The 138,667-nt window shown below is 45.9% G+C and overlaps 9 protein-coding genes and 1 long non-coding RNA gene across 18 annotated transcripts; 5 read left to right on the forward strand and 5 right to left on the reverse strand.

Moving 5' to 3' along the window:
• Nucleotides 1–11,472: 11,472 nt before the first annotated feature.
• enc3 (ectodermal-neural cortex 3) lies at nt 11,473–24,978 on the reverse strand. The gene is made up of 3 exons (XM_088621810.1): nt 24,642–24,978; nt 20,670–22,486; nt 11,473–14,456 (listed from the first exon to the last, which is right to left on the reverse strand). The coding sequence occupies exon 2, from the start codon at nt 22,464–22,466 to the stop codon at nt 20,697–20,699; it is 1,770 nt and encodes a 589-aa protein (XP_088477936.1). The 5' UTR covers nt 22,467–22,486; nt 24,642–24,978; the 3' UTR covers nt 11,473–14,456; nt 20,670–20,696.
• A 7,761-nt stretch (nt 24,979–32,739) lies between these two features.
• Nucleotides 32,740–41,483, reverse strand: LOC148639162 (uncharacterized). The gene is made up of 12 exons (XM_088621699.1): nt 41,472–41,483; nt 40,500–40,667; nt 39,848–40,225; nt 39,512–39,599; nt 38,984–39,040; nt 38,328–38,503; nt 36,269–37,645; nt 35,757–35,900; nt 34,722–34,963; nt 34,264–34,325; nt 33,543–33,655; nt 32,740–33,260 (listed from the first exon to the last, which is right to left on the reverse strand). Exons 1-12 carry the CDS (start codon nt 41,481–41,483, stop codon nt 33,204–33,206), a joined length of 2,874 nt encoding a protein of 957 aa, XP_088477825.1. The 3' UTR covers nt 32,740–33,203.
• Nucleotides 41,484–44,012: 2,529 nt separating this feature from the next.
• Nucleotides 44,013–48,668, forward strand: LOC148639163 (procathepsin L-like). 3 transcript variants are annotated; one of them, XM_088622000.1, is made up of 8 exons: nt 44,013–44,156; nt 44,983–45,144; nt 45,383–45,505; nt 45,919–46,071; nt 46,248–46,478; nt 46,821–46,989; nt 47,687–47,810; nt 48,031–48,668. In XM_088622000.1, exons 2-8 carry the CDS (start codon nt 45,016–45,018, stop codon nt 48,128–48,130), a joined length of 1,029 nt encoding a protein of 342 aa, XP_088478126.1. In that variant the 5' UTR covers nt 44,013–44,156; nt 44,983–45,015; the 3' UTR covers nt 48,131–48,668. The 3 variants fall into 3 exon arrangements, with proteins under 3 accessions (XP_088478126.1, XP_088478128.1, XP_088478127.1); XM_088622002.1 differs by having other exon boundaries at nt 44,081–44,156; nt 44,986–45,144; XM_088622001.1 differs by having other exon boundaries at nt 44,127–44,156; nt 44,966–45,144.
• A 674-nt stretch (nt 48,669–49,342) lies between these two features.
• Nucleotides 49,343–51,842, forward strand: timm13 (translocase of inner mitochondrial membrane 13 homolog (yeast)). Its single transcript, XM_088621843.1, has 3 exons — nt 49,343–49,580; nt 50,721–50,789; nt 50,989–51,842. The coding sequence occupies exons 1-3, from the start codon at nt 49,458–49,460 to the stop codon at nt 51,085–51,087; spliced, it is 291 nt and encodes a 96-aa protein (XP_088477969.1). The 5' UTR covers nt 49,343–49,457; the 3' UTR covers nt 51,088–51,842.
• Nucleotides 51,843–52,069: 227 nt separating this feature from the next.
• On the reverse strand, nt 52,070–64,929 carry tmprss9 (transmembrane serine protease 9). The gene is made up of 16 exons (XM_088621833.1): nt 64,542–64,929; nt 62,823–63,006; nt 62,074–62,201; nt 61,566–61,633; nt 60,637–60,812; nt 60,316–60,357; nt 59,942–60,055; nt 59,073–59,238; nt 58,335–58,609; nt 57,533–57,675; nt 56,974–57,226; nt 56,294–56,416; nt 55,626–55,794; nt 54,330–54,595; nt 53,455–53,591; nt 52,070–53,371 (listed from the first exon to the last, which is right to left on the reverse strand). The coding sequence occupies exons 2-16, from the start codon at nt 62,965–62,967 to the stop codon at nt 53,210–53,212; spliced, it is 2,367 nt and encodes a 788-aa protein (XP_088477959.1). The 5' UTR covers nt 62,968–63,006; nt 64,542–64,929; the 3' UTR covers nt 52,070–53,209.
• LOC148639166 (uncharacterized) lies at nt 55,721–75,697 on the forward strand. 2 transcript variants are annotated; one of them, XR_015930781.1, is made up of 5 exons: nt 55,721–55,854; nt 62,733–62,897; nt 64,532–64,611; nt 73,569–73,786; nt 75,613–75,697. It is a non-coding gene; the product is annotated as an uncharacterized LOC148639166 (long non-coding RNA). The 2 variants fall into 2 exon arrangements; XR_015930782.1 differs by lacking the exons at nt 73,569–73,786; nt 75,613–75,697 and adding an exon at nt 66,916–67,026.
• Nucleotides 68,979–85,500, reverse strand: sppl2b (signal peptide peptidase like 2B). Of its 2 annotated transcripts, none has more exons than XM_088621838.1 (15): nt 85,354–85,500; nt 83,373–83,489; nt 81,942–82,124; nt 80,631–80,720; nt 79,503–79,642; nt 78,735–78,877; nt 77,299–77,395; nt 77,066–77,182; nt 76,626–76,707; nt 75,691–75,765; nt 75,384–75,446; nt 73,651–73,750; nt 72,829–72,906; nt 72,375–72,535; nt 68,979–71,636 (listed from the first exon to the last, which is right to left on the reverse strand). In XM_088621838.1, exons 1-15 carry the CDS (start codon nt 85,399–85,401, stop codon nt 71,454–71,456), a joined length of 1,677 nt encoding a protein of 558 aa, XP_088477964.1. In that variant the 5' UTR covers nt 85,402–85,500; the 3' UTR covers nt 68,979–71,453. The 2 variants fall into 2 exon arrangements, with proteins under 2 accessions (XP_088477964.1, XP_088477965.1); XM_088621839.1 differs by having other exon boundaries at nt 71,498–71,636; nt 72,308–72,535.
• Nucleotides 85,501–85,729: 229 nt separating this feature from the next.
• lsm7 (LSM7 homolog, U6 small nuclear RNA and mRNA degradation associated) lies at nt 85,730–88,773 on the forward strand. Its single transcript, XM_088621841.1, has 4 exons — nt 85,730–85,878; nt 86,619–86,709; nt 86,901–86,972; nt 87,515–88,773. Exons 1-4 carry the CDS (start codon nt 85,873–85,875, stop codon nt 87,655–87,657), a joined length of 312 nt encoding a protein of 103 aa, XP_088477967.1. The 5' UTR covers nt 85,730–85,872; the 3' UTR covers nt 87,658–88,773.
• A 450-nt stretch (nt 88,774–89,223) lies between these two features.
• On the forward strand, nt 89,224–93,977 carry LOC148639169 (kelch-like protein 23). Of its 5 annotated transcripts, none has more exons than XR_015930780.1 (4): nt 89,224–90,264; nt 91,597–92,008; nt 92,636–93,000; nt 93,642–93,977. XR_015930780.1 is itself a non-coding variant. In XM_088621834.1 (4 exons), exons 1-4 carry the CDS (start codon nt 89,280–89,282, stop codon nt 93,705–93,707), a joined length of 1,749 nt encoding a protein of 582 aa, XP_088477960.1. In that variant the 5' UTR covers nt 89,224–89,279; the 3' UTR covers nt 93,708–93,977. The 5 variants fall into 5 exon arrangements, 4 of the variants coding, with proteins under 4 accessions (XP_088477960.1, XP_088477962.1, XP_088477961.1 ...); XM_088621834.1 differs by having other exon boundaries at nt 92,636–92,921; XM_088621836.1 differs by having other exon boundaries at nt 89,224–90,111; nt 92,636–92,921.
• cers4a (ceramide synthase 4a) lies at nt 93,969–115,333 on the reverse strand. Its single transcript, XM_088621840.1, has 11 exons — nt 114,707–115,333; nt 112,415–112,660; nt 107,682–107,799; nt 105,138–105,256; nt 104,343–104,400; nt 103,856–103,906; nt 101,383–101,475; nt 99,991–100,119; nt 98,376–98,482; nt 97,752–97,908; nt 93,969–97,113 (listed from the first exon to the last, which is right to left on the reverse strand). The coding sequence occupies exons 2-11, from the start codon at nt 112,585–112,587 to the stop codon at nt 96,904–96,906; spliced, it is 1,215 nt and encodes a 404-aa protein (XP_088477966.1). The 5' UTR covers nt 112,588–112,660; nt 114,707–115,333; the 3' UTR covers nt 93,969–96,903.
• Between the last annotated feature and the right edge of the window lie 23,334 nt (nt 115,334–138,667).

The raw sequence follows: 138,667 nt of genomic DNA on the forward strand, positions 1-138,667 counted from the left end.
AAAAATGATTTTGAATGGTTTTGAGAGTGTACCATCCCTTCTTTGTTTAGGCAAGGCCTGCCTGTTCCACTCCTACCAATTATCAGCTCAGTAAATCTCACTGATCTTCTCCTCAGCTCTCTCAGATTGGTCACCTTTGCAGGTTGGTATGAATGAGCTGGAATTGGAGCTGCGAGACTTGAGGACTAGTTGATCACTGTTTGCAAATGCATCAGAACTCCTGCAATGTTTCTGTTAAAAAAATAATCTACTACTTGCAGGCAGCACAGTGCCGAAGTGGTCAGTATTCTGGGGCCCCGGGTCCAATTCCAGACCTGGAGTGCTGTCTGTGTGGAGTTTGTATGTTTTCCCCTGGTTTGCATAGGTTTCCTCTGGGTGCTCCAGTTTCTTCCCACTATCCCAAACCACACTGGCAGGTTAATCGGCTTCTGGGAAAACTGGCCCTGTTGTGTGTGTGTGTGTGTGTGTGTCCTGCGATGGATCGTGGCCTTTCATCCGTTACTTCCTGGGATCGGCTACAACTCCCCCACGACCCTGCAGTGGAAGAAGCAGTTAGAAAATGAATGGACAGACAATCTCATTCTTGCTTCTTTCAAGGCTTTGATTGAAGGATGTCCCAAGATGGGTTTTCTATTTAAGCTTTTGTCCTTCACCAGTACAGGCAGAACTGTCCAGCAGCAGCTCTGCTTAACTAGTCTGGGAGTTGGCGGTTTGTACACAAAGAATTCATTGTATTGCTTACCTGGGCATGTCTGGGCAAGCCTGCTCCTTGCTCCGGTCAATGACTGGGCTCTGCTTGTATTCAGTTCAAGGCTGAGCTGCTACACCTCTCTCCTCCTGGTGCAGTCACCTGCCATGTCTCCAAGCACAGGCGCGGTACAGAAAAGGCCTTTGTGTATCACAGTTCTTAATGGTTCCACTTGGCTATAATGGAGCATCCAACTGGTGCACTGCCCTGCATAGATCTCCCTTTCTTCCATTTAAAATCCAATAATGGTTCATGGATTACTTGGGCTTACATGTCTTTGCTAAGGGTGTTAAAGTCTTTACATTTCTCTCATCCAGGCATTATTGTCCACCCACGCTAATGTCGGCAGCAAAGCGATTTGTTTGAAAGAGGCTAGTCAGTCTTTATTGCACTGTGATTCCAAATTGGCACCGGCGACCTTATTCAGGGTGGGAAGGGAGGGAGGAAGGTTATGAAATGAGTCTAATAAAAGCACATGAGGTCCTCAGCTGAGCTGTTTTTTTTGTTTTGTTTCCCTGACAGGTACAGGAGACGGCAAGGTACTGAAAGCCAGCCAGCTGACGGCATGCTGGTTATGCAACAGGAGAAAATTTAATCAATGAGATTAAATCAGGAGAAAATTTAAGAATTACAGCCTGTTATCTCAGCTGCTGGAACCATCCAGGGGAACAGGCCCTGTCGATCCAATGAGAGTAAGAGAGGGTTGAGAGGGTTGGGTTGCCTGGCAGAACTGGAGATTATTCTAAAACTGAGGTGAACCCTGTTAGGGGTCAGTCTGTGTGCGGATTGTTCACATGGGGCCCAGAGAAGTCAGGGTGAAAGAGATCTTGTCTGAGTCACAGCTCTTTGAGCTCCATCCAAAGCCAATAATCTCTGACCTCTTGGCGCGGAGCAAGAATTTGTGCACACAAGGCTGTACCCATTTTCCACCGGTGTACCTGCACTGTGAGAGCTAAGAGGGGGGGTCCAGGGAGAGACACCCCCTGAAGCTCCAGCCTCATGATCTGTCTGGGCCGGGCTCGTTAGGAGGCGGTTAACGACTGGAAACAAGCCGCAATCGGAAGCGGTGCTGGGGGAAAATAGAATTAAAGCAAGAGTAGAAACAATTTATTTCTAATAAGATGTGAATTGTTTTACATGCACTGTATGAGATGTATGCTCCCATAGTCAGGTAGTGAAAGTGGACACGCTTTCAGCCACACCTGGCAGGGTTCCTGGTGTTCAGTTTCTGGGCTGCGCCAGTGGGAAAAGTGGTGTGCTTTAGAAACCTGCGCTCTTCTCTAGAGCGGTGTCCTCATAACAGGAAGTTAGTCAAGGACGTCTGATGTTGAGGGTGTGGTCATCTCATTGATTCAATCAACCACCTGTCACTGCACAGCGAAAGTGAAAAGAAGAAATCTGGTTTTGCAATCTGCAGGCAAGCAGGGTGCAGTGTGGGTGGTACTGCATAGATGAGCACATGGGTTGGGAAGAATTGGTTTAGTGTAATTATGTGCTGCCCTCTCCAGAACACAATCCAGTCCCAGGGATGGGCAGCTCTTGTCCTTGAGGGTTCTGCGGTTTTCATATTATCTGTGGTTTTACTTATTGATCTGATTACTAGGGTGGAAAGTCCGATCACCTCTGTCACTTTAAGTCTCAAGCAGTCACTGATTGAAAAGTATTGGCAAACCCTGCAGGAGTCTGGACCTTCAAGCCTAGAATTGCTCATCCTTTCTGTTGAACCTCTGCAGCAAAGCCTGGCATTCTCACTTCTGATTATGAAGAGAACTCCCTGATAGCAGGTTCGTACCCTCTGCTTTTAGACACGTGCGCAACGAATGAGTTTCTGTGGTCAGTAGGGGTCACCCCATTTACAGCAACACAGCATGAGCTTGATCCTGTGGTCCCCAGACCCCAGAGCTCATTCTGCTGCGTGGGCTGGAACCAAGGAAGCTTTCTGCAATTCCTCCACCTTTTATTTTTCCAAGTCACTTCTTTTAAGTATTCTATTCTCAAGTGCAAACCGCTGATGGAGCCTAAAGGTTGGGCTGAGAACCCAGATTCCACTCCTCTGACGCCCTGTACAAACATCTTCTTTATTAAAATGCTGGCCTCAGCTGGAGTGGTGGGAGGTCTGGTGGGGACGATTAGAAATGTACAAAAGAAGCACTTTTATTGCCGTGCAAATTTCACTGCGAGCCGGCACGACTGCCAAGGGAAACAGGCGAACTGGCAGGCGAGGGCAGAACGAATAGGTTTGAACACTCCAGGACATGTGCTGCTCAGAGGGTTCCATCATGCGAGAAAGGCAGTGTGAATCTGTTTAGATCAGTTTTACATACTCGCCGTGCTTGGCACCGAGATATGAGGCTCGTGAACATCGCTGTCTAGCTAGATTAAAATTTCTTGCCAGAAACCAAAATGTGAGTGTGAAACGAGTTTGCATTTGTTCGATTTAGCCCCTGTGTGCAACACTTCATGACAGACGGCCTTGCTGTTCTCAAACTCGCAAACCATTTCAGTTGGCTTTGAACACAACTAACGTTGTGCAAAGCAGATTCACAAGCATGTACCTGTAATAAAAAACCGGGGCTCACTAGTCCCTCCGCTTCCGAGGGTTCTCAGGTTTGACGTGAGCACGATTCCTCCCTGATCTTGTGAGTAGCGTGAAGCGAACGGGTATAGGAATTCGACTTTGTGGAGATATGATAGCACTATAGGTGGAGCCTTTCCTGTCACACACAAAAAAAACAACTCCTGAGATCTCACCTGAAAGGAATACATCAAATGCACAGCTTTCAGTCCAGGCTTTAGCTGTTGCTCCCTTTGCTTTTAGCTAAAACAATAGCAGGTTTGGGGAGGATTTAAGGTGGAATGCAGGTCCTCAAGGGCCTGCCATTGAGTGATCCTCAACAGTGCAAGGGGCTCTGTCAAGCACTTAGTCAAAGAGCTTACCGTTTAAGATTGCTGCTTGTTTGAAGACATGCCCTTCAGATGTTAAAATAAGCGCTGACTGTCAAAAAAAAAAAAGGAATGCCTTTGAAAGCATCATGGTGTTTTTTTTTGTTGCTGTCGTGGGTGCTGTGAGGTCAGTGAAAGGCGTTTGAAGTCTGAAAGAAGAAAATAAAAGCGACGGGTGTAGTTCTGTGTTTCTGCAGCCCCTGGGATCTGGGATGTGGGATGTCCATCATGAGGGGTGGGTGCAGTCTGACTGAATGATGGTACTCCTGATCCTGGTCAATAGGGAGTGAGAGCTTGCTTCACATCCTTCTTCTTTTGGGTGACTGGCATTCCCGAGAGAATTTCTAAGTTGCAGGAATTTGCAAAGTGGATTCACTGTCCGCACGTTTGAGTTCTCTCTCTCCAAACACAGGGGTAACCTGCGGAAGAGAGCAGATTTTGTTATGCAGTCTTATTCTGGGAGGTGTGCGTTTTTTTTTGGGGGGGGGGTTAATTTTGATACGCTCCAAGATGAGCTGTGGCTGGAATTATGCAGGACTGTCCCAGGCTTCTCCCTACAGCGTGCCTTTAGGAGACTTCAAGACCACTGTCTTGCATAAGAACTACAGGACCGGTGGGGGTGTCCTGAATTAGTACTTTTCCATGCCTGGATGAAGAAAAGGCCCCACGATCTTCCTCGTGCTGTCAAAGTCCATTGAGAAAGCAGGTACTGTAGACTCTTGATATGATGAAGTTGCTAGGGAGACAGACCAGCCGAGCTGCAATAATATGTAAACAGGGACAAGGTTTGACTTTGAGCTTTGTCTTATCTTTTTATCGCTCTTTTGAAGTTTCCCTGGGGCGGAAGCTCTTTGATAACCTTTTCACCAGCACCAGTAAGATAACGACCATGTTTAGTGCAGCTGGAGGAAATGACCAGTCCTTCTCCATCCCACCCTGTTCGACATATATTGTTTCTGTGACTGGTTGGGTCTCCCGGGTATCTCCAGAGCAAACCTGTTGCTCAGTTATAGAACAGCACAGGAATGAATCTGGATGAATCAGTTTCTTATCCTGATGGGTATAAAAACTGCACCGTAGTTCTGTTCTACCTCACAATACTACTCTTAAAGGAGAATAACACCAATTAGTATTGGTAATATGACCAATAACACCAAAAGTATGCTAAGACGAATCTATTTTCATCTTAGAGTACTATTCACATATGACAGTACTATTTGCATATTCAAGTACTCCTCTTGTATTAGTATACTGTTGCATTGTATTTTATTGCTTTACAGCAGCTGATTTTGACTGTCCATAAAAAGAGATTAATTTGAAATGTTCCTTGGCAAGCTATCCCTGACTTCTGCCTTACTAAATTCTGCTTGATCCCAAGCAGTGCTCTGGAAAAATCTGAGCCCTCAACAGCAGATGCATTTGTGGAGGTGATCAGTCAGGCCTCACGCTTTCTCACAGCTCTCTGTTCTGGATGTCATAATGTGCCTCAGTTGTGAACTAAAGTTACCTCCTTAATTGTGCTCTAGCCACTAGGAAATCGCATGATCCTGCCATGTGCTTACCATCGAATCACCAACTGCATTGTGTTAATATGTCTGCCAAGCCAAAGAACTATTGGATGAAAGGTGTTCTTTAAATTGGCACATATAATGTGCTTCATAGTAGATATGGATTTAATCAAATCCACGCATTTTAAATGCGCATGTTATAAATTAAGCATTTTAGTCAACCTGATAGCTTAAAAAAAACATCTATTTTGTAATGAAAATCAAATATTGGAATGACGGGGAGATGTTTATAGTTCGTGATCAGCATTACTTGTTTTCATGTGAGTTGGTATCTGGGAGTCCAGATCAGCTGAGCTGGTTTAATGAGGGGCGCCTGAAATTAGAAAGCATCTGTTGTATCCTGATGCTTACAGGACGGCATGAAGGCTGATTTAATACCCTCGACCTCTTTGATGCATCATAAGACCCAACAGCCACAAGCCTCTCTGTAGACATTGTTTTCTTTCTTCTGACCTCAGGCAGCACTACTCCCCACCCATGACCCGTTCAGGAGAAGTGTCAAACAAATGAATTCCTTTTCTCTTTAATGGTGCTGATCACTGGTATGGGAAAATGAATCCATTTCCTCCAGACAATGACTCATTGTACAGCTAAGTAAAAAGGGACAGGAAAGAATGTATCGTAAGGTTCATTAATTCTATCTTTAATTGCCACACAAATACAAATGTGGAAGAATCTCTGGAATTCCTGTAATTGAGGTTTTATGGCACCAGCTCGTCTAGTGTCATGTTGCCAGAGTCCTGCAGCCATGAAATCGTTCTGTTCTCAGAGCCTCCGAATGTGATGATACAAGGGGTGGCATCCCACTTGGCAATTTCCTGTCCCCCGGTGTTTCCACCAGAAATGAAGCAGTGTCTTGGTCTTCATCGAGCTTCAGTGTGGGGCCCTGCAAATGGTGGCGCCCCCTGATGTTTGTGGGCATCCCTGTGTTGGTATAGCTGGACATGATTGTGCGTTTCACTTGGGTGAGGAGGATGTCATCAGGCACCCCCAAATGTATGGGCGTGTGCTGCTCCGATCTGTTCTTACCCTTGTGCACCTCCTGAACCGAAGTTCTAAATCGCAACTTGAAATCCTGACCCCACTCTTCACAAGACACAAGCCATGACGTGATGGAGGAAGGAAGAAGGGAGTGGCAAACAGAATAGCCATGCGATGAGCTCACTCTAAAAATCCTGGGGGTTGGATACATTTAAAAGCACAGTGGGATCCATATCTGGTTTTGATGGTGGAGGAGGGCACTTTAAAATCTCTTTTCCAGCTGGGCCTTGGTTCGCAAAAAAAACTCTTTATCCTTCCTGGGATGGATCCTGCATTATGGCACAGCTTGTGCAAGGTAGACCAGATGTCTCTTCTTTCCTATGGTAATGCATTCCGACTCCCCCTGGAAGATTCCCAGGCCCGCTGGGATGTGCAATCATGTCATCATGTTATGTGGTGTCTCAAGTTGCAGGGAGTTAAAGTTGTCTCTGCCCTCATTGTGGATTCCTTGGAAATGGTGGTAAGATAACCTTGTTCCTGCCAGACAGAGTCCCATCAGTTATCTAAAAGACTGTCCTCTTCAAGCACACAAGCGCAGTATCCTCAGGTGCAATGGTTTCAACCTAATCTCATTAGCTGGCAGCTGCACATCAAAGCCAGGGTAGAATATTTAAGGTCGCTGTAGTACAAGGAGAGGAGTGGTTCACCGCAGTGCTCCACCGACACTGGTCTCCCTTCTTCCAAGAGCTTTGCTGCAGTGCAATTACCCCGTTGCGTAAACAGTGATTACCATCCTAAAAGATGCACCGCCTTTGAGGTGTGTTTACTTTGGAATGTGTGCATGTCTCACTGTAATTTTCTCTGCTTAACAAGGTGCAGCAATAACATACCCTCTTTTTGTTAAAAATAGCTTTTCGCATATTTCAGCTAGACGTGGCTTCAATCGATCCTTGAACCTGCCGGGACAAACGAGGTCTTGAAAAAAAAAAAAAGGCAACAAGAAAAGCTGATGCCAGTTTCATTTCCGTTTCGCATTGAGAAACGCAAAGAGAGCTGCACGAGGATGGTCCCTTTACTCTCTCTTATCATTTCAATTGGCAATTAAGGCCTGACGTATGGACTTTCTGTGACATAAAAGTACGGCCTACAATGTCATGTGAATATGGGAATTTTAGTTTGCAGAAATGGGTTGGTTTTGCTCAGTGACAGTGTCTTTTGATCAGAGCTTTGTGTTTTCTGCCCATTTCTCCTACCTGAGTTTGGAGCCTCTGACTCTCCCAGGTAGGACTGAAGGCTGATGGGTGTTTACTAATATCTCCTCCTGACCGCACCCAGTTAAAAGCCATTTCAGTTCCGAGAAGAACTTCAAACATCCTGACTGGATGCCCTTTGTGACTGAATGCGGAACACAGAAAGATTTGCGGCCTATAGGTCGAAATTAACAGTGGAGTAACTGCCATCACATGCCAGGGAAGAAAATTATTTTTTTCTTTCGGCTTACCCTGAAAAGAAAACCAGACAGTGTTTACTTCAGCGGTTGTCTGAAATGAGCTTGGCTTTTCGCTGTCGCTGCTGGAGCAGCTGAGGCAGGGTCTTGGAATGCTTACCTACAAAACCACTTTGGATGTCTGGGGTTTGGTTCAACCTATAACTGGGGCAATCGGCTCACACCACACAGCCCCACCTGCCCCTCTGCCCTTGTGACTCATCACCAGGCCTAGACACCACAGATGTGTCCCAACTCATCATCCCACTTGCCCAGGCCTTTGCCGGGATGCAGGATCCATTTGGTTTATCTATGAAGTGGGTATGGTTCAGTGCTTGTTTACTGAGCCCCAGAAGCAGTCCTGATAACACTATGCAGTTTATCTGAGTCATTCAGTGCTCTCACCTAGAAAAAAAGGCCCCAGAAACCATCTGCAAAATGTTTCGCAGACACGAACAACTTACAGTGGCAGGAACTGTCTTTTATTAATTGCACATGGTAATATGAGATATGTATTACCAGACTCGCATCCAGCTTAAGCCTCCTGCCCATTTTAACTGATCTAATAAGCATTTGCCCTCTTTTCAGAATAAATCTTAAATAGAGGGGGGGAGGAAATGCAAAAGCAAATTTGCTTTCTGTTAGGGGTCAAGCTCATCGTCTTGCTGCTGTTCCAAGACGCGTTTCTGCCATTCTTAGAGTCCGACGCACTTCCCCTCGTGAACGGGGCTGTCCTCGTCTCTACTAGAGGTCGCCGGCCCCCTCGACAGCCCAGAAGAAAGCGCCCTGAGGGCATGTCAGCGGAAGTTAATTCCGGACTAATTTGGCAGCTTGGTGCCTTGTGAAGCGCAGTGGCCCAGACTAGCAGACACACGCCGCTGTTTGGGTGGGGGGGCGGAGTGCCTGGCGGGACTGCAGATCGTGTCCGTTCCACCTCACTGGGCCCATTCTAAAGGAGGACAGGACAGGCAGCCCTCTCCTGGCTCCTCGTCCTCCAGCGGCCGTTTGGAAATCCCCCCCCCCCTCTCTCCCTCGACCCGCGTTGTTGGCGGCACGGTTTGCTCTTTTGTCTCCAGCCAACCTTCAAATGTCTATTTATGTAAGCGATGAACGCCGTTTTAATTGCGGAGCCTGCAGAACGCTTTTGAAATGTGCGTCTTTAGCATAACAATGGGCCCATTTTCCTGGCCCCCACAATCCTTTTGAGGCAGAGATGTTTCATCTTCCTGGGTGTGTTTTGCATGGTGTTTTGAAATCCATAAATTATATGTTAGCCGCTGAGCTGAGGTGGACCCACAGGGTGAAGCAGCAGGGGTGCTTTCGGAGATGGGGCTATGGTTTGCAGGGGCCTGTCAGGGCTATAACAAGGCTTTTCCTTTGATTTCTATAGTTCAATTAAACAGACGGGACCACGTCCGTTGCTTCTTTTACTCCGCTACTGCAGTTGCAGGCTGGGAAGATTTTATCATGCTCTTTCCTTGGCCGCCCAATTTTGTTTTTCTAGCTGTGATTGACAAACGCGAAGGAAAGCTGTCCTCTGAGCTTAGAACGGCCACAATAAGTTGACAATCTTGTGATTGGACGATGAAAGGGTTAGTCCTAGAGGACTGGGTGAATTCATCCTGTAAAAAGCATCTGGCCAAGCGCAGGCTGATCTTTATAATCAGGGGTTCGAGGCTAGCGGACTTGGCTTAGACTAAGCTGATTAAGACTGGGACACCCTACATTGGGCCACATAATTGACTGCGCGCCTCTAAGGGTAGGTGGGGTTAAAGTGCTCTCGGCTCTCACTGTCCCAGCGCCTCCTGCAGTCTCCTCCGTGTTTGCAGGTGTGTGGTGCTGTTGTTGTTGAGGCGTGCGCCTCTCTTCCCGTCTGCGCTGACTCTCCGGTCTGAGGTCTGGGACTGGAAGGTGGGTGGAGTCCCTGACCCCGCCCACACCTCATTCTCTCCCTTGTGCGGTCACAGGTTCTGTGGTTGAGAGCCCAGACGTGGAAAAACCGCACAGTTGGACATTAAAGTTGCCAAAAGGAGTTAGTGATTCTATATATACAAAAATGGTAAATCCACAAAGCTGTGGATCTGTCACTGCAAAATCCTAGCTTCTGAAGTGAGAGTGGCCTGTGGTGGCTGTGAACCTTTCCAAGACTCCTGAGCAGTGTCCTCACAATTGGCTGTTTTTTTCCTCTCTCTCTTCTCCCCCAGATCGTGGACCCAGCTGTTGGAACAACCGTCGTCCCATCTGGCGTCTAGGCTGGCCTCTCTCTGTCCCCCTCCGTCGCCTCCCCCCACCCCACCACACCACCAGGGGAGGAGTCATTAAGACATCCATCACTCCATGGCTGAGAGCTCACGTCTCACTGCTCAATTAGGCTGGACAGCCAGCGTTTTCCCTCGTGTGCGTCTGCCTCCAGCGCTCCAGCAGAGCACAGCACTGGAAAAACGCAGCACTGGGATCCCCCCTGGCATTTTCAGACAATCAGGAAAGCTTGAACAGGAGTGCGGCAGGGGAGCGGGTATCTTGTTTAGAAAAGGGTAAGAGTTTAATAGTAGACACACAGGCAAGCTCAGGACATTTTTAGGAGCGTCCCTGAATATTATATTAGTTGGCAGCTCTATCCACATTTTCTGCAAAGTCATCTGGATGGCATTATTTAAAAAAAACAAAAACTCCATACCAGAAATGATCAGACCTGTAGCCCAGATTAAGTCAGTCCTTCAGTCTGGCAAATTATACATGCAGGATTTGATGATGGGTGTCTGCTGTACAAAGAAATGCACACCAAGGGCCTCCATTAAGAATTGAGCATGGAATCGGCGATTGGCAGGATGATATGAAATTTTATATTGAACCTGGACCTCAGTGTTGCATAGGATTCCCAGTTGATTTGTCTGCTGTTGAGTTATTCTTCCTCTACAGCTTCCTGCATCTGTGGCAGCTATTCCTCTGTGGTTCTTAGCTTCTCTGCTCAATGTAAAATCATGGAAAACCTCATTGCTGAGGTCTGGACCTCAGTCCCCTAGGCCTGCAGACCCCCTGTTAGGAACAGGAAATGAGCACTTTGTTGGAAAAGCTCCACAACACCTCCTCTTCTGCCCGAAGGCTCACATTCCTGATGTCACTCACCAAAAAAAGGTGGTGTTTATTCAAAGAATTCATGTTCAGGAATGTAACCAACGGGCCATTTTCCATTTCGCTTGCCAATCCCACTGTAAATGAATTACAGCACCCATGAAAAACCCCCAGTGCACTAGAATTGCTACAAGGACAGCACCTAAAAGCTGCTCAAGTATGTTGGTTTGCATTTCATTCAAGAAATGAAGTATGTGAAACCAAACAGCCTCCTCCTCGTTTGTAAACGTTGCTTCTAGATATTTAAATCTCTGATTTAAAAAAAAAACTTTTGTGATGCCTAAATTATTGTTTTATATTTTGTAATGGACTCTTCCCAGAGGTCTAAAATGACTATAATCAGCTGTATAACAGATGTCTGGAATGAGTCCTCCAAGCTTATGTCTAACAGCACATATGAACTAAAGATTTGTTAAAGTTAAAATATTAATACATGTGCAAGGATCGGGGCCGATTGCTTTCCTAGTTTATCATGTGTAAAGCCTGTGTAAGAATAGCTTTTACAAAATTGATTTTCCGATAGGCTTCAAGGAGAAACTTCACTCAGCCCAGTACTCACCAGATTCAATCAGGTTTTGCCTGAGGCCACAAACCACAGCAGAGCACAGCAGGGCTTCACACACAGAATTTTATTGACATTGTCTTCATATTACAACACCAATACAGCACCAGGCTGTAACCTCATAAAAACATTTTAAAAAGGGTATAGAGGAATGGGGTAAAAAAAAAAATAACTCCAGTGTTTTAAAGTCAACTTGTCTACCAAAGTTGTTGGAGACGGTCTCCTTTTGGGCACCAGTGTACTCCTAGTCATTACAGCTCACCAGGGCTACAGCAGGACTAGTGAACACCAGGGAAAACTCAGAGGCTCGAACACTTGTTTCTAAACTAATATGAACATATGAAAAGATGTTTTTTTCACAGTGAAAGTTCTTACAGCTCCATAGAAATACAAGGGAAAATGTAAAAAAAAATTAAATAGTGTTAGTGTTATTAACATTTATTTTTACGTCTCGTTCAAAACGATCCTTTAGGGATATCAAGTGCAGGATACGTATAGTACTTTTAAGTATTAACATTTAGTTTTGAAATCTTGGGAGTTGCAGAGCAGACCACACTCCTAATGCTCAATTTTCATAATAAAAATAATAAAGCAGACCACTGACATTACATTAACCACACAATGAAAATCTCAGGTGCAAATGAAAGTGACTTTAACAGAAAACCATGAAAATGTTTATGGAGCACACTTGGTATTTACCAAGGCATTACCACACATAGCAAAACAAGTTCCCTGTGGAATATTCCTACATGTTGGAATTAAAGACAGCCGTGGCTAAATGTAGCATGAAGAAAACTGTTCAGTGATTGTCCGAAAACTTTAACTTGAACTGTGGGGAATGTGGGTATATACAGTATTTAAAGTAATACAAAGAGATTACCCTGAGAAGAATATAATTACATTCCCCTTAAATAAAATATCCAGAATCTAACCTTCAAAAGCTGAAAAAAAAAAACTTTAAAAAAATAGTCTTCATTCAACTTCACATTCTCTGCTTAGCAATTTCAGTACAAAAGCCATATACACTAGACAGTTAAAATTGAAATCTTCCAAAGCCAAGAGAAAAATACAAATAAGATAGCTTATTGATAAAAAAAAAGTTAAACAAGCCCTGAAAAGGTTTTTGCGATGCGACAGCCACAGGCGTTATTAGGTTCCCAGTGAACTTCATAAGTCAGACCTGAGTCAAACGTGAACAGTCAGTCCAGCCCTGATTTGTTGAAATCAAGGTAAGAAACTTAAAATCCTTCACTGCTCAAACCTTAAATTTACAGAACACTTTCAGGCACACACAAAGCCTACAGTAATTACATAGTGTCCAGACTAAATCCACTTTTTGAAAATGTTATTTTTTCGTGTTTTTAAAAGCTGACACCAATTGACCCGCTCCTAGATTTCAATCCTGAATTAACTCTCATTCTTACTGCAGTGCCACCTCCTTTTAATGTGCCAAACCTCAACGCACCTGGGCTGGGTTTCGTTATGGGACACGAGCACACACACAGGAACAATTTAGAGGAACCGGTTAACTAGGAAACTAGAGCACCTGTAGAAATGTTATTGAAACAGATGGCGCCCCACCCTATACCTGAACCCCAAATCTACAGGACCATCTGCATCCGAGTGTGTGCAAGCGTGTCAAAGCAGTCCGGCAATCGTGCTGTAGAATTACAACCACTCCATTAAATCTCACCCCAGAGAGCCCTTCCAGAACTTTCCCAGCTTTGTAGTTTTAAAGGAAACATGGCTTTTTTTTTTTTAAACAAATTTTGAATGGGAGCGATTTCGCTGTGATTCAGGATAACCCACAGGGCTCTGAGCAGTGATCCCCGCCACCTCCCCCCAGGAGAGGGGTAGGCAGGCTCCTCCGCGCTGGTGGTCCTCGGAATACGTCACAGGACCCCCGGCGCTGTACGGGAGATTCAGAGCCCACTTTAGGAGGGGTGTGGCCCTTACTGCCAGCACAGCTTGCCTGAGTTTCCAGCAGGAACCCGAGCCTGCCCTACCCATGGCTGGGCAAGCCCAACACCAGTCAGCTAGCGCCATGACTTGTGCTCGGACCCGCGCTCACAGATCTCAGCCTGTGCTTGAGCAAAACCTTTCCATGGTTGAGCTCAAGGGGCCTGTGGCTGTTCTTTTAAGACTTCTCTATAAATCCAGCTTTCTTACTGCATGACAGGTTTGATGCCATCCCAGTTCTTGGGGGGTGAAAACAGGGCCCTTGTGGCCAGCCAAGCTATCTGCTGCCCCTGTTAAAATCCTGAAATCCCGAAACTTAAACAGGGGGACACTTGCGTTTACCACAACACCCACAAGGCCCTGGCTGACGAAACACAGCCTTGTGGTTACACAGAGGCGGGGGGCTGAGGACTAGGACAGAGTAAACTGAAGATGCCAACCCCCCACTCCCCATCCTCCCAGACAGTCGTGCGCCACCTGGGAGGTAGTGAGCACGGGCAGCTCTCTGGACAGTGTGGATTCTCGCACCCAGCCCACAAGGTCAGTCCTGCATTCCAGACACAGGCAGCTGCCAGGTGGGCCACGCAGAAGCCGAGAGCAGTTTGCGTTTAGGCTGCTGGCACAGTGCATCAAGACGTGCTGTCTCCACTGGATTTTTCTTCCACGCGTCCTGAATGCTTACACCAGGCCACGCTCGGAGCCCACGGTGTTTTGAGCGCAGAAGCCGTGCTGTGGTCACGTCCCAGCCAGAGACTGCGCGTCTCTGCGAAAGCAAATCCAGTTTCCAGAGTGCAGCCTGTAGTGCTGTCTCTTTGTGCACTTCCACAAGCGAAGGCTGGGAGCACTGTCTGTCACGAGTAAAAAAGGCTCCATGTAGAAGAAAGCAAGGGCTGGAGTTCCTCGGCCCCCGCCCTCACTTCCTGCTGCCTCCTCTCTCAGAAATGACATTCCCCCCCGTCGCCTCCGATGTGATTCCAGCTGCTTTGGATGAGATCTTTGTTCCCCCCCCCTCCTCCTGCATTCCTCGGAGAGACACAGTCCAGCATTCCAGACAGTCTCCAGCACTGCAGTTCTGGACTGAAACAGAAAGAGAGAGAGCACAGGAGTTAGGAATCCCAGGAACTCTCTGCAAATCCAACAAACAAGGCCCACACGTTTCTGCTAGAAACCTGAGAAACAGTCTCTCCCAAAAATCGGATTATGGCCACATCCTGCTCTCTCAAGATCAGGGGAGCCCAGCTCTGGTCCTCGAGGGGCACTACCCACCAGGCTCTGCAGGGCTCTCTGAATCCCCAGCTTCTCCAGAGCTAGGGGAGACCTCAATTTTTATTTTATTTATTTTTCTAAATAGCCTGCTGCATTGATTTGAAAATCAAACCATTATCCCTTTTTTTTTTTTTTTTTTTACAGCTGTTCCCTTTGGCTGAGAGCTCATCCTCCCACATCGCTTCGGCCCAGGCTGGCCCCATGGGAAGACACACAGAGGTCTGAGACGCAGTCCAGCGAATGAGGACAAGACGCTCTTTGCCCGTGGCAGGTATCGAAAGCTTTTGGAAAACTACCCGTCACCAATGTTATCATCATCATCATCTTAATCGCAAGCAAAGGCTCATTATTTGCCAGATACAAATTTAAGACCACCTTTCCTGGATTTTACTCCACCCACTGTAATCTTATCTCCACTCGAAGGGACACACTTGTCTTCTATGGTGCAGCAGTGATTTCAAGTCTCAGGCCCTAGGCTCTGTGCTGGAAGGCAGTCACACCTGCACGAGTGGACGAACATGGTAGATGTTTAACGGGGTTTTAAAAAAAGGGGCCGAGCGCCGATCTTGCTCTGCACAGTCTCCATGCACACCCACAGGCAGGCGGGCTCTTGCTGCCCATTGCGTCCGCAGCTGTTGTTTTGAGCGGAGCCCCCGTTTTTTTTATCCCATCTGCTGTCGCTGCTTCCCAGCAGACTTGGTGGAAGCAAGCGACAAACCGGCCTTAAAAATACTCCTGCTCGATATCAGCATTACACCGGTCAGGCAGCTTTAATTTTAGCTCTGCTCTGGGAAAGGGCCTCATTCCTGCTGCTCGGGTGGTGCACTTTGAACCCACTCCCACTCTAAAGAAGAAGGTGAAGTATATTTTCTTGTCCATTCAAGAGCTCTTCCCTTTTTTACTGCTCAGCTGACCGGGCAGCTTCTGTGTGCAACCAGGCCTGAACCTCACCGGCAGGCACGAGCACCAACGATGGATTTGCATAAAAAGTAGTACTTGAATTTAAATTGAAAAGTCTACATTTGCAAATTGGAAGGATTTGACTATGGTGAATGAATATTCAAAATTCCGCACTTTCAAATTGGACATAGAGGAGCAGTAAAGAAAGATGGACAAGAGGCACGATATATTTAGCAAAAACAGTCCAAAGTTTCCCCCATCTCAACTTCTAACACCTTGTTTGTTGGGAAGCAAATCTGGCAGCAAATGGTTCAGAAGATGCAGGAAAGGGTTAATACAGCTCTGCTCGGCTGACCTCTGACACGCTTTTCTAACTGCTACAGAATAAACCTGAGATTCAGGTTCGCCCTCTCCTGTGTTCCAGCTAATGTAAGTGACACTGCTGCTGCTCTATTTGCAGGAAGTAGAGACAAAAAAAGCCATCAAAAGTTTTCCACCACCTCAGGGCGATTTTAATCCAATCCCAGCGATTATTCATAAGATATCTGCAGCTCTTTTTTAACCCCTTAATTATTTGCAGAAGGAGCAGAATGCTTGTTGTAAACCGCCTGAATCAAAATACAGGGCGCTAGGGTACAGGGCTTTTAAAACAGAAACTGCACAAAATAACACAGAATTACCCACCCCTGAACAATCTGTCCCCTTTTTGCAGGATCAGAATGGCTCAGGGCAAAGTCACTGGAGCCCAAGGAACAGTAGTCAATGAATTGAAATGATCATACAGCCCATGAAGACCACAGTATCGGCGATCTAGGATTCATGTCCTAATCAATTTCCTTGCCAGTCAGTTATCAAACACATCTAGGTTTAGTGTTCGATCTGCCCTCCTCCCCAGGGCTTCAGCAAATCCACATCTGGCTCAGTGAATGGAAGCTGTCCCATTACATTACATTAAGGCCAAAGATATGGGGCCATCACCTTCACAGAGGGACGAGGCTGGAGAGTCCTGACTCAGTGCTGTGTGTCTGCAACTGAGAAACATGCCTGTGATTTATCCACCCACTCCTATTAACTGAGTTATAGAGAAATCAAATTATACTCTGTGCATAAGAACAGAGTATAATTTGCAGGTATGCCCTCTGCAGTAATACAGTGCCACAAAAGGCTTTCAAGACCTGCATGAGTTAATTACCTTCCCTGAGCTGTAAAACTGGATTTGTTACTGTTGCTCCAAAGCACTAATGACAGATCTTTATGACACCTAATCAAATAAAACTACTCCCTTTTCACCCCGTTTAAAGCACCAAGCAAAATCTAATAGCTGCTTCGGTATAAATAACATTGTGCATGCAAATGAAACGGCACAGGCTCGAATGAGATTGATTAATGACTCTAGAGACCAGGGCAGGGGCCTAACACAGCTGCCAGTGGAATTGCTAATCCTGTTAGCCTTTTAAAATGGAAATTAATAAAACATTAGTATTGAATTATTGGGTGCTTGCTGCCTCTCCCCACCCCTGTGCCTCTGGCCCACACTGCCGGCAGCTATTAACAGCTGTTCAAACCGGTAAACTGACACATAGCCTCTACCCTTTGAAGCCTCCCTCCTCATCTGGTTGTGGCTGATCACAGGGGTGCTCCACAGGGCTAGGGTTCCAGTCTGTGGCCACTTCTCTCTGAAACCAAATACTGCGGCTACTTCTCCGTGAGCCGCCAGTGAAAAAGAATGCCTTACACTACCGCACTGCCCAGCGCCACCAGCTTGCCTTGTGGCACGATCGGCCCAGAGCCACGGGATGCCCACTGTGCTGTTTGTCCTGAAGGCTCAAACCCCAGGCCTGCTTTTGCAGTGCTTGATTGCTCTTCAGTCAACAGCGGATGAAAAGGGCAAGCATTCCAAATTCAAGAGAACAGTTTCCTAGCTGTTCCCTTTGCTTTGATGAATGCCACAATAGAATGGTGGAATTGTTTTCCCTTTTAAAATGTCTAATTTCTCCCCATCATTCAGCACAAGAAAAAAAAAACTGCTGTGATGGAGTTTCCTTTGCCAAGATCAAAAACATCTGAGGTTTCTGAGAAGGAGCGACTGGTATCCAGACAAGATAGGTTATGCATTTCAAATGGGTGTTTCTTTTAATTCCCATTCCAAATATTTGTTTTAAAGTAATGCTACACATTTGGACTTCTTTTATTCTCCCCCCCGCCAAAGTCAAGTAGTCGAACACCACAAGGCATACAGTTCTGCAGGCTGGTGTTCAAACTACAAACCACAAAAAGCCAGAACTTCACCAAAAAATAAACACATGGACATGATCTATACTTGCGCTACAAAACTTTGTAGCCTTGTACACTGGCAAAAAAAAATAATTTAATGCAATATTTCAAGTGTGCTACAATTAACACTTTTTTATGAGTTAAGAGAAGGTTCACATTACTTACATTATGTAAATATACAGTGCGCAACAGTAGCTATACTGAAAGCATGAACAACCTGTTTAAGGTGCTACCCGTCTGACTTCAGAGCATTCACCCCCGACGAGATTAGTCACTTTGATTGACTGAGAGTGCCTGTTAATGAGCTACTGTTACAAGTTCAAACAGCCCTTTTTGTTCTCAGCCAACACAGGGAAGACCAGTGTCAACCACAAGGCAAATCAGGAGAGAGGTGGGAGAGTCTGACAAGAAAAAAAAAAGACTTGACTGGGGAGGTTAGATTTGCACAAGATGGAGGGCCCGAAATGTCAGTAGGTTTTTTTCCTCCCCCCCCACGGATGTCAGTGAAAAAGGTCGTATCTGGCTTATTGTTCAGTGACCGGTGAACCTCCTGCCTTTTTTTTTTGCTTATGATAATGCACAGAGGAGGAGTGACTCGGTAACTAGGTCAGAGATAAATGCAGGAAGCAAAGGTGACTATCTCTGGCTGTCCGATTAGTTCCTGCAGCTGGAGGGTGGGGAGAATGTTTGATCTTCTCCCTAGACTAATACAAACTCTTTCATTTTTTGTTTTGTTTTCAGCAGTGAAGCACAGCCGTCAGGCCTGGGTTCATTTAGCACGAGCACAAGCCTTCCACCGCGCAAAATCGCTGCAGATCCTGTGCAGGGAGGCCTCCCGAGCCAGACCGCACACGGGAACTGGCGGCCACATTCCTGCGTGTCCCAGGGTAAAATCCGAGTGTGTCCAGAAGTAGGGAATATTTTTCTCTCCGAGATGCAAAGTCGTACAGAATGCAGTGTCTGTTTCCACCCTCTGTTGCTAAATGCATGTGTGTACATCAAAGACGGCCCATCATATTGCCATCAGCAACTGACAAAATCTTATAATAAATGGCAAAACTGATTTTTTTTTTAAAAACCCTTTTGAAATTTGATTTCAATGAAATGTTAAAGTCCCATTCCCCATGCCTGTTGCAGTTTCCACAGCCATGCGACAGACTCCAGCTTAAACTTGGCACTGTTCTGCGTTAAGGAGTGAACAGGATCAGGTACGGCTCGCCTTTAAAAAGCGATTAATATGTCGGAACTCCACAACAGGGGAGCAACAGGACTTCAAGAGACAGGCTGTGAAACGTGTCCCTTATACTGAAAGAGTGGGGTCAGAAAATATTTTGATGCTTCTTCAGAAACCTTTGTGCCACACTGCCAATTGCCTGTTTCTGCCCAAAGTAGCATCGTCTGGTGTAGCAATTCTGTTTTAGAGTTTCATCAAAGGCTATTTTAGGTTCTACTGTCTGAATCTTTTCAGTAAAATGTGGCCACAGGCACTGCACTGGTAAAAAGATCCTTGTTTATACAGGCAAGCTCCACTGTTTAGGAAGACAAAGAGGCACATTTTCAGATGAAAGAGAGCCGGCCGGAAGAGAAAAAGACTTCAGTCACCCACACACTATATAATACCCATGACGGGTGGACAAAAAAAGGCATGATTATCCTTCAGCCTCTTCCTGTAGCATACAGTTTCAATAGCTAGTTCTGGCCTGGTCTGCAAGCAAATAAAGGCTCTCTAAATGAAGCCCTGACAGAACATTTTACTGGATAGTAAAGTTTACAACCTTAAACCTCTCTTTTTTGCAACCTGGCCGCCTCACAAGCAATCATATCAACTCCCGGGTCAATTATCACAGTCGCCACCCGACAGCATTACAAACCCTGTTCCTGAGGGTTCTGCTTCAAACCTTAGAGCTTTTAAGAACCTGGTCTCAGGAAATACAGTAATTACTTAAAGGAGAGAAACATACACTAACTCTGTGAAGTTCAAGATTTGTTTCTTTTAAAGTATTTCTAGGCCACTGTTTGCACACACAAACTCTAAATGGTCACTGTTAGCATGGAGTGGTATTTGTGCTTTGTAATTGTGACCCCAGCATGCCTTACACTGTTTAAACTGTGCTGCTGCCCGATCTTACTTGCTCCTTTAAAGGGAGCTCTCTTCAGAGCCCCCCCGGCCCCAGTTTCCCTTCCTGTCCCTGAGAGGGTCGCAGGAAAACTTTCCCAGCACAGTCAGCTTGAAAGGCAATACGCCCGAACACAGGATGCTTCTCAGGTCACCAAACAGGAAAAACCTCTCTCCTGATAGGCTCCCCACCCCCCACTCCTGTCTCCTAAAAACGACCTAGCATGCTCTTCCAAGATTTATGAATTTCATCCCGTTTAACCTGCGTGGGAAAACAGATGTTTATCCTCAAGTTTTCTCTGGAAGTGGGGGGGGGGTCTTTTTTACTGTTTGATTACAAAAAGCATCCCTATAATACATTCCCAAACTTTCTACAGGAAAAAAAAACAGATGTGCTTCCTGGGACTATTTGAATTTTCTTTACCACTTCCACCTGAGCCTCCAGTATACACTGCAGAGGAATGCTATTTTAAAGCCTGAAGTAAACTTTCTACAGTGGATTAAAGCACTCTTAAAGGGGCACACAACTGTATTTAGCGTGTTCACACACTATATCAGCTCTTCCGTCTTGTAGATATAATGCCCAGTCTGCCGCATCTGTTTGAGCAATATTTTCTGAGTATAGGAGAATGAAAAAAGGTGCAAAATCATACCACCACACTTCCTTGAGTGGGCATCATGAATATCAATTGCAGACATGGCAGTGTGGTACTGTAGCACTTTAAGTATCTTACTTTCAAGCGTCCGTGTTGTCCTCTGCCCTACGCAGAGAGGTACTTCCACGTGCTGACGAAGGCCGTGGGTATGAGGGAGTAGGGCACGCTGGCGATGCTGTCCCATGTGTCAGTAGAGGGGTCGTAGCAGTCCAAGGTTTTACATCGCTGGGCACCACAGTAGCCGCCCACCACATACAGCCTGTTGCCAGAGGCCACAGCATGGCAGCTGATCCTCTTGGCAGTGACGTCGCCGAACTTGGACCACTGGTACGTCTCGCTGTTGAAGCGGTAGGCCGAGCTGGCGGAGAACTCGGTGTCGCCCCCGATCACGACGACGTGGCTGCCCACCACGGCCGCCGCGGTGTACCGCCAGGGCTGGGGGCAGGCGGAAGGCACCGTCCACCTGTTCTGGCAAGGGTCGAAGCACTGGACCTTCGGCAGCTTCTCCCGGTTGATGCTCGTGCCCCCGAAGACGAAGAGCTTGTTCTTGGCCCCGACTACCGCCGCGTTGCTCACGCCCTCCCGCAGTGGGGCCACCAGCGTCCACTTGTTGGCCTGCGGGTCGTATTGCTCTACCTGCTTGAGGGAGACCGATGGGGAGGCTGGGAAAGAGCCAGCCAGGGCCGTATGCCCACCGACGACATAAAGGATATGATCCAGTTCAGCGGATCCATGGCCAAACCTGGCCACCAGCATGTGAGCTGCTTTGGACCACTCGTCGTGGAGAGTGTCGTAGACCCAAACGTCCTTGGAGGCCCCATTCTCCGAGCCCCTCCCGCCGGTCACATAGACCTTGCAGCCAATGGCACAGGCACTGCATTCCTTGCGGGGGCTGGGGATGTCGGTTTTGGGGGTGATCTCCTTGGTTTTCTGGTCGATCGCGTACACCTTGTCGCACATGAACGTCTGACCCCCCAGGAGCAGCAGGGCCTGGCTGACTTTGCGCGGCCGGGCGCAGAAGCCGGTGACGACGCCGTCGTTCTGCAGGATCCTCATCTTGCAGCGCACCGCGTCCTCGACGATCTCCCGGCCCAGCTTGTGGCCCATAACCAGCTCCTCCGAGGCCACGTTCTTCAGGAGGTAGGACTCGGGGAGCAGGGCCAGCCGCACGCAGCGCAGCAGATCGGGCAAGTCGCCGCGCCTCCGCGCCACGTCGGCCTTCACCCAGTCGATCACCGCTTCGTAGACCAAGCTCTCGTCTTCCACCTCCAGCTCCTCGCTGAAGATGAGCTCCAGGACCTTGTCTTTGGGGAGGCTGAGGAAGTCCTCCGTCTTGAAGAGGGTGGCAAAGTTGGCGAGGCACATCGTCCAGGACAGTTCGAACAGCCGCTCGCACCGGTGGGCGTCGGAGAGCAGCATCATGCCCAGGCAGTTGGAGGGATGGAGGTTCTTCTCCAGGAACTCGGCGGAGGCGTCGCGGATGTCCTCGAACTGCAGCATGTCGCCGGCCTCCAGGAGGGACTCCGCGTTCTCCTCGTTGATGATCACCCGCGCGGAGTAGGCGTAATCCAGCAGCAGCTCCAGCACCTCGGGGTGCAGGGAGTCGTGGAAGTTGACCTCGGCGTCCCGGCTCTCCTTCAGGCCCCCGCCGAACATGGCCTCGAAGTAGCGGCTGCAGGCGGCCAGCACGGCCCGGTGGCAGGGGAAACAGCGGCTCCCCGCGCGCAGGACCGCGTCCGTGAAGAGGTGGCGCTTCCGCAGCAGGTTGAGGTGCGTCAGCAGGCTCTCCGCGTGCGACGCCTTGTGGAACAGCTGGATGTTCATGGATCCGGAGCTCGATCTCGACTTCCGGTTCTCGTGGCTGCTCACGGACATCTCCGGTGGCTCGCTTCCGCCTGGAACGGAAGCACAGGGCGCTGGTAAGACTCTCGTTCTCCCATGGGCCAAGCCTTTAACGGCCTTGAACCCTCGGTCCAAACCTTAACCCTTTTAATTGCCAGTCATGGAAATGAGAATTTCTTTCCATCCATCCATCCATCCATCTTCTAGCAGGGGAGCTCGAGCAGGAGCCTATCCCAGCAAGCAATGGGCTCAAGGCAGGATACACCCTGTATGGATTACCAGGCCGTCCCAGGGCGCGCACACACACACACTCCAGTTTTCCCTGAAGCCAGTTAGCCTACCAGTATGTCTTTGGACTTTGGAAGGTAACCGGAACACCCACGCACAAACTCCCCACAGATAGTACCCTAGGAATTGAACCCAGGGCCCCAGCGCTGCAATGCAAACCACTGCACTACCGTGCCATCTGGACGTAAGAATTTAGACAGGAAAAAACAAACAAACCTGCAGCCACTTCACTGCTCCAAAGCTGAGAAAATAAAGAAATCCCACGCAAGAACACGTCACAGCTGTCCGCTGCAGCGGGCGAAGGGTTCATGAAATAAAATGTTACCGTGCAACACGGAACAGCAGCGTTCACATTTACAGGATTGTTTTGTCTTTCCCAAAAAAAATTGAATCTGTACTCCATTGGGCCATTTAATTACAGGGCTGAACAACAACAAAAAAAAGCTCAATATACTTTGGAAGCAAAGATGAATCACTGCAAAAAAAGGAAAATGTGATAAGACCCTCATAACTGAAGGCATACCGGCAGGATTAGGAAGTCGCTAATTAAAGGTTTGACTTCGTGAAGCCAGCAGTTGGCAAAGAGGTTTGAGCTTCACAGACTTAGCTGCGTTTTTTTCCCCCTTCCGGAAATGTTTATAACATTATAAGAACTGTGACACCGTGAAACTACACTTTCCTAAGCAAACGATTTGCCCCGCCTAGTTTCAGAGGTTAGGAATGTATGGCAACTTCCCCTCATTGCAGCACTGAAACCTCCCAGCTTTGATCTTCTCCAGGATACCGCTCATTATCTTCGCATGAAACTGCTGACGCGCAAATAACCACTGTTTACTGTAAATGACTTGTCCCTTGTGCACTTTGTGTACAAATGTAGGCATCAAATGTTACTGGGAAGGCACTAAAAGTCACCTTGGGTGACCAAAGAACCGCTGTCAGTAAAATAAAAATGTTAGAAACATTACTTTAAGGCCAACAAATAGGAAAAGACGAGGGGTTTAGTTGCACAATACGAAGGGGTTTTTAGAAGCAAGCAACACGTTTCGATCATGCCGATTTGCGTGTCGTGTTCACTTCACGACACTTCGCAACGCGTAAAACTGTAAAGGATTATTGCGGTGTGTTGTTTCTGACTTGCACATTTAAATGAAAAAAAAACCGACAGAACACGCAAAGTGTAGAGGCGTGCAGAACTTGTCTCACGGCGATTTAAGCGTCGATTGCTCAAACATTAAAATACCTTTACATCACTAGACTATTTGTATTCAGATTCGAAAAGTGAAATTTAAGTACTAAAAGGAACGTGCTAAGTGACCCCCCCAAAAAAAAACTAACCGAAAACGCTGTTTCTAGAAAGATGAGCGAAAAAGCTGTAAAAATAAATCTACGAAGTAGATGAGGCTTAGTAAGTGAACAGTCTGGCCAAAAGTAATTGTTAATATTTTAAGAAATATCTGGTTTTATTTTAAAAGTAAAATAAAACCCAAAATGCTGCGTAACAGCGTTACAGTCTGATCCCGTTAAGTGACTCCTATGATTTCGTTTTGCAGGACCTTAAGAACGCCTGGAAGTATTACACACTTCATTGTAAACTGCATAAAAAACAAAGACCGAAAAACTTACACCAGCGGTAAACGAAGAAGGGTTAACAGATTATCAGAGAAGTGCGGGTTCAGACTACATAATGCTATGCGGGAAAGTCAGTTTTAAGTCCTCTAAACCGTGCCCTGCCTGTGCAATTCCTCTTGAAGTCGCATAAAGTTTCAGCTTCACCTGCGTCTTCAGATACATAAAGACTGGGACAATCCAGCCAGTCCGACAGAGCTTTTAATTAGCTGCGCGGTTCGTAGGGTCTCAGAACCCCGCTGAAAGGGCAGCGTTTCTAAACCCGCATTTTATTGTTCTGCGAACAGTCCTTACCGGGAAACCTAAGGCGGCGTGGAGCAACTCCCGAGTCCCGAGGTTCACAGCGCAAGAGCGGCCGCTGCAAGCTCAACTCGGCGGCACTCTGCCGGGATTCAGTTTTCTCCCCCAAATCGCGTTGCTGTCTCCGGCGTCCTGGCCGCGAAACTCAGAGGTCGCCGGGTCTGCGTGCAGGCGTACTGTCGCCCGCCCTGCGCGAAATTAAATACAAGAAAGCCATTCGCTTACTGCACGTTTCCACCCCAAGAGCTGAGCGGTGCTGCTCGGCTCGCTGAACGCCGCAGAGTGAGACAGACCAGCCACACACCAGTCCCGACTTGCCTCGCCCGGCGGACGAGGTCTTATTGATATTCACCGCACAGCTAGCTCCTCCTCCCTGTAGCTACTCGGTTACTAATTGCTATTCTTCGAAGGGCGAGAATGAGGGAGAAGGCAGAACGAATACCTTAGACTTGCCTGGGGGAATTATTCTAGCCACTTAATTAAACAGAAGGCTTAACTCGAATTTTATTGCTGGTTTTTAGGTGAAAGAAAGCGCCGCAACATCTAGATGAGTCGTTTAGAGCTGCGTTCAAAAGAAAATGGGGTGAAATCAGGTTAGCATAACGTGTGAGTAAAGCAAGAGTTCCTTTTTGAGAGTTCCTTTCAGTGCAGACTGTTTTCGCATACGTCTATAATTTGGAACGATTTATAAATCCATTTGAGGAAATGATTTGATATTTTACTTACGAAATATTTGCAAGGGAACTACAGCCCTATTCCTGGACATCCCCCAGTCCAGCTTTGTTTCACGTTTTGCAGGTCACCATTAACATGGAAATGGAAGGAAAAATAAGTCTTTCAGGTTATTGTCACGTGTTCAATACTATTGTGATCAATCAAACAGTTGATTTGTTAAAGGAAGTAATTTGAAGATCTTTTAGGGCTAAACGTCTGAGCCCTCAAGGACCAGAGTTTTCTCAACTGAACAGATTTATCAATGATTACAGGTGTTGCCGCTGTGTGGATACAGGTGACCTGTTTTGACTAATAGGATTGGGGTTATGTAGGACCAGGGTTGACGATCCCTAGATAATACAGAGCGAAATCTAAAGGTCTGGGTTATTTCTCTCATTCGTTTATTTCACCTGGTGATTCAAATTTCTTCTTCTTTTACAATGGCGATTCCATTTCAACAGAAAGGAAATGACTTGAGCAATCCTAGTGACGTGCCTTGCCTAAGGACACAACAGTAGCGTCTCACCCGCGATGCCGATGATATAGCAAAAACGCTCGTATCGCTGTACGTTTATGATGAAGACCAAACACCGGCGAGGAGGAGCTGGTGGGGGGGCGGTCATAACCAGCTGTGTTATTTTTAGATATAAAGACATTTGCGCTTTTAAAATGTATCTGTGATCTAGTTCAATGGATTAGAACTGACTAGACAACTGATTTTGACCCTTTAGATCCACCCCACGCAGCTCTTCAGGTAACCTCGGCTGAAATGTTGTCGACCGGGGTGAACGGTGTTTTTTTTTCCCTCTCCTGACGAATACTTGCGGTGTGGTCAAGCGAGGACGACCGGAAGGTCAAGAGTCAATCATTAACTTCGTCCCGATTTCAGTCTGGGGCTGAGTCCCTGCTTGTGGGGGGCCGTCTGTCTGAATTTCCTGTGATTTGTTAGGAAAAAAGATTCACACTTTCGCAGCAAATCGAGAATAGATGCAGCCTGTGAATAATAGGTGCGTAAAAGTGTATTGTACCTGAATGCTGAACACTTGGTTCCAATGTCTGTTTCTCAGAATTAAACCTGGATCCTGGTTTATTAAGGTACATGTCCGGTGGGATTTTGTATCGTAATTCCTTACATTTATATACGTACATAGCACTTTTCTGGACACTGCACTAAAAGCACTTTACAGGTCATGGGGACCCCTCCACCACCACCAGTGTGCAGCCCCACCTGGATGATGCACCAGTCCACTCCCCACACACCAGCTCTCAGTGGGGAGGAGAGCAGAGTGATGAAGCCAGTTCAGAGAGGGGGGTTATTAGGAGGCCATGATGGGTAAAGGCCAGGGGGAAATTTGGCCAGGACACGGGGGTAACACCCCTACTCTTTTTGAGAAACACCCTAGGATTCTTAATGACCACAAAGAGTCGGGATCTAGGTTTTACATCTCATTAAAAGCACTGTGCCTTTTTTTAACAATATAGTGTCCCTGTCACTATACTGGGGCATTAGGACCTACACAGACCACAGGGTGAGCGCCCCCTGCTGGCCCCACTAACACCTCTACCAGCAGCAGTCTTAGTGTTTCCCTGGAGGTCTCTCATCCAAGCTCACAGTGCTGAGCTTCAGTGGGGCTGCCAGTTGTGAGTTGCAGGGTATTAAACGCAAGATGATGCAATATGAAGGGTGTTGGACATACCCTGGGGCATGTGCTGCTCGCTCTGCGTGTCTCAGATGTTCAAACGTTTGTTACAAGATTAAGCTCTTTTAAAAAAGTGTGTGTGTGTGGGGGGGGTGACGGACAGTTTTGAAGAGGCGCATAATTGCTCCGCCAGGCGTCTTGAATTGGGAAGCATGGCCAAGGGCGGCGGCTTGCCCCGACCCGGCGGGGCGTCCCTGCCCGCTGCCCGCCGCACCGCGCAGCTGCTCCAGCGTGCCAAGCCGTGCACCTCCGCGCCAGCTGCCCGACTCCGGTGAGTGTGCGGGCTTTTCAAAACGACGAGGACAGCCCCTGTGAGAGCGTGCGTTAACCAGCTCTGTGGCTGAGCCTGGGCAGAGCAAGCACACGGTCTGATTTAAGAACTTTCTTTTCTTTTCACAAATAAATACAGAGAATCACAAAATAGAAACCTTTACATGAATACATATATATATACCTAAAATGGTATGTATTAAAGCATCTTGTTAAGCTTAAAAAGGCGAAAGTGACATAACGATAACTACTTTTGTTCAGGAGCACTAGTCCACATCATTCTGAATCACTTTCAGAAACAAGGACAAGTGCCAGTTTTCCTTTACGTGATTATCGAACCCACGGTACGAGCAAGCAGCTCGCAGTGCAAGGATGCTTACTGTTGAATTAGGGCAGGAGGACTCTGTGGTGGTTTGTCTCTTTCTGCAAGGGAGGGGGAAATCGGAGGGGGGGGTTGAATCCTAGCACAAGAAAGGCCCGGAGGATGAGGCAGGTAGCGTGGGCTCTCCGTGCAGGAGACGCCTCTCGGAGAAAATCCCATCTTGCGCAGAGTGGAAGCAGCCGGGCGGGGTATTGAAGCCAATAGAGATCTGAACAAGGGACAAGCAGCATCCCATCAGGCACCGGCCCGATCTCTGCTGTAAGGCGACACAGCCAAAAAACAAACCCCTTCCTGCGGGGACAGGGGCTTTATCAGCTAGCCGCAGAGCTGGGCTTCTCCCCATCCCTGATCTTCGCCGTGAGGTGCTAGTTCAATTAGGCACCAGCTGGCTCTGCTCTGTATTGGAGAGCTCGATTCCATCTACCACTGCTGTTCAGTTTAGCACTCAGGAGGCAGCAGCCAAAGGGAGCAAAAGAGACCCAGGAGGCGAACAAAACACTTTTTTTTCCCCAGATTTACACACATTTATTTTCCAGATTCCTTGTGCAGAATTGCAGCCAAAGTAGGTCACCGTTTCTTACCTGCTGACACTGGCTGTATAAAACACACGGGGTATTAAATATCTTGCGATTAAACACGGACACTGCTATTTAACTGCAGTAGGGGATTGCAATGTATTCAGACAGACTAAAGGAACTGAATCTCTTTGACTGCAATGGAGAAAATTAATGTCGGCACTGGACTTGGGTATGTGGGATTCTGAAAAGCATTGGCCGTGGTTACTCAAGATCAAGATCGACAGAATCATCAGGACCCAGAAACACAAGTTGAAACTCGGGGGGCCATTTGACCCAGAAAGGAGACAAATCTGTACGTGAAGAACTGTGGGTGAGTGTGGAACCAGTTCCCAAGCCACATAGGTGAAAGTTATTCGGTGGGGTCCTTTAAGAAAGGGGTAGATAGGATTTGTACAACAGTAGGAAATACCAGCAAGTTGGATGGGTCACATTCTAAGCTCCTTTGCCCAAACGCTTTTGAATCAAGGTGCAAGTAAGGGGAAAACCAAGTCATATTTCTTTTGCTTCTGACAACTGGATCTCAGCAGCTACTCACTAGCCAATAAGCACAGAAGAATAGGGTTCAGCTGGTAAACCTCCCTTCTTTATCTTTTCCCATCAACCTGCAGAAAGTGAGCTGTTGACCACACCTACAACACCCTGGAAGTGATTCAGTTCCAGGGTTGTGACCCCAGGGCCCCTGTCTGACCTCTGAATGTATTGATGAATCCCAAACCTGTGTGCTCATCAAATGAGATTCTGTAGCAAAAACTGGATTCACTGGTTTTCAACAACTCACTCCTCCCTTTTTGATTGCAACGTCTGTAACGATTATTTCCAGTGCTGGTAGTTAAGTACAAAGCTGCTGTGAAGCAGGTTGAGCACATTAGCATGGCTATGGTGGCCGGTTTTTTTACATCCAAATTTTTATCTTTAATCCAAGTGACAACTCTTGCAGAAAGCAGATTTAAAATCCCAGATGCCTCGGATCAGAAGGAAAAAAAAAATTTGCAGCCCGGAGTCCCCACTGCTAAATGGGCTACCTATTTGATCTAAAACAAGCCCTTGGCTAGCAGGAACCCATGCATTAAAATTATATGAAAGGCTTTATGAGTTCACGTGTGAGTAAGTTTGTTCTGGGAAATTACCCTTCAAATATAGGGCAAACTAGCACGCATTCATCACTAATTTAGCCACCATCTGTGTTTCTTTAAATGATGTATCAAGTTCCTTATTATGTCCACGTATTGATCTGGATGTTTGGTCTCTGTCTGTTTTTCTGTATTTGTTCCAGGTCTTTTCTACAAGGTAGGGGCAATTTCTATACTATCTGCTGTATATGTGTATAAGTATATATGCAACCTGAAGTAGGTCAATTTAGATGCAAATTGCAACAGCAGCGGTTAAACATGGCTAATGTGGTGGAAAAGAGTTCATTAATTTTCATGTCGATTTTTTTTTTCCTCCCCAGTTGCATTATTCCATTGCCACCCTTACCATATGGGGCCCTAGATTGGAAAATTGACTGTTCATTAATCATTACCAGTCAAGCCTTGCTTGCTATGCCTCCCTTTTGAAAGAGCAATCACAGCAGTCAAACATTAGCTGCTGCCTCATTTTGTATTCAAAGCAACCTCTGTTGAATAATATTGTCATAGTGGAATTCAATAAGAATGAGCCCTCAATTGAATTATGAAGCCATGATTGAATTTTCAAGGGATGTGGAACATATTAAATGCAGCTCCATCTCTGCTTTACAGTAAAGGTCTGTCTTTAATTTGTTAATTAACAGTGATGTGCACTGTTTCTCTGAAGACAGCACAGAGCTGAGGAGATAAATGGTGGCTGGTCTGGGCCCAAAGGCAGCATTTTAAAGTGTGTTCACATGCTAACAATTAGATTTGCTGATGCAGGCAGTTCGTCTGGTTTGGTTAGTGTGGGGCTTTGTTAGCCAAGAGAGAAACTGGTTTGTACTGGAAGCACAAGCCATGCCTCTGTGCTTTAAAGTGAAGCTCAGGTGTTGTTTCTTTGACCCTGTTCTAGCACTCCTGAACCACTGTTAGTTGATTGCATTGGATCAAAGCTACTGGACTGTTTTAACCCCACTGAGAACAGCCGCTTCGAAATGTGTTGCAGGGCTTGTAGCTGAGTAATCAGTGACTGTAACTTGAAACCTCTTCATGTAAAACACTGTATTTACATAAAGCCTAACTAAGCACTTTCTCCACTGTGTTCCACTGTATTTGAAAACTATTGCTTTCCTATCCACAATGTAAGCTCTAGATCACAGAAGGGTAGTCATCTCAAGTTCCTGCTACACACACAATAGAGTTGTCTCCATTAATGAACAGTGTTAGAGTGACAGAATGGCACAGTGGTTAGGTCTGTTGCTTTACAGTGTCCAGAAATGGGGTGCTGTCTGCATAGAATTTGTTCTCCCCACGTCTGTGTGTTGTTCCTCCCACAGTCCAAAGAAAATGGTCCCAATATTTTGGAGTAAACCAAGTTTTAACGTCTTGGAGGAGCAAAAACTGCTGGCTTGTCTTGCTCTTCTGTGCCAAGAAAAGAATAATGCACATCTATAATATAGTTGTTATGCTTACACTTATATAGCACTTTTCTGGACACTCCACTCAAAGCGCTTAATACGTGATGGGGATCCCCTCCACCACCACCAGTGTGTACCCCCACCTGGATGATGCGCCAGTCCGCTCCCCACAAACCAGCTCTCAGTGGGGAGGAGAGCAGAGTGATGAAGCCAGTTCAGAGATGGGGATTATTAGGGGGCCATGAGTCGTAAAGGCCAGGGGGAAATTTGGCCAGGACACCGGGGTGACACCCCTACTCTTTTCGTGAAACACCCTGGGAAATTTAATGACCGCAGAGAGTCAGGACCTCGGTTTAACATCTCCTCTGTGTCGACGCTTCCTCTCCACGTGCACCCAGAGCACACTTCAGAGCAGCTCCTTCGCACCTTCATGGACAAAGTGCTTCATATGCTGCAGGCCTATTGCTGCCACCTTCCAAGTGCACTGAGAGAAAGTTCTGTGGCTTTTTATAGACTATCATTAGTCCCTGCCACTGCTGCAAAACTCTGGACATCAGGCACAGCAATATCACCTATTGCCAGGAGAGATATTGAAATGCTTTTACATTAAAAAGCAATGTGTGCTTAATACAGGAAGGAAAGTCCTATGCTGCATGTTAAACAGCAGCATCAACGTCATCACCACTGTGGCCCACATACTGTATGCCAGGCCGGCACAAGCACAGATAATGTTTTGGGCCATTGCTCTGTTCCTGTAGGCTCCCTCTTTCCCTAATCAGGCAGCCACCTCCATCTCTACACAAGATCCTTCAGGCAATACATTTTTTTTTGCTACACCGAAACTCTGACTGTGTATGTAGCAGGAAGTAATGCCTTTGGAACAGCTGGGGTGGTGGAGCAATGGGACTGCTTTAAATTGCACAGCTGTTAGTAATAGGGTGTTCAGCGTGCACTGTAGGAGGCAGTGTGCAAATTCCAATGTCCTTTCATAATGCTCCCAGTGTAAGAGGCTTGCTGTGACAGAGCCTGACCAGGCACACAAGGAATGCAGCTTGCTTGCAGACCTATTACTCAGGGCTGGCGTTCTGGGCATGCCTGCGGAGTGAACCGAGCATGTTCGGGGAACTTTCTGAATGCCACGTTTAGGAATGCTTGAGCTCCAACCCTTGTCAGTGCAGATAAAGCTCTTGTGGTTTATTTCATCTTTTGGAAGGAAAGTGCGGTCCAGTGGCTTTTCCCGCCCGCAAAACTTTTTTAATTAGCCTCTTTTCAAAATTGACAGGGCACAAAAGTAGGCAAGTCAGGTTCTGTTGATTTGCGGGTGCCTGGGGAGACACCAGAGAGTCCGAGCAGAGGATGCTGGCTGACCCTCCCACAACAAAACGCAGTGCTGAGAGCAAGCAAAAGTGGCACATACTGTACAGTGCAAAGACGAGGTTCCTACAAGGAAATAAACCAGAGTGCGAGAAGTCCAGCTGTCTCTGCAAGCGATGCAGTGCTGATCGGGCAGTGGAAATGATTTCTGGACACAGCAAAACAAAAAAAATGGGACAGCATGAAACTCAAAGAGTCTGAAGTGAACTAAGCAGGAACCACAGCAGATGCACATGGACTGCTCTCTGAAGCAGCAGAGACCCAGAACGTGACCCTACTCACAGCCCCCAGTGAGAGAGCCTTTCTCACCCACAGGAGCACTGACCTGGCATTACCGCTGGATGGGAAAAGAGGCCTACCAGAGCATATTAAGGCACCAAAACTCTTTCTGTCTGCAAAATGCTGTAAGCAGCATTATTAATAATATGACCACTCAGGTGAGACATCTGTTCACTTGAAATACCTAGGAATCAAGAGTCATTGATATTCAACAGTACAACAAAGAGCTCCTAAATGAATGAGGGAGAAACCGATTTTAGAAATAATTTTATTTTTTTTGTTCAATCAATAAGATGTCACAAAATCAGACAAGGGTATAGAATACCTATCCGTTCGGTTTAAAATGACCGAGACTGTCTGTTTTCAAATAAATATTTCATAAATAACATGAATATGTTGCACTTATTGCCTTATTTCAATTCCTAAGAATCTCCAGTATATATTTTAAATATTAAAACCAGCAAGAAAACCTCCATGTGCAGCACATGTGTAGCACATGTACACGGGTACACCTGACCGTCTGCAGCGTAGCTGTGCTTGAAATGTTGGCGCACAGCGCCATCTGGTGGTCAGAAGTGTGCACTCGTACAGTCCTCGCACAGAAAATGTTAAAAATGTTGTGTGAAAATAGTTTTGTTCATTAGTTAATTATTTTAAGTCTTCCACACTTAAGGATACACTGGGGTATCCTCCAAATGGAAACTATGAATTTCCAATTGGCAGGAATAAAGTTCATATCTTCTTTCCAGAAGATCTTCTCTGGTTCAGAATTGGCAACTTGGAGGAACTCTGAAATGACAGTGAGTAGTACTGAGGTTCAGTTCATCGGCTGGCAACATATTTTTGCACCAAAATGACTAGCATGTAACTCAGAGACTTCATGTACTGTATAGATCTATATCTATCTATCTGTTGGGTCACCAGTTGTATGTTTACCTAATCATTGTATGTCTCATAGGCTTATGTTTTGACTTTTTCAGAAGCATGTCAGTGGATGTCATTGCTATCAGTTTTGCAAGATTTTAATTTTGGGTGTCTGAGTTCCGGCTGTGGCTCAGCTCGTTGTCCTACCTCCTTTGCCAATGAGCAGATCTCTGCTGTGACTGGGGTATCTCCGGTCTTCTGGAACATGGTGGTGGAGCCGGAGCTCTGGGTTAGAGCCTGCAGATCATTTTCTGGAGGGGCTGGACATGAAGGGAAAAGGTGTTGGTGTTTATTCTGGGAGATTCTCTGGTTTTTGAAATTTTATTAGCAATGGCCCAACAATATGTAACATTCCAATTTTTAACATTTAGTTTTAAAGCCAGGCTGGGCCTGGTCAGCACTGGAATTTGAGGCCCCTCTGGAACATCAGGTTGCTGTTAGTGGACCAGTAAGTAGGTGGCACTCTTTTCCCTCTGCCCCAGAATTTATTAACCAAAGCTCCAGCATGGTGACCAGACACTCTGCTCATGCAGATGAGAATCCTGACCACGGGCTCATTTATGACCCCACACAGCTCCTTAAAGATCAAACACAGCTCTGTGTGCAAGAGCAGGGGTGTTAATAATCTGGGGGTCCTGGCTCAGTTCCACTCTGAGCTTGTGAAAACCAACCCCCCCCCCTAAAGTTCCCCCTTAATTCCCCTACTGCTGTAGTTTCTCCCCCCCCCCCCCCCATCTCATCTGCTGAGTCCCACAATTCAAGGGAGGATAAATTGAGTCTCTTCCTATAAGTAAAGCTCTCTGTGATGACAACAGCTATATACAGTAAATGTAATTAATTAGTAGTATTGTTCAAATTCTGTACTTACCCGTTTTTTTTCCAATGTCTCCTCTCCCATATTCACTGCAGCAAGCCACTGCTGATTTCAGCCTGAAGGAAGAACACAACAGGCAAATGGGCTAACAGCCAGTATCAGCTTCCCAACACTATTGTTCCAGCTTGCAGGTATACATCAGTGCCGACTCTTCCACCCTCTCCACCAAAGCAAGTCTGTTTTGTGATGTACCTTTCCTCACCCCCCCAAAACAATATGCACAATCCACTATAATAATTGGAGCCTTCAGTCGGCACCTTCCGTTTTTATGCTGCCAGTTGTTAATTAGTAGCTAGGATTCATTATGTAATCGCCCAGAATTGACACATCTCAGGATGTTGAGCAGGAATGTTTTATAGAGACTTTGAAAACCTGCAGGACTGAGCTGCCCTGCCTCTGTAGACTCTTTTGCTCTCGGGGATTTGAGATGTCTTCCCTCGTGTTGCACGCACCTTAATGTTGCCACGATGGCCCAGGCCGCAGATCTAAACTTTTGTGTGGGGGTGACGGTCAGATCGGGGTCAGACGCCTCCATGCCAGCCAGGCGGGCTAACTGGGCGACGAGCGGGGGCAGCGCCCTCTTGCAGTGCTCCTGTTTGCTGAGCAGCCGCAGGAGAACGGCCTTCTGGAACAGGAGTGACTCCCTGGCCCACTCGGCTCGCTGCAGCTGGCCCTGGAGTTTCCTCTGCTGCTCCTGTGGGGGGGCGGATAGGTCACATTTTTAGATATAGGTGGGGGACCCATTCCCTCCACAATTTAAGTGCAGCCCTACCCAGGTGATACCAGCAGCCCCACTGCAGAGCAGACTGGGGGGAAATGGACAATGTCTTGATCAAATCTATTGAGGGGAGCTTCAGGAAGACCAGATTGGGGTTTAGCAAGGACAATGGAGCTAACAGCCCTACTCTTTGAGCAGTGCCAATGGATGTTTAATAACCAAACAGTCTAGACCAAGGTATGACATCTCATCCAAAGAACAGTACCTCCTAGAGCACAGTGTCCCTCCCACGGCCTGTGCTCTGGCTTTACTGTGGAAGTTGAGGTTCCGAAGGATTGAGTTTGGGCTTTCCCTTGGACATCTCCTATCTCCTATCCCCTAGCCTTGCTTAGCTTCTAAACTCTGACACAATCGGGCTATCAGGTGGTACCCTCTCCACCACTGAAGAGAACTTTCAGTGGTTTTATTCTACATTACAGTCTTGTGAGTTTGCCTCCTTTGGCCTGTCCCCAAGAAAACAGCCTCGCGCAGATCTCTTTGCAACACAAATAAGAAAGGAAGGCGATGCTTCGACTCTTCATTTTGAGGGCGCTACAGTAGAGTCTGATGAGACATCACGCACTGATATCAAACTCAGACTCCAGAATGAGTGAACAACTACAAAGTAAACAATCCTGGAACTTACAGGTAATTGCTTTCTGGTCCTTGGGTGATAGGTTTTCAAAAACAAAGTGATAGTAAATTCGAAGGAATCTACCAGGTATCTTACCTGATATTCATTGTCTTTCAGCTCCTTCAGTGCCATTTCCAGGCTCTTCTGCTCCTTCCAGTGCTCCTCTCTTTCCTCAAAGACCTGAAGGCTTTGCTGGAGTTGGGAGATCTCTTGCAGGAGCCTGGCTCTCTCTTCTTTCTCCTGGTACAAAAGGAAACTTGGTTCAGTTAACTGAATAAAAAAAGCCATTCATCTTTCCGCTTAAAATTAAATTTAATAATACCAGTCCCTTGTAGAGCTAAGCAATGCATGGCACCATGGTGTTTCAGCAGCTTGGAAGATGGCATGAGAATTGTACCACGTGCTTTCAAAACTAGATCGAGAATGGCTTTCTAAACTAAGATAAATCCTTTTTTATAGAGCACTTTGCAAAACGTCTGCAATTGTAATCACTCACACACAAAGCTTCCAGACATGCATCTTGTATTTTATCATTCCAGAATAACCACAAGAGGCTGAGGTTGAATCTGCTGAAGAATGCTTTGAGAGCAAGAGACTCGTAATATTACCTTATGGTCTTTTGCTGAATCCTTGTTGTTGGTTTGCTGGTTCCCAGCAGGCTCTGTGTGCTGGATCTCTCTCAAGAGGGTCTCCAGCTGCTCTTTCTGGTGCTTCTCCTGGGCCAGCTCGGAGTACATCTTTAGCAAACCCTCGTTGCAGGCGATAACCTGCTGCCACCCTTGGACCTTCTCTGCTCCAGAGCCTTCAGCTTGTTTGACGGCCTTGCAGAGCTCAGCGGACCGCTTTTTCTCGGCCTCCAGAAGCCGTTTGGTCTTGGCCAGGCGGTCCCTGGCATCGGCGATGTGGATCTGGTAACGAGACCTCTCCTTTTCCTGCGCCTCGCAGAGGCTGGTGTTGGCGCTCCGTGCCTCCTCCAATGCTGCATGAAGTTGGCTGATGGCCTCCTCCTTGCCTTGCTGCTCAGAGGCTAGAGCCTCAGCTTTCTCCTTGAGCTTTTGGTTAGTGTGTTTCTCCTCTGTCAGCTCCATTGCAAGCCTCTTGTTCAGATGCTTCTCTGCCTCCTGAAGCTTCTTTCTGCTCTCTTCTAGCTCCGAGACCAACTGGCTGATCTTGGATTCTTTTTCCTGCAGCTCAGCAGAAAGGTTCTGACTAAGTATCTGTTCTGCTTCCAGGACAACAGTAAGGTTCTTGCACTCACTTGTGTCTCTTGCCAGAGCTGCAGAGAGCTTCTGAACCTCAGATTGTCTGGTCTCTTGTTCTGATTTCAGACCTTGCATCTCTTTCTCGAGGATCTGCCTGGCAATCCTCTCGTGTTCCAGTGCGGCAGAGAGCTCCTGGATCTCCAGCTGTTTGGCTTTGTTCTCAGAGATGAGATCCTTGCAGCGGGATTGCTCAGATTTCAGGGCAACAGTGAGGTTCTCCTTTGCAATTCGGCTGCTTTCCTGTGCCACCAAAAGCTGGTTGATCTTGAAGTCCCTGTCCTGCATGAACCCGGCTTGTTTTCTATAACGAATATTCTCCGTCTTCAGGTCCTCCTCAAGCTTCACACGAATGGCCTTCACTTTGTCCAGAGCTGCCGTAAGCTGCTTAATCTCAGCCTCCTTCTTCTGCTCGCTCTTCTTCACCTCCTGAAGTTCTTCCCTGAGCTTGCTGCTGGCCGTTTTCTCCTGTTTCAGTGCTTGCTGGGCCTGATCGTTTTTCGCCTTCTGCACCTGGTGTCGGGACTGTTCCATCTGCAGCTTCTCTCGGAATTCACTGCAGGATTTCTTCTCCCTCTCCAGTGCAATGGAGACCTGGGCAATCTGCGATTCCAAGATCTGCTTCTCACTTTGACAGTCCTGTTCAGCCTGCCCCCACACAGAAGCTTTATCGATGGATTCCTTCTTCGTATCCAAATTTCCATCCTTCGGTGCCTGGTGCAGACCCTGTAAGAATGAATGCGAGATCTGTCTTAAAACCATGAACACAGCTCTGACAAACAAGCCTTCTTTGCCTTCTTTTGAAAGAGCTGGGGGTGAACCTGCAAAGTTGCCTTATTAGTGTTTAGCCTCTTGGAAAACTTCAGTCTGCATTGTCTTTTTAATTCGATGGTTAGTAAAACAGGCCCAAAAAGTTCATTACAAAAACATTCTGAACTTGATATTTCTTTTCTACATGAAGCGGAGTATGAAGGCTTTTATGTTAAAGCCTGTTTGAGGCAAAAGCGGAGTTTTGGCAGTCTATTTCACAGCTTTCACTGAAAGCGAACACAGGCTGCGCGGTCTTGGTGTTGTCGGTATAGATGGGTGTTTCTACCATCTTGTGGCTGACCGTGTAAAAACGTTCACTTGGGAAAGTTTCAATGAAGCAAACATCAATTGAAAATCCTTTTCAGTTCATATTTGCACTGTTGGTTTAAATATTATCCACACACACACAAATAAAAAACTGATTTTAGAAGCTGTCCCCAATAGTAGCTGAGCCATTTATGAATGCAAATGGTATTGTTTTTGCATTTGATTTGAACTGAGTGTTTGTTTCATCTTAGCATCAGGTCTCAGTGCAGCACTGATGTGTTGATGATGCGTTGATTATTGATGGCCTTTTACAAGTGAATCTATGGCGTACCTGAACTGGTAATGGTGCAATCGTAGTTTTCGGGGGCTTGTCCCCCACGATGCCCGCTGTGCTGGTTTTGGGTGGGGATGCAGACTGGGTGAGAGTCTGCTTGACATCAGCAGGTGGTGGCACCACATCTGGTACCACTCGGGCATCTGTCTTGGCATCCTGGCTCACAGCTGGGGCTAAGGAAAACCCAAAAGCAAATGAAGGATCTGCCAGCAGTATTCAAAACCACAAGATGGCAAAATTACTTCTGCTATTCTGTTTCTATTAAGTATATAGCACCTTTGCATGATGATCTTCATCAGCTTGGTTGCTGAAAAAATTTGAAAGACAGAGAAATGGCGTCTGATTTCTTGTGTTTAGTATTTCATCCATATCAAATGTTTGCATGTGTTGCAGCTTGCTCCCAGTTTGTGCAGAAAAAATTGAACAAGAGTATTTTTCAATATCGTGCACATTCATTTCAGTTGTGTCAGTTCGCAATAAGTACTGTGCACTACATCCTTAATGCAAATATCTGATGGATAAATGCCACAGTGCTACAATGCTACAAGTTACAATGAATACTGCATTTGGTGCAAAACGATATATTTTCCTTCTCTTGTCAGTGTAATTTAACACCTTCTCTATCAGTGTCAGATGGATGATTTCTTCAGTACCTTGGTCCTGCAGAACATAGTCTGGTTCATAGTCCAGATCCACGATGCGACATGGAACTGCAGAGGGCAAAAATAATTGTTACCATGATAACGACTTTAATTGTGTTAAAGAATGATGAAAATGCAAAGAAACTAAAGCCCCAGATCATTTTGCACCTCTTGATAAGCAGTTATCTTAAGGTTGTGATGTTTGTCACTATTCTTCCCCAGAGAAATAAAGCAGAACTTGGTGAATTTTGTATGTGTTTGTGGTGGGTGGAGAGCTGGATTAGATAGAGAGTGCAGTGGATTCTATCTTCTTACATTCTTTTTAAATGTCCCCACTAAACAGATCTGAATCAAACTCTGTGACTAGATTAGGGAACAAGTGGCCCGATGAGTATTTTAGCACACGTTAGAGTCATCTGCTCTTATCTGAGTTCGTTTTGGATCATTTTTAAAAAAATAAAACTTAATCCAATCCACCCATATTGCTGAAGCTGTTAGACCAGGTCCTTGTAATTTATTAGTGATTAAATCAGACTGTACCATCATCATAGGGGAGATCAGGTATGTGATACATGGTATTGTCAGAAGACAAGAAGCTGCTGCTCTTTGCATCTTCTTTATCTGTACTCTAAATTGAAAAAAGAGAGAGAATGATACAGATTTAGCATATGGTCTTATTAAAACAAGCATGCACTAGAAATCACTATATATACAGGATCAGGATATGCGTTCGGAAATATAACTAGTTTGGTCTACAGGAAGTACTGAAGTTAACTTAAATACATGAGATTTGCACTGGAACTGTAAGAGGTAAGATCAGATCACTTTATTGGCTATATACAATTTCTTGCATTACGAATGTGTCTTTTCAAATACCCCAGCTTGCTCTCCATGGGACACACAGACAGGGAGAGAGAAGCGTGGGGTGCCTATGGCGCCCCTGGAGCAGTTGGGGTTAAGGGCCTTGATCAGGGGCCCAACGGAGTAGGATTCCTCTGCCAGCTGTGGGATTTGACCCGGCAACCTTCTAGCCACAGGCGCAGAGCCACCCCTCTGCCCCACACCACTCTCTCTTGCATAAACCAATGGAGTCTTCACCTCACTGGGCTCCCCAAGCTTTTGCGCCTTGTCTGCAATCTCAGCCTTCAGCTGGTGAATCTGCTTCCTTTGGGTTTCCAGCCCCTTGAGCAGATTATCTCGGACCTCCTTCAGCTGGCGCTGAGGGCGTATCCCCTTCAAAGGAGGCAGCTGTCCCTGTGGTAAGAGGGGGAATGGCATTGTCGGACCAAGCTCTAGTGCCACATCAAACGGGTAAAGGCAACTGGCAAAAAAAACATCGCCTTTTCTCCCCAGAAGCACAGCACAAAGTGAGGAGGAGGAAGAAGAATGAACTGACTTTTTGCTTGCATCCCTAGAAGCATCCTTCCTGCTGAAGGCTGCCTTTGGTAGAAACGGTCAGGTGTGTGACTGGTCACCAGTCCCCACCTCTGGGGCTCCACATGCCACACCAACATGACCCCACACTGACCTTGGCTGCCCTTGGGGCAGCGACGCCTTCCACCTTCTGTCTCTCCAGACACCACTGTAAGTCCTTCTGCAGGGAGGACAGCTGAGACTTTACAGTCGCATGCTTGGCCTCCTGCTTCTGGAATTTCTTGCTCTTCTTCTGGGATGGGGAGTGACACAGAGTGGGCCATCAGTGTTCAAAATGACAGATCAGTGCAGTGGGGCAGCCCCAAACTCGGATCCCAGAGGGCCAGAATTCAGCGGGTTTTGTGGAACTCTTCAGCCCTCGCTAGTTCAACCTAATTTACACTAGATAGATACTTTAATTGTCCACTACTGGGGAAATTTGTCTTGGGCTTCTCCCATAAAAGTATAAGACACTCCATCAAAACATACAAGTCACATAAATCACATGAAGCACATGAAATCACAACAGCAGCATGCTTGAGGTGTTTTTAATTAACCATGTTCAAACTTGTGGTTCAGTTGATTATGCTTGGAATACCAATATATTGTTACAGTCGGTTGGTGAAGGTTCCCTTCTAGATGTGAAGTGCTTTGAGATGAGAGATAGAAATAGGAGGAATGTATTATTATGCCAATAGGCCGGCCTTAATTAAATCCGCTGTTCTCACCTGTTTTTGTTCAAAGGAGAAAAACGGTGCTCAGATCACACTGGTGTAAATAATTCACATTGAAAAATAAGTCCTGTACATGCCATTGTAGCATATTTTATGTTTTAAATAATAATATTTCGCTAAATTATCACTTTCGCTGTGGTTTTCGTATTAGTAAGCTACTCCTTAATGTTTTGTGGGTGGAGCAAAGCGCTCAGAAGAATTTGTAACGTCGAGCTGATTGGTCAAGTCATTTAATTTCGTGGATTCACTTAATTCTTTTTATTTTCTTACAATTCGTTAACTTTTAGATACCCGTTATTGAATATAAATTAATAATATAATATAACGCAACAGGAGAGCGTGAATTTCCTTACCGTCTCGCTCATTTTCTCGCAGAAAATGATTTTAGAATATTGCTACCGTTTCTAAGGGTTACGCTGTGACGTCATAATACCTATGCCAGGTAAGCATGACGTTTTTTTATTTTCATTATTACGCTTAACCTTAACCGATAACTCGGGGGCCCAGAGATCAAACAGGGCCTATCCGTTGGTTGATTCCTGAGAAACTGCAAGCCTAGCTTTCGTGATCTGTGTAATATCTATCATACTTGCCTGCATTTGAAACTTGTATCCAAATTAAACCCATGAAACCGCGGCACTGGTTAATAAACTCTATAATGTGGTTTTATTTCTGAAAACAATATCGGTAGTACAGAATTTGTGCTAAACGAATTGAACATGGAGTCCACTATTGTCTAATTTCCGAGGGAATTCTCCTGTCATATTTCCTATTCCTTTTCCTATAAATAATAAAAAATGCATTTTTTGTGCAGCTTCGCGCTTTAACTATTGAAATAACTCCCTGAATGGACGTCAGCGCTCTCCGGTCGGCTGGTTAACCGTTATTCTGAGGCCCTGAACTCATAATATCTTCTTGGATTGATAATAACCCGCTTCGTTGAATTAATGTGTCGTTAATTTGCGTGCAACAGAAATCCAATTTAACCACGTTCCTTGTTCGCAGGTCGTGATTATCTTCTTTTAACAGAAGCGAGTCATTTCCACAGCTGACAGATGTGTATAATTGTATTTGGCACAAAGTTTCTACCAGAGATATTCTAAGAACTGACCGATCGTGCAGTGAATATTTATTAATATTTATCACCTGAGTCAAAGGGACTTTCCAAGTCGCCTGGAATAAAACTTGTTTTTTTTGGTCCCTGGGCTACAGAAAGAGGCGCAATCAGTCAGGTTTTGCCGAAACGTAACCACCCCATTGAATAAAAACAGATCTACAGTCACACAACTGCACTGGCTCATTTTTTCGTTGCCTCAAATCGGTTGCATTTACAGCTGTCAAAAATCGAAATTGCAGACTGGGTAATAGAATGACTGGTAAGACATGGGGATTCATTTAGTAAGCAAAAATGAATCTATAGTACAGCACAAGGTAAACGAAATGTCATCTTTAAATGGTATAGAAATAGCAAATATATTTTTTTAAAACAACAGACAGCAACGGTTTTGTTTATTGCGATAAGCATCTTTGTTTGTTAATTACTAAGATGCAATACACTTATCGCACTAGGAAATATCACCATATTATCTCGAGCTCTTGTGAAACTGACACTGCAGAAATTGCATTAAAGAATTTAACATGTTTTAGGAACGTAACTATTTTGAGACCGTATGTAGACAGTTTATACAGTATAATACAGTACATTACAATATAAGGTTCAAGCTGTCATGCGATATTTCAGCAGATTTGTCCCAACATTTTGTGGTTGAAAAACATACTTGGGCAGTATCCCCTGCAGCCTACAAACGTGAATTCACACAATATTTCTGCAGCTTTTTGTACCTGTCTTTATCTAAATGTATCACTACATGCTTTTCAAATTCATGCACTATGATGACAGCGAAACACATGCTACTTTTGGACTGTCCCCAGAGTTTAATATATAATTCAAAAATCACACTACCATACATAGTACCTTGTTTATCGTAAAGAACATCATGTCTCAGAATACAGCATTTAAGGCTGTGTAAATAAGTGAATGATGATTGATGATGTACATTTAGAAAATGCATTTTGGTACAGTATATGTACTATATTAATTTGACTGAAGTAGGCATGCACATTCCTAATATTATCCATAACACAATATTTGTATTAAAGGTACGCTGAGCTTGTGGATAACATCAGAAGCAAAGGGTGGAGAGTCTGGTCGTTTCCAGTAGAGGTAGGATGCTGTGGTTTTCCATCCCAGTCACTTTGGTGGATGTTCGGAGAGTTGGGGATCAGCAGCAGAGATAGAAAGTCAGTGGCACAACAGATGATGGAGGCAGCGGATAAAAACCTCATGCTGGCTCTGGTACAGACAGGATGAACCATTACAGTCGCCACAGGCCGGCAGTGGCTGATCATCACAGCTGTCCCGCTATCCTGAAGAAGTACTGGGTTACAGGACAAAACCTCTGGTGAAGGATAGACCGAGCTGGTGATGCCAAAGCAGACTGTTTCATCTCGTCTGTATTTGATACATATACTGTACAACACATGAAGTTTTTACAGTGATGGCTTCTGTGTAACTTTTTCTTACAGGATTCAGTCTCAGATGGAAAGGCAGTGCAGTAGTTGACAGTGTGCTTTTGGACCACTAGCACTGATGCAATTTCATATTTTTTTCATTTGAGAATGCAAACTCATGCCCTTGACCCTTTGCAGTGCACAGCGTATACATTTGAGATGGAAGTCTGCTTCTCAGTGTGGAATTAACCTCTGCCTTATCCTTTGCAACTTGCACCCAGCTCCCCAAACATGTATTTTTGTGTGGATGTCACGTAATAACACAGGACTGTGATGTTTTTTTTTGTCACGTTTGCTTTTCTTAGAAATGGGGAACTGCACCAAAACCACAAGTAGACAGCAGGCATTAGTGTGGACCAATGAACAGGTTTGCCAGTTTGAGCCCTTGTCTATAAAAGCAGCCTGTGTGAGACTCTGGTTTGTGTCTGGTCTTCGGTCCAGTGTGTCTGACACAGAAACAGACACAGGTGAGTAGCTCTTCAACCAGGACTCTACTACAAATCAACTGTGCTTGTCAAATTGTACTGAGTTTTTCATTTGTTTTGTTATTTGCATACTCTTCTCATTTCAATAACAATTGCATTTAAATTAATTTAAAAAAAACTAATATCGTGACTTACTTTTGGAAGATAAGCATTCTTCTGTCTATATTTGTAACCAGAAGGGTTCTGAAAATTTCCAAATGCATATTCTTAAAAAATGCTCCTTTTTAATGTGTTTCATAGCTTCTCTTGCAGTACGATTAAAGTTTCAGCAATATCTCTGTCATTATCTTGACATAAATTAGGGGTTAAAAATGTCTCTAAAATGCACAGGCTGGAACTTCCTTTTGGAGTACTTTTTCATAGTAAATCTGCATGGTAAATTTGGATCACATTTTGTTCATACCTTGGCTCCATTGTATACTATCAGAATACAATAATACATTTACCATAGTAAATGATAACAAATGGAATCCAGTATCCAGCAGGGTTTGTAGGCAGCCATTAAATCATCAATTTCAAACGATTTGGAACAATTGAACTTATAGGTAATTCATTTATAACAGAAATCGGAAGGATCTTCATTCCCTAAAGGTTCTTATGGGACCAGAGCTCCCTTAACTGAAAAAAAGTACTTGATGTCTCACTTCCCAGTGTTGTTAATCATTAAATACAGGTGAATGAGGGGGACCTACTGTATAAGACTGAGACCCCCCGGTCCTACAGGGTGACATAAACTAAGGTAAATGTCCACAGAGGACTGGGTAGAGATGCCTCTCCTGCTTGTTTTAAAGTGCCCCGTGTGTTGCAGAAGGCAGGTGCCTGATCTCTGGGGCAGACTGAGATGAAGATGGCCGCTCTGGTCCTGCTGGTGCTCTTTGGGACAGCAATGTCCTCCATGCAGCCTCAAGACCCTGAACTAAACAGCGCTTGGAACGCCTGGAAGAATTCACATGCGAGACAATATAGAGAGGTACTTTGTGTCCAAGGAAATCGCACAGTTTGTCAGTGTGCCTATGTTTTCAACTGAGAAACTGAACCATTTAAAATGTCCTATGAAATAGCTGATTTGGTTATCATTAGAAAATGCCACAATATTGTTTCTGAATTTGGAGTATCGCTGTTTTCCACTTTCGTTCACCAAGGTGTTCAACAGTGTTGTCTACCAACTGCTTGACGTTGCTGTTAACCTGTTGTTTTTTTTTGTGGAGGATGAGGAAGGCTATAGGAGGAAGGTCTGGGAGGACAACCTGCGTTTCATCGAGCAGCACAACCTGGAACACTCCCAGGGCAATCACAGCTACACGCTGGGCATGAATCACTTCGGGGATCTGGTAAGACGGCAAAATCACGAACCCGCTGAGAATTTCGCACAGCCCATTGCGCTCCCGACACATCGAAGTAACAAATAAAGACATGACATTCCCCTCAGATTCCAACTGCAAGCACCTGACTTTACCGAGCAATCTCGGTAACAAATCCAAGAACAAATCTGTCTCCTAGCTGCAAATGGAATTGGCGAAACAGACGTCTTCTCCATAAACTTGGGCGCACACTAATGCGAATCCACAAAGCCGGTTAGCAAGCACAATGACGGTGCTCTTTGGTTTTTGATCGGGGAAAAAACTCTTTCGGCGGGCGCCGTGGGGATGCAGTTATTCACTACGGTCCAAAAAGCCACCCTGTGAAACAGCAAACCAAATGAACCCCTCTGTTCGTCCGATAATCTCCAACCACTCTCCTTTAGACCCAGCAGGAGTTCAATGAGCTGATGACAGGATTTAGTCCTGATGAGTCCCTGGAGAACACTCCTGTCTCCAACTGGACAATAAGCCTCAGAAGATCCCCAAGGGAGGTTGACTGGCGCAATAAAGGATATGTTACCAAAGTCAAGAACCAGGTGTGTTGGTCTTTAAATCAGTGACGTGCTTACCTCATTTAGCCATTTTCAGATTGTTCCTTTTATGCATCATTGCGTATGTTTTTTTTTAATTTTTAAACTGTATTGGATTTTCCTCCTAAATGATTCGAGAGGGTAATACTCGCTGATTGAAGCCACACTTGTGCTCATCTCAGGGAGCCTGTGGGTCCTGCTGGGCCTTCTCTGCCGTAGGAGCTCTGGAGGGTCAGCACTTCAGGAAGACGGGCAAACTGGTGTCCCTGAGTGAGCAGAACCTGGTGGACTGTACCAAGAACATAAAGTACATTAACTTTGGCTGCAGAGGAGGGCTCATGGACAGAGCTTTTAAATACATCAAGGACAACAAGGGGATTGCCTCTGACAAGAGCTACCCTTACACTGCCAAGGTAACTTCATTTCTCCCCATTATAGAACAGCCGTCTGCTTCTCTAGGGGCTTTCGGTAGACCTGATCTGCCTGCCTGGTCATTCTGCCTGCCATTCTCCGAGAGAATGGTCATTCTCAGTTACACTTGGAATCAGGCAGAGGCAAGGACCGAGGGTCCCAGTCTTTTCTACATTTTAGGTTGTGGTGGTAGGTAAGCTCCCAGCCTAAGTTCACCATGCCACCACCCCTTTCTATAATGGCATTTTACATGATCCTACGGCTTTCAAATGTTTGGAATTCGCTGAGAGGGCTGTTGTATTGACAGCACAGGACGTTACTGTGTTTGATTCCGTGTTTGCCAGGATAATGGAGGATGCCGATATAAGCCAGGCCAGAAGGCTGCCAGCTGCAGAGGTTTCAAATGGGTTCCTCGTAAGAATGAGAAAGCTCTCAGAGATGCGGTGGCTGTCGTTGGGCCTATATCTGTTGCCCTCGATGCCGGTCGGAGGACCTTCCAGTTCTACCGTTCTGGTGAGTGTGTACAGGTACAGAGTGCGCACAACGGGTGAAACAGGAAGGAGACTGGGAGAACGTTTCAGGGAACATTCCAGGGGCTGTGAGGGTCAAATTTTTCCAAGCCCATAGTTCCCCATTTCACCTCTAACAGCCATGATCATACTGATCTCTCCGGCCGCGTTCTCGAAGAGGGGTTTCAGAAACCTTAATGCAGAAGGACATCAGAAACCAACATCATCCTGAAACTAGGATCGCACCTTCCCCGTCTATCGTTCCCTTCTATTCCTCTTAAAGTCTCCCGACTTCACACCACCTGAGTGTCCACTCTGCTCCTCTCCTGCTCCACTCCCAGCTTTTGTTCTCCTGTGCTTTATCAGCTGCCGGTTTTCCTCTCTCTCTCACACCTGGCTCCACAGACGCAGCTCCCTAGTTGAGTTTGCACGATGAGTACTGAACCCGTTCTGAGTATGTGACGTTTGCTAGCCTGCACTTGCTTGTAATTGATTGCTGAGCAATGCCTAGACTTCACTGTTCAACTAGTACCTGCCTGCGTGTCCATGATGTCTGCAAATAACAGGCAAGGGGCTAGTCTCTGCACTTTAGTTTGTCCTGCTATTTCTAAGTAGACTTTTAATTTATAGATGTGACAACTTTAACAAACAAGATATATCCATAAACTGTTGTCTTAAACTTATTTTCATCTGCATTTCAGGAATTTACTATGATAGAAAGTGCTCCAAAACTATAAACCATGCAGTCGTGGCAGTGGGATATGGTGTCTCTTTGTTCAAATCTGCATACAGACGCCCCACCGAATTCTGGATTTTGAAGAACAGGTAAGAAGTAGTCATTTTTTTTTACTTTTTAACAGTACATAATTGTCACAATTACCAATCAAAGTCATTTGACATTTATGTTCCGTCTTCTAGAGCATGTCACATATGCCCACACTCTTGCCAGCAAGTGTAAACTTAGAATTGCTTCTCTCTTAAAGTTGCAGTGAACTCTCCCAGCCTGGTCATTGATCTGATTTGTGTTTTGGGGTTTGATTTGCAGCTGGGGTCGCCAGTGGGGTGACAAAGGATACATACGGCTGGCCAGGAACTACGGAAACCACTGTGGAATAGCCAACTATGCAGTGTACCCCATTGTGTGAGACCTCTGTCCACAACTGCTGCCCAAGAAACTAAAATTCAGATCCAAGGGTGACGAAGAAACAAGATCACTTTATGCCATTCCATAACGCTACACAGAAATGTTTGTATTAAGGTTTTGCCTTGTAGGTCATGCGATATGTAATGCAAAAAACATTTTTAAAGAAGATGTGATCTAAAGGTTATTTGTCAGATTTGGCATTGGCCTTTTTCTTGAAGAAGTTATGTTTACAGTATTACTGAAACATTATTTCAGATTTAACATTCATTTAAATTCCATCCTTCCTGTATTTTAGTTTCATGCAAACATAGCTTTAAGAGCCCAATAATGATCAGTGCCATTGCTTTCCTTTCTGTTAGTATATTATCCAGCAGTGAATTCTTCAGCTATTATTTTCAGCAATAAACTGAACATCTCACCATCTTTAATGTACTCCAAGTACACAGTAAATGAAACCATGATGTCAAACATTTGTAAACCTGGTATTATGGTTATTATGGTTCTGGTGCTGTTTTTGCAATAAAATTTATAGCAAAGCATCTTGTTTTACTCTTGGCAATGCTGTGGTGTGTTCATAAGGACAAAGCCCCTTTAAGTGGGATGTAATGGGTTTAAATCCTAGGAACAACTCCAGTCTGATTCCCAGCTGTATGAATGGATACAAGTTTAACTTGCTTTGAAAAAGTCTATTAATAAATAAAATCTTATTTCAAGATGTTTCTAATGAAACTATCTAACTCAAGATTCTTTACATTATATTATCTGATAGAACTATACAGCAATATAAGACGCATATAAACTCGCAAGTGGATATATATATATATTCAGTATATATAAATACACCTGAAATCACCCGAAGAAGGCTTGACAGTCCACAGCTGAAACGTTTCTTTTCTTCTCTCTTCAGCACAGAATAAATCTTTACTTGTTCCTTGATATATAAATACAGTGTGATTGAAGAATTAATGCCTTCAGTATGAATTAGTTCATTTTAAAATTAAATTTAAATTAATAAACACTAAAACATATTATATGCTGCTATTAATGTTTTATATACATATTGGTTCATATAATTTTTAATTCTTTTATGGTGTCAATTAATGTACATAAAGAAACAAAAGTACATATTTTACAATGTGATACAGTGCATCACTACACGGGTGACAAAAACGACGTTTCCCAAAGTTCCTTGTATCCGGAAGTTATTTGCTAACTTCCGGCGCTTTTCAAGGACGAAGGGAGTCTCCAGTGGGGCTGTCTGTGTCTTTCACGTGGGACATTTCGATCCTCTAAAGGTTGTCTAGTTTACGAATCAAACCCGTCAGAACATGGACAGCTTTGGGTCTGATTTCTCTTCGGTCTCCTCCGGTTCCGGCAAGGTGGACACCGGTACGATCATGGAGCAGGTGAAAGTGCAGATAGCCGTGGCGAACGCACAGGAGCTGCTGCAGGTAGGACTGAGAAAGCCCAGGGTCCGAATCTCTGGCTCAGGCCGTGTGCCGGGTGTAGAAGTATCACTATCTACAAATTCACTGTCGGCTTAAACAAAAAACTTCTCTCTGGTTTCGATTCAACTGGATTAATGCAGTATTATTATGCGACTGTATGCGTTATTTATCGAATACATTAAACAGTTATGAATAAGTAAATATCCAACAACATAAATGATTAATGTGCATGAGACTGACACTGCGATGTGTCTCTTTTCTTTTCATTTCGAAAGAGCTCCAGACGGTGCTGGCAATGTTTCAAGATCGCTTTAATCAATTTTTCAGCGCTAATTAGAAATCTTTGTATTAGGGTTTCGCGTCCTAGGTCATGTGGTCTGTAACATATCTTTAAACAAAACATGTTCTAAAAGGAAAGGTTATCCGTGAGATTTGGCATTTGCCTTTCTTTAAGAATCTCGGTTTGCTGATCTCATTCAGGATCGTAAATTTTTACATTTTGTTACGTTTTTGTTGTTAATCTGGGTGGTCATTAAGATAAGATCACTTTATTGACAGTATACAATTTCTTGCATTAGGAATTTGTCTTTTCACAGACCCCAGCTTGCTCTCCATGAGACACACAGAGAGAGAATCTGGGGGTCAGAGCGCAGGGTCAGCCATTTATACAGCGCCCCTGGAGCAATTGGGGTGAAGGGCCTTGCTCAGGGGCCCAACGGAGTAAGATTCCTCTGCCGGCGCAGATCCTGAGCCACAGTTCCACCACTCCGCCCCACATTACCCATGTGGACGGATTAATAAAAGCCTCAGTATTAACAAGTTTTAAAGAGGAAGTGTGCGATTTCAGTGTCCAGTTACGATTTGCAGTTATCGCATGTGTAAGTGTAAGCAATTATTATTATTATTATGTGCTGGTGACGGAGCAGGACAGAGGTTTTGAGCCATAAGGTGTCTTTTTCCTGCCTTGACCCAACACTTTTGGAGATACAGAACAACTGTCACCCCTCTGTGAGTCACTTTAAAGCCTGTCAAGAGCAAGTGGCCCCTGCTGTTTGCTTTAGGAAGGGCCTGTCTTTTGAATGTCGTTGTAGCAGAGCACACTGTGACGTCACTCTCAATACGCTGTCTGGTTTTCTGTTCCAGAGGATGACGGACAAGTGCTTCAAGAAGTGTATCGGAAAGCCAGGCGGCACGCTGGACAACTCTGAACAGGTGATCAGGGGTGTCCCTTGGGAACCTTTCGTTTATATATCGGTGGGGGAGTTTAATCACAGTACCGTGGGAACACCCGGGCTCAGATCGGGTTAGAAATGAGAGCAGGCCGTTTGGCGTCTAGCAGACCCGGTGCACCTCTGGGGCTGCGGCCTGAGGGTCCAGCTGCAGTAGACTGACCTGCCGTTTTCCTTTGCAGAAATGTATTGCCATGTGCATGGACCGCTACATGGATGCGTGGAACACGGTCTCGCGGGCATACAACTCCCGGCTGCAGAGGGAGAGGGCGCGGATCTAGCCCTCCCATGCTGCACCCTTCCTGGGCTCGTGCTCGAGGTACAGACAGGCTGTGGGACACCCACCCAGGAACGCTCAACACCGTCCGGCCTGGACTGCCGTGCCTGTGCTTTTCAACTGCGGGGGAGGACAAAGGCTCTTTGGCCTTCCTGCACCGACGGCGATGTGTCGGGTTTTTACACCTTCAGATCCTTTCAGTTTTGTTGACCCTTGAGCCACGAGAGCATCGCCGATGAGCGGCGGGAAGAAAGACTGAACAGTTCACCACTTCCCGCGTGTTCCAGTGCAATCGCCCAGGGGCTCTGTGGGAAATCGTTCACGGTGTCTGATCTGGTCGCTTTTCTGGCCCACTCCTGCAAACGAGATGCCGTCTTCAGTGCTGTGTTCCTCCTCGTCGGTCCCAGGCTGTCTGTTGAGTGCTAGGTGGCCCGTACGGTCATTTCTAGTCCTGCGGAGGAGACTCGGTGGGAGACGCCGAGGTCAGTTCCACGCTGAAAAGTAGAAAGAAACAACGTTTTGGCGCCCATGGCAGCGCCTGTAGGAATCTTGGAAGCTGGGACGTTGCTTTGTCTTTCTGTCTGCTTTTCAGCGCGAACCTCTCCTCCTTCTATAGCAGCCCTCATGCTGACACAACTCCCCACTTGCAGTCGTCCCCGGACCACGCTGTTTTCAGTGCCGACCTCAGTCGCTCGCACAGGCATCTTGGCCATGACCATTTCGCGACCGTTTTGCAGAATAAAGGAACGAATGAACTTAGGTGCCTGTCATCTGTTCATTGAATCGGTACGGTTACAGTACATCTCCCCCCCCCCTCCAAAAAATAATGGCATCTACTGCAGATTTATTTATTTCCCCCTTTTCAGGAATTGAATGCACATTTAGTTTTCAATTTGCTGATTTTGCAGACTTGTGTTTTCACTATAGCTGTGCTGGCGTTTAAGATAGGCAAAAGAACAAAACTGCTTAAACAATAAGCTGGGAAGGTATTTTCAGGTACTGTTTTAATTTAGTTCAGGACAGAACGAACACGTTTAAGATGGAGGATTGCCGTAACTGCAGAGGAATGAACAGGAGGGAAAGAAACACTGAAATGCCAACAGTGTTGGGATAATTGACCTTGTTATTTTCCCCAGGAATATGTATTACAGAGGGCCCAGAAAGGCTACAAACTCAAGTTAATGAAGCTGGAAAACAAAAGGTAACAACGGAATAATGGTACAGTTCACGATGCGACATCTGGCTTTTTATCCGAGTGCCAGGACTGCAGCCCACATTGATTTCAATTTTTAGCTGAGTTATCTCTTTCTGTCTGATGTGCTAACAGCTCAGACGTACTACTTGCAAAGAAGACATTTCAGAACCATTTCTGTTATCACCCACTGTTTTCTGTCAGCATTTCTGTTTGTGTGGTCACTAGATCGAATCAAACATTCGTGTCTCAAGATGGTGTTTAATTTTAAAGATATTTGAAAACCCAAATGGATTACAAGCGGAGCTTTTCACATCCTGCTTTAAGCAGAAAATAGTGTCGGCCTGTTTGCGCCCAGATTCGTTTAGCACGGTAGACAGTGCGAATGAGCTGGTGGTTGCTTCTCTCGTGCGGTTGAGATGATGGAGTGAGACAAGGAATTACCCGTATTAGAAAAGATCATCACCACCTCCTTCAATTTTATTCCAGGCTGGGCTTTCAGTGTGCGTGGAGCATCACAACCTCCACATCGCTCCTTTCGAACACAAACAGAGAAACGGGACACAGGGTGCCCTTCTTTAAGGTGTAGTGCCCAGGGGGGTGGCTGACTGAGAGAGCAGTATTATTATGCAGTAAGCTGGGTGTTGGGTTGACAGCCAATATATATTATACAGTATGTATAATGAGTCTTGACTCGCAAATAAGCCGGTAGTATTTCTTATTTGCCTGCAACTGTTGTTCAGGGTTTGCAATTGTAATAATACTGGGATGTGGATGAAAGGTGATTGGGAAACCCTTCGGTCAGTCCATTTTCAGATCGTGTTAGTGTGCTGTTTTTCGAAGATGGTAGTGTTGTGACGGCACGGAGCTCCCTTGCCCCTTGCCCAGTAGTCCGTCCCCCTCGTCGATTGCAGCCAGGTCCAGGCAGGGCGTCCTAGAAAGGCAGGTACTGGGACATCCACTGGCGGACGGCGGTGAGCCGCACGTACACCCCCGGGAAACCGTTTCGGCCACAGCCGCGGCCCCAGCTGGTGACCCCCGCCAGGAACCAGCGTCCCGAGGGCTCCTGGCACGACAGGGGTCCCCCCGAATCGCCCTGTGGGAGGGGGAGAGGAAGAGCGTTGCTCACTATCCCGGGACGAGGGGGTGCCGGAGAAGAGAGGGTCGCCCCGGTCATACCGTGCAGGTGTCTGAGCCCCCTTCCATGAAGCCGGCGCACAGCATGCTGCTGGTCAGCCCGTTGGCGTACGAGCGCTGGCACTCCGATTGGCTGATGATGTCGACCGAGGCTTTCTGGAGCATGGCGGCTGGCGATCCTGCGCATCAGGGTCATAAAATAGGAGTTATCTTTTCCCACCCCCGAGTTTGGTGTTTTTACAGGTCCTAAAGGGGTTAGCTTGTATCCCTCAGCCATGCGTTTCACGCGCTCAAATTAGTTGTTTAAATTAATAATAATTAATAATTGCTTACACTTAGATAGCGCTTTTCTGGACACTCCACTCAAAGCGCTTTACAGGTCATGGGGACCCCTCCACCACCACCAGTGTGCAGCCCCACCTGGGTGATGTGCCAGTACGCTCCCCACACACCAGCTCTCAGTGGGGAGGAGAGCAGAGTGATGAAGCCAGTTCAGAGAGGGGGATTATTAGGAGGCCATGATTGGTGAAGGCCAGCGGGACATCTGGCCAGGACGCTGGGGTTACACCCCTACTCTTTTCGAGAAACAACCTGGGATTTTTAATGACCACAGAGAGCCAGGACCTCGGTTTTAAGTCTCATCCAAAAGACAGCGCCTTTTTACAGTACAGTGTCCCCGTCACTGGACTGGGGCATAAGAACCCACACAGGCAGCAGGGTGAGCGCCCCCTACTGGCCCCACTAACACCTCTACCAGCAGCAGCCACGTTCACATCTGCTGAGCTTCAGCAGGGCTGTCAGTTGTGAGCTGCAGGGTGATATGGCTGCTGGCAACGAGTCAGAAAGTGCAAGCGATGTTCTCCCGGCGTTAACCCTGGCATGCAGGGGGCCCCTGCGGGAGCGTCTCGGAGGCCCACCTCCTTCCTTCAGCATTCCCCAGCCGGTGATGAAGCAGTGCGCCCGCGCGGGGAAGCGGTGGGCGGGCGAGGGCAGGCAGGCCGGCCGCACGGCGCTGGTGCGCGGCGCGGGCACGGACAGCTCCAGCAGGGCCACGTCGAAGTCCATGGTGGTGGAGTTGTAGGCGGGGTGCAGGATGATGCGGCGCAGGGGGATCGCGATCCCCCCTTTCCCTGAGGGGAGGAGGGAGCCCAGGCTGGCCGTCCAGCTGTTTGGGGTCAGCTGGCTGCAAGGGAAGCAAAACTTAAAGGTTAGCCAGATGGTACAAAAGCATCCTGGTATGTGCCCCATCCCGTAGAAGCCCTATCAACAGCCCCCCCTAATCGTCTTCCAATAAAATCATTAGTGTGGCATAGGGGCCCAATGGCTACTATTGCTGCCTCGTAGCACTCGGCCCTGGGGTGCTGTCTGTGTGGAGTTTGCATGTTCTCCCTGTGTTCATGTGGCGGTGGGGTGGCTCTGTGGCTAGGGATCTGCGCCTGTGGCTGGAAGGTTACCGGTTCGTATCCCGTGGCCCAGCAGAGGAATCCTACTGCTTTGGGCCCCTGAGCAAGGCCCTTCACCCCAGCTGCTCCAGGGGCGCCGTTTAAATGGCTGACCCTGCGCTCTGACCCCCAGCTTCTCTCTCCCTGTCTGTGTGTCTCATGGAGAGCAAGCTGGGGTCTGCGAAAAGACTAATTCCTAAGGCAAGAAATTGCACAGGGCCAATAAAGTGATCTGATCTGATATCTTTCCTGCAGGTGCTATGGTTTCTTGCCACAGTGCACAGACATGCTGGTAGGTGAATTGGCTTCTGGGAAAATTGGCCCTGCTGTGAGTGCGCGTGTTTGTGTCAGTGTGCGGCCCTGTGATGGTCTGGAGTCCCACGCGGGGGGTACCCTGCCTTGTGCCTGTTGCTTGCCGAGATAGACTCCTGCTAACCTCCGTGACCCTGAGTTGGAGGACAGATGGACGGGTGAATAAAAATGCTTTAAACTCTCAAGCCAGTGAATTTCGCTGCATCGCATGTGTCATTCTAATGAGGACACAGCCCCTCTGCTAACATTGCATAGAAGAATCGATTGTGCTCCACGCTGACAGATGTGTGGGATTTTTGACTAGTTGGATAAACCTGGCAAATTACTCAATGCAATCTGTTAAAGAGTATTTGTTTGACATATTTCTGAAAGGGGGAGCTTGCACGGCGCGTAGGTAAAGCTTTTGCAGCGTAGATGCCAGGGGCCTGCCAGGGAGAGCACGGAGCAGCGGGAGCGTACTTGTTGAAGCAGTGGGCGGCTGTCAGGAGCCACTTGCTGTGGACGAGCGTGGCTCCACACCGGTGGGAGCGCTGGAACTGCACGCTGCTCATCCACGGCCACTCCCCCCTCCGCGCCGCCGCGCCGCCCACGATCTTCTGGAAGCCGATCGCCGGCCTGTCCCCGCAGTCTGGAAAGAGAGCGTGGTGCCGGGATACATGAATCCAGGATGCATGTCCGAGTCTACAAGGTAGGGGCGCTGCGTCACATTGGCGGCACGCAGGTGTGTGGGAAGTTCCTGAAAATTTCCGGGAATCTGCCTAGACGGTTCGATCTACTTCTACTATGATAAAAGACAAACATTTCCTAAAAATGAGCTGGTCGGTATTATTCTGCAGGGTTTTCACCAACTATTCGTGAATGGTGAACCTGTTCCTCAACACTTCACGGAAATCATTGCATAGTGTTAAAGAGTAAGTCAGTTCCAGGTGGGAATCTGCTGCTTCACAAGAAAATAGAGTTAATCAAAACCCATACATGCCCAACTCTACTATGCATCTCAGAAACTGATCTAGATGAATTGCAGTTCTTGCTAACTGACCTGTGAGCGCAATTAAACTCTTCCTACAGATGTCGCGACGTGAAACGCGTTTCGCTCAGTGATGTTTCGCACGTGATTCAGCACCCACCGCAGTTCCGCTCATCAGCCCTGTTCTTGCAGTCGTTGATCCCATCGCACTCTGGGTTGATTTTGCTGATACACGCCCCCGGCGCACACTTGAAATGACTGCTGCAGTTCACTCGTGGCAGCCCTGCAGAGATCACACTTCATAAACACACAAACATCGCCCTCGGCACCGAGGCCACGGTGCTGTCATGGGTGGCGAAACATTTGGTTCTGCTCATCACCTCAATCTCTTAAAACAGAACTGCTTACAATCAGCAATACAAATCACCCCACATTTTTAGTCTGCTGAAGCGGATATAGGCAGTCAGTCCACTTTAAACGTTTTTTTTGGGGGAAAAAAAAACAATTGAAAGCTCGCGCTGTTAGCTGAGCTTTAAACTACCTGCATCCTCCTGTCTTACCTTCTAAAAGTGTGCGATGCAAACGTTTTGTACATTTGTGTTGGGGTTGCGTTTAAAATTCAAAGTGATCAACCTCTGGTAAATGACTACGACGGAATTTGTCAGCATTTCTTCCCCCCCACTCCCCCCCCGAGGTGACTTACGGTAATACAAGAGATCTAAAAGAATACAACAAAAATAGAAAATAAAGTGGGGGAAAAAAAACACATTTCCTGCAAACAAAGAAGCAAGGCAGAGTATGCTGTTGATTTAAGCTCATGTAGAGGGGTGTTGGTGTTACCTGCTGTAGTGGGAGAGGCTGTGACAGTACTGGAGGTAGAGGTGGGCACTGCTAGGCCAGTAGGACTGGTGTTCACAGGGGCAGCAGTGGGGTCTGGGCTGGTATGACTGAGAATCCATTGCCTCAGCTTCGTGACCCGGGAGTAGATGCCAGGGTTATTGGCCTGAGCGCAGCCCGCTCCCCAGCTCACAATTCCAGCCAGAAAGAATCGCCCTGCTGCGTTTTCACACGCCAGGGGGCCTCCAGAATCGCCCTGCATTGGTACACAGACAGGGTGCAATAAATCAGAGCACGGGTGCAAATCAAATGTTGTGTCGGGCCTTGCAAAAGCTTCCTGTGTGCTGTACAACACTGCGTGCGTCGCAAACACTAAAGCAGAAATAGACCGCCCGGAGCTACTATAACAGAACGGTTTGGTTCCACAGACCCAAGCATGCAGAGTTGCAATCTGAAATAAGAACCAGAAGCAAAACTCCCGTCTTCCTCAGCCAGATCAGCTTGGACAGTGCGGAAAAGAATCTGACTCCTCTGCACTACAGTGCAGGCGGTGCCCCCTGACCTGGCAGGAGTCGATCTTGCCCTCCATGAAGCCGGCGCACATCATGTTGTCGGTGATGGCCCCGCTGTAGGAGTAGGAGGCGTTGCAGGTGCCCGAGTCGATGATCTTCACCACAGCCCTCTGCAGAGTGGACGGCAGCTTGCCTGGTCAGAGACACACAAGGCAGAGCTGAGGACATAGCAAGCAAGCCAGTTCCATTGAGGCAACAGAGCGTCTCAGGAAGATCTAGCACATGTCATCTCTTTGATTGAAATTTTTATTACAGGAGTTATTACAGAATTACATTTCACTTGCATATCATAAAGTAGCATAGAACCTGGTATTAATTACATACAAAGCAACAAAAAAAAGTGACCAAAATATCAATTAATTCCTAGCTAGTTTTATAGAATTAGCCGATTCCTACAATATTATACAGCAAAAGACATTTTTTTGAATAAGTGTCACAATATAAACGTTGTTTATATGAGAGTGGCCACATTTGCTAAAACATTTGTAGCATTAGACTGGAGCTGTGGAAAATCCAGTTTGCCTTCTGTTGTGAATGTGGATTCTCTCTTAAACTAAAATCATCTAATATTGTCTTAATCCACAGAGCAAGCAAAAAGAGCATCCATACCTTCCCAGTTTACCAAGATGTACCCCAAAAATATAACTCAAAAGGATGTAATTGGGGTTTAATTACTTTATGCTTTTCGAAAGAGAGGGCTCCAGCTAGGAGCACCGGAGCTAACGAGCTCGTTTGGGAAAGCGACATTGAGGAAACTGTTACAGTGATCGGCTCCAGGGGCTCCGGTCTCACCAGTGAACTGGCTGAGCTGCCCCCAGCCGGACACCAGGCAGCGCTGCTCGGGCACAAACACGTGGGAGGGAGCCGGCAGGCAGATGGGCTGGATGTAGGGGCCGAAGGTCAGGGGCGTCTCCAGCTCCAGGACCGTGACGTCGTTGTCGGTAGTCAGGTGGTCGTAGCGCGGGGAGACGATCAGGGACTTGATGTTGATCAGCCTGGACTGGGGCTCCCCACCGCTCACCTGGGTCGCCCCCACCAGGGCCTTCCAGTCCTTCGGGTTGCTTGCCCTGCGGGGCGAGGCAAGGGCAGGTGAGGCATTCTGGGAAATGGTACCGCATTGCCCAGCCTACAGGGGGCCAGGGCAGGTAGCCTGGCTCTGTCCTTTACTAGAGAGAACTATTACCTCAGAGATCTGAGGAGGGAAGGGAAATCTGTGGAAAATAGAGGGCATAGACTGTACCTCAAGAATCTGTGATATTGACAGTCATGTAAAGAAAAAAAATGGGATTTTGTCCCGATTGAAAATGACTCAGAAAAATGCACCTGAACAAGAGAAATTATTGTTCTGTAAATGTTGCCTTGTCTAACCTTAACAAGATCTGTTCATATATACAGTTTTAGGCATATATATATTAATGTAAAGTGTTCTATTTTGTGATGATCTGTATTGGTGAAAGGTAAATAAAGCCAGTCCTGGAAAGGGCAGAGAGCTGATGGTGGGGGAGGGAGGTCAGAGGAAAGTGGCGTCACCTCTCGAAGCAGTGCGCGGCGCTGACGATCCACCTCTCGTTGACAATGGAAGCCCCGCAGGCGTGGTTCCCCTGCCACTGCAGACCGACTTGCCAGGGGAGCTCTCCCCTCTGGGCGTCCGCGCCCCCCACCACCCGGGTGGAGAGGGCAGGCCTCATCCCGCAGGCTGGAAATCACAGCGGCCATCAGCGCCGCCGCCCAGGCTGGGAGCAGGGCAGCAGACCTTGGCCTGTCTTCCACATACTGCACAGGCGTTCGAGTCCCCAGGGTTTTTTTTTAAACCCGCCCAGAGGGATGCACAAGCAACCCAATCTTGTTTTCAAAGACGGGTTGGAAAGAACCTTGTTACTGGGAAAGACCGTAATCAACCCGTGCGAGTGACAGCTCTGAACGTTAACGATTTGTTTCATTTGTCTGTTGTTCAGCAGTTCTGTAGACAAGTAATAGGTTTATTCCATGCTGAAAAGAGAAGAAAGAAAACACAACGTTTCGGACGTGGAGGTGCTCACACCTGAAGAAGGCTCCACGGCCGAAACGTTGTGTTTTCTCTCTTCTCTTTTCAGCAGGGAATAAACCTATTACTTGTTCCTTTGCAGCCTACGCATGCTGATGCAGCTCCCCACCTGAACTATTGCTGTAGACATGCGGTTTTCCATCTCCCTCTATGTGCATGTAAAAGCTATATGCGTGCATGTGTAAATGCATTACTACATGATATTTGGCTCCCTTTCAAAACGTGAGGCAACAGGGTGGAATTACTTTCACCTCCAAACCTATTTTATGTGCGGTATGACTAAGGAGGTGCCACTAGCATCTTGCAGCCCGAGTATAATAGCACACCAGTGCATGACACTCCGAGTCCCACATACCGCACTGGGCTTCGTCGGAGGCGTCGGCGCAGTCCGCTACGAAGTCACATTCAGGGTTGATCTTGGTGACGCACTCCCCATTGTCGCAAGCGAAGGTCTTGGCAGGACAGCCGTCTGCGAACGTGCAGACACGAGAGTCTGTGTCCAGAAAATAATTTTCCACCCCACAGAGTTTAATGCCCCCCCCCCCGCTCTTCCCCAAGGAAAGGATCAAATTAATGATCTAGTTATGGCGTGGTTCTATGGACCCAGATGTGCCGCAGTCCGGATCACGTTTCCTGTAAATCACATCGCTCTGTTATGTCAATGGCAATCGGGTTGAGCTTGGCCTCAAGTTGTTTTTTCCTTCGTTTTTAAGACTGCTCAAATCTCACCTTTCCGGCCTCCGATGTTGTAAAAGGACTTCCCACTTGCTCCTGTAAAATGTAACGAAAACAAAAATGGAAATTTTCCTTTGCTTTAAGCAGGCCGTATCAAGGCTAGTGACATCTACTTCAATGAAAGAATAAGACATTTATATTAAAGATGTGGAACTATGGGAACCCTACATGACATTGTCAATAATAAATGTATTAAGTGGAGAGTGCATTTGTTTAAAGATCCTAGTGATTTCAAATATTGGGGGTATTATTAGTGAAAATGGCTGAATCTAAAACAACAGAAGAATGTTAAGAAAGCCCTGTCTGTTGTCTTACCCAGCAGCACGATGGAGGTTATTTCCCCAAATCCAGACACCTCTAGGGGGCGCCCTTGAAGCAGGGTGTTCAGTCCCTGTCGCAGGATGTCCTGGACAATGACTTCAGGGAAGGCCCGGACCCTCTCCACCCTGAATGTCATGCGGAAGGTCGCCATCACACTGCCTGTACTGTTCCTGTGTGGACAGAAAATTGCTTTTTTTAGTGCAAATAAAAATTGGGGGTTTTAAGCAGGAGGTGTCAGAAAAGTGACCTCAGAGATCACTGGCCTGTGGTGGCCGCGTATTCACAGTGACGTCGCTTTTTGATTGGTCAGTTTATCCAGTCACTGTGATGCAGATTTCACCAGATTTCACTACAGTGAATGTGAGATGGGATAGAGCAGCGTGCAACGGGTTAATTTTACCCTCCTGGTGATGTGTTGCTGCAATAGTGATTCTGCTCTGTACGAGAAGAACCACAAGTTCACACATCGGGTGTCTGTGCTTGGCTGAGAAGCCAGTGGTATGAAGCTCCTATCTGTGGGATTAGGACTGAATCCCTCTAATTCAGAACCCCCCTATTAAAGGTATTTTTAAAGGTATGTGCTGAAAGCATTCGTTTTAAAGATGGGAATCCACGTGTACTAATGAGCTGAAACAGCAGCGGGTTCAGGTTTTGTGAGATCGACTGAATGGAACCCTAAGGCAGACATTTTAAAAACCCTGAAGGATAGTTGCTTAGTGATGTAGATTTTTCAGGTCCACTGCAAAACAGGTACGGCACAGGCCTTTGTTATTAAAATCCTAATCTCATGCTTTTAACAGGACTGGTCTGCCTGTTGAGTCAAACTCCAGGAGCTTTTCAGTGTCTGAAATAGCCTCGTGAACTCCAGTCTACTGCCTACTGGACACTCTTCTACAAGACCACAGTCAAACAAATCCACTCACCCAAATTTAATAATGTCACTGCCCACAAAAGTATGTGCTACTGAGGAAGCAAGAAAGATGTGTCTGATCTGCGAGAGAGATAAAAACACATTGTGCTTTACTTTCAGTTAACAATGCTTTTACATTCAAGTCTTATTTTGATTGCTTTTTAAGTGCTCCACAGCAGTGCAATGCCCATATTCTGAAAAGGTGCTTTTCTAGGAAAAACAATGATATGCAAACAATGTTTGTAGAATAAATTCAGGTGGGGAGCTGCGTCAGCAAGTGTAGGCTGCAAAGGAACAAGTAAAGGTTTATTCCAGGCTGAAAAGAGAAAAAAAGAAACACAACATTTCAGTTGTGGAGCCTTCTTTGGGTGTGCATCCTCCTTATTTGGGTGTTTGTAGAATGTTTGTTAGCAATAAAAACATTGCAAAGATATGAATTAACCACACAGATATATTTAGTTTTCCCCTTCCCCACTTCTATCAAATTTATTGTTGTTACTCCAGTCACGCCTCTCTCTCACCTTTCCCCTGAGTGTTGAGGACAGCACAATGTTGTATGCAGAAGTCTTGTCACGTAAACTTGCTTCATACTTGAGGCCTCTCAGTTCCACAGTCCCTATATAGCTGTGCTCCTCTTTAACAAGATAAGCTGCAACGAGAATTAAATGGAATCTCTAAATCTCTTGGAAGAACAAGGATCTGTGACCTTACTCTTGCCTCCCTGGGCTGCATACAGTAAATAAATTCACACTGTGTTCTGGAAATATTAATGTAAATTTTAGACTATGACTCTTTGCTTGAAGGGGTGGCATGGTAGTGCAGTGGTTTGCATTTCTGCCTCGCAGTGTTGGGGCCCTGGGTTCAATTCCTGGGGTGCTATCTGTGTGGAGTTTGTATGTTCCCCTTGTGTTGTGTTGTGGGCCAAAAATGTACTGGTAGGTTAAGTGAGTGCTGGGAAAATTGGCACTAGTGGGAGTGTGTGCATGTCTGTGTCTGTGTGTCCTGTGCCGGACTGCTGTCTAGTCTGGGGAGTGTCCTGCCTTGTGCCCATTGCTTGCTGGGATAGGCTCCATCTCCCCAGTGACCATGAATTGGATAAAGAGGTCACAAAATGGATGGAGGTACTCTTGTTTTGGTCAGGGCTGGCCAGTTTGTAATGTGGGCATTTTGCTTTGGACAGGAAGTGGTAAAGAAGACTCAAGAGCTGTTTGAATGCCTGCCTAGTGAAGATCAGAGGACTGGGGGAGGAGTCAGGTTCTGCTTGACTCACCAATGAGGACACCTAGGAAGATTCCCAAGGAGATGAAAACCACAATGAAGACCACAGCCAAAACCTCACAGCAGTGTGAGTCCCTGAATCGGGGAGACGGGGGGTTGCTTGCAGACTGTTTGTCCAGACCCTTCTTCAGTTCCATAGTGGTCGGAAATGGCTCAGCAAAGGTCAATTTCTATTGCTGGAGACAGACAGGCAAGTCACTGTCTTGCACAGTGTTCATTTTAGAAGTCACCATTACTGAGCCAACATGAAAGACACAAATTCCTTAGCAAACACCCCCCCCCCCGTCCAGGCTGACCCACTGCGGCAAACGATTAGTACAGCCAACAGATAAACAAAATAGATAACATAAAGCAAAATAAAGCTTCTTTCGGTGCTGGAATTAGAAAAATAAGCAGAAGAAGCTGAATTTCCTCTTAGAAACAATATAGTACAAAAAAACCCCTGTGTGTTCAAAGATCACATGTGCAGTGTTTAAATCCGTGGAAGAAGCTGTATAATCAATGGATCAATTAAAATCTAGATGTGCTGAATGAGAACAGGAGGCCCTTCTTTACACAAAGGGTTGTGGGAGTATGGAGGAAGGTACCCAGCCATGTTGTTGAAGCCTATTCTCTGTTTTCTTTCACAAATTGGCTGAATACGATCCTTGAATTAATAGGCTACCAACTACCAGACTGGCTAGATGGACCAACTGGCCTCCTTTCTTTTGTAACTGTTCTAATGATCAGTTCATTTGAGAACTTAAAACAGCGTTTTAAAACAGACAGGTGGGACTTCCTGTATCTCACGGGTTATTTTAAAAAAGCATTGAGGGTTTTGGGTAAGTTAGTTTTCTCCGTACTAACTTTTAAATAGATTGTTATTCATATCTAAACATCAGAGCTCACAGATATAGTTACTATTCTTGGGCTAAACACAAACTAGTTTTGTCGGTTGCAAATTACAAGCCACACATTTTGTATTATGCATGGACAGACTGTGAAATAAGAGACCAGTTGGATCAATGCAACAGCGCATCAACACATCTCTTTGTCTTCATCAGTTCATCTACACACAAGTGGCAATCTTTCAGTAACCCTGTCTTCTGAGACTCCTCTGTGCTCTGAGGCTATCTGGCCTGACCAGGAATCCCCAGTCCTAGTCTTGGAGGGTCAGTGTTTGTTGTCCAGCTGGGCTCCTAAAGACCCCAATCAGCTCATTACTGGGTCTAAATGGACCTTTTTAACAGCTTCTCTTCAGGTGCTCTTCAGAAAAGAAATCAAGAAAACAAAAGCAGCTCCTGAAAGGGGGGACGCACAGTTTGTGTAAACTGCACTATTAACTGTTTTAATCCAATACAAAACGGTGTAAAAGAATGTTTCCCCCCCCAAATAGGTTACTAGGTCCATTTGCAAGCAACTATTTAATAAACACTTTTTTGCAGTAGCATTAGATATTGGTAACAGCTAATGGCCCAACTTTGAACACAGGGGAAAAGCGTTTTGTTCTAGTAGAATATAACATTAACATACTTTATTATTATTATTGTTGTTGTTGTTGCTGTTGTGCTAAGATTTATCTGACCTTTTGGATTACCTATTCAAATGTGCTTTCGGATTTCGGCTTTCAGATGATGGAAAAACTGCTTTTTTTTGTTCTCTGGTTAAAGTCGTATCATAATTCTTTTTTTTTAAATAATGTTCTGTATTTTCTGTCCGCAGCTTCCCTCACCTTTTTTCCGAACTTGGGCGACCTCCCAAAATATCCGTTGTCCTCGAAAGAACCCAGGCCTCGTCTTCAGGTAGGTCGCTCGGTTTTGTTGCCAAGTGGTGAAACGTTTTGAGGCTGTAAGATTTTGTGCAACCTGTAAAGGGGGCGGGTGGGTTTTTTTTAAAGAGCACAGGTAACGTTAAACCTCCCTCCCAAATTCTGAGAGCCCCCCCCCCTCCCACCTGCAGGTATCGTGTTCCAAAAAGGCCGGCTCCCCACATCCACGCCCTTCCAGACAGAGCTGTCCGCGCTGCAGGTGTGGGAACCGGCCAGCATCGCCTAGAGATACTGTATTGAAGTGAACTGTTACTCTCAGTGCTCTGAACTTCATTCAGTCGTGATTCCGAAGTCATCTCCCCACCCTGCTTACTGCTCACAAACTGAGAAAAATACAGATCATTTTTTTTAAATGTAAGAGTATCCCCCGCGACCCTGTATGGGATACAGCGCTTAGACAATGAATGGATGGATTTAAAAGTATCGGGTTTCTTTCTAAATTGCTACTGACAAGAACAAAAACTTCAGGACACTTTTCCTTTATGGGTCTTGTGTGAAGCCTTTATAACAGGAGTAAGGTTTTATTCTTCAAACCCTTATTTGTTCTTCAATATCTTTGATATTTTTGTATTCGGATTTTCGTATTATTTGATGCAAGCTTCGAAAATATCGAGGAGACAATAAAAACTGTACACGTTTCGTGGTGATATGAGAAACGGTCGTTAGTTGGTTACATGTTTTTTTTTTTAACCAAGAAAAAAAAAGTTGCTAACCTCTGCTGTTAACAGTGAGGGAACGGGACTATACTGGACAACACAACTCCAGAAATGGAAACACTGGTTCAAACACTTGCTACGCTTTGAAAGTCTTCACACACAAAGTGGTTTAGTTTATTATTATAGACTGACCGTGAGGGTGGCTAACAGTCAGCATGAGGTCATTTTGTGTCGAAACCTCGGAGAGAAGATTAGCATTAGAAAGATGGTGTTCAGTTCAATCAACTCCCCGTCTGCCAGAGTCGCTCCGTGATGTACTGATGGATTCAGTCAATTGCTTTTTGCCATTCTCGGGCGCTTGCGGTGATCTCAACAGCGTCTTTTACTCCTAAATCCCCGTGTTAGTCTCCTTTATTTGTAGATTAGCTCGAGTCTTGGGACGTTTTTTCGTGTTTCTTTAGAGTTTGCCGGGGGTCGCACATCATCCAGCAACCACGACTCATCTCTTCTCGAGATTTGAACCCTGTTCCTCACACACAGCAGAAGGCTGCAGTCACCACCCTCGTTAAGAACGGCCACGTCTTCCTTTTAGGCTTTTTTTTTTGATAAAGCATTTATATACTGCTGTAGATCAAAATATTCGCATTAGAACTAAAGCTCATGAGCAAACCAATCATTTCATCAGACCAGCGTGAAATGCATGACAAATCAGCCTGTTTAGGTACAGCTGTGTGCGTCTTAGAAGGTTAAAAATGAATCAGAAAGGTTTAAAAATGTAAATTGTTAAAATGGATAATTGAAAGAAATCATGGAGATTTGGTCTGGCTGTATGCTTCTGCATAATGACTTGCAGTGAACAATTGTTCCGCTCATCTCGGCTCTAGGGTATTACGGTTGCCTTGAGACAATTTTAGAAATCGGTAGGTTTTGCGAGAAATTTGTTCTTTTTAAACTGGGTAGTAGTGAAACTAAGGAAGTACGATTCGCCTGGTTTTATTTGTTTTACTTCAGTGCGACATCCTGATTGCTTGAAAAAAAAAAAGGGTAGTAGTCTTGCAATGCTCATCGTGAGCAAACAGTCAGAGCCCAGCTGCTGTTGTACCCCCTTCAACAGAGCGCTCCAGTCGTTTGGAAAAGGGTGGGCTGTTGTTCTCTGCTACTTACAGGATTAAATACCTCACCTTAAGAGTACACTTACACAACGGCTACACTCTAATAACGAACGAGTCAGACAAATTCACAACACTTACAACGGCGACTCTCTCTTAAACACCTATATTTAAGTATAAAACGCGACCTGTACTCTAGTTCTCAGCCAGTTTTCCTTTTAACCTAGGGATATGTTTTGCCCTGTACACAAAGTTATCTTATTCTTTCGCAAGGGAGGTTAGGAGAAATCGAATTCTGAAACGTCGCTTTGGTCACTTTTCGGTAATGGTGCTGGGTTGTTGTTTTTTAAGTCATGAAGTGTTATCTGGTACACAGTACGTTCGCAGCTCCCGAAACACACTCGTGTTGGACAGCTTTTGTACACTGGTTGAAAGTCGTCCATTTATAACTATTCGATACGGTGAGGACTGGAGTCCGTTTTCATTTGTGACTCCCTTATGCTCGTTTTTCAGTTGATGTCCTCCGGGCTACAGCGTTTATTCAGTATCTATTCCTGTCACCTCTGTCCTGTGCTGCGTTCCTGTGGCATGCCACTTATATTTTTTTCGACTTGGTGCCTTGTGGGTGAGTAACCCTATGTTTCTCATCGATGACTACAAAATCCCCCCCCATCCGCACACGCTGAACCACACACACCAAAAAACAAAAACAAAACTCCCGCTCCTTCAGCTACTGTGGTAGATTTAAATGCATTACTGTATAATTTATAAGGCCCCCAGAGGTTAGAGCTGCAAGACTTTTTCCCAGGGCTGTGGAAAGCAGTTTGGTGTTCTGGGATGGCAAAGGAGTTAATCCTGAAAGAGTCTCCGAAGTATCTCGACTTGTGTGCGTCTATTTCTTCCCAAAGGAGCACCCAAGTCATGGAGCAGGGATGTCAGTGTGGTGTAGTGTATAGCACTCAAGCCACCTGACTAGACGGTTGAGGGTTCAAATCCCAGATGGAGAAAAAGCTGATGCAGCCGTGGGTAAGGTATTCGTACCCAGAATGCTTGAGCAAGCCCATTGTAATTGTCACCTGTGAAACAGGTTAATATACAAGCTGAACAGACCTGGAAGAAAATCAGCTGGGCTCCAGCCATGACCAGTGCTGGTAGGTGTGTTTTTATGACCCAGGTATAAATTGCTTGAGAGCAAAATTATGAAGCCTAACAGTGGGAAAGGTTACTGGAAACTCATTTACCTGTAACCCATGAAGCAAAGACAAAGGATGAAACGAGCACAAGTGTGGTACTTAATATACTTTTTAATTGGAAAGGAACAAGTTATAGGTTTATTCCATGCTGAAAAAAAGAAAGAGAACACCTGAAGAAGGCTCCACAGCCGAAACGTTGTGTTCTCTTTCTTCTTTTTTTCAGCATGGAATAAACCTATTACTTGTTCCTTTGCAGCCTACGCATGCTGACGCAGCTCCCCACCTGAACTACTTTTTAATTGGTGCATGTCTTAATCCTATCACACCAATTTAATACTTTCAGAGAGTACTGAGAAATTGTGTGTTAAAAGCAAATACAAAACTGAGAAACACAAATCTAAGCAAGCATTCTGGAGCTTTAGGACAACCAGTCAACACTCCAGAACAAAGACACCTTTCAAAGTGTTGTCTCTCCAGAGAGACTCCAGGCAGAGGCAGTTAAAGCCACAAGTAGCTCTTTGTTAATGCACCAGGAGGTACATTGTAATCCTATTCTCTGCACACTCAGTGCTGCAGTGTGGTGTGAGCAGAGACAGGCTTTCAGATTACAATCAACCTCCCCCTGCATCAGTCAGACCTATTTAGCACTGCCTGCTTGTGTAGCTCAGCCCAATGTTTCAAAAGACAGAAGCCATTTCTACTGCAAACCTAGGATGCCACATCTCTCTTACAAGTGACAATTGCAACAATACCGTTACAAATTTCCCTCAAGTTGTTGTGAAATCTGCTTCATAAAAGCTGGGGGGTATAGTACGATTTGTGACCCTTTTTTAATGGCACGCAAAACAACAACAAAAAAATGCATAAAGAGAAATCGGGATTGGGGAACAGCTCCAGGAATCTGCACAAGAATCAGAATCATTTGCCATCCAAGTGCAGACGCCAACCATCGCTAAACACAAAATATATTGTGCGAAGGACACAAAAATGTTTAAGTGAAAATTGATTAAAACTGCAACTAAATAATATATTTAGGGAACACAGATTTTTTATTTTATGATAAAATCCCCAAAAAGGCCACATCTTATACAATAGCTGCTGTCGATTTGTGAAATTTGTGAAAATCTTTTCAACTGCACTAGTTCTACTGGGAACTAATGTGAATGTCTTTTAGCAGACTCAGTGAGGGTTCAGCTGGAGAATCCTGTCCTTTTGTGCTGTCTAAAGGGTATTTCCCACTAGTGACAGCTGAAAGGTTAAAGAAGCAGAGACAGAATGAAACCCACACAGCCTTCAGTCCCTTAACGTCCTGAAGGCGAACAAAACCAAACCTCTTTATTGCAGAGATGGGACACACAAAATAAGAACACTCAGGGAACAGCCTTTTATTTGTAACTTTATTGTACTCGATCCTCAACTGAGGTATTAAAAACTCACTTGGCTCCCTCAGTCCATTGACACTTATAGCAGTATCAGTCAAAGTCAGATTCTACACAAGCTTGAGGCCTGTAGGCATCCTTTTACATGGGCACTCAACTCAACATACCACACACATGAGATTTGCTTCTGTAGTGTACTGCTACTTACTTGCAGTAACCATGACTGCTGTATAAGCCCCTGCTATAACCTGTGTTGAGACACAACCCACAGGTCAACTCAACAGCAAATTGCCTACACGGACAGTACCATATCACAGAGTCAGTTCTGTAATTATGGGGAACAGCATACTGTCCACCATCCAGCCTTCAGGCGAGGAAAAGGAAATGCTTCTGCTCGCAGTTTTGAAGTGACTATTTTCTGCAATAATGCCAGTTCCCCCCAAAAAAGGGACAGTAACTCTGCAGAATGTTGTCTGGAGTCAAACTATCTCAAAAGACATTTTTTAAAATGAGAAATATCCTTCCCTTGCATCCAGTGCATGGGATTTTTCAAGATGCACTGCTCAAAATGAAGAGATAAATATAGGGATATATATATATAAATATTGTTGAGCAGTATGAGTAACTCATTACATCCCTGAAAAGTTGTCCAGCAAAATTACATCAATATGCATGAAGAACATTCAGAATTCTAAGTTATTTCAGGTATACCCAATTATGTAGCATTTTAAAAACAGGCTGACAGAATTTTGTGTAGAATCTTTAGCAATGCAACATTTCTAACATTCCCATGTCTGATTTCTCCACAGCCCAAAACCCCACGTCCTACTGTGTTCCACTGTCACGGGACAGAGAATTCCAAATGTTAATGACGGCACAACAGTCCGAAGGTTACAAACACCCAGAAATCTAATCCAAGAACACATTCTAGTGACGTTTTAACATTATGTACATTTTCAACCTCAGACCATTACTTAGGTGCAAGAATAGGTCTGGATTTGAGTCTGATATAAAGGAGAATTCTATGTAACCATAACATGTACTGGATTCTCACATGAAAGTCCATTGAGCTTCAGTCTGAAAACAGTGTGAAGGGCACATGGTGTGTATAAAACTAAGAGAAATACAGCAAAGTCTTGTTCAGCACCACTTTGATAAAATGAGACTTCATGTAGATTCCCCCATCTAATTTCTCCTTTAAATTCTTTTTCTCTAAGACATTTTAACGGCAAATGCCTATATCAGGAATCGGAGGAAATTCACTAAGTCAATTACTATAAAAAGACCCTGCCTCACCATTAACCTTATAAACCAAACACACAGATAACAGTTTTTTAGATCTTTTTTTTTCCCCAGGAAAAAATGCACTAGTCAAATTCTGAACCAGATTTTAAATTTCACCCATTCATCCTCAATCTGGGATTTAGGGTGAGAAAGTTCTTACTTTTTTAGGATTATAAAATTGGGGTAAATCAAGCACAAAACTGGGCATTTGAATGCTAGTTCCACCATGCTTACAAAAAGAGTTGTCAGGTTGATTTTCAGCAATACTGTTTGCACCCACATTCTTAAGCATTGAAACTTGAGCACATATGCCCTTGATGCTAGGAGTCGCAAATCCTTTTGCTTTAGAGCCAGTGTGTCTGCAGGTTTGTACTCTTAAGGGCTTAACTGTACCAATTTAACACCTTCTCTCAGGTCTTTAGGTGCAACGGCACTAAAGAGTGTTAGGAAAGCCTGCAGACACACCTCCACAACCAGGATTAGAGACCTCCACCCCAGCATAAGATGTGATCAAGACAAGCAAAAAAAACCCACCTTACTTTAATCACATCTGGTTAAAGGTGTTATCGTTGAACTTTGGTTCTCTCATGATCTACTTTTTGTTTAATAGCACCACATAGTGTTTGGATATTGCAACTGTGCCATTTTACATACTCGGGTTTAAAAAAAAACAGCCTAAAGCCTCAATTGACTGATCCACAGCTGCCTCTTGCACTGACTGACTCTTTACTTGAGCCGACCGACTGCACGGCGCGGATGCAAAGCAGCCCCCTGGTTTCGCAGGCAGGTCTGCCAGGATTATTGCTTGACAACAGGTACTAGTAGGATCCATGTCGAAATGGGAAAATGGGAAAGGGTGGGGATGCCGATGTCACTTCCCAGCCAAAGCACCACATGAGCACTGCAGTGTGGTCTCCTCTGTGCTTTTTGGGGGCGTGTTTCGGTTAGGGGTGATGCCTCATCTACGTGCCTTCCAGCACCCACAATTTAGAGCTTAGCGATTCTGAATGTCACTTGAGTGTTGTGGCCGAGTTCCCTCCTTCCTTGCTGCCAAGTACGTAGTGTTCACGTTTGCACTCCGCTGTAGTGCTCCCTACCAGACTAGGCCTTTTGCCAAATCACATCCCAGTCTTATACAAAAAAAAACAACCAAAGAAATAATATTTAAAAAAATGATATCCTAAGACAGTGTCCTCTATTCAGACTGGCTAGCCTCCTCTTTGGAGAGGGTCTTCGCCTGGGGAGGAGGATCTTCGATTTGATTGGTGGCCTCGGCGCCCGGGAACTCAGGATTGGTCAGGGGCTCCTCAGTGGGTGGTTCTGGGGACTGGGTGCAGCTGATGGGCGCCATGACAAGAGGAGGCTGGGGGACATCTTTCTGCAAAAAGCACATGGGGGGGAGAGAAAAAGGAAATGAAGCAGAAGCACGAGAAGGCAACTTGACTCCACTTCTCGACGAGCAACAATAAAACACATACACATGTACACACAGCAGACTCTCATATATGTGTCTAACACAGACATGGAAAAGTGGCCTACGATTTGAAAAGAATCTCTCTAAGGATGGGACAAACATCAGCAACAAAAAGAATATAACATCCCAACACCCCAAGATGCACACATTCTAATTTGGAAATATCTTGCACTTTTACTAAGATGACCAAAAGAGGAAACCAACATCCCTTTTGCTGACCTGTACTAGCTAAACGTACACAGAAAGGATAATTCCCATGTGCATTGTTCCTTAGATATGCAAAGGATGCACCATTCTCTTAGAATGTACCTGGAATAGCAGAAGGTAAGACAGAAAGACAATATGTTACAATTAGGTTCATTTAATTTGACTCCTTGGGATGTAATTGAGGTTTAACCTCAATATCTCTTCCCTAGTGTGTACAAACATGGTACATCAGCACAGAACAAGGTACAGCATTTCCCCTAAGACCTAAAATGCCCTTTGACTGCCACAGAAAACATACAGAGAGAAAAGCAAAGGTGACCAAGATTGCAAAGGTTTTCATGTCTCTGTGTGTGATTGGTTTACTCAACTTTAATTTTAGTTACTGGCAATAACATTAGCAATTTCCGCAGGCACTCATATCAAACTGGTATTCACCACAAAGCCACTGCCTGTCCAGAACATGTGCAACTCCCTGCGCCACAGCGCCACCGCCAGGCTAGTGAGGAGAGTGCAAGGCACCAGGTATAACAGGGCAGGCTGTCCCATCTGCATCAAAGCCAAGGCAACAAACGTGATGAGCAGGCCGACTCCATAGGCTGTAAAGAAAAAGGAGCAGACCTGTCAAGGCAGGGGACTCCCAGCATAGAGGATCAGCTGTTTTAAAAAAACACAGTTAGTTATAAAGAGCTTTGAACATGCAAAACAATAATCAATAAAGACCCGGAGGGTGTGTATTGTAAATGCTGCACGGGCTTGCTAACAGACCGGTTTCAGCTCAGAACAGTAGAAAAGAATAAATAAGTTTTAATGTCTGTTCAAATATACAACATTTCTGGTTCTGCTAGTTCTTAGAAAGGAGGTGACGAATTGTTTCTATGTGCAAGCTTACCTATAGTGCAAGCCACAAAATAGATCCTGGAGGACTGCATCTGGATGTCAAACCTGTGGCAATAGGCCACCAGCAGTCCTTTAGGAGAAACACAGCACATGCAGGGTGAGTACAGCAGGTCTCCTCCGTTTACCCTCTTGAAACAATTAAACTATAAGACACAACACTCTTCAGAACCAAAGGAAATATTACAGTAGATCAAATTTTCCAAATCCGGGGCCCAGAGACCCAACACACCTACTGGTTTTTGTGCCACCTGAATGCTCAATTAAATAACTGAACCCTTAATAGATTTAATAAAAAGCGTATTCTGAACTCCTTAATTGGGTTCAGGTCTTTAGTATGCAGGAGGGTGCCTTTTAAATACTTTGTTTCACAACTTGGGGGGGTGTGGTGGCTCTGTGGCTCAGGATCTGCGCCTGTGGCTGGAAGGTTGCTGGTTCATATCCCGCGGCCGTGCAGAGGAATCCTACTCTGTTGGGACCCTGAGCAAGGCCCTGAACCCCAGCTGCTCCAGGGGCTCCGTATAAATGGCTGACCCTGCGCTCTGACCCCCAGCTTCTCTCCCTGTCTGTGTGTCTCATGGAGAGCAAGCTGGGGTGTGCGAAAAGACAAATTCCTAATACAAGAAATTGTATATGGCCAATAAAGTGATCTCTCTTATAACTTATGACATTTGACCTCTAAGCAGAAAAAAAAAAACCTGCAAAGGTTCTAACCAAGCAATTTGTTTGTTTCAGTTAAGGGTTCACCCATCTGATACCCAGGTGTGTGGGTCCCCAGAACCTACGCTGGCACTCCCCGGCTTGGTCTTGATCTTACCGGGCACCAGGATGTCCCCGAACCCCAAGAGGGAGAAAGGACGGTCACAAAGAGCCAGGGGCGAGGAGTTCAGCCGAGGAACCTTCAGAACCATAGGCAGCTGTGGAGCAACGTGGCACAGGACAATAAGAACCAGGTATTGTGACACACGTCGCACCAGGAGTGCTTTGGGTCTTAGGAGAGCACCAGTATCACCACTAGGAGGACAATCCAAGTTCATAACATTTGCACTGCAATATGAAAAATCGTGCACAGCATGTGTACAAGGTAGGCATGAGCTTAAGTACAGGCAACCCCTGATTTATCCACAGATTTCTGAATTTTCGCTACAACGGAGCATGCAAATTGTTACCCTCAAACCTATCTCGTCTACAACAAGCAAAACTCCTTCCCTGTTGAGCATCCTGCTGCAGGCACTTCCAAACACGGCACAGTTCCCAAGCTCCGACATCGTCCTCTCCACTCGTATTACACATTTTGCAACAGCCAAATGGGCAAATTTCTATTGTACACGTCTTTTGAAATATGAACATGTTTTTGCTACAACATGCACAATTAATGTCACAATTTCATCCTATTGTAGGTGGAGGAATATACTGCAGTATGTAGTGTTGGACTAAAGAACGCTATACACTCTTTAATTTAGTTTTACTTGTATTTATTGAATTTTAATTGTGAGATTAATAATGAAGGTTTTATTTTAAAAAAAGGTTATATCTATAGCTTACTGGGTTTTGTTTGCCAAGCACCATAACTACTTTACAGCATCAACATAATTTAACATATGGAAATAGGTCTGTTAGTTTAACTAGACTTTAATGGTGAGCAACTAACATAAAGAGTAATACTGCTGTCATTGTCCTGCATTTGTACTACACAAAAGAAACATCTGAAAACTGTGAGAGTTTTTTGGAATTCGAGAACCAACTGGATGGATACACATATCATCTTATGAGAGTTAATTCTTTATTTACTCATTTTCGCCTTGCAACAGTTTTCATGAAATGAATTACGTTCATAAACCGACGTATATTTATATTCGGGTCATGGCTCGTAAAATGTCTGGAATGTAATTTGTAAAAAAGAATGTTATTTCTGTTAAAAAATAAAACTGTTTAAATGAAATGTATGTAACATTATCAAGTTGGCTTCTAGGTAAAGACATCTTCCAGCTCTGTCATAGCTGCTTGTGGGAGTATCGGGCACCTACTGTAGGGTGTGTCCTATGATTGTCTGCCTTGTGTGACTGTGTTGCTCTCTTGTGCTCCATCTTGGTGACGATTCACTAGCTACTGTCAATCATCAGGTGCAGTATTGGGTTTTTTTAAACTTGTCGAACTGCAGCCAAAAAAAACAGTTTTACAAGACTGGGCAGAGACTTGAGATGACCTTAAAATCGCATGAAGTTGCATTTAACTACAACAGCTGTTCTAATGCAATGCAGGAGAACTACCGGGACACAAGGGTAAGATGCTTTTTTTCTTCTGCAAAACGTATCAGCCCCCTTTTCCACGTGTTTTTGTATTCAACGGATTTCGTTTTCAAGATGAAGAGAACTGTCCAAGAAACTCAAACTAATTCATTAAAGACATGACATCATCTGACGTTTTTAGCAGATGACCAGATCCTTTTCTGTTTTTTCAGATGGCAGATGCGGCCAGCCTATGGCTAGGTCTTGAAGAATAAACGGGTTGTTTTTTTATTTCTGTATATACCTTCCTCGATCGTCTCACCTTCTCATGGGTAGATGAATCTGAAGGACCAGCAGCTACTTCCACCATGATACTCTCACCACTCTGTGGGTAAAAGGGGAAATCAAGTTTTGGAAAGAAACAGATCGCATCCATCCGTCAAAACCACTGAGTCGAGTCTTCAGAAGCTGCCTTAATTGTGTATATCTTCAACTTATGTCTAATAATTATTTTTCTATTAATCCATTCCCATTCTCTTAATCCATTCCAGGCTCACACTGCCCAAGTACTGACTGATCCAATACTGGCATTGGCCGTTAAATGAAAGGAAGAGGTAAACCGCACGTACCTTTGTGAAGAATGGGGTTATAAATACAAAGAAAACATCGTAGACAAACAGCACGGTCAACAGCAAAGTGCAGGCCTGCAGACAAAGAACGAGAACGTTTCAGATGAGGGACCTCATTTCCAATTTAAAGTGATGTGTGCAAGACAACGACAGGTGTGCACTGAAAGCCGCTCTGAAGATGTGTAGATTTCCGTGTGCTGAATATTCAAAGGGGGGTAATGACGGGCAGTATTTTCTGACTGCAGGGCACGTCTGGCTTGTGTTTGCAATGATAAAAACTAGGTGTAATGGTCAGAGATCCTTCTTATACAAGGCTGGCCTGCAGCACAGTTGATGGAGGCCTTTCCCTTGCCTATGGGGGAAGGTTGCATTATCATTTGAGAGAGGAAAAAGAAAGATCCAAAGTACAATAATATTATTACTTCCGTTTTAAATAAAATATTTTAAGATTATATTATATTCTAAAGTAGCATTCCTATGTTTTCAATGTTTGACTCATCCTTATTATGCTTACAAATGCCTGGTAACTTTAGCTGCTTTCTCACATGACTTGTGTTTAGATGTGTGAATTACTTAAGCAGTGGAAATCATATTATCATTAGCAAGGTCTACATGACATGTGGCCTTTGACAGATGTGGTTTCTAAATGTGTCCGAGTCCACATAAGGGACACATAATACACGGATGGTTATTACATGTGTCAAGTGATCCACTGCTGACACACACCCTCAATTGCTAGATTTGTGAATGAGGTGCTCTTAGGCTATTCCCACTGCAATATCAGTCTCTATTTCCTCTGTGTACCGATTCTTTAGATAACCCACGAACATGACGTGCAAACAAAAATCTGCACAAACAAAATCTCATGGGCGGATTGTGACTAAAACAAAACCGTACCACTATACACAGCAGACTCTCAACAACATGCAACGCACCTTGAAAGTAGGCAACCTGATAGTTTTGAGCATGTAAAGGCAGAATGCAATCCCCAGAGTGTCTTGCAGCACCCAGGCCCACCTGTGAACGGTAACAGAACACATTTGTCTCATCTACTGTATATATGCACACGTTATCACTTCGTCTCAGGACTGCATCTTTCTCATCAGCAGATACCAATACCAGTTAGGCCCCAATTCAGGGGTCTCACAGTCCTTCCTGCAAGATCTAGTGGTTTCTGTTTTAGCCAAGCTCTCCAACATCGTTGATCTAATTATGTGATTACTCTCTTCATTCGGGTACTCCTAAATAGGCACCGATGTGTTTTACAGGTAACTGGGTCTAAAGGGAAGCACTGATGTCTGGATCGCTCTGCTGCTGCCTCGGTGTGGTTCCACCCTTTGTGCCGACAGCTCTCCCAGGCGGGGCCCGGACTCACTGGTCCTCGTTCCTGAAGACTCCCCAGATCACGCTGACTGCCACGCAGAACATGCACAGCAGGAGCATCCGCAGCTGGGGGCGCTTGTGGCAGTACGGTAGGTTATTTTCAGGGATTCTGCAAACGGACAGAACAGATACTGCACAAAAACTCAACAACAGGAGAAGCGCAAAAGGGAGTGCAAAATAAAACCCCCCAGAAAAGACGATGCTTCTTCTCCCAGGGACGCTAACCTGCATTTCCCGAAGGGGATTCTCCGCACGAAGGGGGATAGGCAGCTGTAGAGCCCTATGGAGGCTGCCAGGCAGAATATTCCGATTATCATGTACACTGGGGAGAGAAGGGGGGAGAGGATACCGTGAAGCTGTATCAGGGTTTCTTTATTAGCCCTGTACAATTTCTTGCATGAGGAATTCGTGTTTTCGCATACCCCAGCTTTTTCTCCATGGAGACACAGACACACAGATAGGGAGAGAAGCTTGGGGTCAGAGCGCAGAGTCTGCCATTGTACGGCGCCCCTGGAGCAGTTAGCTCAATGGAGTAGGATTCCTCTGCCGGCCGCGGGATTTGAACCGGCAACCTTCCAGTCACAGGCGCAGATCCTTAGCCACAGAGCCACCGCTCCGCCCCGGATCCCCATAGGGATCCTGTACTTTTTATCCGTCAAGCAACGGCCGGACAGGGCTCAAGGATTAAATACCAGACTTCCCAGAGCAACATGGGCTGCAGCATGGGCATCCTTGTGTTCTGAACTCACACGGTTCTGACCACTAAAAAGTTGTCTATTTAGACAGCCTACGCTAAACATGCAGCAACATTTTCATAGGTTATGTGTGTTCTGCCAGTTATATGTCCTGGGTTCTGCCTGAACCCGTCTCACTCCTCAGTCCAGATTCAGATCCAGATCCTATTGTCTCCTTGTTGCTCCATGACCACGGCCTAGCATCCTTAGAAATCTGCCTATCTATGAATTGGCTTCATTAACTCTGCTCTCCTCCCCACTGAGAGCTGGTGTGTGGTGAGCGTTCTGGTGCACTATGGTTGCCGTCATATCATCCAGGTGGGGCTTCGCACTGGTGGTGGTGGAGGGGATCCCCATTACATGTAAAGCGCTTTGAGTGGAGTGTCCAGAAAAGCACTATATAAGTGTAAGCAATTATTATTTATTATTATTATTATTATTATTACCTGACATGCCTGTCTGCACAGCTTCCCTGTTCTGTTCTGCCTTCTGTCTGCTGCCAGCTCATCCCCCTGGTCTGAGAGGGCTCCTCAACCTATCTTACTGCCACAGTGTTCTGTTCTACTCCAATTCCTTCAGTAGAAAGGCCCTTATCTTTTGAACCGACTCCCTGGCCGCTGTTACCCTGCCATCTTTATCTGTACTTCACAGCAGAGTTATTCCCTCCCAGCCTGACGACGGTGTTGTTCATGATGCCCCAGTGTTTCGGCTCAGATCATCAGCTGCCAGTCTAACACAATTCATCCAGATGGACGGCTTCTGAAAACAGTCCTCTATGATGAATGCTTAGAAAGCTGCAAGGCGCGCGAGCCAGTGCACACATCTTGATCCCTCCGGCTCACAGCGCTGAGTGAATCTAATTTGCTTCCCACCCCCTGCTAACTTGCAAGAGCAACGCAGATAATAGCGCCTCCACCTGGCCATTACCTAGGTGATCATAGAAGTAATACAGCATGACCAGCATGGAGCAGCACATGCCCACAAACACGCAGATCATGATAGGAGTCACGTCCACGGTCTCCTCGTCCTGCTTCTCTGCACTGTCATCCCTCTTGTGCTTCATGTATCGCCTGCAGGAAACACACACGGGTTCGATCTCAGCGGCCGATTTGAAACACAATGCAGCCGGCAACATCAGCAGTCACCAGACTTGGGTCACCACTGCAGAGCATCTCTGCGCACGTCACTTTGCATTTTCAACCCTAGATTAATGTTATGCAATCCTGCAGACATCAGGACTGGCCACTACGTATATAAATGATCATAATAAAGTATCTTCTACTAACCCTTTAAACGCAGCTAATGTAAACAAGATTTTGTTTGGGGACCTTCTAAAAAAGCTAAATTAAAGCCCACATACTAAGCAAACAGCCAGAAAATGGCTGAAACTCATCATCTTAATTAGTATATTCTTTTTTACCTGGCAGATGACTTAATGTTTTAAGTAAATTCAAAATGTCCTTATATCTAGTCAGTGGTATGAAATTTGATTTTACAGTGAATGTTAAGAACATACAGTATATTTAAAAGGATAAAAAATAGGTACACCAAACAATCACTGTACAGGTTGAAGTTTTTAGTTGACAACGGAGAAAGTGACACTGCAATTGTGTTAAATCCCTAATAAGCCAGTGAACCTTTTACTCTTCAAGACAGCAAACCCGATACTGAAACACTGAGGTGCGCATGACTTACTTCTTGATGTCCCGGCTCCCAGCCCAGTAGCCTCCAATAGCCACGGTGCCCACAGCCATCAGGAAAATGATCACCATGTTGTAATCAAGGACCGGCTCATTTGGTGCATACAGGGCGACTTCTCCGCCCTTCCCGAAGGTCTACAGCAAGAAACATCTCCATTAACGTTCACAGCATTCCATCCATCCATTCATTTTCTAGTTGCTTTATCTGCTTCAGGGTTGCAGGGGAGCTGGAGCCTATCCCAGCAAGCAGCAGGGACAAGGCAGGGTACACCCTGGACAGGACACCATTCCATCACAAGGCAGGGCACACCCTGGACAGGACACCATTCCATCACAAGGCAGGGCACACCCTGGACAGGACACCATTCCATCACAAGGCAGGGCACACCCTGGACAGGACACTATTCCATCACAAATCAGGCACAGGCACACACTTACACCAGGGCCAAATTTTCCCAGAAGCTAATTAATTAAGTATGCCTTTAGACCATGGGAGCAAACCAGAGCACCTAGAGGAAACCCACACAAACACATAGAGAACATACAAACTCCACACAGACAGCACCCCAGGTCTGGGATTAAACCCAGGGCCACAGCAATGCTAATCAATGTGCCACCCCAACTGCAGAATTCCTTCATGGAAATCATAATCTCCCAGGAGGATACACACTGTACTTCTAAGCAGTACAAACATCATTAACATACACAAAGGAGCTGGGACCAAATTGAAATGCATTGATTCAATTTTTGAATGATTTTGAATGATTTTTTTCAATGATTCTGTCTTTTAGCATCAGGGAAATGGATCATATACAACAGTGTTTAAATACCTCCTGATTTTTTTCTATGTTAACTTAAATCAGTTAGAATATCTAAAAATATCTTGAGTGAATTATATACTTCACACATTTATTCTATTTATAGACCATTCAACTGCACTGTCCTTTGAAGTAAATTTCAATGGCAAATGACATCTCTCATGTTACACAGTAAACTGCAATCAGACATACCAGCTAGATTATAGCACAGCTAATAAGGCATGCCGTGAGGCACGGACACAGAAGGCGCATTTAGCTTGGATCAGACTGCTGTTTCTTACGCATTCTCCAAAAGCATTACTTACCTTGCTGATGTCCAGCATGTCTGTGAAGCTGAGGAGGGCCACAGGGATGTCAATCTCTTCATACTGGGTCCTGTTTCCTGCAGGGGGGGTCTGCAGAATATACACACAGGTGTCAGGGATGCAACATGAAATACCTGAACTCAGTAACTACATCTGAGAAGGGACAGACGCTCTAGTTCATTCTGCAAGGAGTCAAAGTGAATACTGTATTTTCCATTCGAGCCAGAATGAAGACATGCTTAAAAGAGACAGCTGAATACAGTATTCAGGATTCAGAAAGGCTGTGACAAAAAATTAACACAGGATATGTGCAAATTCATAATATCAGCTTATGTCAGCCTAGTCCGAGGGTCTTTCCAAGTTACTCTTTTCAGAAGAAAAGAGCACGAATGACCACACTGACAGTCATAAGGAAGATCTGCTGGTACATAACAACTGCCACGTTCAGTTCAGTGCAGTTTATTTGTCATATGCACAAGTGCAATGCAGTGGTTATGTGCATGTCTGCTAAAAACAAAGACATTAAAGGAATCACCAAAAAATAAACACAGAACAGAAGTAGCAACAACAAGTTAAATAACATACAACTTTAAAAAAAACCATCAGTGAGAGTCAGTGGTGGGGGTAGAGTTCAGTAATCTGAAAGCTTGTGGGAAAAAATTCTCTGAATCTGGAAGTTTCTGCTTTTATGCTCCTATAATGCTTACCAGAGTGAAGGGGAGAGAAAAATGAGAAACCAGGATGACTGGTATCCTTACGATACGTCCAGCCTTCCTGAGACAGCGAGCTGTAAAGATGTCCACAATAGAGGGGAGCTGTACTCCAGTGATGGACTGGGCTGACCTGACCACTCCCTGTAACGCCTTCCGGTCAGACAACGAGCTGCTGCCAAACGCGAGCACACTCTCAATAGCAATCCTGTAAAACGTGGTAAGGACAGTTCCAGGTCTGTGCAGCACTTCCGTGGTGGATGAAATGGGTCCCCTCATATATGAAAAATGCTTTTAGACTTGAGGTGCTATATAAATGCAAATGAATTATTTACCAGCTAATAAGAGTGTGCTTTGATTTCCTTCCAAAGCCCAAAAGACCTACTAGTAGATCCTCAGAAAATTAGCCCTGGTGTGAGTGTGTGTGTCTGTTTGTGCCCTGTGATGGACTGGAATCTTGTCTGGGGTGTATCCTGCTTTGTGCCAACTGTTTGTCAGGATAGGCTCCAGCTCCCCTGTGACCCTGTATTGGACAAAGCGGTTGGAAAACGGGTGGATGGACAGGAAGAGAGGGATAATCAGTGCCCAGCTGGCCACTCACCAGCCTGTCTTTGCTGACGATGAGCAGCCCCTTGGCCCCGTTGATCTGAGCCAGCCTGACCTTCTCATAGAAAGTGCAGTTCCCCCTAAGCACCATGGGAATGCGGTTGGGGAACCCACCTGCGGGCACCTCTGACGGGGAGCACAGCACAGAAGCAGTCAGGTCATGGATCTGGAGCCGGGACTGAAGAGTTTGAGAGCGACAGAAGAAAGTGGGAAAGAAGACTCCTTTATATTTGCCCAGAAGACCGACTACAAGAGACACACAACAGCAAGGATTTTTTTCTTTTGGAAATGCTTGTCTTACGCTCACACATGAGGTGATCCTTTACGGAGCTCAGTAAAGTCTTGCACTCAGCTGGACGGGTGTGGCCCCACTGAAAAAACACTTTTTGTTCTCTTAGCATTCTGCCCTGGAAGCTGGAATTGTAGCACTTGTTTAAACAGGGCAAAACAAACAGTTCAGAGACACCTGGGCCCAGCAGTGCTATTAAACTGGAGTTCCTGTTTTTTTAGGCTGTAGACACAGTCCCTGCACTGGGGCAGAGCAGTGTGAGCCGCCGAGACAGGTAGCGTCCACAAACATGCTCTCACACTCGCACGACAGATGGGATCCTCATGTTACTGGGAGAGCAGCCTCTACCCCAAAGCCTTCAGGGATACTGCTGCTGCACAGTCTGGTACCTTTTCACCAGGCAAAAGCAGCCCCTGACAGGGTCTGAACCTGAGACACGGCTCTTGTGCCATTTTACCTTTTCATTAAAATTAATAATTCCCAAAAAAAAGGATTTGGCTGGGACTCGTTAGCATCACTGCAGTCTGGCCGGGGCTAGAAATTGCACAGAATCCATGAGAGACAGAACTCCCTTGCTAGCAGGGCTGTGCACCTTTCTCAGGTCAGTCAGCTCGGACTCCATCAGAGCACTGATCGGCATTTCACAAGGGTGAGTTCGAACCACTGCCTGCTTGCACACCCTGCACGCAGTTCAAAGGTGCCTGTGTAATTCCACCCATGTTGCCCAAAGACAAAGAAACTATAAAGCTTCCCAGAGGCGGGGGTCATTTATTTGCAGCAAAGTGTCTGCCTACCTATTAGTTGTAAGACGATATGTGTTTACCAGCATTGAACCACTTGAAACAATCACAGGCATGCAAACGAGCTTAACACTGAAGGAAGTGTGTGCCATTCTGTCCGAGTGGAGCTTGCACATTCCCCGACGTTTGTTGCGGTTTGTTTCCATGCAGGGGCGGTCTGACTGGGCTGATTCAACACGTGTGGCCCTGGGGGTCAACCCCTGGTGCCCGTGAGGAAAACCTCACCTCTGCGCCCCGCCCCTTCGAGGAGCAGCTGCAATACGGTCTGCCCGGAGAGCAGGGTCGCGAGAGGGGGGCCGCAGGCTGGGCGGCTGCAGAATTCCTGGACTCTACTCACCGCCTTGTTGAGATCCTGAGGTAGGTGTGCCCACTGGGAGTTGAACAGGATGCAGTAGTCCTTCCCTTTACTCTTCCCTCTCTCACTGACGTGCGCCATGCCATACTCCCCCAGCACCTGTGGCAACAACACTCGTAATCAGGTGCGTTTCCCAATGCATATTTGAATACTTCTGGGCCTTTTACTTGACTCTCCCCTCCCTAGGTGCCATGGCAGTAACTGTTCAGAAGGCACCGAGAGAACTAAGCACAGCAGCCCCGTTTTAGGAAGGTAGAGTGATGCAGTGGTTAGTATTGCTGGGGTTCAATGCCAGATCTCGGGTGCTGTCTGTGTGGAGTTTGCATGCTCTTCCCACGTTTGCATGGGTTTCCTCCAGGTGCTCCAGTTTCTTCTTACAGTCCACTGACATGGTGGGTTAACTGTCTTCTGGGAAATCTGGCCCCGTTGTGAGTGTGTGTGAGTGTGTGTGTCTGTCTGCCCTGTCATAGACTAGCATCCTGTGCAGGGTGTATCCTGCCTGGTGCCTGTTGCTTGCTGGGATAGGTTCCAGCTCCCCAGCGTCCCTGTACTGGATAAAGCAGTTAGAAAATGGATGGGTCTCAGTCATCCTGGCGCTGTGGGTGACTGCGGGGATCCCTACTGAAACAGTGTGGATAGATGCCTTATCCCATTACCTACATGGAAAAGAGTATTCATGTTAAGCAACAACAAAACACTCACACTACTGCTCACAGTTATTACCCCGTATGACAAGTGAGTGGACGCCATTCGGTTCATCTGAATTTGGTTGTTAATGGCTAACTTATTCAAAGACCCTCTCCCAGGTGTTGCTAATTCAGGGTACCTCTTCAGCAACAAGGGTGCCAGCTTGCCTCCCCACAAGCCTTTGTGTAAAGAGGAGTCCCCCTGGTCACAGTTTTAAATGCACTGTCCTGTAGTTTCTCTTTGTATCCTCTTCTGAAGAAGGACGTTACTTGGACTCTGTCAGTGATTTTGAGGATTTTGTCTATTTTTTTTTTGGTCTGTCCCACAGCTCTTCGGTAATGAGGATTACTGTTCTGGGTACTGTATCCTATTGAATCAGTGTTCTGGGCGATACTCTGGCGATGTTTAGTCTCAGACGACCAACTCATGTACTTAAAAAAAATAATTCGCCCAGCAATAAAGTCTCTAATACCAACGTCTCATGGGATAGCTGAAAAACTAAATAGTCCATCGTTTTAAATTTCCAGGTTTCGGCGCTTTGAATGGATTCACAGGTCAGTGCGCCTCCCATCGCGATTTCTTTATAAACATTAAAATGGTCACTTTTCTTGGTTCCTTTTCTAGGACAACGCTAATAGCATGTTCGCTACATATTGATGTTAATTTTGTTTTTTTAACAGCCATTTTCAGTTCGGTTAACCACAAGGTTACAATCAAAATGCGGACGGTTTCTTTCTAACAAGGAAAAAAAAGGAGCCGGTAACCACTGGAATTGAACTGCAGACTGCATATTGGCCGCTGTTTTGTGAATTAAACGTTCTTGTAGGGGGTTTTAACATGTTTGCCCTCGTCTTCATCTGGATCTAACGCGCAGTAAAGAAAAATCTTCTTTTTTCCCCCGGAACAGTGCTCAGCTCAGGTCCAGCTGATCCACATCTATCAACAGCAGCAGAGGTAACTGTTGTAGATGTTAGTTTATAGGAGAAGGAACCCAAAAACGTATTACATCGAGGAATTCTAGGTTCTGTACAAAGGAAGTATATACATTGAGGAGCTGAATGTAAAAATAATAATTATAAGAAGTGAAGCATCGCTTTTTTACACTCGCTTATCCATCAGAAGACTCATTACATGGGCCCATTAATTATAATAGCTACCAACCAGAATATCGCCCCCTTAGGTCGGATTTCAGCTATTTACTTAAAATCGTTAACGCTCGAAAGCCCTGCTTAATGCAATATGTACTACAGCGAATCGGAGATATTCAGTATCTCACCTGTTTTACCAATATAGCTCCGAAAATCAGAGCACTCAGGTCCCTCATGATGTCTGGCTGTTATTATGGTTTATCCCCGTCATAAGCCCAGTCCACCATCAGCTGTTTTGGAAGCTCCCGCCCTCGCCATACCGCAGCGCGACTTCATTGGGTCATTTCTGTTATGCGTACTCTCGGTCCGCAACACTATTGGTCAATAGTTCCATCAATCAAAAAGAAGCTCCCGCATAAAAAACGTAATTTGCTACTATCCCTGTCAATCAAACGTACCACTTCCTTGGGACTAGTCCACAATTTACCGCAAGGACTCTATGGTAGTGAATTCCATGCCTTGTTTCAATAACTGAAGCTTATTTAGTTATAGGGATATTTCTTACGTTACTATTTTAGTGTTTACGTGTACAGGTGTACGTTTGTTAGGAAACATTATGTAAAGAATAGTTCCTGAAACATGGAGTTTCCCCCAATCAAAGAGGTCAAAGTTTAAAGGTCGAAGGGAGGAGCTCACCCAATTGAAAGATGGCGGTGAGTATCGGTGAATGGTTTTCGTGTATGATTTGTGTAATATATGGTTATTTGTTCGGTATAGTCTCTAATTTCCACTGAAACTGTAAATTATTAAATCTAGTTTTTGTTTGTCTCTTTTAATGGTGAGGGGTATAGAAAGTTAGGCATTTTAAACATTAGAATTCCATTGTGTAAAAGAACCATTTTAATTTTACCGGCTTCGTTTGACTGGTACTAACAAAATGTTTCTTTTCAAACGTTTTTTTAATGTAAAGTTATTGTAGACAACAGAAAAAACGATTGTATTCCTAGCTTTCCGAGTCTTAAGCCCTTGGATGTCCGACTGTTTAGCAAAGTTAACTGAAACGCTGGCGAGCTAGATCCCTGCGCCTGTACATGTTTTTCTGGAGGTATACAGAGCATGTTTTCACCTGCAGGAAAACCTGTGTTTGGCGTTGCATGAGTTGAATTCGTTTATTAGTCAGAGAGCAGTAACCAGGCCTCCAAAATAATGATTTTATTTAGAGAAAAATTGTCCATATCGTAAATAAAGCACGGTGAATGTCTTGATTAGCCGTTATTACTTCGTGGGCCGCTGTTCCGGGAATAACGAAGAACGATACAGTTAAAGACTTGTACTGTTCCGTTTAAAATACACGATGAGCAGTGGTTGGTCCGAAATGTGTATATTGTCTCCCCAAAGTAGCCCTGAACTGTCCCTTTTTAACCCCACCTGTTAAAAACGTTAATGGTTTCAGGATAAAGAGAAGAAGAAGAAGGAGAGCATATTTGATTTGTCAAAGTACATCGACAAGACCATCCGTGTGAAGTTCCAGGGTGGACGAGAAGGTATGTTATAGGAAACTGTGTGTTTGTGTGGGCCTTTCTTCTTCATGCAAGAGTTCCTCCCAAACTCTGCAGTGCTCTTCTAGGTAGTGAATGAGCAGGTGGACCTGCTGGTCGTCTCCTCTCGGCTCTCCTTTGTCGAGTGGATCGACTGCAGAACGACTCACGGAGCCTTTTGCTTTTCTCTCTGGCAGCCAGTGGCATCCTGAAAGGGTTCGATCCGCTCTTGAACCTGGTATTGGACGGCACTATAGAGTACATGAGAGGTAGGTGCCAGTGCCTGAAGGCATAGTTCTTAAATTAAGGTCCAAAACCCCCTACAGCTCTTAGCTTTGGTCTTTACCAGTCACAGCCTCCTAATAAGCCCCATCTCTGAACTGGCTTCATCACTCTGTTCTCCTCCCCACTGAGAGCTGGTGTGTGGGGAGCGGACTGGCGCACTCTGGCTGCCATTGCATTATCCAGGTGGGGCTGCACACTGGGGGTGGTGGAGGGGATCCCGATTACCTGTAAAATGCTTTGATTGGAGTGTCCAGAAAATCGCTATATAAGTGTAAGGGATTATTATTTTTGTTATTTTGTTATTTGTTGTTATTATTCAAGTTTTGAGGCATATGGGTTTTGTACAGACCTACAGGCTGGCAGTCTCAGAGGCAGCAGAATGCTGTGCTATAAATCCCTACAGAGGGAGTTCCATCTGGTCAACTGCCTGGGTACGATGGCTTATGCCCAGGCAGACACTGTGCATGACTTGTGCTGGCGAGGCTCAGTCTGCCCTTACCCCTCCTTTGTTCCGTGTCGTCTGCAGACCCCGATGATCAGTACAAGCTGACGGAGGACACCAGGCAGCTGGGATTGGTGGTGTGCCGGGGAACATCTGTGGTCCTCATTTGCCCCCAAGACGGCATGGAGGCCATTCCCAATCCTTTCATCCAGCAGCAGGACGGCTAGAGGGGTATCCTGCTCCCCTTTCCTCTCCAATACCTGTGCACAAACCTTTCTGTACCCCCAAAGCGACATCATTGTTGTGGCCTCAGGAGAAGTAGTTAAAGCTTGCAAGTTTCCATGCAGTCTCTTAAACACCCTGCAGGTGGTGGTTACCCCCCGTCTTTTCCTGATCTCGTCTATCTCCCTCTGATAAAATGTCATCTCTCTGTACCAGGGATTCCCAATCCTAGTGCTGGTGTGTCCAGTGTCTTCTGACATTTCATCAATTTGGGCTTGCTGCTTCTTAATGGATCCCTTATCTAGGCTAGTTATTAGATGGATTATAGAGCATTTGTGCATAATTATGACACTGGAGATCTAATGCTAATTACATTTTCTTAACTTCTAATTGGAACATCTTGGCAACTTAAAATTAGCAAATGTAGTCCATTTAAGGGTTTAAGTAGAAAACCGGAGAAGAAACTATTGGAGACGGGTCACCAAGATTGAGATTTGTAAGCCCAGGTCTGAGCTTCTCTGAAACCTTGTGTTAAGGCTTTGTGCACTAGAAGACACGGTGAAGAGGGGAATGTGTGATCAGATGACAGAATCATGCTTTTCTGTGACTGCTGAATAATGTTTCAAATGTTGTTCTTCGGTGACTCCTATGGCAATCTTCAGTTTTCCTTTTTTTAATTTACAAATGAAATTGACTTCCTGAAATTGGAGCCTGCATGGCGATGGATGGAGATGGGGAAAGGAGGTTGTTGCAGATAAATGTAAATAAACCAACTAGTTTACATGCTTATTTTTATTTGGCTCATAAGTGCAGAGAGAAACGCCACTCTTCTGAATGCACTTACTTTTGTTTTTGTTATTTTCAGTGTGGTGAACAGTTATTCGGAGAGATTTCACTTGTGTTGTCTGTACTTGGGATATGTTGACAACAGCCTGTGGGGTTAATTGATTTTCTGATTTGAAAACTTTAAGATGTACATTGTACAGACTTTAAAAACACATTCTCTTTTTTTAATCGATACACCGGAGTGTGCTTGGTTTGATGTTTTTTAGCCGTTTAAGTTTATTTTAATGCTCTAAGATGAAACAGGGCTGTTCAATAAATGATCATTTTTCATAAAATGTTTGTGTTGCGTGATATATTGCTGTATGTGGAGTTTAGGTGTTCGTTGTTCTTGTTTTGCCTTTTTGTAAAATAGCACCCTAGGGGAGGTTGTGTTCAGGTTGTCATACCTTTCATCGGTTCTCTTGAGCAGTGTACATAACCTGGCAGTGTTATTGCTGTTGCATGCGTAGTTCTGCATGTCAGATGGAAGCCCCTTTCTTTTCTTGTCTGTGTTTGACAGGAAAGCACAGCAACGCTTACTGCTGTGCCACCGTGCTGCCCTCCGCGGTTCATGTTAATACAGGGTTCTGAATATTTCGAAGTCACCCGGAGAGCTTGTTTCATACTCCAAGGCCCTCCAGGTCTGGTGTGGGTTATATTTAGATGTTGTTTATCAAATAAAGCAGCTCCCCTGCAAGGCTGGTCAGCTGCCTGCCGGGGAAGTGGAGAAGATATAAATAATCCTCAGCAATGTATGCGTGTGTGACACCGAGGGAGAGCAGGGAGCAAGGTGGACAGCGCGATGACGGCCTGCGGTCAGCAGGAGCAAGAGGCCTGTGGCCTGAGCTCGCCCGCTGTTGCCCAGCAGGAAGTGGGCAGCGTGAGCCCTGCAAGTACGTGTGCGGTCCAGGAACCGGGGGAAGAGGCGGAGCCCGACACAGTGCTGCAAGTAGGATCCGAGGTCTTCCGGGTGGACCGGCAACAGCTCGCAGGCGTGAGCCCTTATTTTCGGGCCCTGTTCTACGGTGGGGGTCGAGAGAGCACGGAGGAACGAATCGAGATCCGGGGGGTGGGTTTGGCCGAGTTTCGAGCCCTCATGGGTTTTGTACAGACCTCCAGGCTGCCTCTGGACAGGCAGAACGTGCTGGGGATCCTGGAGACGGCCGACTTCCTGCAGCTGGAGAAGGCTAGAATGCTGTGCTGTAAGTTCCTGGAGCGGGAGCTCCATCTGAGTAACTGCCTGGGCATGATGGCTTACGCCTGGCAGCTTGGGTGTCTGGAGCTGTATCGGGCAGCCCGGGGCGTAGCTCTCACCCACCTGCCGGCCCTGGCGTGCGAGGAGGACTTCCTGTACCTCTCCAAGGAGAGCGTCGCCGACCTGCTGTCCAGCGACGACCTCTTCCTGCCCCGGGAGGACCTGGCGTTCGAGGTGATCCTGCGCTGGGCCACGGTCGACCCCAGCCGCGAGGCCGACTTCCTGGAGCTGGCGGGGCACGTGCGCCCCGAGTGCCTGACCCTCTCCTACCTCGGCGAGCTGCTGGCCAACGTCAAGGGCTCGGACCCCAGGGCCCGGCTCATCTGCAAGCTGGACGCCCAGCCCCCTCCCAGGTGGACGGCTCTCGGCTCTGCGCCCCGTAAGAGGGCTCGGGAGACGCTCTTTGTGCTGGGGGGCCCCCATGACCGTGGCAAGCAAGCGCTGTACCAGTTCCATCCCCGTAGTGGCATGTGGCAGCCCTGTGCCCCCCTGCAGCGCAAGAACCTCACCCAGTACGCTGTGGGCGCTGTAGGTAATGGCCTTTGGTGCAGAACTGGTGAAGGGTTGGATGAGAGGCAGGGCGGCATGGTGGCTCTGTGTGTTGACCATTGCTGCTTTGCAGCGCTGGGGCCCTCTGAGTTCAATGTCCGTTCTGATCGTGGGGTGTTGTCAGCATGTATGTTCTCCTCGTATTTGCATGGGCTACCTCCCACAGCCCAAAGCCATACAGTACTGGTAGGTTAATTGGCATCTGGTGTGTGTCTGTGCGTCTGCCCTGTGATGGACTGGTGTCCTGTCCAGTGTGTATCCTGCCTTGTGCCCGTTGCTTGCCAGGCTAGGCCCTGGCTCCCTCAAAACCCCGTATTATTAGGAAAAAGGATGAAATAGAGCCCCGTATTCATAGTCTTGGTGTTGTTGCAGACGCAGCCCCTCCCCACCAAGTATGATGATTGGCTGAAAGGGAGGCTGTTGTTGCTTGTGGCTGTGCAGCTGACTTTGCAAATTCCAGCAAGCATCCAGTGATTTGCTCGAATAAGAAAGAAAGTATGACGTGAAAGTCTTTAAACGGTCCTGAAACAGCCGCTCAGTGCCTTCTTGTTTGGATTCACAGAGGTGGTCAGCAAATCTAGAGCTTGATATGAATGATGTCTCTATGGCAGTTTTTTTTAATTTGGGAAAATATGTATTGTAATTATAGGTTTTGGTCTGAACTGTGTGCTATTTAACCTAAAAAAAATCTTAAGATTATTCTTGTGTTAAAGATGCAAAGACTAATGCAGAATATATATTGTAGTGCTACCTCCACTTGCCAGCAGCCGTATCACCCTGCAGCTCACAAGTGGTCGCCCACTGAAGCCCAGCAGATGTGAGCCTGGCCAGTACCTGGATGGGAGACCTCCTGGGAAAAACTAAGACTGCTGCTGGAAGAGGTGTTAGTAGGGCCAGCAGGGGGCGCTCACCCTGCAGACTATGTGGATCTTAATGCTCCAGTATAGTGATGGGGACACTAACCGAGGTCCTGACTCTCTCTGGTCAATAAAAATCCCAGGGTGTTTCTCGAAAAGAGTAGGGGTGTTACCCCAGGGTCCTGGCCAAATTTCCCCCTGGCCTTTACCAATTATGGCCTCCTAATAATCCCCATCTCTGAACTGGCCTCATCACTCTGCTCTCCTCCCCCACTGAGGGCTGGTGTGTGGGGAGCGGACTGGCGCACTCTGGCTGCCATTGCATCATCAGGTAGGGCTTCACACTGGTGGTGGTGGAGGGGAGTCCCCATCGGCAGATGAGTGGAATGCTATATAATTGTAAGAAATTATCAATTACTTGTGCCTGCGCTTGTGGTTGTTTTCTTCCTGTCCTGCAGGGGGCAGTGTGGTGGTGACGGGGGGCTACTTCCTTGATGAGGTGGTGTGGTACAGTGTGGACTGGGTGCACGTGTTCCTCTGCGCCGAGGGCCGCTGGGTGGAGGGCCCCCCGCTGCTGAAGTCCCGGCACAGCCACTGCGCCGTGGGGCGGGTGGAGGAGCTGTTCGTCCTGGGGGGCAGCATGGACGCGGGGCCGGTGGCGGATGTGGAGAGGCTGCTGATGGGGGAGCCCAGCTGGCAGAGCTGCAGCCCCATGGTGCGGGCAGTGGAGAGGGCGGCGGCGGTCAGCATGGGCCCCTGTATCTATGTGGCCTGTGGCCTGGATGAGAATGGAGACGTGTACAGTGGCATCCAGAGGTACCATGTGCTGACTGACCAGTGGGATGTGGTCTCCTACTCACCCCTGCCAAGGTATGCCATGCCCCATGAGCCAGGGTGGCATTGACGCTTTTAGCCCCAAAACACCTTGTTCATTTCCAGCTACGGACACATGAGTTCTGCTCTTTTCACATTATGCTTTTCCTTCTTCGGGCAGAAACAAAAGGGGCTTCTTTAATCAAGGAGAGAGGGGGGAAAAAAACCCTACCTCATTTATTTTAAACTGTGGCTTAAAAACAAGCTTGTGTCTTTTACAAATATCCTGCCTACCCTGGCGACTAGTCTGCAACAAAATAGCATTGCCCTCAGAGCTATTGCCTGATTACTCTTCCAGATGCAGTGCTGCCCATAAAGTGGTTCTAGCTGACTGCAAAAAGAAAATGGTGCATTGTTCTCTCTGCACACACTAACCACTTACCCAATGCTTCATAATGTTTGGATGATTTGGAAATATTTTTTTAAAAGACTTAAAGTGCTCTTAATAGGTCCTGGGCTTTGATTTCAGTTGTACTGTAATGTACTGTATAAAATGACTGCTGTTTAACAAATACAAAGGAAATCAAGTCTAGAAATGAGCATAGTGAGACAACACCTTGCAGTCCATTTTACCTGTAATGACTGTTGCAGCAATTCATCATTAGTGAGGACGTGTTTTCCCAGGTACGATCTGTTGGCCACGGTACTCAACGGCGCCCTCTACCTGTTCGGAGGGAAGGCGCTGCGGCTGGACGTGGAGACGGACGAGTGGACAGTTCTGGAGGAGGTCTGCCTGGACAGGAAGTTCTACACGGGCTGCTCGGCGGTCAGCGGGCAGGTGTACCTGCTGGGGGAGCGGAGGGGGAACCGGGCCCTGCCCAACATGGTGCTGCTGGACCCCTACACGGACACCTGCATGGAAATCGAGGACGCCCTGCCGTGCCCTCTGCCCATCCACGGCTGTGTCACTGTGAGAGTCACCGTCTGACAAGAGCAGGGACAAGGGGACTTGACGTCCATTACAGGTGTCCATTTCAGCGGCCAGTGAGGTCAGTCAAGCCGGTCCAGTAGTTCAAGACAAAGTCTTGGCACCAGAAGTCTCTTAGTTGAACCTCAGACTCGGACACTGACCTTCTGTATGTTACCGGATATCTGCATTCAGATAAGATGCATTGTCAAATGCTGAGTGCTTGTGCAGAAGATAATGTATACTTCACCCCTTAGTTTTCTGAAGTCTATTATTTTTACTAGTTCTATCCTAAATAGTCAGTGTTTATCAGTCAAAGTTTATTTATCAAATGCACAACAATACAGCATGCAGCAGTAGTTGCTGGCAATGAAATGTCTTTTCTACGAGCTCACCGTAGCTAAAATCATTTGGACTTCAGTTGGAGTCAGGGAGGCTAAAATGCCTCCTACTAAGTATTGTGTTGGCTTCAGAACGTCCTGTGCTCTGGAGACTCACTCAGGTGCAACACTTTGCATTTAAACACAAATAGCTTTTGGTTTCTTACTACACCACCAGAGAAGGTTGCTACATGTGAAGAGCTACACAGCTGTGTGAGTCTTTGACACCTCAGACACAGACAGGAGTTCTGATTTACTGTATGCGTCGTGAGCACCTGACAATTTACTCAAAGCCTCCAGTTGTTTTCTACTCTGATCACAACTTCGATTCTATTGAATACAGATTCCTTGGGGTGAGAAGAAACCAAGCTTTTCATCTGATGGTGAATGTAGAATGAAACAAATTTAATTCACGCAGATCAAAATCTTTCCACCTGGATCACAAAGCAAGGGATACAGTACTTGAGCAGCCAATAAGAAGGGACAAAACAAAATGGACTGAAATTACAGCTGTTCCTCCACAAAGAAGGGATCACTGATTAAAAAGGGCAGTACAATGAAAACATTGGCACAGCAGTGTATAAATATGAGTCTGGTTGAGGACAGACTGTTCATGAAACACTTCAACATAGGGCTGTATAACCTAATCAGAAATAAAAGCACACAAAGATTGATTAAATGTCTTTATTAATATTAAGATGGTCACGAAGGCAACGTATATGCAGTGCTACAAACACAGATGAACGTGTATACGGCTTAGTTCCATCTGCACAGCTGACAGGCTGACTCGTATGTTATTGGCAGAATAAGAGTTCTCCCAGAGCCCTTGTATTAATAAATACGTAGTACATTTTGTACCATTTTCTTTCAGTCATACACATGTTTATGTGATTTTCAAAGTATCCTGGAAATGTATGGCAGGTTAACTTTTATGGAAACTGTTTTCTCAGTTCTGTGCAATCGCACTTACAGTTTCAAACAAATAATGAAAAGATAAAATATGCGACATATTAAATACGAAAGGCTAATAGCCATACTAATGGCAATAAATGAGGGACTGGTTCAGACCAATTGTAGATCAGCACTGAACTGTAGGCATATCAATGCCATTCTCCTGGGTCAAAAACATAGTCATTTCAGTCTCCCATATACTGTACATGCAATAATTTAAATTCACTTACGGAAACGCTCAGGTACTGAGGTCTGCAAGCATAGTAAAATCGACTCTGACCTATATCTGATATTTTGTGAAAGAAGATCGCTAATTAGCCCCTGCACAACTGGAACTCATTAAAGACGAACGGCAGTTCCAATTTCTTGTATTGGTTATTATATATCGGTAACAAAATCTGACAGTATCACAAAATTTGACCAATTTCGAATTCATCACAAAATCATGAACTTTATGAAAGTCCTGTACAGTAGTCATGTGGTTGCAAACCTCTGGCTTCGCCACAGGCAAGAACGAGAGTTCGCGAGAATTGTGACGTGAAGCGTCCCTTCCTGCTCACTAGTCCCTGTGATGACTAATACAGTACAGGTTGTGCAGCAGACATTTCACTGCAGAGATGTTCCAACGTGATCTGCATGCAGAGTTAACAAGTAGTATTTGTTGGCAAAACTGTCTGGAAGTCAAGAGCAGTATTTCTATTGGATTAAAAACGGTGTATTCACAAGCCTGCTTGTTTACAATGTAATAGGGCTGCTTCACCTCACCGAAGTTTTGTAGCCTTGTTCTTAATCACAATCACTGCAATATGGTGCTTTGCCTACCTGGAAATTTTGTCTATTTTTTAGTGTAAATTGGAGGTTTTACACATTGCTGCGTACATTTAACTTTCATTCCGGTATGAAATGCGCTCATTAATGCTGATTCTTTCTAACCCTGACATATAAAAATAGCGTTGCAGTTCCCTCAAAAGATTCTGAGTTGATATAAAAAAAAAACAATGATATCCTACTGTTGTCCCTGCTCTAAAATGAGAAAAATGTTCTAGGAAATAAGGGAAAAACATTCTTTTGTAAAATAGTGCTCACGTAGTTTGAGGTCCTCTATGTTCTCTTCAAGGCCACATCAGCTAGCGGAATCTGAAATGCTGGGAAAATAAGAAATTAAATGATCTGCTAGAATGAGGGAAGGGACAGTCCAACAACGTTTGTATGCAAAAATCCATTTTAAAACGTTTTTTTTTGTGTGTGCAATGTCCCTGGACCTCAAAGTTATCACAGATTTGTGAGGGGTTGCCAGAGGTCATGAATGTGCTTCTATACTTGGTCGCAACAACAAAGCATGTTTCATTACTAGAGAAGAGAGGTTAAAATATCTGTTGTTTGCATCTGTGGTTTGCTAGGCTATGTCGTCTATGAATTCAGCATAGTACCCCAGTCCTCAATGAAGTAACACTGCTTCATATTGGCAGGGGACAGTGGTGATGCAATATGCCTGGAACTTCACTAGGGGGAGTGGGGTATGACCTGATCAGCCCTGAAGTGATATTGGATCACACAGGAGGAAAAAAACAAGATGAGCTATTTGAGTTTTGTTCTAAGAGCATGTCCATTAATAGAGCTATACAAATCATCTATGTTTACCTCATTTGATGAAGTTCTGAAATAGCTCTCAGCCATTTAAAAAAGGTCATCTACTCATGAACCCCAAACACACACTGAGCCTTGAGCTAAACCAATTGCCTAATTAAAGACGTTAGATTGATCCCTAAAATGAAATCAACTTGAAAGTCATTTTCTAAATGTTATAAAAAGGTGGTGGAAACAACAGACTATTATACCTCTACTTTTACCATGAGGTAGCCTTACACATGTTTGCAAACTTTATATTTTCTTCTAATATTAAATAGAAAGCTTTTCTGTGTTCAAAGATGATGGACTTCACAGATGTGTTCACAGGCATGTAAAAATAACCTACTTAGAAAATCTTTTAGAACACAAGCAGTATAAATATACAGATTTATCTTTTTAGTCATATTAATCAGCACATAGTACACTGTCTTTTCCTTCAGTCATTGTTGACTACTTCATCTATGAAACTCCTTTCAGGTATTCACAGTCTTAGCTGTGTTCATGGTTTCTAATTTGTTCAGCTGCCAAAAACTTTTTTTTTCACATCTTTCATTAATCTTTTTTAAACAAAATACAAAACTTAACAAAACGGCCACCTAAACCCAACAATAACCTAAACCCAACCCAAACAATGCAAAAATCTTCTGTATTGAGTGCTTTCTAAAGAAAAACAGAAAACAATCAGCCAGTATGGTCTTTGAATCCTTGTTGAACCTTCCTTATATGATATCAGAGATGACCTCCGTTAGTAAAGAACTGCCAGGAAACCTACAATTTCTGTTAGTATATCAGACTAAATAATCTGAAATTATGAACAGACCACCTCATGTGCATGTATAAGGAGAACAACAGGGTAAAATCCTTTTTAAAAAAACAAAATCAGCTAAAATACCCATTTGTCTAAAGAATTTCAAAATCGGCTAAAATACCCATTTGTCTAATTACAGAATTTCAAAATCAGCTAAAATACCCATTTGTCTAATTACACAATAGGTTCAGCCTCCCACCAGGTGAGGGCCTCAGCGCTATCGGGCTTTAGGCATTCTGCTGGCTGGGCTGCTCCTCTGATTGGTCAGGTTGTTGAGGACACAGCTGTCGGCCAGCGCTGTCAGCTTGGAGTCGAGGGCGCCCCTCCTCTCCTCCCACCACCTCTCGTCCCCCTCCGGCGCCCCTCCTTCCTCGCGGCCGTCGTCGCCACTCTCCTCCTCCTCATCGCTGCGCTCGTCTCGTTCCACCTGCGGGACAGGAGTCCTCTTACTCGAAGGCCATCCCCCGCGCTCCATAGTATCCTCATCGCCAGTATCCTATCGCCCCTTCAGCCCTTGTAAAGCTAGCGTTTGTGAAGCGGGTTTGGCGAGCTAGCATGTTCTCTCATGATAAGAAACAGGGTGCACAATATCCTCCCTGTCTGGAAATAACAGGTTTGCTGGATAGGAAACACTCCCCCCTTCCAGAGATCTCGGAGGATGAGCAGGACTGGGAGTACTGGGAGGGGAGGCGCCCAAGCACACCCAGTCTGCTGCTGTAAAGAGGTTTGTTGCAGGACATCCCGACTCAGAATTCCCTGTGCAAACACTAAGAGGTGCCACTCTATAGATGAGCTGTTCAATCAAGGCCACTTCAATCAGCTTTGGGCCTGCTCAGTTTGCTCGATTGTCATATAACTATTTAAAACATCCCGCTTAATCAATAGAATTTTGCACCTGCCCACCTGAGCTGCTGTTGCAGGGTAGCAGCTGGCTGTGCATCACCCAGGTGAAGGCTTGGGATTCGTGGAAATCAATCAGGTCTATAAATGCAGTCTGGGCTGCGCACGTGGTTAACAACAGGGTTCTTGTGCAATGCCAAGCTAGATCAGGGTGGCGGTGCCCACCTTGCCGAGGAAGACGAACTTGTAGACCATGCGCAGGATGAGCCAGGCCCAGAAGACGTGGAGCGCCTGCAGCACCAGCAGGAGGAAGTTGAAGAAGTAGTAGCCGAAGAAAGGCTGGAAGACCTCCATGGACAGGAAGAGAGTAGTGTGGATCACTCTAAGAACAGAAGGGAAGACAGTCTGCTTATTCATGTAGCCATGAACAGCATGATTAGGAACAGCAGCCTATAGCAACTTACAGAGGTTACCATTACACAAATACGGGTGCCAGTTTATAGCCTTGGGGTCTTCTGGAGGAATCTGGGTACAGTACCTTGCCTTAGGATAAAGCAGTTATGTCTCTACATTGGCTTTAAACCAACAGTCCAGAGATCTGACCATTGCTCTACACTAGAAATAATATCTTCAAACATACACAGAGCACAGAATGCACACTTGTAAACCATGTGCAGTGTTCAGTGCTTTAATGGTTTACTAGGAGTACAGGTATCAGTTTCGAAGTGTTGTTCTGCATATGCCGAAGCAAAAGCAGCATTTAGGATAGCGGGTTTTGTGCATAGATGCTGAAAGGGCACCGCATTCCTGAAGGTGATGAGGGGATGCTCTAAAATCGTAAGTACTAACTTGCAGGGGAACACCACAAGTCGAGAGACCAGAAATACCACCGCAAAAATGACAAACAGGGTGTCGCAGGTCTTTTTCCAGTTTGCGTAGTTAAACATCTTGGCGGACTGCGGAGAAAGCAGATACAGAGCAGAGTCACTACCACGATGCACCCCAACAACAAAAGCAGACGATGAAATCACACCGAGTGAAAGAGGGCAGCAGGTTCAGACAAATTCTCCCAGAGGATCTACCCTCTGTCAGATTGTCTTCCAGCAACTGAGGGCAGCAGCTCATTACCCACAGCTTTATAGGGAATGTGGACCAGAGAAGGGCTGTCATTTTGTCTGAACCTGTTGCCATCTTACAAGCGGTATAAGTAAGTACTATAGGAATATCAGTCTGATACTATGTTGCTTATACTGATACTGATCCACAATTAAGAGAGAGCAGAGCAAACAAGCAGGCCATTATTGGGGCCACTACTATGTTTGTAGAAGTGATTTGATGGAGTTTATTAGATCATTAGTAGCAACCCACCATGCAAGTTGGGCCAAATGTCAACCAGTCAAATGCACACATTGTTAAACAATACCAGCTATTGCCAAACCACCCAGATGACATTTAGCATTTACTGGTTCCAGCACAACATGTGTCCCCCAGGACACAGAAGTCATCTGGCTCAGATGAACTCACACCTGTTGTTATGAATGATTTATTGGCTTGCAGGGGAAAGGACAATTGTAGCTCTGTGGTAGCTTCAGTTATACCAATCAGTGAAATGCTACTGTTTTTTGGTTGTTTCCTTGTACTTTTAAATGAAGTACGAGTTGATCAGAATTCAGTTCACACAGCGATGTCTTTATGTGATCTAGATATAGAAGCAGTTGCTAAGTGGATCCAGCAGGGCGTTTACAAAGTTGGATATAGCCCAAGCCAAAAATGAATAATCACAATGAAAGCTTAAAATAACACCTTTCACAAGTCCAAAGAACCCTAATTAAAATGGAATTATAGAAGCAAAATAAATTAGATTCTGTTCAGAGCTTAAACACACTGAGGGAAACACTACTGAAGCAACGACAGCTAATTACCTAAGGAGCTGCTACAAGGGTAACGACGAGGTAGAAGTTCGGTTCAGTGTATTGGTCATACGCACAAGTGCAATGAATGTTTGAGATCATGCATTAGGAACCTGATGCTTAAGCAATGCTGAGTATTACTAAGCATTAATTAATTAATGCTTAACGGGAGCAGAAGGCAAGGTTAAGGTTAATTCTCCATCAAACCTGTGATAAAAACATCGTTCATCATTTTTGTCTGGGTAATGACGTGCTTGGGCTGACTTAACACATTAACCACACCAATATGCATTTATATAAAAGAGAGTGAGCACAGAGGTGACAAGAGTATGCAGACTGCTTACCAGTTTGGCAGGACCCCATTTAAACCGAAACGAAAAAAAGGATAAGAACTTTCTGCAGAGGGCAGGGAAAGTAAATAAGAGGAGTTAATCACCAGAAAAAGTGCCCGAGACCAGTGACCCCCCCTGCCCCCCCCATTCACCAGCCTGTACTGCTCTTCATTTCCGTTCTGAACTGGGAGCAGTTGGCTGAAAGCGCGAGGCTGGGCTCACCTCCAGGAGGAAGTCGGAGGAGTCGTGGACCAGCATCACCAGAGCGCCTACGCGGATGTAGTTGGCGCAGTAGGAGAAGCTGATCAGGAAGATGGTCGCGATGTGGTGGATTACCTGCTCCTTAAAATCCTGGAAGAACAGAGAAAACAGCCCACCTGTAACTCGAGGCTCTCAAGACGAGGACAAGGTTAACCGCAGTGGGTGAGGTCCACAGTGCCGGCTTCTCTTGTTGAGGGTTTGAAAACTTTGAGTATTCCAAGCCATCGTACACTTTGTAACAGCTTTTATTTTTAAAAGTAGATGCATAAGCATTTAGGCAACTTTGATCTAAATCTAAATGCATATAAAGTGTGTTAATTACTATTCCCTCTCCGAATGAAGGGAATGGGGGGTTTGAGCATGACTTTGGCACACATACAGCAAGTCTGTGCCTTGGCTGTGCAGGTGGCACACAGGGATTGAAACTTCCTTCGGGAGGAAGGCAGCATGGTCAGAGTGAGCCGCCCCATTGCGCCCTATTACTGCAGTCCCTGCAGGGCTTAGGAGCCACACCAGCTGACTGACTGATTATCGGATTCGCACGCTCTTCCTGGCCACAGGTGTTACAGACCAGGAAGACAAGGGAAGGTCCCCCATCTCGCCACCGGGCGAAACCCAGCCTGCTCTGCTGCTGCGATGGATGACAGCTCCAGTACTGCAGTCGCAGTGCTCCCCCAGGTATTGATTCTACCCCATGAGCAGTATGATCCTTTGCAGAGGTCTCCAGCTGTTGACTATATAAACCCTCCTGGTGAAACCTGAGCACCTGAGCATCTGCTGGGACCAGGAGCTGCACACCTGTGTTCCAAGGAAGACTGGGTCTGTGCAGGGAACTGCCAGTAGGTGGCACTGTTTCACTGGCCCGGAGATTCCAAACCAACAGCCCAGTTAAGTAAAGATAAGATCACTTTATTGGCCACATGCAATTTCTCGTATTAGGAATTTGTCTTTCTGCATACCCCAACTTGCTCTCCATGAGACACACAGACAGGGAGCGAAGCTTGGGTTCAGAGCGAAGGTTCAGCCATTTATACGGCGCCCCTGGAGCAGTTGGGGTTAAGGGCCTTGCTCAGGGGCCCACCGGAGTAGGATTCCTCTGCCGGCTGCGGGATACGAACCGGCAACCTTCCAGCCACAGGCGCAGATCCTGAGCCACAGGGCCACCGCTCCGCCGCCCCGGAGCTGTAAATCTACGGCCTTGGGAATCACACTTCAGTGAAGGGGTGGCCACTGTGCTAGAGGAGACAATGGTCGTTATGAGGCGAGAGTGCGTCTCGCGCTCAACAGGAGGGGCACCAGTAGTGTTTGGCGAAGATCACATGTAGGGGGTGGGGGATAAGGGAGGCAACTTACTTTCCTTTTGACATCCACAGAGATGCAGAGGAGTAGAGACCAGTAGAAGCCCAGCTCAATCATGTAGTACCAGTAATGGCAATTCAGCAAGGGCTGCAGAGCGAGAGAGAGAGGTCAAAGGGCTGAGTGAACTGCCAGCTGGAGGGAACACATAATCAGAAAAGGGAGAATTATTTTTGTACACAACACAACAGAGGAATTCATTAAATCCTTGCATATTCGGATTTCTGCTGTGAAGAAATTGTGCATGGGTGTCTGTCTGCACTAGAGCTGTAGCCTCACCATACCCATTGGGTCCTGGATGGTACTGAAGAGAAATAAACTCCCTGACCTCTTTATTCTTGAGCAGAGAAGACCCGATACGCAGATTTAAGCTCTTCCAAGGCACTGACAAAGTCAATCTTCAAAAGACAGCCTGAAAAACTCACCAGGGGTCACTAGTGAAAGTGCATTTACAACTGAAAACAGGAGCAAAGGCTTTGTGGGGTGTCTGGAACAAGATACCTGGGCCATGTGGTGGAATCTGAACCCTTGCGGGCTTTCAAGACACAGCTGGATGAGATCCTGGGATCAATTAACAACCAACTCCCAGAGTTGTAATCTGTGCTTATGTTCTTTTAATTTCAGAATGGAGAGAAAAACTGCCTCTGTCAGTTGTCCATGCCTAGACTGTATCCGTCCTCTGTAATGCAGTCACAGTGAAAAGGCTGTGCTGATGTTTAGGACAGACGCTATATTGTTGGGGTTGTCACAGAATGAGACCCCAGCCCTGCCCCTCAAGCCCATAGGAAACAGAAACACTCCATTTCCTCTTGAAGTGGAATTCTGCTCAGGTCACCCACAAATAATCTTTTATTTGGGGTGGGCAGCGAGGCAGGGTAAGGGCTAAGGACGTGGGTGCAGGAAGACAGCTGGAAAAGGACAAAATAAATGCTCACGAAATCAAGAAAATAATCAGAGACAGAGGAGCCAAGGGCAAGATTTCACCTACACTCACTTGCTGTAGCGAATGCTAGAGACCACAGACAGTTAAAATGCTCAAATGAGAAGCAAACAGATTTTCAGCATTACATGTCTGCACTAAAAGCAGGAATGAGTGCTGCAGTGCCAGTTTTTTATATTGGTTATATCTTCTAAAGGTCATTCTTTATCTGTGTGCATTAGTATTAGAAGCGTAACTGCGTGTCTCTCAATGGGCTTATACCAGGGTTCAGGACTGAGGAAGTCTCTGTGGGTTATTTCTGGCTGGTTTCAGGATTAGTGCAAACTCCTGCGTCACCTTCCTGACAATGAGGACACGCAGGAAATAAAAGCCAGTGTACAGCACTAGATCCCTGTGCATCTACAGTCTCTTCCATTTTTTTAGCAAAAAAACAACAATCGTAGAAAAATTAATTGTGTGACAAGATGACAAACCATTTCAAACAATAAATATCTTTATCAGGGTGGACCTGCAACAAGCATGCAAATAAAAACCACTTACAGCTCCTATATTAAAGAAGATCTCCAATAATACTCTAGACCTCAGTCTATATTAGTTCTTTCACCCCCCTAAGCGGAAAAGGGCTCGGAAGAACCCCTGGCCTGAAAAACTTTTCTTTGATGAGCAATTAAATTCCAAATCCAAGCACCAGCAAACACGAGCCATGAATTCAATTTAGCTTAATTTAAAAGAGCCTGACGCAGCTCTGCTTCCCTGTAGTATAAAATCTTATGGGGCCTGTCTTTGATTCTCAGAGCTCAAGGCTGTTTATTAAAAAGGGTGAGTTAATCGGGCTTGTTTTTCAAAGCCCTGAGACATCGGAACATGCCCAAGCTTTTGTCAGGCTGAACAAAGGGAGGAAGTTCTCTGACCCTTTTACTGTTAAAATGTCACAGACATAAGCTTTTCATGAAAAAGGAAAACGCTCCTTAAAAAGGGAAACTTCATGTTTCATGTTTGACTACAAATAGACATACATGATTTTATCTTTTCCCTACATCAAGTTGGAATTGTGGTTTGCATCTGGAACAGGGTGTTGCCCTTAGAATAAACATCGACCACCCCAGCCACTGATGCAACTTTAGAATCAAGTCATCTTGTCCCAAATTGCTTTTGCTACATGATATACAATTTGAAATCACATTCTATCCAGCTAGAAAATGAACTGGAAATTGACATTTAAGCAGGTATTCCAAGCCTTTCTACTTCTGTGGTCTTACAGCCAATGAGAAGGAGTTGGCTTTAACCCGTTAAAAATCCTGGGTGTGAACTGCCCTCACCTCACGCTAGGCAATAGATCTCCTAAGAGATGAAGTGATCTGTTAAGGTGAAAAAGGCACGGTCAAGTAGATATCACTTTCATTAAGACAGATTCAGAAACAAGTGCCTGAGTCCATGGTGCTACAGTCATGAGGAACTTGCCACAAGAGGTCTAGTTCAGAAAACACTCAAGCTGACTCTTGGAAAGGCAGAAAACTCAATTTCACTCACTTGTTGGGGGTAACCAATCCAACAGTGTGTCTGATCCCAAAACCAGGGTTTCTAGAAGATGGACAAACAAGAATTAGAACCGAATCTGGTTTTCCTTTGTAAAACATGTCTGCAGGATAAACAAGTGGTTTGTTGCACTGGCAGGCAGGAGCTGTGTGGATGTAGGGAGCCAATCACTGCATTTAGGCAATTTCTTAATATTGGGGAGTGAAAACAAGTTTGAGAAGAGGAAACTGCTCAGCTTAAATTTAGTATCTTAAAACATGCTGTATTTTCTGCATTTCTACTGCTTGTCTTTGTATTACATTTTTAATATCTATACCACTTCCCTATTGCAGGTAATGAATGATGTTCCAAACAATATTTCTGCTTCCTGTGTCGGAGAGCCGAGTCCAGGCAGTGTAGGTTACTCTGTCTACCTGCAGGGGGCACCACACACTGATTTGGTGCCTGACTGGAGAGGGGTTCACCAGTTTCCAGCACTCACATCTATCAGAACCGCCAGGCCTGCCCCAAACGCGAGCAGGTAGAAGGTGAATCTCCAGCTGGGGAAGAAACAGATGATGTTTGCTTAGCGGAAAAGGTGGAGACTTTGCAGAAGACCTTACTGTGGCTTCAACCATCACCCAGATTCGCCAGAGGGACCACTGGCTAAGGTATAGAGACCGCTGTGGAAAACGTGTTCTTCCCCCCCTCATAGTTTGAGGAGCTGCGATTTCACTTTCAACACTATATTCTATTACCCAAAATGTGGAACCGTATTGTTCCCTAAAAGCTGCATGGTGCTCACAAGTAAAAGACGCTCATGTTGCAGTAGTCTTCAAGGTATAAGCGCTATATTCAGCAGCTGTAATGCCATCAGTTCACGTCTACTTATGGTCTAGCTTGAGCCGTTTTGAAATCAAAGTTCTGAATGTGCGATTGTGAAGGACAGAAACGTCCTCAGAGAGAATGTAGTTTGTTTCACTTCTGACACAGAATCCTGCACTGTTGCAGAAAAGTTCATTATTTGTGTACAAGACACACATGTTATGTTTATAAACAGTAGCTGGGTATATGTAAACCGACAATTTTGTTACACCAGACTTTTAAAAATATTTTTACCACCATGGATAGACAAACCGTAAACTGTATAGCTGTCACTTTGGCCAGGGCAGACTTGAAAAATGAAACTTCCAAGTTAAAAGTTAAAAGCTGCTTGCTCAGGGTGTGATGGACAATGGGTAATTCCAGATTTTTGTTCCAGACCCAAAAAATTAAAGGGCAAGGCAAGAGCACTCACCACGCCTCACAGAACTTCTTGGTGTTGCTGGGCCGGTCTTGGTTTCTACGGCGACGGAACCAGGCCTCGATGTGCCGCTGGGGGAGGTCACACTGCTTGGCCAGGCTGGTCAGGTCACTCTGAGCAAAGAAGAAGCTGGTTGAAGGCTTTGCCCACAGCTGAGGGGACACAGGCACCCCGACACAAAAACAAAGCTTGGGATAATGAATGCATTCCAGACAGAAAGATATTTTTAATACACACAGCAACTTCTGGAGGCCTAAAGTTTAAATGTATGCTAAACTATTTTTGATTCACGCACATTTACTGTATGAGTGTCTGTTTCATTTTTAATAAACAACAGACACATTTGAAATGATAGTCCATGTACAGTAAGTGTAAGATGATCCCGTCTCATCAAACTGCCAGGCCGTTACCCTAAACCAGACAAATGACAATAGATTAGAACCCTAAAGCCTTCAGAAGAGAAGTCAGAGTCAAATAACAATCTGAATTCCTTTCGCTTTTCAGCCTGTTTTTTTTTTTCCTCTACAGGCTTTATTTACCAAAGACTCTTGTCTTGGAGGAACTAGGATTGATAACACCAGCAAATGGTACAAGCATGTATCTAACATTACTGCAAGAGCTTGATCCCTGTTTTAATTCATTGCTCTTTCAATCCGCTCGCACCTTTAATTCCCCGATCCCCGTGTAACATATACTACTATCCACTCGAGCTCATTTTACAAAAGAGGTTCTTTGGTTACCAAACAGCCATTGTGCGTTTTGTGACCTCTAATTACTCGGAGAGCTTGCCAGTTTGCACCGCCACTGGAAAAGGTGAGGATGTTGTATAAGAGTTATAGGGTAAAATGGGACTATACGTGCTATTCAAAATCCCTAACCCCCACGTTAAGTTGTGAGTCGATTTGTTGTGAGTTCCTACACCTGGCCTCTCTTCACACCCACTGTTTTAGTATGAGGTGCTCACTGGACCTTGAATGCCCCCACACCGGTAAAGGGACAATTTGAAGTAATCAGCCAAACCTAAACTTCATGTCTGTGGGAGTAAAGAGCGGCCTAAAACGCGCACAAACGCTAACTCCACACAAGACTCAGGCATCCCAGCATGGAGTTGAACCTGGAACCACTTAGCTGTTCCACACTACAATCACGCCACGATGTAATTTTAAAATCTACTAAATGCTTCGGTAGAATAAAGAGGCAATTTAGATGAAAAGTCAAATTGGAATCCGATGACCAAAGCACTCCCTACTGCTTCCCTGTAATAAATCTGATTTACTGACCGATGGGTGCCAAATGTTTCATTGTTTCTCACCAGCTTGCAGACACCCCTCCAGTCCTCCCTTTCCATTTATGCGTGTTATCCTTGAACACAGGCCACTGAATCAACAAGGCAGGAATTAAAAAAACACCAGGGAATGGAGGCAAACTATCTAATGGGAAGAGTGTAATTCCCAATAGCAGATCTGCAGAAAGTTCAGGAGACATCTAGGTAGTAGGGAAAAAAACAAAAGAGCTTTCATCGAGACCTGAACAGCAACAGTATTCAACACCATTTAAGAAAATCAATATTGATTCAAACAACAATATAGCTGTAGTTACTGTTCTGGACTCCAGACCAAGATAATTCACTTCAATTATTCCCAGCAAATGCTCTCTTGTGTACATCATTCTCGGGGTCATCACTGCAAATGAGAATTTGTTCTCAATTGCCTTACTTGGCAAAGTATAGAAATGAAGCTGCTTTAGCCCGGACAGACGCTATCAGGAGCAGCAGCAGGGAAATGCGAGGTTTGCAAATGAGCTGTAATGCTGCAAACCCCAAAAACAATACCTGTACTCACGCAGCTGTGCATGCTGAAGGCTCACGGAGGAACTGACAGACATGTGCACTGGTTTAAGTTACAACCCCGCACGGAAAACTAGCTCTAGACAAGCTCCGGAGGCTGAAACCAACAGACACGTCACTTTTTCAGTTCGACAACTGCCTCGGTGCTTGTGGTTAAAGTGCTGCAGACTCCATTCTTACACTTCACAACACGAAAACCGACATAAACCGAAGAGTGAGCGAGATAACGAGGACAACGCCAAATCCTCCCATCACAGGCTCAACAAATGGCTTGTTCTCGGTAGAGAGAAATTCATTCAAGGCGTAAAAAAAAAGCAATCAGAAAACAATGCCTCCTTCTGAGCCAAGCTCAGAACCCAACGTTCTAGGAAAAAGAGCTTTTCAAATAAAATGGTGAGGGACGGGGTGTTTGAGAGGTTTAAAAAGTAGCTAGAGAAGAATTTAAGAGTCAGTTAGGGGAAGGTTAGGGACTGTGTCAGCTCCATGTTCTTCTGTTTTGCATGAAAAAAAATATGAAAGCGATAAAGTCATTACAGACAGCTGTACCAGGTTTCCAAAGAAGAAAAAAGTACATTCAGGAAACCATGTACCATGAGCATTTCTGTCATCCAGAAAAACATGCTTACAAAAAAGCACAGGGCCTTTACATTCAACACACCTTTACTTTCTACCTTCAGACTTTCAGGACTGACCTGGGACGGTTGGCGTTTCTGCTGCTTATAAAAGCCCTCCAGGCCAGGAATCGGAGACACTGGAACCCGGATCTTGTCCTTCACTCCCAGCGCTCTGCTCAGAGGAAAAGCCACTAGCCTGAGGAAGGAGGAAATAAACAGTCTCAGGCTCGTTTGTGCCCTTAAGAAACCTATATAATAGTTTAAAATAGCCATGACAAGAACAGGCAGTGTAGTGCAGTGAAGCTCGCCACTGTCTTGTAAACTGATTCTGTTATATCAAGCCTGAAGTGCTTGCCTAATAAGCCTCCAGGCTCTTTCAAGTCCCACTGTGAACTGAATGCATTCAGCCCTGTATCGCAGGCCTTGGCAAAGGCCTTGGTTAAGCCAGTCTACAGGAAGGCCACAGCTGTAACATAACCCACATGGATGTCAGTCATAAAACAATCTAAGTTACAGGTGGGTGGTCTTGCAATGGTGGTCTTATTGTCCAGCTCAGTAAAAGTTGGATTAAATAGCTCATCTGGGAGCTATTAGCTAATTGGTCTAAGAATCTCATCCAGCCATTTACTGGAAGAGCCGGGATATTGGCTTTGACGGCATGGCTAATATTAAATTATTATTAATCATCATCATCCTTACATTTATATAACGCTAGGTAGATTGTTCCAAATACTCACCACTCTTTGTACAAAGAAGGGGGCCCTGTACATAGTTTTAAATCCACTTCCTCTTAGTTTTTGATTTGTGTTTCCTGGTGCGTGTTTTACTGTTGATTCAGAAGACATTTAATAGGGGTTAATTTTGTCTGTACCTTTGAAGATCCTGGGTCACATGGATCCCAGTACTCACTTTGGACCTTTAGTCTCCAACTACTAAAGATGGGCATCGCATGAAGACAAAGGGGTTGAGGATGAGCGTTTGGGTCCGGTACTGTTCTGAAAAAGGTGCTGAATGAGCAGTGGAAAGGGAGCAATACCTCTGTTTCACATCCATCTGTTGGATGGGAAAGAGATTTCCGATGCAATAGGGCCGCCTCACCTCACCAGATGTTTTGTTGCCTCGTTTTGAAAAGCAATGACAGCAATCTGGCACTGCACATACCTGGAAGTGTTGTCTATTTTGTGATGTTTTACACGTTACTGTGTACATTTGACTTTCAGTAGGATTTCAAATGCACTCATCAATGCTAATTCTGTCTATCCCTGAAATATCAAAACAGCCTTTGCGTTCCCCTTCAACACAACACCACAATGCCCACCCCTCAGTCAGAGCAATGATAATCACCTACGGTAGCTCCCACTCTCCGCATTCGGCATTTGACCATTTCCCAGAACAAGCAACCTTGGGCCGTTGTGTCTCCCGGAACTTTCCACCCGCTGGGCTCCTGCACGCAGATTTCTCACACCATGCCTAGCAAGGAGGGTTTTTAAAGACGGGACAATTTGCCCCATTCGGAGACCTGAGCTGTCCCATGCACCATGCAATGGGTGTGTGCAGGAGGCAACAGCAGAAGCAGAGCTGCAGCACGTGTGCTTGGCAGCCCTACGGAACTCAATCCTGGGTGCAGCCAAGCACAATAATCAGCCCCAGAGAGTGTCTGACGAGAAGATGGGAGACCGTGAACAGAAAAGGCTCCGGTTACAGGAGACACCCAGGCAGCTGCTCCTGTCCTATCTGTTTGTGCAGGACTGCGGCTCTCCCAGTGGGCACCCACCTCGCACCTGCTGTCTCTACAGCTACACGGCAACACGGCTCTAACCTCACACGCTGACAGCCTGTGGTTCACAGGCCCCGGTGGGTGGTAACAATTCATCCCAAGGTCAGTTTTCTCGGGATCAAGGCCAGGGCATCAACTTAAAGGGGGAACTGCAACACCAATTTTTTTATTTCAGAGTTAGAATCAGCATTGATGAGTGCATTTCTAACCGCAAGAAAAGTAAAATGTACACAGTAGTAATAATAATAATAATAATTGCTTACACTTATATAGTGCTTTTCTGGACACTCCACTCAAACCACTTTAGAGGTAATGGGGATCCCCTCCACCACCACCAGTGTGCAGCCCCACCTGGGTGATGCGACGGCAGCCATAGTGCGCCAGAACGCTCACCACACACCAGCTATCAGTGGGGAGGAGAGCAGAGTAATGAAGCCAATTCATAAAGCAACTTGTAAAACCTCCAATTTACATCACAAATAGATTAAATTTCCAGTTATGTGCAGCACCTTATTTTGCAATTCAACACGAGGCACCAAAACTTCCCAGTGATGTGAAGCGGCTCTATTACCCTATTATCAGGCTTGTAAATACATCTCTTTTAATCCAATTGAAATATCGCTCTAGAAATATTTAGAAGTTGTAAACCTTCTAAATTGGAAGTTTTGCCGACAAATACTATTTGTTAACTCTGTTTGCAAATCATGTTGGAACATTTCTACAGTGAAATGTCTTCTGCACAACCTGTACTTATGCGCTAATACATCACATTACATCAGTCGTTGCAGTGACTAGTGAGCAGGAAGGGCCTCTTCAGGTCACAGTTTGCACAAACTCCCACTCTCGCCCATAGTGAGAACAACACTTTACCACAACTTGGCAACTAACGGCACTTTCACAAAGCTCACGAGTTCTTGCTTAGCTCGAAAGTTGTAAAATTTGTCTAGAACATCAGTTAATTTATTTTGTTTCCAAGATTTAATAACCGATCTGAGCAGTTGGGACTACATTTCCCCTTTGAACAGCTCTGTCCAGGTGAACAACTGCACAGCGCTGCTGTAGCTATGGGTCAGCTGCTAATTCAGACGCACAGTGATAGTTCTCTGAGCAGGTCACCTCCAGTCGGGGAAGTGTTGTGAATGTCTGTGCAGCAAAAGGATCTGTGGGGAGGATCTCTGCTGCAGGCATGGTGTACAGAGAAACGTTAGGAGGGCACAACAGAGCAGAAGACATTAAACTGATTCTTGATCAGCTTTATTTCTGCTGCATGAGCCAGTTCACTGGCTTGTCTACTGGCAGGGCACTGGAACACTCCCACACCCTCTCTCTGTCTGAGGACGTCCCTCTTGTTATGTAAACGCGAGAGAGGAGAAATACGCAAATCCAAGCAGGGACCTTTGCATCGGGTTTCAGACCTCCCTCTGCTTGTTTCTCTTATCCTGTGGCAATTTCTTTACCTCCCCACCCCCGCCCCCCCAGTCACTCAGGTTCCTCTTTTGTGTCGTGTTTGCTTGGCTGGTGGCCCGTAACCATGCTAGGAGGAGACGTCTGCCTCAAACCACTGGGAAGAGCCAAGCGAAGGACATACAAGCTCAGAAAACGCAACATGGTGCCGGTCTCCTGGTTCAGCTGAGATCTGCGTTTCAGAAAAGGTCATTCATCCATCCTTTTTCTATCCGATGCATCCAGGACATGACTGCGGGGAAGCCGTAGATCGTCCCAATAAGCAATGGACACAAGGAAGACACACCCGGGACAGGATGTCAGTCCATCGCAGGGTACACACAGACACACTCACACCATGGCCAGTCTTCCCAGATGCCAATTAATCTACCTGCATGTCTTTGGACTGTGGGAGGAAACCAAAGCATCCTGAGGAAGTGCACATGAACATAGGGAGAACATGCAAACCCCACACAGACAGCACCCCAGGACAGGAACCCAGGGCCCCAGTGCTGTGAGGGCAGCAATGCTCACCACTGTGTCCCCGTGCTGCAAGCCGTATATTTTTTTACACAAAAACACTGCAGGGGTTCTAATGCATTTGCCAACAGTGATCAAACAATCTTAAGCCTTGCAGCTCCAGTCCCCACTCGTTCATACTAACCTGCAAAGGAGACCAATTTGAGAGAGCTGAGAGGATCAGGCAACCTCAAACCACTGCACCACTGTGCTGCCCCATAGGCAAAGCAGTTATCACCTGTCTCGACTGCTATCATTCTATTCCCCAACTTGCAGCCTTCGTTCTCCTGCTGCACCCCAGAACTCTGGAACTCTATCCCCAGGGATACAAGAGAGTCACCTTCCCTGCGCAATTTCAAATCAAGACTCAAAACCTTCTTTTTTTAGAAGGGCCATTACTTAACTGTGCTTAAGTAAACAATTCGTCAATTGTTCTGCAGGCCCCTCTGCTCCTACCGTAGTTCAGTGCAGTTTATTTGTCCTATGCACAAGTGCAGTGCAATGCTTATTTGCATGTCTGCTCCAGCACAAAGACATTAAAGGAATCCCCCCCAAAACAAACACAGACCAGCAGCAGCAACAACAAAGTGAAATACCATACCACTTAAATAAAAGAAAGTCAGACACGCAGTGTGAGGGAAAAAAACACATCAGTGTGAGCCAGTGGTATGGGTGTAGTGCAGTAATCTGACAGCTTGTGGGAAGAAACTGTATTCTGTACCTCCTTGTACTACCCCCTCTCATTGGTAGATTCATTGCATGTTTTTCATGTATTTTTCTTTTCTTTTGTTGTTGTACTGTAAAGCACTTTGAGATGCCACTCTTAAAGGCACGATATAAAAGTTTATTATTAATAATATTGTATATTAATAATAATTATATATTATTAATAATAAACTTTTATATAGCACCTTTAAGAGTTTAGATAATACATTATTATTATTATTAATACAAACTTGTTCTGAACTGGTACAGACTTTACAATGATGTGGCAGCAATGCCACCCTCCTCACGCTGAGCTCAGGGGGGGTCGACTCTAGGAATGACCCCCCCACCCCACGCCCCCGCTTACCTCTCGAAGACGACGCGCAGTCCGATGAACCCCAGGGCCAGCGGCAGGCTCAGGAGGAGGTCCAGGGGAAGGGGGTAGCGCACCCCCTCGCTCATCTCCATGTCCCTCCAGGTGATGCCGGGGGGCAGCCAGTACTCGTGACGCCATAGCCACTGGTCCAACAGCGCCTCCATCCTGCGGCAGGGCACCCGATCACAGCTGCCCGGCCCACGGCTTGCATCAGAGGGACAGGGATACTCGAGCAGCCTGGAAGTAGGAAGGACTGCCTCTGGCTCGGCTCACAATGCTGGCTGCCACAGGTGACACGCCATGCACCCCCCTCACCCCCCCCCCCCCAGACAGCCGATAGTCAAAATGTGCCCTCGAGCGCAACAGAAAGAAAAGCAGCTCTAGTGCATCGCCTACGACACATTCCAGGGATACCTAACTGGACTGGGAAGAGAGGGAGTGTAGAGGGGATTGATACTGTAGCTCTCAGGAATACAGAACACCGAAATTCTTCAGCTGTATTTACTGCAGCAGCTGCAGAGGCAAATTAGCTGGGTCCGTGTGGACAGACACCTTCCTCCTATCACACAGCAACCTGATAGCGTGCATCATGGGGCAAATCATACTGGGTTTATTTCTAGGACTGCAAGAGGTCCTTGTTCATGCTGGATTGGTTTTTACCTAGTGCTGTTCCATACCAAATATCGCTTCCTCCTCTGCCTGCTTTAGGAGGGCTCAGACTTCCATTCCAGTGTCAACACTGGTCTCATCACACTCCCGGGGAAGACAATGGGGGTGGAGGTGGCAGCGTTCCTTTCTGAGATGCACAGTTGAAATGAGAATTGAAATTCTCCATATTGGTCAATTCCGGCCCCGGAGGGCCGATTATAATCTTTTGAAGTCATTTTACCCATGGTGCAAAGCTCTCAACGCTCTCCACCCCATATCGCAGTCAAAGAAAAATAGACCTGCCCAGCATGCTATCTCCGAAAGTTTTCTAACTGTATCAACGCTGTATTTTCTTAAGGTGAAAAGGGGATAAGACCCATATTTGGTCATCTTCCAGCTTCTCTGGCCTGACCTCTGACGTCCCCTGGCGACAGTTTCGTCACCCAAGAATGCTTGCCTCTGCTCTCTTTCTGGGGTATCGTCTTTAAAGCAACGTATCCCCCCCTGCCCACCCGAGAAGCATCACGAAAGAATGAGCGTCCGTCTCCTGCGGTGCTCAGCTAAGCGGGCCAGTCAGGCAAAAAGGCACCACTTCCGGCTCATTTGACGCTCTCCTACTGTGTCGACAAATATGACACATCTTTCACTGGGTGTCCAGACGCGCCCCTTTCTGTAGCGTGCCCACCCCCAGGTGATTCAAAACGCTCCCCTCGTTTCTCGGTTAAACCGGGAGACACTCGCCCATCCCACCGGCGCAGGTCTGTCGTTCGCATCTGCACCTCACAGAGGAAAACGGTGTGAGGGAGGGAGACAAGTGCACCACGTCCGACATGTCCAGCTCCATTCGGGGAAGCAGAACACTGCCAGATGAACCACAGGGGACAGCTTCAGCTATCACTGGGCTCTCTATCGAACGCAGAGATTAATAGTAAAAATGCACGAATTCGCAGTAGGTGGATAATTAAACGACACATGCTACTATACTCTCAAGTAAGTAGAGCATCTTCAGTAGACCTGGAGACTAAAATCGTGTATTTTACACTACCCCAGCCACACTCAGCAATGTCTAGTTCACAAGTCAAAGTAAAAAAATAAAACAAGAGATTGTACCTGTCATCATAGCTTAGTTAATATATCCAAGAGCTACCTTTTAAGATTACTGTCAGGGAGGCTAATATTGAGACTTTTCCCCCCCAATATTTGTTTTAATAAGGTCGGAAACAATGTTCAGAATAAGAGTCGTTTTGTTATTTTACGACACTGAAAACATTCCGGTATTTTCATAACATAATTTGACTAGATTCACTTGTGAAACCGTGAAAAACGTAAACCCTCCTTAGGTTACATCTTTGTGATCAAATAGGCATAAACAGTACCCCCAAAACTGGGTTATTTTTTTCACCCCACAAAAAAAAGAAGTATCTTTCCTTTGGTATTTGTGCAACAAACGCTCCCCGTTCACCCATTTGAAATTGTCTGAAGTTAAAGCGCCTTTCTTTCGAATATTTCTCACGTTTAAACTCCCGCGGAGCCGTTTTCAATTATACGAGATGAAAGGAGGGAAGGAGAAACGCTTAAAGATGCATTATTTTGTCTTTTTTTGCGTGGGGAAAAAAAAATCAAGTTTCCGCTAACCTGCGCTGTCCTCCGTGCGGGCGGTCAGGCGGCTTCGCGGGAAGAGCCCGAGCGACGCCGGTCGACTCCGGCTCTCTCCCCCCTCCCTCCTCCGGTCCCGCGCTACCCTCCAAACGGGAAGAAGACACCACCTCCCTCTCTCCATAAACACACCTCCCCTGACCCCCTGGCAACACAATCTCCAGGAGCAGAGGAAAAGCAGAAGCCGACCGCTGACCCCCTCCAGGAAACAAAGTTCCTGGAGGCGAGCCGCAGCGGTGCGCTTCAGGGCTGCAGACACAGCCAGATTAAACTCTCTTCCTGTGTCATAAAAGGGCTAAACTCGTCCGTTACGCCTAGTTATTCCAGGTGGTGAGTTTTATGAATGGTAAGAATTTAACACAGAGCAGGTGTAGTTATTTTTTAGCAGCGCGCTGTGAGGGTCCGAGCGCCAGTGATAATGCACTTCATTTTACGGCACCGATTTACGAATATGCAGCTACGCAATATAAACACATAACTCGGAAAAGGGACGTTTTTTGTTGTCCCGTTTTCTTATGGCTGCCGTCGCATCATCCAGGTGGGGCTGCACACTGGTGGTGGTGGAGGGAATCCCCATTACCTGTAAAGCGCTTTGAGTGGAGTGTCCAGAAAAGCGCTACATAAATGTAAGCAATTATATTAAGCAGCATTACGACTCAACGAGCCCAGTTATAGAGACTGAGTGCAGGGAGGTACGAGACGAGAGCATAGATGTCGATGATCGAGTAGCAATTATAAGGGCACACAGCCACGTCGGGCCCCTCGCAGCTTGTCTCGTGCTCAATTTAGCATTTTATCAATTGACGACCGTGTTTTATTATCATCATATTTGGGGGGGGATTTAATTTTTTGTGCGCAGTTCAATTTCCTATGTGCGCTGATTTCATAACCTGTGTGCGCGACGGAACACTGCTCAATACGGACACTTGCCCTGAGAAACACTCGCATTGGGGGATTGTCTACAGGACGCGATACGGCCTTCCCAATTTCCGCTGTTCCAATCACTCCTGTGTATGGGGCATGTATCCAGACTGCACGGCTGACAGCCCCGATGCTATCTTCGGATACAGTAGTGAAAATGGACTATATCGGCTAGCGCGGGGGGCGTTTCTGTTTCATTGCGTTTAACAATGTTGGCCTTTGTCTTTATCACTTGAGTTTCGTGCGGAGCCTGTCGTTCAGGTGGGGAGCTGCGTAGGCTGCAAAGGAACAATAGGTTTCTGCCATTCTGAAAAGAGAAGAGAGAAAACACAACGTTTCGGCCGTGGAGCCTTCTTCGGGTGTCAAAGGCGAAAGAAGGCGGCTCCAGGGCCGAAACGTTGTGTTTTCTTTCTTCTCTTTTCAGCCTGGAATAAACACATGACTTGTTCAGTTATCTGGTTTGTCTGTTTTGCGACACTTCTCCCCCCAGCACACACGCACACCTCAGATCGAGACCCGCAGTGGTAGAGCCGTTCACTAGGGGAGAGCGAGCGCGCCCCCTGCTGGAAGGCTGTGGCAGCAGCACGAAAGCGCCCCTGCCCGAAATGCACCGAAGCATCGTCTGTTACCTTGAGGCAGCGGGCCCAGTGCACAGAAAATCACCTGCTTGAATGGTTGAACACAAAGGCCAGAACCGCGCAGACCCGAACCCCAGCCAGCCAGACAACAGGCTTTTTCACAGCTCTGGCTCCTTTTCTGCCAAACAGGAATTGAGTGCTTTCTTTCGGTCAGGTTGGTTTCTGCTGATAACATTTTACAGATTGCCATCTTCACAGTCACGTCCAGCAGCGCATGAGCATCGCTGTCAGGCCCTGTCTGTCGCCAACCTGTATGGGCACACTGTCAGAGGACACTGTACAGCCTGTATGGGCACAGAGTCAGAGGACACTGTACAGCCTGTATGGGCACAGAGTCAGAGGACACTGTACAGCCTGTATGGGCACAGAGTCAGAGGACACTATACAGCCTGTATGGGCACAGAGTCAGAGGACACTATACAGCCTGTATGGGCACACTGTCAGAGGACACTGTACAGGCTGTATGGGCACACTGTCAGAGGACACTGTACAGCCTGTATGGGCACACTGTCAGAGGACACTGTACAGGCTGTATGGGCACACTGTCAGAGGACACTGTACAGGCTGTATGGACACAGAGTCAGAGGACACTGTACAGGCTGTATGGACACAGAGTCAGAGGACACTGTACAGCCTGTATGGACACAGAGTCAGAGGACACTGTACAGCCTGTATGGACACAGAGTCAGAGGACACTGTACAGGCTGTATGGACACAGAGTCAGAGGACACTGTACAGGCTGTATGGACACAGAGTCAGAGGACACTGTACAGCCTGTATGGACACAGAGTCAGAGGACACTGTACAGCCTGTATGGACACAGAGTCAGAGGACACTGTACAGGCTGTATGGACACAGAGTCAGAGGACACTGTACAGCCTGTATGGACACAGAGTCAGAGGACACTGTACAGCCTGTATGGACACAGAGTCAGAGGACACTATACAGCCTGTATGGACACACTGTCAGAGGACACTGTACAGCCTGACTGGGACTGAAAACAGTGCGTGTGTCATTGAAGAAAAAAAAGGGACCTGTAGATAAATTGCAGTGCATAAGGGTAAAGACAACATTGTTTAGCATCATTAGCTGCAGTTCCTTTAAACTAGATTTAAAAAAAAACTCCCTTCCATGTTTATCTTGCCTTGATGCCAGATCATATTTCTTGGTGCGAGTTTTGGGTTTCTCATAGTGTACACTGCAGTAGTTTTCAGACCTCTGTTTTATTAAAACAATATGTCAGCTTGGAGAAGGGTCTGGAGTACCTGTTAGCACAGGAATTTCAGCTGAGTAATGGATCAATGGTTTATATTGACACTAGGGTCTAAGAAATAAAATCACTCTCTACCTTTGCCATTGACAACTACGTGTGAACAAATATTGGCCAGGATACCAGGGTGGTGGTTGAAATTGACCTTTATTTAAGAAAATAAATCATGTCTGGAAAGGAAAACAGCAAAGCCAGTTTCAGTGTCATTCAGAATAATGAATAACCAAGAATGTACTACCCAAGAAAAGAGCAATTTCTTACCGTGATAAGATTTGAGGCACTTGTTTCAAAAGAATATGGACTGTTGGGTTGCACAGGGTAAGAGCTGTTAGATTGGTAGAGTGTTAAACATTGTCCCTGATAGAGTCTGGACTCTGGATGCGATGTTCTGCCGTTAGGAATAACAAGAAATCTGAGATCGCCATAAGTGATCTTAATGGGTATTCAATTAATGTGTAGTTTCATGTACATCAAATGCCAGTCAATATGTATTGTCTTATTAATTAAATCAGTACATCACATGTGCAGAAACATTCCAGTTTGTTTTACACTTACCTTGCACAGACCATTGCAGCAGAAATATCTTCCAGGGGGAAAAAAAAAAGTTATCTTAAAGCTGGCTGTAAAATAAAAGATGATTGATGGGCTGTTCTCCGGAACCAGCTGTGCATTTAAGCCTGCTGAAACATTCTTCCCCATTTTGCCATTATCTTCCATCATCTGGGTCGTGATGTGAGCAGTTCTGATGGAATCGTGTAGCACTGGGTCAGCAGGCTGGGAGCCCGCAGGGCTGAAGACAGGGGCTGTCAGGGCGCCCCCTACTAGTAAGATTATGAAGTGCGCTTGTGGCGCGCATCAGCACGAAACGCTTGCCTCACACACGAGCCTGACTTTTACGCCTAGGGGGGTCACATGCTCGCTTGCGGTGATCCAGAACCTCCGTTCGGCTGTGTGTCTCTGAGCCAGTAGCGTCGGTCTGCTCTGTAGGCGTGCGGCTTAGAGTCTAGTCTGAGAAAAAGTGCAGGCAGTCGCACGAGACCAAAGGCCGGCAGTGGCTGTGTTCAATCATCCTCCCTGCAAAACAGTCCACAACACAGGAGCCCATTGTCTAACAGGCTGGTCGTGGAGCCAGGCTAAAGTTAGGGTTCTGGTTAGACCGGGGATGGGGGGGGGGGCTGTATTTCTCATCGCTTTGAAGGGAGAAGTTCGGTGGGCTCCAGTTAGTTATAAAGTGAAATGCAAAGTTCGCTTTCCTAGATGGATTAAGTTACAAGGGAGAAGAGCAGCAACTGCTCTCACATCATCCAGGTGGTGGTGGAGGGGATCCCCATTTTCTGTAAAGCGCTTTGAGTGGAGTGTCCAGGGCAGCGTAAGAAACGAGTAGTGGTAGTTGTAGTTAAGCTGGTTACACACCCAGTGTGGGCAGGGTAGTAAGCCCAGGTTTTCGCTGTTTCCCATGTTTATGATTAATGGGTGCACCAAATGGTTGGTCTTTTGTGCGTAGGGTCCCCCGCGCCAAGCTACCTGGCACCCCGGAACCCAGAGAAACCTCCTGTTTTTGTTGGGTGGGACCTGGTCTGGCGTGGCGGCGATCAGGAGGGACAGCGGGGGAATCGCAGGCTAGGAGCTGGAGCAGGAAAGAGCCGAGCTCTGGGCGGGAGAGGGAGAGCAGATGATGTCAACTTCAGCGAGCCCCTAACCGGCGGGCCCGTCTGCAAGCCCGCAGCCTGGCAGCGCTCTGCGGGCCAACAATAACACAGGCGGGGAGGCGGGGAGCGCGGACAGGAAACCGCGATTTCACATCGCGCCTCGTGTCGAGGTTCTGCGGGAATCTTGGGCAAAATTTCCCACGGGATCTCCCCCCCCCCCCAACATACACACACACAGCTCCCCGAGAGAGAGAGCAGGGGGCAGGGTTCAAATCGGAGTCAAGCCAGCCCTCTGGCCTCTCACTGCCCAGCCTACGGATTAGGGCTCCTGAGGGGCTTTTTCTTTGTTTACTAGGTTTTATGTTTCCAAGCAAATGACATCACCCCTTGCAGCGCTGTAAAACGCTGATTGTGAGTATAAAAGCCAGTAGGGGAAGAGTCACTTTGACCTCATAAAACAGCCGGCCTCCCAGTTCCTGATAGCTGACTTCCAGCGTTGTCCCCCCTCCCACAGCAACTCGCGCTGTTTTTTCTGGCTCAGTTCTAACTGGAAAAGCATCGATGCTGTCTGCCCCTGCCCACGTTCACAGTCCCACACCTACGCACTGACGGCTCCAGTTGGGGAACCACACCCTACCGAAGTGTGAAAAAGCGCCGTCTAAATTCCTGCGATTTTTTTTCCCTTCTGAGACACCGTACGTGTCCACCAGAGGGCGCCCTCTCTATTCATTTCAGGCTCCGTTTGCTGAGGGTTGCGGGTAGCGTGGCGCCGCAAGGCTCGATCTTCTACAATCGTGACGTTCTTCTCGTGATCTGTTGCGGTGCGATTGATGGGACTTTTGTTTTATCCTTCCCTGTCCTCGGTGAAAATAAACATCGCTGAGATTTCGTAACACAAGTCATGCAGGCAAAAATATGCTGCAGCCCAGCAGTGCGTGAAAAAAGTCCAAACTTATTAACAGGAACCAAATGTGTCCCGTGTCCCAGATGCCTATAGAAAGACATTGATTAATCCGGTATCAAAAACATCTCCCACAAATATGTGGCCAGATGTTTGCGTTCTCTTGGACTGTTTTTCGCAGAATGTAAATCGTGGCGATCAAAGCAGGTTTATCAAGATGCTTTAAATCCCCTGTGATTTCAGGCAGTTGGCGGACAGGTCCGGATAGGCGATGCATTGCGTGCACCTACCTGGAGGGAACAGTAGGGGGCATTATTCTGTCTTGGCCAAAGCAAGCCCATGACAGAACCCAAGAGCAACGCAAACTGGCTGTGAATTGTCGCTCTGTCTTCTTCACCCGTCCATGTTCTAGACACTTGATCCAATTTAACTCGGGGGAGCCGGAGTCTATCAGTGTTGTCTAAGTGAGATCTCGTTTCTAACTCAGCCCGCAGAAGCATGAGGAGTTCTCATATATTGTTTAAGGTTGTTATTTTCCCCGTTTCCTTCTTTTTGATTGTCATCAGGATTCTTGCTTTTCATCTGGCGTTTTTAGAATTTTCTTCTTTTTTTTAGCTGTGTAGGGAGTGTCATGTTTGATCTGTATTTCTAGTGTGTCTGGCCGTTTCTTTCCGAAGGTCCTTTCATTCCTCTTCCCGTTTCTCCCTGTTTTCCACACATTCCACACGGGATGTGTTGTTGTTGTTGTTTTCAGTGGTTTAAAAAGATCGCGAGATTCCCCCCCCCTGGGAAAAAAAAGCGCCCAGCAGTTACATCGTCCAAGCGTCTCTGGTCTCTTCGTCTTCCTCGCCAGGTAAGTGAATAAACGGCTTTCCTTTTTGCATCAACATAATTTGAAGTCGAAACAACAACAACAACAACAACAACAACTAAAAATAAACATTCAAATAAAACGGTTAGAAACAGGATGTGTTTATTTTGTGTATGCATGTGTTTGTCTGAAGTGTGATCTCATGCTGGAGCTGAACTATCCCTGACACCTCCAGAGTCACGGGGTTTGTCTGAATCAGGAGAGCCACTTGGGCTGGACACTGTCCTGCAGTCCAGATGTCTTGCCCCCATCGCCTATGCAGGACGAAGAGCGAGATGGGGGACGAGTGCAGGACAGCTGATCTGGATCGTCAACCGTAAGCAATAAACCCCCCCCCCTTCCTGCTTTCAGCCTTAATTAACAGGCACATGCAAAGAAAGCCAAATGCATCCTTGTATGATGTCATCTGTGACTATGGAGACAAGCGCTGTTGCCTTTAACACATCTTCTGTCAGTCTCCAGGTCAGCCCTCCAAAGCATTCTCACTTCTGCTGTGTTTGTTGGCCCTGATTCTCCTGAGCCGCCGTCAGCGTCTTGTAGAGAAAGGGAAATGTCTGAACTGTTCGTGAGCTAGACGACTCGTCAGGGCTAACCAGTCCTTGGATGTCTGGTTTAACCCCGGTTCTGAAGAGCTCTGTGATCAAAACCCTTTTTTTTGGGGGGCTCAGTGAGTGATAATGCAGAAGTCTCAGAGCGTAACCCATTCGAGAACTCTTACTATAAGAAGTCAGTGGCAAAGTTCCGATTGCTTTCTTTTCAAAAGCTCTTAATGTACAGTTGGAGCATTTTAAAATATGTTTTGTGAATGTGTGGGGGGGAAAAAACTCTGCATAATACAGGAGGCTGGGCTTTATTTAAAGAGCCATCATTTCGTAGCCTGACTCGATTTATGGTCCGTTATAGCCTTAACATAGAAGGGCAGAGAGGAAATGCATTGAAATATGACAGAGATAGTGTTTTCACAGTGAGCCCTGAGGGGGACAAGGAGAAGGATTGTGATCCTAAATCACGGAGATCACTCTGATCACAGGCTGTGGCCTAAGACAGTTTAAATACTAGCTGCAGCTAACAGGTCACTTTAAAAGCAAAACCAGGTGAGTTTGCTGGGGTTTTTTTTTGCCTGAGGCCATCTTAAAAAAAAAAAGACAAAAGCTGCTGAAGAGCAGGGTCCTGCAGTAATGCGATCACAGTGATCCAACTTGTAGCTTTTCCAGACTTCTCCAGCCCTCAGTAGGGGCCCAGTTAAGTTATTCTCCGCCTTGTGAGACTGTGTGGTTGAGTGCTCGGCCATACACTCTATCATGTACAGTCTCTTTTTTTTTTTTCAAAAGGGAAATGAACCTCTGGAGGAAAAACAACTTGAGATCGACTCGTTGATATCAAGGTCCTTTTTTTTTGTCTGGGTTCGTAGTTCGGGTTGATTGGGGGGGGGGGGGTCTCTTATTTTCTGAATGCCAATAAATATGCTGAGAAATGCATTTGGAAAGGCTGCTTTTCATTATGTTACTACACAAAAAAAATCAATTAACCATGGCAGTGTGCAGCAACACAATTAGGATCTTTGGAAATCCTCAACAGAACAGAGCATGCCAAAATATGCATGCATATACACAGTAATAGGGTGTGTTTGTACATATGCATCTCATTTCTAGGGAGGGATCTGGTATACTTGTAGTCAGGCATTGGATGGATATCTTATTGTTAAACCTGTAGAAGTTACGGTCACACTTTGCAGCGATATGTAGCAAGCATCACACCTTCATAGAGGCTATGATAATACATGATGAGATGCTCCTCTTGTACCCTGACCAAGGTGCTTCACTCAGTGTGCTCCAGTAGATGCACTGCTGTGCAATCAATCTGTTTTATTATTTTATACCTCCTTATTATATAGTGTCAACCCAGAGCCCTCAAATACATAAATTAAACATATAAGAAGTACAAGAAAAAGAAACAATGCAAAAAAAAACATGTATACATGTGAAATTAAAAGAAAGAAACAGTTTAAGAATCGAGGGCCGTTGAAAACAAGTCACAAACATCAGCAGAGGCTATATTTTTAAAAGGGGAACTGCAACACCATCTTTATATTTTAAACTTTTTAGGTATGCGCACCACCATTTTGCTGTCATTGTCTGTGATTCAGAACAAGGCGACAAATCTTGTGAAATGGGAATACATCTCTTTTAATTCATTGGAAGTATTGCTCTCAACTTGAAGACAGTTTTGCCAACAAACAACAAGATACCAACTGTACATCACATTACATTAGTCGTTGCAGTGACTAGTGAGCAGGAAGGGCTGCTTCATGTCACATCTCTCACGAACTCTGGCTCTCGCCCATGGTGAGACCAGGGGTTTGCAACAACATGGCAACAATACAGGACTTCCGCAAAGTTCACAATTCTGTGTTTAATTTGGGATTTATAAAATTTTTGCAGGACCATCAATTTATTTTGTTACCAAGATTTCATAACCAGTCAGAGAAATCAGGACTGCAGTGCCCATTTAACAAGGTCAGGAAGTGCAGATCCCCCTAACATACGATGTGACGTTTTGGAAGATCAAGGCAGTGAGCTGAGACCCGTGGGAATAGCTCTTGAAGGTACAAAGGAGACAGACGACGCAACTCCTGGTAGGTCAACAAAATACAGTCAGTAGAGCTTCAGGTCATCATTGTAAGTGAGAATTTGTTTTCAACGTACTTACCAGGTCAAATGAAAAGGTCGCATAAGTAGTGACAGTAATACACACTGTGAAATACAATACACACTGTAATACACACTGTGAAGGCCATAGCGACTCTTAGGGTTATTGTGATTGATGTGCCTGGCACATGTGTAGGGTTACAATCGAGAGGAGGCTGGCTCATTAGGTTGCTAGTAGTCAAGTAATTGGAGGACCTCATCCTTCCCTTTCCTGAAAGCCAGGATATAAACTTTGAGCACATGGTCAGGTAGCGTGTTCCTGACTCCCACAAGCCCTCTGCTCCTGTGCTTGGTTTTTCCTGCACCCCTCCCCTTATCCCCCACCTGTGCCCCCTGGCCTGAGATACTCAAGTCCAGGGGGCTGATGACTTTGGCAGTGCCCTTCAGTGTTAAGGGTGTCGCTGCAGTGCTGTACATAGACTGTTTGCTGGCTCCGCACAGACCACGTTCAATTGAAGCATTGCTCAAGTAACCACTGTGTCTGTGCCATTGGGATGCTTCCTGTAAAGCACTGGGCTGCTGAGCTGAGGGTGGTGTTTTACTAACCTCTCCTCTTTGCCCCATGGCGTTTTGACAGCCGGTCTGTTCGGGAGGCTTTTTTTTTGGGGGGGTTTGTATTAAGACTGTAATTGTCCTGTGGCTGCATCACGTTTGACTAATTTCCTGGTGCCCTGCTAAAACATGATAGAAGCTGAAGGATCAAAGTCACAGTCCCACGATGAATCTCAAAGTGGAAACACATTTGGGGAATTGGCCACTTGCTTTGTATAGCATCATCATCTTGGAAAGTTTGTTGTCTGGCGCCAGAAAGGACTTTTTTTTTCCTCCAGCATTCCCATCTGATTCTGTCCTGCAACAGATTTTGTGTTGATGTTCCCTAGATTAAGTTTTTTATATATTTACTTAAACCAAAACACTAATCTCCATCAGAGGCACTTCTGTTCTCTTGGTATGGCTAATTAATTTGTCTGACACAATAACGGTAAAAGGTTAGAGGCGTAATGTTGCATTGCGAACAGCACCTTAAAACAGCCTCTGTAAAAATGCCTATATGAGCTGGCAATGACTGCACAGACAATGAGGGCACACAGTCTGTAGAGGCTTCAGATGGGCTGATATGCTTGTGCAAATTGAACTGCTATAATCTGTGTTTCAGCCTGATGGCTTTAGAATTACTGTCACGTCAACGACAGATGTCATCCTGTTTGTGCCCAGAAAGACTCCACTGCCAGACCCCTGCAGTGAACAGGGATGACCAGTAGCGAGACCCCTGTGCTCTCCCTGTCCTACATCAGTAAACCACAACTCCAGTGATCTAGCCGGTGGGCTGAGGATCGTACCACTGAGCTTGCAGTCTCCTCTGATGATAAATTAAAACAGAAACACTTCCCTTTGATTCTCAGGGCCAACTAGGTCCCCCCATTGCACAAATGCTAGTTGCAATAAAGGCTTATAAACCTGAATATTTACTGCTCAAAGCAGCAAATCAAATATCCAACATTGTGTGTAAAAAGAAATGCTCGATAATGAAGATGGACAATATTTAACTGCACATGTGTCAGAGAATAGGGACATTCCTCCCTTGAAAGATGCAGTGGGATTGTTTTGCATATCTCTGGATTTGGGTTGGACGAATGGATTATCTGACATCAGGATCCATGAGTCTTGATCACCCACAGGGCGCTACATCCACTGCGCAGGAGCACAGAAGTCACCAATCTGCACTCCAGACCCTCCTCATCAGTTCTTAGCAGGTCAGTATTGCTTTTTCTGACATAAAAGATCCTTGAGAGGTACTGGAATTACTGACTTAAATACGTCCTTAAATTAACATAGCCGATGAGCCTTGATTCTCTTCCTTCTCCACAAGAAGCTCAAGTTGAAGAGACAGCCACTTAAGGACAGTTGCATTCAAGGTGAGAAAGTGTACAAATAAGCTATTATCTAGAAAAAGGTATCTCCGGGGGCCTTATCGTATCGTATCGCTGTTTTTTTATGTTGCAGCAGGGCCAGGGAGAGTAAGATAAGATAAGATCACTTTATTGGCCCTATACAATTTCTTGCATTAGGAATTTGTCTTTTCGCAGACCCCAGCTTGCTCTCCATGAGACACACAAACAGGGAGAGAAGCTGGGGGTCAGAGTGCAGGGTCAGCCTTTTAAACGGCGCCCCTGGAGCAGTTGGGGTGAAGGGCCTTGCTCAGGGGCCCAACAGAGTAGGATTCGTCTGCCGGCCGCAGGATACAAACCGGCAACCTTCCAGCTACAGGCGCAGATCCTGAGCCACAGAGCCACCTCCCTGCCCTGAAAGTGGCTGAAAGTTAGCCCTGTTGGGCGCATTTGGTCACAAATATTGACTCAAGTGTATCCCGTTCACACCAGTCCCCAGGTCTTGCTGGGAAACAGCTGCCCACCCCTGACACTACTCCCCATCCCAGCCTCCCTGCCCCCTGTGCGGCCCTGTCTGATTACAGCCCTCACTTCAAAGCTGCAGCCTGGGTGTTCCTCTGAGATGACACCCAACTGTGGCCATGAATCCGACAGGATCACACTTGTTAATACATGGCAAACAAAGAGGTGTGTGTGATGGACACAGAGAGGCTGGAGCAGAGGAAATGCAAGACCTGCCCTCCTTTTAACTCGGCTCCCCATCGGATGTGCAGTGCATGAGGACTTTTGAAGTGCAATTTTCTTTTCTTCCCTGCGATGGAGAGAAACAATGACTTGTACTGATTCTAGTTACGATAATGTTAGGTTCAACAAACTAGGGACAAGCACTTGATTTCCCCAAAATAAAAAAGGAAAAACAAAAAGCAATGGAACTACCAGCTAGCTATTTTTTGGAGCTATCAGGTCATTTTATTCTCCATTCTTGGATTTTAATGTGGTGTTTGTGTTTTGCAATGCTTCAGCTTTCGTATTCGTTGTTCTTTCTGTAGTTTTTCTACAGAAATCAGTTAATCAGATGTTAATCAGTTTGGGCTTGTGCACAGTACAGTGCAATGCTCTGCTCTGCTGGGGCTACTGTTCGTCACCCAGGTGGGGGCAGTAGTGGATGAAATGGGTGCCCTCCTATATATAAAGCACTTTGGGATCCTATGAGATGTCAAATGCTATACAAATGAAAGTTGATTTTATTGCATGTGTGCCACAGGAGGACTTAGTATTATTTTTGAGTGTTATGTCAGACAAGGCACAGACATAGACAGGATCTTAACCACTTGTATTGGTTCTAACACTCTTAAGGCCTCCCTGTTCTTCAATTCCCAGAGCTAACAAAGTGCAGGTCTGTATGTTGGTCCTGGAGCCATTTGAGCGAAATGGTGCTTCTTCAGTCCCAGATGGTTTGGAGAAATAAATGGTTTGGTGATGTCTGTGTTGAAGATGAGCTGTGCTCTGTTAAAATGGACTTTCTTTTCAAAGCCAGACCTCCATTCAGTGCTGGTTCGAGGTGCTGAGTAAGTTACAGTTCTAGTTCAATCTGGGCTTTGATTGAGTACATACATAACTGGGATGAAACAGGCCAGGTATGCAGGGCGGAGGTACAATAAGTATTATTTTGTGTTGTGTTTGCGTTAGCTTTTTTTTTTTTTGCCAAATTCAGTTGTGTATCTGGTAGCTTTCCAACATCAAAGTTAGTTTTGGTAGAAAAATATTGGTGTCACCCGCTTAAAAATATGGATGAGTATTGGACAGCAGAAAATGTGATTATTTGAGTGTGAAATATTCTGTTGACTGCAAGAATGCAAGCCCCAGCTTTGATCCTCTTTGCACTCTGCATATTTTGCCTTATAAGTTGGGAATATGTCCTAATGCTGTTTTTTAAATATCTCAGAATAATTTGCCGAAGTTATGCTTACCCCCGTATCTATTAGATCCCATTACAGTCCAAGTACTCTATAAAGGTTAAGGTTCCAGTGAAAATAATTTGGAAGTGAAGTATGTGCCCTCCTTGCCTGTGCAAATAAGCAGCGCAGTGACTCATGGTTGCAGGGCAGCTAACCAGGGAGTAGTTTATTATAATTGAAGGAATTCAGTGTTTCCTCAAGATCGATCCACACTGAGAGGCAGCATCCAATTTCCTCTTTCTCTCGTGCGGCTCGGGGGTAAATGTGAGCACCATACAGAGAGAATTTGCATTGCACCTGAAAAGGACTTAAAATCACCTGCCATGGACCTGACTGTGCCTGCTGGGGTGTTGACAGGGCAGAGTAGAGAGAGAAGGAAAGGTCTAGAGCCTCAGGAGGTTCTGTGAAGGAATATTCCATTCAGGAGTGTCACGTGGCGTCTTTCAGGACCCCGTGCAGACAGCACAATCCGGAAGGGAGTGAACAGACACGGGGAGGAGACGAGGAACTGGGCTGGTAGACGAACAGGGGGGCGTGACGAAGGTGCTTGGGGGGGCGTGGTCCAGGCAAACAAGTCCGAAGGGAGTCTGTAGGAAAATCCATGAAAAAAGTCCAGAGCCGGGTAATCAATCCCAAGACGAACAAGACAGGAGTTAACCGCTGGTGCGGGATCCGGCGAAGGGTCGGGAAATAGAAGGGGTAACGGGGCCACAGACGGTCAGGACGCCGTTGTGAAGCCGATGCCGTCGAGCCTCTCCTGGACTCGTTGGTAGGCGGGCCTCCGGGCGTCCATCTTCCAAAGCTGAGCCCAGATTGGCAGGAACGGCTGGCTCTTATAGGACGGGGGCAGGAACCAGAGGCAGGTGCAGGAGATCAGGTCGGCGAGGAAGGGCTGGAGCGTCTTTAAGAGGAGGGGTTTACGATTGTGACAAGGAGCCTTTAGTGTAAAATAGTCTCGGAGGATTTTTGATCATTGGTCATAATCGTTAGTGCTGAATATGCAAGAGGAAATTAAGTGGAATTGTGATTTGGACAGAGAGTTGGAGGTGCTCCTTTTTAGATAGAGTGTCAGGAACCCACTGCTCGTCTGTGCGGATGAATCCTGTTCCCTGGGAATCATCAAGTTCTTCATACCTGTCATTTGTCAGGGAAAAGGATAAACTGAAGGGCAAAACGTTTTGTTTTAAAGTGGTCTTAAATCCACAGAATTATTAACTTTAACCTCTGCCCTAACCCAAAATTGCCAAATGTTGGTGCTTGATTGGTAAAGTCCAGGGAGACATCTGGCCAGGACACCAGGATAACACCCATACTGTATTGTGTAACATCAGAGGCTTTGTAGGATATAGAACCATCTCACTGTTGACGACATCACTGCCACACTCTTTCTCACACATATAAACATTTATATTCCTATGTACTGTACGTGGGGACAGCCCACTGGCTCTCATTCTGTTTTTAATGTTCTTTTTATTTTGCTTTTATCAATAACAATAATAGTAGGTAGTCCTTTTACAGAATACTCGTCAAAATATCATCATCGCCCATTGATGCTCAAAGAAATATACGACATAATGATGCGTTTTGGCATATAGGGACAAAATTACACGGCTCTCCAGTACCAAATTAATCTCACTCTGTTTTTAATACTATTCCACCATTGTGCTCAAATGAAACCCCAGAAGGAGCAAAATTTAACCTGGTATAGGTTTTTGGCACTTTTAAATCTAGAACTAATATTAAATTTACAAGTGCATAAGAATTCATTTGCCTTTTGGGTATGTCACCCTCCTGTTTGTCAGAACTTACTAACTTTGTGGCAGCATTTTCTCAAATTTTGACAGTAATACATGTGTGCACATATGCTTACTGTATGTTTCTGTAACTAAGAGAGTCTCCTATAGACTCTCATCCTATTTTTATTTACTCCCAGAAGGAGACTTGACTCAGGGTGAACCTAATAATACAACTTTTTGGCCTTTAATATTTTAAAAAAGGTGCCATTTGCTATAAAAGCAGGTTCAGTAATTAGCCCTTGGAAACACAGGTGAGGAGGTGTCAGAGGAGCCACTGTCTTTGGGAAGCCGTTATCTCTAATTTGGTCCTCACAAATATAGTAATGCCTCCACGCACACAGGTGTCTGGTAACTCTGAGAGGAAAACTGTGAAGCTTCTTGTAGGAAGAGAAGGGAAAAAACATCGCTCACCAGGCAGCCCAGCCCCTGTGAAATATGATCTGCACTCTTACAAGTCTCCCAGGCCAGTCTGTCTCGGCTTTTTCATGAGTCAGATGCAAACTGGCCCTGTTGTCTTTAACCCTCTCTGTCCCAGCTTGGCTAACTTCCAGGTGCCCAGCACAACAGAGCAGCACTCGTAGGTACAGCTACCCCGAGAGAAACACTGCATTCTGCCACACCACAAGCACGATCAAAAGATTCGATTTTCCCACACAATGAGTGAACAATCATGTTTTTAGGGCAAAGGTGCTATCAACAAGGTGAACACAACATTTACTGTCATGCCAGGAGAGAGTGTAGAACTTCCCTCCTATCACTTTTACTGTGTTTTACAATGTAAACTGTGTTTTACTTGTAAAACTGTTTGTGTGTTTTACATGCGAGACTGTTACTTTTCCCTCAGTTTACTGTGGTTTACCATGCTAGACGCAGGTAGGTGACGTTAAGGTAGAGGCAAACAGACATGACTGCATGGCTTCACAGTCACCAGTCCTCTGCCCACTCTCATCCCTTCCAGTTAGAGCTGCTTTTCAAGCGCCTGGCTTCATGAGTTCAACACTCACACGGACGATGTATGGAATTCATAACTAAATGTCGGAAGGGATGACAACAGCCAACTGCAATCAGCCTCAGCTGTCGGTAATTTGAAATCAATCCTGACATTATTTCCTCGCCTAAACATTAGAAACGCTGTACGCTATCCCCGTCTCTCCCTCGCACACGTCTTTTGCATCCCCCCTTCACCCCAGTGCGACCTCTGACCCTTCAGTCACCCCTCACTCTGCAGGGGGTCCCAGCCTTCTCGTCCTCTGGCCAGGGGGGTCAGCCCTCGGCCCAGTGAGTAAAGCCCAGTTTACTGTGATTTAAAACACGTACTAAACCTTTTAATACACAGAAGTCTCGGGTGTTGTTATTCCTAGTGAATGTAGAGTTGAGTCCTTCCTCCACCACTTCCAAAACCTGCAGCAGATCCCTGCACGGTTCGTGCTTTAAAACCCACCAAGAAAATGGCAAATGCCATTCAGTAGAAGCAGAGTTTTATTTCTTCCAGGTGGGCTTGTCGGCAGGGATTAAACTTTCAGCGCTGACCAAAGACATTGACTGATTGGCGATTGGTAATCAGGATTGCTTGGATGCTAAGTCATTCTCTGGATTTGGAATGGTTTTTCCAGGTGTTCGCTGATTTGCAGTGGAATGGATACATCCCTGTTTTTACAGCAGGAACAGTAGTCTTCACTATATATTGACCAGGTAGATCTTATCATAAGGACATAGGAAAGGTTACAAACAGGAGGAGACAATTCAACCTATCTACCCTGTTTGGTAGTAGTTCATTGATCCGGACATGCAGATTGGGAACATCCAAACATCTCATCCAGCCTTGCCTTGAAAGAAACCAGGCTTCAACAACATGACTGGGTTGCTTGTTCCAGGTTCACCCCAACCATTTGCATAGAGGGGTCTTAAATGCATTTCCATGTACTCTACTGTACCGTAATGTCAATTGCAGACAATGCATTAGGGTGGTTTCTTGTGCTGTAACGTGCATCGTGTTTCTCCCCTGCCTGTGTGCACCACATAGATCTGCGCCCCTGATAGAAAACATCACTCGGTTTTTACGGACACATTTTATCAGCGTGACGTTATGCACCAGATCTGAGTCACTCCATGGTGCACGGAAGGGAGCTGCTCCGTCAAATCAAGAGGTTCTTGACTTTTTGGCACAGACACTTCCGTCAGGAAAGCTTTGCGTGCCTCACGTTCACTGTTTGGGATCTCGGCTTTCAGCTTTCCTTTGGGGAAAAAAAATCATCTAGGTGCACGTCCAGTTGGCCTGAAATGATACTTTGAGTTTTGTGTTTATGCATGGAAATCAAAGTGTTTAAGCTTTACTAACACCGTACAGTTGAGTAAAACTGTCATCCGACCCCCCATTGGGTCTGTATGAGTGTGGAGCTATTGAGAAAATAAATACGTTTTCACAAACTTTCCAGCCTTTCAGTTTTCCCAGGACCAGAGCTCACTATGTTTCCAACCTTGCTCTGTCAGATAATTAAGCATAATTAATTTGTTTAATAGACCGTGAGCCAGTTTCAGCACTCACTTACACTGGGAGAATGAGGTTTTTTTTGGTCCAGAGCCAAATGTCCTTCTCTTGTTGTGAAGTCATTGTAAATGTTTCAAGGTGTCTTTAAGCCCAACCAACCGAGGCCTACACAGACGCAGGCGAGAGATTTGTTTTCCCACTTCAACACAGTTGTGAACATTTAACACAACACAATTAAATGCAGTTTAAAACAAAAGTTATAGAGAAAAGTTTTTATTTTTCTAGACAAAGCATAGCATGTAGATGGTCGTTTCTTTTTTAAATATGCATAAATAAGCATGTCCCCAATTAAACAGCAGCCTTCCAGCAGACTCCTTTAGGGTGACGGAAACAAGGGCTTGGAAGCTAAAACAGTATTTTTTGAAGAAAAATACTGTTTGTTTGTTTCTTCCCTGCCCGGTAAATAATTTGCCTGGCTTTGTAAAAAAAACACCAAAACATTTTGTAGTCCGATCGCTCTTGCGTCTTACTCATTTAAGAAAATAACATGGAAAGAAAATCTCAGACTCCAGCCCCATGTTACCATTGAAACGATTACATTTGAATATATTGTGAGAAAATAACCCCACTGAAAATCCTTTAATATACGCCTTTTGTCTTCCTCCAGTGTGACTGTTGCAGTAAATTCCTGCCGTTAGTAGGATTCCCTTGAGACAGAGTGTTTGATGTACTTTCGAAAATGAAAGACGCAGCACATCTGAAAACCATTAGCGAAAAGAGCTGTTAGCAAGAGACGCATTCTTCCAGGCTTTCTTGGAATCCAATTACATTACCGTTTCTTTCTCTATTTTCTTTTAGCAGTTACAAGGAACTCAGGAATTCCTGAATCTTTTTGCAGGGAGACATTGAGACTTATTGCATGCCTCACTGGCTCTCAGTAACTTCCAAGGAGTGCACGTTTCTTTATCGTCTCCTGTCTGTCTGTGAAAAATCAGTGAGATAGCTGCGCATGAGACTGCCTCACAGTGTAATTATCAGTGAATGAAGTGCTCTTGGGTTCAGTCTTTGGTGTATACAGTGCATGCGTTGTCTGTGTGCTGGGGTATATTTCAGAGGTATTGCTGACATCAAGGAAACAGTTACTTCTTTCCCATAAGAAAGATCTTGTGTTTGGAAAGGTTAGGAGTCTGCGTTTACAAATCTCAGATATATTAAATTTAAACGTATAGTCCAATGTAAGTAACATTTTCTCCCCTGTAATATTTGATCCAGTTTTTACTGCCTTTTTTTAAAGTCTACAATTTAATTAACTTTCACAGACAAGAAATGTAACTTCTTTTTATTTTCCTCTGTCTCAAAATCTGGGCTTTTAAATTTTTTGCTTTGACATACAGAAATTAGATACTGTATTTATACATTGTAGCCCTGCATCCTGAAGAGCAAAAGAAGCCTGATCTTTCATTTAAAGAGAAAGGCCAGAGATTAGATGGAAGGTCCAAAGGTTATGCACATGATTTCACCCCTGGAGATAATGGTAGTCAATAAGGATCAGTAGTAGCAAAGACTTAAAATAAATAACACATTGCTTGCATTTATATAGACCCTTTCTTCTCAAAGATTCCCATAGAATTTAGTCTAGAGGAGGGATTACCATTTCATCCCACATGGATGATGTGGTGCAGCTACTGTACACCTGTAGCTCAAACCAGACAGATCAGGTGGAGCAGAAAGAAACTGAATTAAGGAGGAAAAAGAGGGATGCTCAATTGTGAAAGCCCTGAACTGAACCTAGCCAGAACACCAAGGATCACTCTCCTCTCCCTCTTGAACAGTCTCATAGGACGTTTAACGACCAAGTAGTCAGGACCTTTGACATCTCATTCAAAAGTCAGCACCCCTACAACACAGTGTCCCTATGCTTAGAAACTGGTTTAGAAATTCAGATCCAGAGGAAAAAGCTCCACCTGTTGGTCCAGTAAGAATGGCATCAGAGAGCCTGCATAGCCTACCCCTGAGCTACAGTCCGTCTGGACAACCCTAAATGTCTTCATCCTAGATGGGATACAGAGGCAAAGGCGCAGGCTTAAAATGGATATAAGACAATGATGGTATATAGAAACTGCTTCGGAAGTCCTGCTGCTCATGCTCTGTGAGGAACTCAAAGGTGGCTCAAAGGGATTTCTGGGGACACCACTGCCATTCACAGTGAACTTCGTCCCTCTCCTCCCTCAGTCCGCTTGCTTTGCTCAGCTCTTCCTGTTCTCCCAGGGTAGTGAGCTGAACTGGTTCCTTCTATCCTGGCAAAGACAGGCAGCTCCAAAACCACACGCCCTGTGACTTGGGGGAACATGCCCCAGTCACTCATGGTTTTGGTTTTGATGTTCCTTTTTGCTTCTTTGAGTTTTTCTTTGGAGAGACCTAAAATTGCATTTCCTCGGGGCTAACCACCAGACCACACTGCCTCTCAGTTCTGAGCGTCTGACTGCCTGACAGCCCCACGCTTCTAACCGCACAGCCACATGGCCCTCTCGCTGTTCCTGTTCCCGTTCCTTAGGCTCATCACCAGCGCACCAGAGTCCCTCTGTGATCTGTAAGACAGCCCACTCCAGTCCTCGCCATCCTCCAGACCTTGCAATCCTCATCGCAGCTGTAGTTTCGGTTACGTAACTGAATCCGTTCATTTTTGATGGGGGACAAACACCTTTCTTTTTTTTTTTCAATCTGGAGCTGTTGATGATTTCACTCCCATGTCCGACAGGTTTTATAGGGAGTTATAAAAAGAGTAGAAGCCTGAAAAACAGTAGCTTTTTGCAATGAAGCCACAAATTAGTCCAATTAGGATCTCCTATAGCCAAGAGTGGAAAGAACATACAGTACATACTGTAGCTCTCTGCTTATATGCAAAACCAGCAGGACTGACACTCGTGGCTCTACTGTAGGTTCATCCTGTCCAGTTTCTCAGACTCGCAGACCTGTACTATACTATACTGTACTCCTGAAAATCCAGTGTCTTGAGCAGGGTCCTCCTCCTTTGACACCAAGAAGCCGTGCCCTTGGAGGAAGTCGGCAAGTCTCCCAGCCCTTGCCTTCGGACACTCGGTCTTGCTGGGCTGGCAGACAGAACGGCTGCCGTGGACGTTATGGTTATTGCCCACTGACAGTGCCTCCCTCCTCCCTCCGCCCCCACTCCACGACTCCCTCCCCTGGTTCTCCCAGGTCGGGTCGGCTCTTGGATTGTTCCGGCCCGGCCCTCCTGTGACCTCCAACCACACGCAGACACGAAAGCTCGAGGAGGTCAGTAAACAGACTGCTTCTGGCTGTGTCCCTCTCTTAATATGTCTAAACCTTCCGATTTTTAATGCTCCTCATTCCTAGGGAGTAAATAGTGGGGGTTGAGGTTAAGGCCTCTAGGCTGAATACCAGGGGCTGGGGTGATGACTTTCGCATTGTTTGTGTCCACACCATCGTGTGCTGTAGGGCTAATCAGCAGCCTGTGCTCAAACCCAGAGGAGGGGCTTGTTATGGAATAATTACCAAGTCCTTCATTCCTTCAAAATTATTATGTAGAACATTTTTTTCTAAATCAAGAGAGACAACTGTTAATGGTGCAGTTTGTGGCTTGCAGAGTTGGGCTTTTGCCTTCCCTAACGTGTCCAGCAGACCCACTCCTGTTTTGACCCTTCTGGCCGACAGCGAGAGGGAGCTGAAGGGTGAAAGCACGACCTTTCACATCCTTCAGTCCTTAGTGCCCATCTAAGGCAAGCTGACACTGGCCTGCACAGACCCTTCATGAGAAAACGGACTACTCTATTTCCAGGGTCTGGAGTGGTGATTTGTTGCAGATGTCCATTTTGTTTTTTTACTCTCTCTCTCTCTCTCTCACTGTACGTCTCTGAAACATTAATAAGGTACTGTAGATGGTTGTGCCGGTTAGTCTACACTGAGTGGATAAAGACATTTACTAACAGCCCCCCCCAGCTCTGCTTTTTACAAAATGGACCTGTCCACTCCAGACATCTAAACATTTTGGTCTCTGTTGAACAGGAAAATAGTTTAGGTACCGTCCCTCGCTTTGAGGTTAGTGGGTTGTGTGAAACCAGGGAATAGGCCGGATTTATAGGAATGACACAAATGTTTGGTGCTGCATCTTGGCCTACAGTCCTTTTAGAAGCCTGCCTGTTTCAAAACAGAGCAGTAAACACCCCAAAGTTTGCAGATTTGAGAAAAGTCATTTCATGCATTACTTCAGAAGGTGCTGATTGCTTCAGCCCCTGCTTGATATTGGGATTGCTCCTGTTAATAGGCACGCCAAAGGCTGCCCTGTTTGAAGGGGGTGGCTTTGTATAGCCTTTTTTTGAGGATTATCTGTCATTGCACTAACCACAATGAGACACTTCTGTTGCTCACGGCTTCCTAGAAAATATTTTTTTTATTCGCTTGTTTTTCAGCTGCGGTGCCCCGTTTAATCAGAACTGGAAATGAACTGGGCTGGGGATCAAGAATCCGAGCCGTTCCTCCCCCCACAAAAAAAAGAGGGACTCAAAACACAGCTCTCATTGCATTCTGCTCAAGGAAATTGTATTGGAATACCGGTAAGGCCAAGGGGGTGGGGCGGATTGATCAGTACATATGGAAACCAACTGTGTATTCATCTGGTTTCTGTATGAATGTCATTCCTCATACACAATAAATGCTGGGAAGGACCCCAGCTTTAAAGCTAGGCAGTGCGTGAATTCATTGTTCTGTACTCTTTGCGTTGTACACATGTTAAAACGTTTACTTTGGGGAATGCGAGCGAGGAAATTGTTGCTGTTTTTATCGGCGGTATTAACACCCACCAACATGTTAACAGCCCCCTGGTAGATGTTAAGAGTCTATATTGAGTTAATTAGCATGACTGTGGATATCCTTTGTGCTTGTCATATACATTTCTTGATAGGTACTGTATATACTGCTCTGAAATTTTGAAATCACAGTACTAAAAGCTGGGTACCCCATGCACTTCATTTAAGTACTGTTTGATATTTTACAGTGTATCTTGAGATGAATAGAGCCACTGTGCAAGGCTAGCCTCTACGATATAAGTGAATAATCAGAAAAGCATCTAGGGATTATCGTGTAGTGTGTAATGACCAGGTACAGGAACATTACGAGATGAGCCTGGGATAGAGAAATTCCCCAAAGTGTTCATGGGAACTAAAATTCAATTGTTGCTTTGCCCTTAATAACCCCCCACAGGCATGTTTTGCCCAGTGCAGAGCAACGGAGAAAGAGGGAGGAGAGGTGGCTGTGGTGGTGGGGTTCAGACCACTCTCTCTCTCTCTCTCTCTCTTGTCCCAGCAGAATAGAACAGCATGTTAACAACACAGCCTGGGTCTGTATCTGGTTCTTTGGGTGCAGAATCTGCTTTTGTTTAGGACGAGCAAAGACAATTGCAGGGGCGTCCTCATCGTGAACATCGCCCACTGCGGCTGGACGATGGAAGATGCCAACTGCAGACGTGTAACAGTCTCTGGTCTGACTTCCCCAGCTCCTGCTGCAGCAGCAGAGACTCTGGACCTCGGGGGAATGGAGTCATTCTTGTCGGACAGAGAAGGAAAATGTTGAAGGAAACTAAAAATAGTGTGCCCTGCCTGCCTACTTTTCGTTCAGATGCCTTAAAAATGAGGTTTTACATGCAAAGAAAAAAAAATCAGTGAAGGGCTGAGGAGCCAGCTGGCCTCCAGCAGGAATTCGGTTTGAGAGGTTTCAGCTCTTCCCCCTGGTAGAAGGCATTCTAGTTGGGTGGACAGACTTAAACATACACAATCAAACTGTCTAATTATGCCCTAGCATTCCTCAGTGCAACAGGGGGAAAGGCTTTGAAACAAATTTACAGCCCCACAGAAGTGCAATAATTGTAAAAAGAAGAAAATGTCTGAAGAGGTTGCTGCAGTAACTGAATAGTCTCTTACTCCAAACCTCCTGTAAAAAACACTTCTTCCTCGTTTCGTGACGGGGAACGGGCGATATGGGTTTTCTTAAAGGTCAGGCCATCCCCACGACCTCTTCTGTTCCCCAAGACCGCCAGCCCATGTGATCTGGCGGTGTCCACAAGGGCTCCCGTCTCTCAGGGGGTGAAGCCGCGCCCCTCTTTCCTCCCACCTGAACCCTAATGAGGCCGTTCTGCTCGTTTGTACTCTTGATTGGACGTCTCGTTCCTAGGTGTGCTGAAGAGTGGTTCGCGGCGACCTACCTATAGGACTCTGTTTTTGCAAAGCAGCCATAGCCTAGAATACCTTGCATTCAACCTAGCGAGAGCAACAAGCTCGGGCTTCTGAAATAGCTTCTGGTGGGAATGCATTACAGCTGTCCTGCAGATCCTTTCAGACAGCCCAGAAGCTCTGTAAAAGCCTAAGACGGGCTTAAGAACGCATTAAGAAAGCATGCGTTGCTTTGTTTAGTCATCTTGGCTACAGAAGTTTTACCACCAAATTGAGTAACCCAGCCCCAGCTAGCATCTGCCCCAGAAACCCCCTCTTCTGCCCCCTGGTCACTTATCCAGATGTAACCAGCTCTGCTTTTACAATAATCTTCCCACAACACCACAGCAGCTCCGTCCACTCATTTTCTAACCAGTACAGGGTCACAGGGTAGGCAGACTCTATCCCAGCAAGCAATGGGTGCACAGAGGGGTACACCCTGGACAGGACACCAGTCCATCGCACACACTCACACCAGGGCCAGTTTTCCCAGAAGCCAATTAACCCACCAGCATGTCTTTGGATTGTGGGAGGAAACCCATGTGAACACAGGGTGAACATGCAGACTCCACACAGACAGCACCCCAGGTCTGGAATTGACCCCAGGGC

This window comes from Lepisosteus platostomus, chromosome 27 (genome assembly GCF_059453375.1).
Source record: "Lepisosteus platostomus isolate fLepPlt1 chromosome 27, fLepPlt1.hap1, whole genome shotgun sequence".
In the NCBI taxonomy this organism is placed as follows: domain Eukaryota; kingdom Metazoa; phylum Chordata; class Actinopteri; order Semionotiformes; family Lepisosteidae; genus Lepisosteus; species Lepisosteus platostomus.

Excerpts from the sequence above, each read along its gene's own strand:
- enc3 (XM_088621810.1), bottom strand. The coding sequence starts at position 22,466 with ATGTCCGTGAGCAGCCACGAGAACCGGAAGTCGAGATCGAGCTCCGGA.
- LOC148639163 (XM_088622000.1), top strand. The coding sequence starts at position 45,016 with ATGAAGATGGCCGCTCTGGTCCTGCTGGTGCTCTTTGGGACAGCAATG. Across the intron at positions 46,072-46,247 it reads TTACCAAAGTCAAGAACCAG|GGAGCCTGTGGGTCCTGCTG; the intron begins GTGTGTTGGTCT and ends TGCTCATCTCAG. Across the intron at positions 47,811-48,030 it reads TTCTGGATTTTGAAGAACAG|CTGGGGTCGCCAGTGGGGTG; the intron begins GTAAGAAGTAGT and ends TTTGATTTGCAG.
- cers4a (XM_088621840.1), bottom strand. The coding sequence starts at position 112,587 with ATGGAGGCGCTGTTGGACCAGTGGCTATGGCGTCACGAGTACTGGCTG. Across the intron at positions 105,257-107,681 it reads AGAAACGCCAACCGTCCCAG|AGTGACCTGACCAGCCTGGC; the intron begins GTCAGTCCTGAA and ends TTCTTTGCTCAG. Across the intron at positions 104,401-105,137 it reads AAGAAGTTCTGTGAGGCGTG|CTGGAGATTCACCTTCTACC; the intron begins GTGAGTGCTCTT and ends TTTCTTCCCCAG.
- LOC148639169 (XM_088621834.1), top strand. The coding sequence starts at position 89,280 with ATGACGGCCTGCGGTCAGCAGGAGCAAGAGGCCTGTGGCCTGAGCTCG. Across the intron at positions 92,009-92,635 it reads TCCTACTCACCCCTGCCAAG|GTACGATCTGTTGGCCACGG; the intron begins GTATGCCATGCC and ends GTGTTTTCCCAG. Across the intron at positions 92,922-93,641 it reads CCATCCACGGCTGTGTCACT|ATTCCTTGGGGTGAGAAGAA; the intron begins GTGAGAGTCACC and ends TATTGAATACAG.
- timm13 (XM_088621843.1), top strand. The coding sequence starts at position 49,458 with ATGGACAGCTTTGGGTCTGATTTCTCTTCGGTCTCCTCCGGTTCCGGC. Across the intron at positions 49,581-50,720 it reads ACGCACAGGAGCTGCTGCAG|AGGATGACGGACAAGTGCTT; the intron begins GTAGGACTGAGA and ends TTTCTGTTCCAG. Across the intron at positions 50,790-50,988 it reads CGCTGGACAACTCTGAACAG|AAATGTATTGCCATGTGCAT; the intron begins GTGATCAGGGGT and ends TTTCCTTTGCAG.
- tmprss9 (XM_088621833.1), bottom strand. The coding sequence starts at position 62,967 with ATGGAACTGAAGAAGGGTCTGGACAAACAGTCTGCAAGCAACCCCCCG. Across the intron at positions 61,634-62,073 it reads CCTCAACACTCAGGGGAAAG|ATCAGACACATCTTTCTTGC; the intron begins GTGAGAGAGAGG and ends TCTCTCTCGCAG. Across the intron at positions 57,227-57,532 it reads GCAAGATCGACTCCTGCCAG|GGCGATTCTGGAGGCCCCCT; the intron begins GTCAGGGGGCAC and ends GTACCAATGCAG.
- LOC148639162 (XM_088621699.1), bottom strand. Across the intron at positions 39,041-39,511 it reads TGATCTCCCCTATGATGATG|TTCCATGTCGCATCGTGGAT; the intron begins GTACAGTCTGAT and ends TGCCCTCTGCAG. Across the intron at positions 35,901-36,268 it reads ATTCAGCAAAAGACCATAAG|GAGAAAGAAGAGAGAGCCAG; the intron begins GTAATATTACGA and ends CTTTTGTACCAG.
- lsm7 (XM_088621841.1), top strand. Across the intron at positions 86,710-86,900 it reads GTTCCAGGGTGGACGAGAAG|CCAGTGGCATCCTGAAAGGG; the intron begins GTATGTTATAGG and ends TCTCTCTGGCAG. Across the intron at positions 86,973-87,514 it reads CACTATAGAGTACATGAGAG|ACCCCGATGATCAGTACAAG; the intron begins GTAGGTGCCAGT and ends TGTCGTCTGCAG.
- sppl2b (XM_088621838.1), bottom strand. The coding sequence starts at position 85,401 with ATGAGGGACCTGAGTGCTCTGATTTTCGGAGCTATATTGGTAAAACAG. Across the intron at positions 77,183-77,298 it reads ATCCCCTTCGGGAAATGCAG|AATCCCTGAAAATAACCTAC; the intron begins GTTAGCGTCCCT and ends GTCCGTTTGCAG. Across the intron at positions 76,708-77,065 it reads GTCTTCAGGAACGAGGACCA|GTGGGCCTGGGTGCTGCAAG; the intron begins GTGAGTCCGGGC and ends TACCGTTCACAG.